We start from the raw sequence: 105461 nt of genomic DNA on the forward strand, positions 1-105461 counted from the left end.
TGCCAGAGCTGAGGCGGCGGGTGTAGGCAACTGTTGCAGAGTACAGCTCTGCCAGGCAAGGTGCCGCCTGGCGAGAGACGTGGGCGTAGGTCTCTAGATCTGTCAGGTACGGTTGTTAGGCAAGAGATCTTCCTGTGATACACCAAACTGCTCTTCTGTACCAAGCTACCCTACAAGTGGCGAGCTGCCCGAGGGAGCTATGCCAAGCTCATTGGGCTATGTCGAGCTGCTTGTGGCGAGCTCTGCCGAGCTGCCTAGCTCCTTGGTGGCAAGCTCCTTGGAGAGCTGCCTAGCTCCTTGGCGAGCTCTTTGGTGAGCTACCGAGCTCCTTGATATCGGTGGGCATGTCTTATGGGTTGCCAGGTCGGTTAGGTCGGCCAGGTCGAATCATGTGTCAGGTTGATCCAGGTCGGCCAGGTCGCGCAGGCTGCGCCAAGCAGTGCGCTAGGCCGCGTGCAGGCCGCGCCAGGCCGGTGCCCGGGTGGGACACCAACTTGGTAAGCTATTGCCTGGGTGTCGCCTAGTTGTCACAAGGTGCCATGTGTCACAATTTCACTAAAGGGCCAAATCTGCCCTCATAAAAAATAATTCTTATTTACCACACTTATTTTTTTAATATGATCAATATATTATAGGGAAAATCTATGATGTAGAAAAGATATGGCATGGGAAGAGTTTTGACCAATCAAAATCCACCCATGAATTTCGATAAATAACACCTGATTGGCTACCACATTTATGATTCCAATTGACTGGCCAAAAGTTTTTCAGATATCATATCTTTTCCATATCATAGTCGAACCCTATATAATATTAGGGATATGTATATATTTTTTCTATTTTTTATATTTTCAAATATTTCTTCATATGTTTTTTATTTTTTAAAATTTAGTTATTTAATTATAACATCATGCGATAGACGAATATGAGTAAAATGGTTGAGATATTGACCTACCACTTATTTATCATTAATAAAAATACTTTTTACTTATCATAGTTAATTTTTATAAAGAATTTATTAAAAAGATTACAAAGATACATATTACAAGATCCCACAAAGAGGTGTGAGGTGACGCCTCTAAACTACATCAACAAGCTTATAATTGAGCCCAAAAAATCTGATTCCTATGTACCCCTTGTTTAGCTAAAGAATTTATCAATCCATTTGATGATCTTTCCCATTTTACCCTTGACTGATATGTTTGATGTTAACCATCTGAATCTTCTCAAAGCCCCTTTGTAGAATCAGGTTGCAGTTCTCTTTTATCCACCCAATAACCAATTTTGAGTCTCCTTCAATGATTAAGTGTTCCAACCCCATCTCCTTTGCAAGCTTTACTCCTTTTAGAGCAGCTTAGACCTCTACATTAACTGAATCTCCCACACCAATAGGACCAAAATATAAGGCTATGGTCTGGCCCTCAGCATTTCTGAAAACTCCCTCAATTCCAAACAATCTTGGGTTACCTAGGCTGCTACCATCAATGTCTTCAAATTTGTTTAACATGATGAACATATAATATTAGAAATGTCTCCAAATCTTTTTATAAATTCTCATAATTTTTTATATTTTTATATATTTAAAATTTTAGTATTATTTACGGCATTAATGGAATCTAATGTTGAAAAACAAAGATACCTTAAATATAAGATTTAATGGGAGAAATGATAGTTAATGCCTTAAGTATGGGACTTGATGAGAGGAAAATGGACTGAATAGTAGAATCCAAATTACAATTTATGCCCTTTGGGCTGATTCCAAAATGAGGGATTTTAGTTAAGAAAAAGTCCAAAAGCCATGGGGAACTATTCCCACATTAATAATGCACCAAAAACAAAACATCATTAGAATGGTGATGCACAACCATTATTTTGCATGAAAATTGGCCAAGTGAAATTAGCAAATGAATCATCAATTGATATGATGATGTTAAATCATCATCACTTGTTATGTGCAATTATATCTATACTACTACTAAAAGTATGAATGGGTTCCAAATTTTTAGACTTTTTCTTGAATGAAATACTTTGTTTTTAAATTTGGCCCCTTTTCTATTACGACCATAGAAAACCTAATTAGGATTGTCACTTAATTTTTAAATTATCTTATTCTCTCTCATTAAGACCTATATTTAAGATATAACTCTAATTGCTCTCATTAAATCCAATAATTAAAGCATTTTTGTTTCTTAATGTTGAATTCTACTAATTTCCTATGAAAATTCAGTAATTAAATCTATAACCTATAATTTTAATGGATTATACATTCACCATATTGTTTTTTATCTTTTTTGTTTGACTATAATACTGAAAAGACATGATATCGGAAAAAACTTATAGTCAATCAATTGATATCATAAAAGAGGTGGCCAATCATGTGGTTTTCATCAAAATTCATGGGGGTGCTCTGATTGGTCAAAGCTCTTCTGGTACCATGTCTTTCCAATATCATAAATTTTTCCTATTTTTTTTAATTATTGATTATCATGGATTTAATTAGTAGAATTTAATGTTGAGAAGCAAAGACATCTGAAATATAGGATTTAATGAGAAAGAACGGGGGTTAATACCTTAAATATGATATTTAATGATGGGGACTAGAATGGACCGAATATTAACATTCAATTTACAATTTCTTCCCTTTCAATAGAGTGATCAATTTTGAAGCAAGGGGTAATTTACTTAATAAAAAAAAAAAAAAAAAGAAAACAGAAGCCATGGGGAATTGTTCCCACTTTTATAGTAGTATATAGATATAATATGATAGTTAAAGTAAGAGCATTCATTAATATTGATTGCATGCACATTAACTCCAAATCTTAATCAATCATGTATGCTTATTTTTCATTACTTCACTTTTAACAAAGTGTACTTTCACATTTAACAAATCATGTCTTTGGTTAGACTTAGGCCCTGTTTGATGCCTCTGATCTCTTAACGCTGAAGTGGTTTGGTACCACTTTCAGCGCTAAAGAGGTGTTCGGTGGCTCTTAACACTGAAGTCTAATTATAGATAAAGTACAAATGGCTCAGGCCATTATTTTAAGAGATTTTACCCATATTTGCCCCTCTAATTCTCAATTAACTTATAACATCTCATATGAAGACCCATCGGACCCACCACCAATATTTTATTTTCCCCATAATATTATTGTAAATGTAATATTATAATATACCATAATATTCATATTATATTATTATTATAATAATAGTTCATTATGGATATTATTCATTTTCGTCTTATAGTGCTATTAATAATACTTATATTAATTATTATAACTAATTATTTAGAATATTATTTACCAATTATAATATTATAATGAAACAAATAATTATTTATACTAAATAGTATTATAAATTCTGAATAGTATTAATATAATATTCTTAATACTAATATTATAATATAATCATATAATATTACTAACATTATAAATTAATGATTAATATTATAATATGTTATAGTAATATTCTAATAGAAATTGATTAATTACAATATTAGTTATCACCATACAGTTTCATTAATTATTAATTATTAATAATATTTCATTAATTCATAATTAAGTAATAATTAATTATTGATAATAGTTATTAACTAATCATAATAATTAATTATAAGTACTTATTAATAATTAATTAATCGTTATTCATTGAAATATTAATTATTAAAAATATGTATTATTTAATCATAAAAATAAATAATTAGTGATGAATAATTATTGAATTAATTATTAATTGATTATGAATTATGAATTATGAATTATTAGTATTAAGTATTAATTACTAATTAATTGTTATTTAGTAATAACATTTCATTAATTAATTAATTAATAATAATAATAATTCTTAATTAAGTAATAATTAATTATTATTACTTATTATTAATTAATTAATCAATTATTATTATTATTATTAGTTAATTAATTGTTAGTAATAAATATTAATTATTAATAATAAGTATTAATTAATCATAAAAATAATTAATTATTAATTATTAATTACTAACCTATGATTAATAATTAATGATTAATCATTAATTTATTATTAATTAATTACTATTAATAATTAATATTAGGTCATATCTATTATAATAATTTTTAATATTGTTTTTTATTGAATTATATAGATAACCAAAATTCTCTTATATGGGGTTAAATTGGACATTTGACATTTTTCAGAATTCAAAATTCAGAACAATATTCTCTACATTCAAAGTTAAGAGGAAAGAAAAGTTAACCAAATATACCTCTTAATGTAATTATTGCACTTTCAAAGGTCATGCGTCAGAGCAAATGAACAGGCCCTTAGATGCACCATAGATTTTGCTTATAAATACATCAACCAAACATCATCAAAATTGCTTAGGTGACCCAAGTGTAAAATCTAGGTAACAGTTCACCATCATCATGACTTTAGGGATCGCCTTGGATGACTAGAGACCACTAGCCACGGGTGATTCTTATTATTATGAAGAAGACCCAATCAAGGTTCTAAATATCGATATGCATGATATGTCGGTAGGGGCGTAACAGGCAGTATCAGTACTTTTTTTTACATTTTTTTTTCAAAACCGGTAAGGTTCCTCCACCCCTTGAACCGATTAGAACCCCAATACACCCTCGTAAGGGCGTATTGGGGTGCTCTCGATATGATACAACCGAACAGGCCGGATCGTGTCGATTTTTTGAACCATGGACCCAACGGTCCCGACCAACCGCATGTAAAGATTCTGAAAAAGCACGAAAAAAAAAGTTTCATGGAAAAGTCAATATTGTAGTTCATGTAAAGTCTATTTCAAAGCTCATATAATAAAATAAGGTATAATTATATTCTACATGTAATGCATTTAAAATGGGTTTAACCCATTCAACCCTCCATGAAAACCCTCCAACATTGTATTATATGAATAAAATAATATATAATTATATTATATATATATTATATGTAAAACTGGTCTGGCCCATCCAATCAAACAATCAAATCAATGACTCACCACAATTTGGAGACAAAAACGGTTTGGCCTAAGGGATCGGATTTTAAACATTGCTTTTGCCACTCCTATAAAGACAACCAAACCAGATTCAAAGCTCTCCACACAAACCCTGAATTTTGTTTTATTTTTTGCGCCTGAAATCTTCTCAACTCGCAAAGGCAGCACTATTTTGCAGTATCTGCTGAATAAAGAACTCTATTTTGATCTTGAGAGTTTTGCGTATAGAAAACAACAGTCAGGAGTCAACAACTTTGCTTGTCACTTGGGGATTCAAACAATCCTATCTTATTCTCCTATAAATAATAAATAAAGGAGAAATTCTCGATTAGTGCCTCGTACTTTGGGCTTAGTGCCATTTTGGTTCCCAAACTTTTAAAACGTGATAATCCAATATTTGCCATTAACTAGTTGTTAACCAACCATTAAGTGGCACTTGAAAAAGACACAAATGTCTTTCAAATGTTACTTAATTTTCTTTATCAACCATCTAAACATTGACAAAAAAGCAACATTCCCAAATCCTTGCATTTCCCATTCAAGAAAGTTGGGGTCATGTTTGGGTGGACATTCTGGTGACCCCAACTTTCTTGAATAGAAGAGGCAATGATCTAAAACTGTTAATTTTTTGTCAATGTTTGGATGGTTGATAAAGAAAATTAGATGACACTCGAAGAGCATTTGTGTCTTTTTCAAATGCCATTTAACAGCTGGTTAGCAACAACCAGCAAGTATTGGATTGTCATATTTTAAAAGTTTGGGCACTGAATTGTGGCATTTTAAAGTTCGGGACCAAAATAGCACTAAATCCAAAGTACAATGTACTAATCAAGAATTTTCCCATAAATAAATTAATTTATTCTCAATCAATTTTCCGTTGAGTTTGGACCTCCTAGAACAAGATATTCTTGGGAAAAGTTGCAAGTTGTTCATCATCGTGTTTTGTTAATAGATTTTGCCTCCCACTTAAATGACGTGTTCAAGATTCATCGGATGGAGTCTGGAACTCCTGCCCACATTTACCCACGTAACATTGCAACCACACATGGGGAACAATATCGAGATTTGTTGGCTTTTATTCCTGATTCTTTCATTGTCTAGCATTTTACCTGGCATGTTGATGCTTGCTTGCTAGTGAAGAGGGAAAGATAGTTGATGGTCTTGCTCACAATATCAAGATTATTGCTACGTATATTTTAGTTGGATCATATAGAAAAAGCTCAAAGAATTTCGACACACAAACCATGAACCCTAAATTTTCAATTAGAGATTGAATTTGTCACCCAAGATGGGGCCTCTAGAAGTCCCAAGAGTACACAAACATAGATTGCAAATTGAAATAAGGGGAGAGGAACAAGCCCATCTTCAAATTACATCCACTAAAGCTTAGACACATCTGTTTGTAGAAAGTATTTTACACCATAGAAAGAACAATGTTGATCAACCAACTATTTTTCCTTCACTAGAAAGGAAGACATAATGCAGAAATTGGGAAAAAAAGGAGAGCATGTCCAAGAAATTTGATAACACTTACAAAAATGATATATAAAATAAGAATACAAATCCCATTTGGTTGCCATCTTCTGATCATAGCTAGATGATGAACTCCTTATCAATAGATCTTTTTCCAAGGGTTGAATAACTGTTCCTTTTCTAGATTTCATAAACCTATAATATGGTACAACATTGATTGGTCTTCTTGGCTTGCTTGTAAAACATCTGTTCCAACATTCAACACCCAGAACTTCAAGTCAGCATTGCAGCTTTCTTATACATACTTTGAAATGATCTTTACTCTAAGATGCACAAACACTGGTATGAACTCAGTCAAAATATAAGCTGTTGGCTAGTACATGTTTATCTACATTGTTGATGTCCGTGTGACTGTTGATATAATGCATGCATAAATACAAGTGCCACAATTCTAGCTTCCTCATGATTACATACACAACTGCAAACAGGGAGCATGTGAAAAGATGGGGTTTCACGTTAAAGATTTGCAAATGAACAAAAATAACAACAGAACATTGGAGGTGAGAGAGTCCTGATAACGTGAAGGTGGATATTAATTCATTTATGCTCTATAACATGCTTTCAGTTTCAGAATATAACATCAAACAAATCAGACTAGTGGATACATAGATAGATACAGTGGTAGATGCATGACTATGAATATGTAGCCTAAGACCAATACAAAATGAATAATGTAAGTTAGGTAGTACCTATGATGCTGCACTAAGATCTGAACTCTTCTCAACTAAACTGTCCAGTTTCTCACCTCGTGCAAGCACACTATCAATAGTCTTATGTTGTATCAAACTAAAAAAGGAAAGGTAAATAAAATGGAGGAAAAAACATAAGAATAAAACAATCAACATGACTACTTTTTTTTAATCAAAATTGTCCTTGAAATTAGATTTAAGCAAAAGATATCTTTTATCAACTTTGTTTTTCAATTTTAAATGCATGCTTGTCCAAAGTGAATAAACATGCAGTTTTCTATTATTTACAAAAATTCAATCCTTAGCAAGCAGGTAATCTCCATGATTAGAAAACATAATAGAACTTGATATCTAAATACGAGCAATTGCTCAAAATTAAGTTTTGGTGAAGCCCACATTCGTCTAGAAGAGTTTTGCCATATAGTCAACACAAAACTTGAAATGTTTCCAAAGAATGTTAAAAGTATGAAACTGAGAACCAAGGCTCTGTTTATATATATATATATATATATATATATATATATATATAAAACAATGAGAGATGAACCAAGACACTATTTAAAAAGACTTTACTGCACAAAATTCTTGATAACTGGAAGAGATACTTTGTTCTTTGATAAGTAACTGATGCATGGAGTATGGATCAGAAAATACAAAAGTTTCAACAAGCTCAATACAAACACCCTTCAAAGCATAAGCAGAAGAAAAATTGAAGGTTTTCTTCTTCCATTTAGTTTAGTTGATATGATGAAAATCCATGTTTCTTGATGAAAATTCTACTCTGTCATACTTAATTGGGTTTTCAGCTGGGTTCATGTTAAGGTGAACCCATCCTGAAGCCAGTTTATGGTAAGGAACAAGGCGGGTTCAATTACTCCCCCCCCCCCCCCCCCCCAAATTTAGTAGAGTCAGGTTCAAAATTGGAGTTGCTTCAATTTCTATCAGTTAGCGCTCTCATAATGAGAAAACAACTATGAATTAGAAGAGATCCTAATGTACCAACTTATGTTTTATGCAATATATAACACATTATACCGATGTGTCAGAAACAATTATTTCTTGCAAACTGTTGCCGACTGATTTTTCTAATTATTCTCAATCTAGATGTCTATAGTTTTTTTTTTCCAATTTGTAGCACTGCTTGCAAGTTCTCTATTATTTATTTATTATCCCCCTCAATAATTTCCAAAAATCTCTTAGTATAAGATCATATCTCTGAGAATCACCTACTCAAATACAAAACCAGGCTCTACTTAATGGTGACAATGGACACATTTGCATGTGGAAATGAGTTACATGGTATTGATAATAAAAATAAACAACAGATCTAGCACTACGTTAAACATCAAAATCAATAATTAAAAACTCACAAGAATAATTTTTGTTTCGTCCAACTCCCTCTGGATTTTCAGTAATTTATCAGCTTCTACAGGGTCCTGAAGAAAATAATAATTGCATCCTGGTTAACTTCAATAATAATAATTAAAAAACCACTCTCAAAATATGTAAAACACAAGCAACAACTACAACGGAATTAAATTAGAATATTTCAAGCGGAACATAGACTATGGAACTACTACATTCATCCTCATTTTAGTTATGAGGTTGAACACAGATAGGTACCTGAAATTTGGTTAGAACTTCATTCAAATAGGGCCATGGCTGAGTGACATCTGCCTGCATGGTTCTCCTAGAATCCCCAAAATTTTTCTAATACTCATCTAGTACCTGAGTACAATTTACTTTAGAATTGACATTTTAATCATCCTTCCAAGCATGGAAGGAGATAATAAATGTTGTACACCAACTTGTATCAACAAGTTCTGAAAAACATGCACTTCTTTACATGTAAAATTCCCATGCAAAACCAACAAACTTCAACCAAAAATGAACAAAGCACCATGAGACATTGATATGTAATAAATAGAAACTTCCATTAGATGAAGCTCTCCATCAACTGATTAATTACCTTACAGACCATGGTAAAAATAACCCCCTCAAGCCTACAACACAACTGGAGCACTTCTACCCTCCCATCTTTATGCAAAACTTTGATCATTCAAGACCTAATGGACAAGTAGTGACAAAAGGTTTCTGGAGGTGACTTAACAACACATAATAAAAAACATCTATTATGTTTTGTTAATTCACCTTCAAAAACCTTTTGGTAAACTAAACTAAGCAGACTTTTTTTTTTTTTATGAATAAAAGAAAGCTTTTAATGAAATAATAAAAGAATTTGGAATGCATACAATATGTCACACATCCCATGTAGAAAATGGAGATAACATTGTAAAATTCATATATTGCTCTTACAAATACATCTTTCATGGAAGTTAAAGAGCTCCTTTAGAAATGCAAGAAAATTTGAGAACACCTAAAAAATGTTAAAGTATTGGAAAGACATCTTCAAGAAATTAATTAGAACTTGAGAGTTGGAGAATGCAGAATTCATATATGTATATTCTTACCCATATATCTCTCATCGAATTTAGAGGGTCCTTTATTAATATTAAGTTCATCATACTAAATCCAAGACCAATCACACACACCATATCATTAATCCATCAACTTGGTTACTTTAAAAGCATCAGTCATTCTTCTTGTGACACAATTCTGTCTAAGTATCTATTATTCATTTATTTAACATTAACATATGCATCTTGATTGACTATTTACTGTTTACCATATACAGCAATGGATCCCTCCATGAGAATTACCCAGTTCAGTATCCTTTTAGCTGGTAAAGAATTATGGCAAGAGGGGTAGCATGTTTCTGAACTTCCTCCCATTTTTCAGTATTAGAGTTTTGGCAAGTGCAACAACTAACCCTCTTGACACATGCACAAAAAGAAAAACCTAGAGTTTCCCTAATTGCTATAACCATGGGAAGTTAGGATTACAGGGAGAGGTGCTCTCCCTGGCATTACTCATCGCCAGATATCAAAACATAATGTGTTGTACTCTAAAGACTCTATCTCTCTTTTTGCAATAAGCTACTTACAAATACATAGGATATGGATAATTATCTAATTATCAATGATAGTGTACTAGCAAAATATCAAGTGAGAAATTAGATGTATATGCCATATGTGCTAGTAATAGAAACATATAGAAAGTCAGAAACGATCTCTCATCATATGAACTAAAGAACGTCAGAGAATCTATTGTTTGATAAACACTTTTTCTTAACTCCTGGTATAGGTGGAGGCTCACGCATACACAGGCAAGGTCTTAGCCTCGAAAGCTCAGCATCTTAGTGTTTCTATCGGTCACCCCTACCAACGCAAAAGCTCAACCGTTGAGCTCCAAGTCTTCATATCGATATGATCAACATTTGGCAATTGACAAACGCCAATAAAATCATACCGTGTAATGTCTTACAGCGGAGATAGAATAGTTTATTTATTTATTTATTAATTTTGAACAAAAGTAATGATGGTGACACTAGTTTCTGTGGCTACTGGTAGTTTGGTATTGGGTTCCCATTGCCTCTCCTACAAGTCAACTTTTACAATAATATGGCTAAAGCAAAAAAAACCTTGGTGAAGTCTTCGTTATGCTGCTTCAGTCCACATTATGCTCAAGAAAATTATATCTAGAAGTAAATTTGTAAATGACATATTAAGAACAATAGTGGACAAATTCTTGCTTTACCGCCCATGGAAATTGAGATCTTTGAAAAGGTTCAGATTTCAGAAGACCTTTTATTTCTTTTCTTTTTTTTTCTTCTTCTTCTTCTACTTTTCTTAGTAAGTTATATCAGTAACAGGTTTACAAATGACATTTGTCCCAATGGATCAATCTGGTCCATTAGTTTATAAGTTATAATCAGATTTAGTAAAGACGAACTCCTATGTGATCCAATAATAGACACCTACACATATGTATATACTCGTGTTTTATTAATAAAATTGATTAGAATGTTGCTTGTTTACTGAAGAGTTATAGGTTCAACTCTCCTATTTAATTATTTTTAGTATCAATACTAAATTTTCTAGAATTGCTTCGTGGTAGTCCTAATCCAATTTGTCATGAACTTTTTCTTATAGGGTGAAAGATTTCATGGGATACTAAGATGTTCTCTCATATTTACCTCCTTGGTAAGGAGATACTAAATTTTCAATTATGGGTTTCAACCTATTTACCATGATATTTGCCATTGATTTGTAAATAGCATTACATAGTCTAATAGGCCTGAATTGGTCTATGGATTCTAGGCATTTTTGCTTTGAGACGAGGGCAGTGAAGGTCAAGTTTAGACATGTTGGCATTTTTCTAGAGTAAATGAAACATTTATATTTTCCTTCAATAATTGACCAATTGTATGCCAAAACCTTTTTAAGAATTCTACATCTAAGCCATTTAAGTCAAGACCCTTCATGTCTGTCATGGAATTTAGGGTCCTTGTGTTTTCCTCATCCTTAATCTCTCTTACTAGTCTTTGGTTGTCCTCCTCTATGACTATAGTATTGATGACATTGCAGAAATTTTCCATGTCTCAAGTACCTTCTTTTGTGTATCTTAATTTAAAGACATATGTTATTGTTTTGTTAACCTAATCAACTTCTTTGATCCATTTATTGTTCGGACCTTTAATACCCCTTATATCTTCTTTCCATTGTTGAAGTGAGAAAGAATTTTGTATTTTCATCTCCACACTTCAACCATGTGGTCCTCGATTTTTGTGCTCAATGCATTTCCTCTTTTTCTATAATTTTATTAAACCTCAAGTGTAAGGCTTTTTCTTTTCTTCTAGTATCTTGTTATGCATGTGTTGTTCCCTTTATTTTATGACAGTTTTTTAATCATTCAAGATCTCTTAATTTTTAAAAAAAAAGTTTCAAAATTATGAGGTTTGTTGCAATAGTTTCTTTTTTCTTTTTTTTAACTCAACTCTTTTGAACCCTTTGGATTTATAACCAAAATAGTTTGTATTAACCTCTCTAAACTAGCCTCTTTAGTCTACATTTGTTAAAACTGAAAGGGTTTTGACCCCTAATTTATCCTATGTGATTTGAATTAGGGGGGGGGGGGGGAGAGGGGGCATGATTTGAGCTTAAAAAAGGGGAAGTTGGTAAGGCTGCATTAGGGAATAGCCTTCTAGTTAAACTACTCATTTTTTAGGTTTTATAATTGTTTGCATTCGATTTTTGCTCAGTTTGTCGTTTAAACCTTCAATTTGCCTTAAACACCCGATCAGACCCATCCAACCTCTCTGAAACACTAAAAAACGTAGAAAGCCCAATTATCAGCCTAAAGCCTTCAAACCCATTGTTAAACATGCCCAATACCTATTTGATGGGCCCGATCGACCCCCACTTACACCTTAACCACTAGGTCATGTCTAACCATTAGGCCCAGGACATCCCAAAACCCCTATCCATAAAATTTCAACTTAAAATTCCTTTATTTACTCTCTCATCAAACAAAGATTCCATTCCAACACCTATCGTTAGCCTAAACCTTCAAAACTCATATTCCCTTGATCCAAACACTTCTAAATCAATCAAACCTTGCCAATCCCTAGAATGCCAAAAAAAACCCTTACATATGAAATTTCAGCCCAAAACACTTCCATTTACCCTCAATCATACAAAGATTTCGTTTTGAAGCTCTAGATTGACCAAATTTCAAATCCGCCTGATCTTGGCTCATTTGGTCCAATCTAATCTTACCAATCACCTCAGATTGCCGAAAAAACTTACCCTATGAAATTTTACCCAAAATTGCCTTTGTTTGCCCCTCGATCACACAAAGATTTTGTTTTAAGGCTTAGATTGATCGAATTATGCGCTTTTCAGATCTGCCCAATCCATGCCTAATTGGGCCAATTCAACCCTACCAATCAACTCAAAATTTCTGAAAGTCCCATCCTATGAAATTTCAGGTAAAAATACCCATATTTACCCTTCCATCTAAACTGATAACGTTTCAACCAATCTCGCTAACACGAAAAATTTTCTCAATGGTCAGACCCACGTTTTATTTCTTTGACCCAAAACCACCCACAATGGGACCAGAATCCGGTTCAACCATGGATCCCAATTTAGCAAAATTACGAAAATATCCCTGCCCCATTATAAAGCCAAACCGAAGCTCCCATTTAACCTAATTTTTCGAACACTCACCGTAGACCTTCGCCGTCCCCTGGTATCAGAGCGGCGGAGGATTTGTCCAACCACCGGTGTCTCTCTCGCTGACCCCTTTTTCGTTTTTTTTCTTCTTTCCACCGACTTCTCTTCTCTTTCTTCTTCTTTTCTTCTCCTTCTTCCTTCAGTCCGCAGTTTTTCTCCTCTGTTTTTCTTTCTTTCGTTTTCGTTTTCTTTTCTTCCTCATTTCACTGACCGGCGTCACGAATCATTTCGCGTCCGATCACTGGTTTTCCCGCACCTATCTTCATCGTTGGCACGCTCATCAGTGCTGCCGATTGGAGTCTTCCAACTTCCCAACCTCCCCTGTTTGGAAGCTGTCCGCCGAGAATCTGTTGCTGGTATTCGGAAGGCTGAAGCTCAACTGAAGACGGTCACCATCTGATCGTGTTGGACTGAAATCGGTACCAACAATCGTCGTCTGGCTCGGAGGTCGGTTCTGTTCGTTTGTTTGCCGCAAGTCAGGCGTCTCTGGTGTTTCTGTGCAGATTGTTCTCAGGTCACATTCTCCTCAGGTAGTCCCTTCTCTCATTCCGTCTGTTCGGATTTCCTTTCTCTTTGCGTTTTACCGGCAATGGGTTGTCTCAGCTCAGGTACCTCTCGGTACCAGTCCGGATTTAAGATTAGGTTTTTGTTTTCCCTTTTGAGGATTAAAATTTGTTTTACTCATTTTTATTAATATAATTGGTTAGAATGTTGCTTGTTTACTGAAGAGTCATAGGTTGAAGTCTGGTAGAAATATTTTCAATTAAATCTGTTGATTTTATTCTAAAAAATCTGTTGATCATATACAAAATAAAAAATACTTTCAGTTCACTTTATTAATAAGATATGGTATTTTGATCATTTTTAATTTAATTTCTTAAATCCGATGAGTAAGATTCTATTAGAATCTGAATTCTAAAAATCAGTTGAATCATGTCTGACTCTAGTTATATCCTACTTGATCCTTTTGTAGCCCTAGTAATATATCAAAGGGATTTATCTGGCCTAGTTGGCTTCAAATAAATGGAATTGTGGAATGTGGTCAAGTAGCAATGGGGGACATTAAAACAATGCATAAGGACCATTAGTCTTTTAAGTGACTCCAATATGACTAAACCAGCTAAGCCTGATCAAACGTGAGGCCTGGCCCAAGTATGTTAGGCTTTACCCTGGGCTGGGCTAAGGTTTCACCTCAGGTTGAGCTGGACCTCAGGCTAGGAACACTATTCTTAGAGTTGAGTCTATGTTGAGCCTAAGCTTGACCCAGCATGCCAAGGAAGCAGTGGACTCTTTTGTAATTCTGTCTTTTAATGCAATTTGAAATTAAGCATTACTTGTATTTGTTATTTTTTATTTTGTTGGCATAAAATTATAAAGTTTAAGCCAGCCTTTTAACTTTTTTTTTTTTTTTGAATTCCCTTTCATTCTAGGTTATTGTTGATTTGGTGCAGGTTCTTTCTGCTGGTGCCTGGGTAGCACAGATCAACATGGCTGATGAAGAGCCAAAGCCCCTGGCATATGTTCCAGAGGTTATACTGAAAAAAAGAAAAAACACTGAAGAGGTTGCAATAAGAAGGAGAGAGCAGTTGGAACAGAGAAAACGGAGAATTAAAGACTCCAAGAAGAACCTCTTCAAAAGTGCTGAGCAATTCATTAGAGAATACCGGAGCAAAGTAACCATCCTTACCTAATTATAAACATGAAAAATGATTATATTAGGGAATTTTTTTCTCAGTAAAATACATTTGTTGAAATGCTTGGTTTTGTATTACAACATTAGCCCTAATTCTACCATTACCCGCAGTACTGCCCATTTTAACAATTTCTTTTTCATTTTGCATATGTGCTCTTGAAGGTTGCCTAGTTTCCCAATTAAGAAAATCTTCTATTGCCTTATTTACCTAAATGTCTGTTCCCTTTATTCTCTCACGTTACATCATGCAGATTGTCTGATGAAGCCTATTTTTTATAAGGCCCACAAGTATGGCTAGAACTTTTGGAACTTATTTTCTTATTATAAAGAAGAAATCATGAGTATTATATACCTTTGGACCATTGGTGAGAATTATTATGCCTCCTAAGTGAGGTCCAGTCTGGAAATTTCATGAGATAACACTAGATTAATATTAGAAGCATAGTTTTCAAGGTGCCAAGGCGAGGCTGGGCGTTAGGGGGGGTGCCTTGTTGCCTAGTCGCCTAGGCAATGGATTTGTTTATTATAGAAAACATAGATCCTTGGGTAGTTCCCTAGGTACCATAGCCATATTTCCTTGATAATTGTTCATAATTTTCATAAGAAAAGAAGAAAAGAAAAAGAAAGGTGGCAGTCTCAGTTTAGACCACATCAAGGAGAGAAATATAGCTCTTCTAGGGAAGTGGTTGTAGAGTTATTTGCTGGAACCTGAAGCAGCTTGGACTGTTGTCATCAACATTTCACTTGAATCAGGTAAAAGTTACCAATGCTTGGAAAGGTATTACCTCTATCAATAATACTTTAATTCTTTTGTCTGGTATGAAGTGGGAAAAACCAATTTCTGGGCAGATTTTTGGTTGGGTGGGGGGAATTATTTCCCATTGCCTCTCTTTTGTATCTTCTAAAACCAATTGGAACTTAAGTTTAGCCCCATTCATTTACTGGTAAATAAAGAGGGTGGGGGGGGAGTTGGTTAATGGGTATCTTTTACCCATCGACCAAGTTTACATCATTCTTTTTGCATTAACTATTGGGCCCCACGGTTAAGAGAGCCTCATTTACCTAGGTAAAACTTACCCATCTCCTAAGTGGGTAAGTTACTCTCCCAACTTGGAGAAAAATTGTAAAACATAATGGGACAAATTTGCCCATTTTGACATTAGCTTTTTATGGGTAAAAAGGTATTTATATTATTTACCTAGGAATCAAAAGAACATAGGTAAGTGAACTTAACCTGGGTAAGTGAACTTACCCGGGTAAGTTACAAAATTGTAAACAAATTAGGCCTAAGAAGACCTCTAAGGGATGTAGAGATTGGAGAAGCCGCAGACCTCTACTCTTTAAGAGCGGTTTACTTTTATTATAAAAAAAAGAGAGGTTTACTTTTCCTCTTCTTCCCTGACCAACGAGTTTGGAAGCTTTGCCCTGCTGACAAGTTCTCAACAAATTCATTTTTCAGGACCTTGGTGATGGAAGGAAATGGTCTAAGTTTCCCTTTTAAGAAGATTTGGTGTTCACACATCTCCATAGAGTTTTGTTCTTTGTATGGGAGGCCTACTTGAATAGATTAAACACTTGTGGTTTACTGCAGAAAAGAACAATGGTTGGTTGTACATCTCCCCCATGTCTGTACCCTTTGCCACAGTAATGGTGAATCTGCAGAACATCTTCTTTGGCATTGTCCAGAAACGAGGATTTGGTTGCTCTTCCTTAATCTTATTATAGGTTACAACTGGGCTGCCCCTGAACATATAGAAGATTTCCTTTGGCAATGGCAAGGTACAAGTCTTGGTAGAAGAGGGAAATTTTATTGGAATATGGTGGTCCAAGCAGTGATGTGGGGTGTGTGGGAAGCAAGAAATAACCATATTTTTAAAGAAAAATGTAGATCTGTGGGTGAATTGGTCTCATATATTTTGTGTAACTTGTGGATGCTGAATTTGATAGAATTTAGGCTTTGTTTGTTTACAAATTTCTCACTTACTCGGGTAAGTGCACTTATCCAGTTAAATGTTTCTTGGGTAAGACTTACCTAGGTAAGTTCACTAACCTATGTTCTTTTGATTCCTAGGTAAGTAATGAAATGCTTTTTTTTTACCCATAAAAAGCTAATGTTAAAATGGGCAAACTTGTCCCATTATGTTTTATAAACTTTTCCCCAAGGTGGGAAAATTACTTACCCACCTTGGAGATGGGTAAGTTTTATCTAGGTAAATGAAGGTCTCTTTACCGTGGGGCCCATTATTGCAAAAAGAACACTGTAAAGTTGGTCAATGGGAAAGAGATACCCATTGACCAACTTTTCCCCCTTGTTTACCAGTAAACGAATGGGGCTTAAAAGGGAGTTCTTTGAATGATCTATATTCGAATGTGGAGATCTTGTTTTCTTCTTCCTTCACCCCTCAAAGAGTTCCCATGCTCCTTCTGGATAGGGAAGAGGAGGACTGTGTTCTATATTTTGATGGTAGTGCTTTGGGAAATACCGATACAACTGGAGTAGGTATATTAAGAAGAAGAGATGGAAGCATTAGGTTGGTTCAGTGGACTCAATGGGATTTTCTGACTCCACAAAGTCTGAGATCCTAGCTATGGTTACTGGTCTTCAAATAGCAAAAGAACAGGGATTGTCTAACCTGTCAACACTCTATACTGGTTAGGAGAGAAAGTAGTGGTCCCTGGAGGCTTGCTCACTTTCTGATGGAAGCAAGAGATATTCTTGATATTCTGGTACACTTAGGGAAGTTTTTTACAGTGACAGAAACCTGCCTTTGTAGTTTTGTTTTTGGGTTTTATCTTGTACATCATCTCATGTACCTTTTCTTTTGATTCATAATAAATTCAGTTGCCCTTTTCTTTAAAAAAAAAAAACAAAGGATCCTAATTTGTCAGTCCATATCTCAATCTAATACCTTACTTGTACATTACCCATTACACATGGTAGTGGGACCCATCAATTTCTAAAAACTAAAAATGAATGTTGTTTTCTTTAACTAAAAATAACAAATAAATTACCAATAAAATTTAAACCTAAAAAATTGCCAATATCTTTCCCATTCTCATGTACAAACCATTTAGAACCAATGAAAAGTTGAATTTAATGAGAAGTAATTATTTGAAATGTTTATAAATTAGCATATGTTAAAAAAAATACTAGAATACATAATCAAATAAATAGATTATTTACTTAGGAAGAGAAGGTTATTAAAATAAAATAAGTAATGGAATTTTAAAAGATAAAAAGGAAATATATGAATTGGTTATAATAGAAGTTAATTATACTGCAAGATACATATACTTGCGTATGCATGAGTTTCAAGATGTTGGTGGTGATCTGATGAGTCCATTTAGATTATCTTGGTCAAAGATACTAGATTTTAGCAATTGTCCAGTCCATATATTTTTTGATCGATGAATAATAAGATTCATTAAATCATAGACAAAGAAAATACAGTTCAGGAAGAGGCACGAGAGGCTACATTACCTTTTAGAAGGGGATATGGAGGATTCCATTTACCTTTTAGTTGATTACACAGAACAAAGAAAAATTACAGAGAAGCCCAATACAAAGTAACCCGAGTAGCCTTTTGTTTAGCAAGAAAATCAGCCAAGGCATTTGCCGATCTGCCCACCCACTGAAACCTAACTGTGTCATATTCCTCATGAACCATTAACCTTGGATTTCTACTAGAATTATCCAGTCCATATATTTCTCTTGGACTTCTACTAGAATTGTCTTGCCATCTAAAAGAATGCAATAATAATTTTAATCGTGCAACTAATTCATTATTTATTTTGAACACCTAGATGGCATCTATTAGAAATTCCTTTTCCCATGAATGTCTGATAGATGAAAATAAGAGGGTTTTCTTTCAAAGAGTACTGCACAAAAATTCTATATGGTGGAAAACTGGATTATGGGTGAAAAGGGGAGATCTTCAAGGCCATACAGAGTTATCGCATCAGAATTGAACCATATGAAGTACCTATGATTTACACTGGAGCATTCCATTACTTCCCACTCTAGCAACATCTTGATCCCAACAAGAAGTCCCAATCTCAAGCATCAGGTGGAAATGATTTTGTACAAGTACTATTAGCAAAATTGCTCAAAATTGAAACATGCATTATTTTCACCTTGCCTTGCTACTCTTTTCCTTGACATGGACTTTGGTTCGCTATTGGCATGTGTATGTATATCTCCATACTTTTTTATGCTCATAAGCAACCGTCTGACTGCTTACTTTTCTTGATTGTTAATGTAGAAAAAATTATTGATAGTTACTGAAAGAATATTATTTTGAAGGAAGCCAGATTCCATTCTCTGTAATTGCTTATATCTTCTTACTTCTAGGAACTGGACCTCATTCAAATGAAACATAGGGCAAAGCGGAGGAGATCATCGCAAGTTACACCCAAATCCAAGCTGCTTTTCATAATCCGCATTTGTGGGTGAGAAATACTGACAATATATTTCCATACTTGAAATGTTCCAGTTTTTATGCTTTGGCTTCCTTGTTTTGAACACTTTCTGTGTGTTTTCAGCACCAATGATATGCATCCGAAGACTAGAAAGATATTGCAGTTTTTGAAGTTGTGGAGTATTCATAGTGGTGTATTTGTAAAAGCAAGTGACGGGATAATGGGTATGCTGCAGAAAGTGGAACCATTTATAACATATGGGTAATTTAAGGAACCGACCTTTTCCTCTTTTTTCTACCCAAAAAAGAAGACTTTTCCTTTGTTATCCAACTGGTTACTAGTCCCAGTATGAAATCATTTTGATCATAACATCTTGTATGAAATTTATGTCTATTTGCAGCTATCCTAATCTGAGGAGTGTGAAAGAGTTAATTTATAAGAAGGGTTTTGGAAAGATAGAGAAGCAGATGGTCCCTCTCACAGACAATAACATAATTGAGCAGGCATTTGACCTTCTAGGAGATTTATAATTCATTATTTAACTTTGGGCATTGTATGTGAATTCTTTGTAATTTTTCCCTGGTGGTTTCAGGCGCTTGGAAAATATGGTGTTGTATGCATAGAAGACGTTGTGCATGAGGTAGCCACAGTTGGTCCACATTTTAAGGAAGTAGCAAGTTTTCTGTGGCCCTTCAAGCTGAACAAGCCAGAAGGAAGTTCACTGTTTAATAAGAAACCATACAAGGATGGCGGTGACTCTGGTGATCGCGAGGATAAAATCAATGATCTCATCGATATGATGAACTAACCTTACAGAATGCCGGTTCAATGCAAAATGTAATACAAAAGTTGGAGCTAGTTTCAGTTCATGCTTCTTATGCTAAGAGCTCAAGTGACCTGCTGTGTCCCCACATTTTTATCATGGAATCAATTTCATTTTCATTGCCAACCAACAAGTTATGCCAACTCGAGTTTTTATATCATGTATGTTCATATAAAAGTTTTGGTAGATGGGAGAATTTGTCGTGGTGATGCTGGAATGCAGCATCAGTTCAAATGTTCATCTCAATGACCTGTGCTCCGGACATATGTTTTACATTCTATGGCATTCAGTTCAAATATCCCTTTATAAAAATAATTTTGATCTAATCCTTTTTATGATCTTATATATTTTACATTCTACTGGTGAATTTCTATTTCAGTCGTCCTTTGCCCAATAACTCCCCAAGCATTTTTCTCCTTTCTATGGCACGTTTCTCTAGTAGGCATTTGGAATATTTTATATGATTTCAGATTTTCCTAAATTCCTAGTGATGAGAGTCTGTTGATTAAAGAACTAAAATCGTGGTAGGGTCAGAATGAATAGCTAAGTTGTAGATGATTAAAAGTTCAAAACCTTTCAAGAGTGGACGGGCGTCTATTTCAATAGAGTTGGGAAGAAATTATCTAAAACCTCTCCTACCTTGATCAATAAAATGCCACCAACCGAATCAGAATCAGAGGGGGGTAAGTCAAACAACGGAATGTATTAAATTATCAAAATACCCATACGAACTTCAAAAGTATTCTCATTTTCTTCAAATAAAATCGGCTAAAATAACAAGAATGATTAAAAACAAATTGCTTTACATTCTTATTTTATTTCTTTGTCATGAGCAAGATTCTAAATATTGATATGCCCCTGATACTTTTTTTTCAAAACTGGTTTAGGGGGGCCGGTTTAAGACTCCTCCACCCCCTGAACCAGTTAGAGCCCGATACACCCTCTGTAGGGGTATATCGGGATACTCCTGATCGGCCAATACGGGCTGATATATATCGATACTTTAAACCTTGGTCATGAATTTCTCTCCATCTTCAAGTATCCTTCCAAGAAACCAATTAGGGTTTAAGAGAAGGATGAGGAAAAGAAAAATAAAAGTTCATATAAATATTTGATTATTTAATGCATTCTCTCATCTAACTTAACGGTGACGCCCATTTGTTGCAAAGTTCAGAAAGGTAATTTGTCATTGATTCCTTTGTAATTTACAACATTTTTTTTTCTTTTTTTGAAAAAGCCCATAGGCATCTTAGTTCAACCAAATGCTCAGTTACAGTCACAATGTGTAACAGACGGGCCACACCATTGGCACTACGGGAGCAGCAAGTGAGAGGTCAGGCGTTCAAGATAGCTCCTGCGGATTCCGATGCACCACAGGACATCGATAGGTTATGATCATCAGATCAACTCCAAACCAGCACGCTGCACGACTTAGCTACAGGGCTGGGAAGCAACATTGGTTTGGGTTTCTAATTTTGAGCCACAAATTGCACAAGTAGGATCAATATTAAGTAGCAGTGTTTTAAAAACCGACCCGGAAGTTGAACCGTTTTAGACTCCGGGTCACAGGTCACTGGTTCAACTGGCAAGGTCAGACGGGTCAGACCATGCCACATCAGTGATGAAAATTCAAATATATATGTCTATAAATATATAGATAGATAGATATGTGTGTAGGTATTATAATTTATAAACATGTATTTTATGAATAAATAATGTATTATTATGTTTTACATGTAATATATGAAATATTTTATATTTAATTTATGTTTTTTAATTAAATATTAATTTTTTTTATTTGTAAAGAATATTAAAAATTATAATTTGATGTCAAAAAGTTTTTTTTTTGAAAAAAAAATGAGGGAATGCACCTTTGGGATGCATAGATCTCGAAAACATTATCCAAAATAAAATAAAAAATTCACCTTAATCAGACATCGAAGTGTAAAGTTATGGCCTCATGCAATTTCCATACAGAGTTAGTATGCAACCCACGACCCAGTCACTAGGTTGAATGGATCAATGGTCCAACTGTCTAGGTCAGACGGTTTTTTACCAAGTCAACGGTTTTTTTACCTCTGAGTTTTACTCAAACCGGATCCAAAATCTTGACTGGGTGATGGTTCGAGTGGTTCAACTGACCGGGTCAATGGCGAGTTGAAAAGACTGTTAAGTAGGCTTGCTAATGATACTTGAAAATTTGCAATCCAATCCAACATTTGATCTAATTATCTCGGATTTGGAAGATGCATTTATGTATTTGGATCAGATTTGGATTTGATTTCATCCCATCTAATTAAAATCTGAATCTGATTATATTATAATATTTATTGATTTTAATACACAATTTTTATATAATTATATTTAAATATGAAAAAATATATTATATTATATTATATGTAAATTGATATATAATAAACTCAACATGTTATATTTACATTAATTAATTATATATAAAAGTTGAAAAGTAATTAACTTTTTTTTTGTATTTAAAAAAATTAGAAGAGTCAGATTAAATCTAAATCCCATTGGAATTTGCATATGAGGTACTCCAATCAAATCAGACTGATCATATTCCGATGCAAATTTTCAATAACAGGTCATATTCAAACTTTGTGGCAACTTTGTAAATAATGTTTTTGAACCTCTGTTGATTTGGATGGTCGGACCGTCAACCTGGGAATCATCCAGACAATTGATTCTATTTCACCCTTAGCCTGGTCTTTGACAAAAAAATCGTTGATTTTGTCAGTGACCCACTGATCTGGGTGGTCGAACCACCTGACCCATTCGACCCATTCAATAATTTTTGGCCATTTTTATTTTATTTTTTTTTTTAAGTTGGAACGGGCCCTCTATTCGAACCATTGACCTGGAAACCGGTGGCTATAACAGTTCTGGTTCCAGGTCGGTTTTTAAGTAATTTTGCTCTGGTGGGCAAAATATCCTGAATGCACTTCCACAGAAATAAAAGGATTCTTGGAAACACTGGTTTGATCTTCCAAAGCATCTCCACGTAAATTTACCATGAATTTCTTCATCTGTTGAAGAACCCGGGCTTTCATTTAGAAGTATCTACAACCCAAAAGCAGTGGTGTAGTTTCCCTCCCCGTCTCCATACCACCTTGTCGTTGAGTGTCGTCACCCCTGTTTCAGAGATGTTTACGTCCATGATAGCCTCAGCTGTAGCTCTATCAAACAGCTGGAGGATTACATCTCGCCTCTAAGTTCGAGTGCCACCTTGCTTATGTAATATATTCCACCTTCGAACCAGATCTGCATTCCAAGATACCAATCTTTCCTTTTCCACCTCTGGAAATGTTCCACCCGTCACCTACTTCACACTTACAGCCTTTAAGGAGCAAGGAGTATGGATCGACTCTGCAACCTCTAAGGTGTAAGTGCATTAAATAAACGGTCATGATGCTGGCTGATGTACTAACGGACAGCAGGTTCGTAGTTGGTATCACTGTCCCGGTTCGCCACCCTACAATGTAAAACATCTTTTATTGGGGTAGGGGATAGAGGGTTGGCGTGTGTTAGAGATTTTATTTCATTTTATTCTTGATAACTGTGGTAGGGGTATTTGATCACATTAAAAGATGACATGATGGCAATGGCAAGTTAGAATCAAATTTGTAAACTAGTAAGTATATATGTAGGTGTTTTTTCATGATGATTATGATGTTGTAAACGATATGTTTTCAAAATTTTTTACATTTTTTATATTTCTGTCTATAAAAGTTATCTTTATTTCTTATATTTATTTTTGTTTAATATAATGAATATATGATATTAGAGATGTACCAAAATGTTTTTTCAAAATGTTTTGTATTTTTATACTTTGTGTGCTTTCATCTTTTTTTTTTTTAACTTTTATTATCATTTAATTATAATGTAAGAGTTTACACATTTGACCCAAAAGGTTAATTGTTGACTAGCCACCAAAAAGAAACAATATCAATTTTATAATCAATATCATTGTTTCTCACACTTATTGTTTTTTAATAATGACTAATTAATATATGATTCGATGTGTTAATGGGAATTAATACCCTAATTATAAAAATTAATGAAAGAGAATTAAATGAATGAAAAAGGTAATAATTCAAATTACATTTCATGGCCTTATATTTAGAGTGATCGAACTCAAAAATAATGATATTCCATTCAAGAATAGGATTCAATTAATGTTAATTGGAATTAATGACTTAAATATGACTTGACAGGATAGATGAGAAGATTGTTTGAAACTATATCTTTCACACTTACCATTAGAAAGGGACCAAATTCACAAATTAAATATTTTAGTTAAACAAAATTTTCACTTTTAATAGTAGTATAAATTAAAAATTATTTCTAATAAAAATCTGGTGGGCTAATGAAAGTAGAGCACATATGAACATCTGAATCAAATGACCACGAAGAATTTAGGCCTGCGACGGATCGATTTCTTACCACATCTCAAAATTGGGAGCATCCAGTCCAGGACAGAGACCGAGAACCACCACGTATAACACAGAATTATGAAGGGACAAATGTACGCAGTCTTACCCTGCACAGAGGCTGTTTTCAAACTTTGTCGAAGCGAACAAATTCAGCAATACATTTATTTATTTATTGAAGCCTCGGCAAAACATTTATTGATAGTCACTTGAAGACGTTTTAATAATAATAAGGCAACACGAATTATTACAGCTTAATAAAATCCTCTTGTTTCATTTCTCTTTTTTTCTTTTGTATCGATGACTGCAAATTTCCTGTTTGATTATTTCTCGACAGTTTATTCATGAAACACGAAGTTAAAATCCTTCCTAACCATGTCTGTTTTTGGATTGCGAAGAACCGAGTCGCAGGCAAGAAAGGTAAAGAAAAGAAAAACAAAATAAAATAAATCTAGACTCTAGAATCTACTCTAGCAACTATACAATCCTGCCTGATTCCTCAATGTCGAAATCAGCCGCGCATGGGCATGGCCCTCATCTTCTGAAGTTGGGAGAGCTTATCAAAATAATAATGACTTTTCTCCATGAGTAAAATTCCATTGGTTGATGCGTATACTTTCCATTCATTCATCTATGGTTTCTTCAACACGCAATCTTTGGAACTTCATTTCCATGCACTTGGACTAGAGGTGGTGGTTCTTACTTCTTGCTAAGCAAATGTTGAATCATTTTTAACAATTGGAACTTCAATTCAATGGGTCCGGAAAGCCATTGCATTTGCTTTTGGAGCCCAGCTGCCTCCATGTGGACGCGGTGGTGCCCTCTCTCTGGAGTATGGACTCTGATGATGCCGGCGGCCTTTCGATGGGTCTGACTTACACAGCCCATGCCTGGAACATGATCAGTGATCACCATGACATCGCAGATGCATCTCCGGCAGTTATAATGAAACGACCCGACTCAAAACAGAAAAGACATTTTTCTGTGGCCACTGTCTTATGACCCATTTAATGTTACACTCAGTATACATACATAATGAGAATATGTATTTTGATGGCAACAGTGTACAGGGAGAGTAAATCCATCATTCGGCTTCAAAACTAGCCGAAGCACAATTTTGAAAATGTCGGCATTAGAATTTGCCAGAATGCCTAGAAAGCATCCAGGAATATGGGAAAATTGGATCCCTGGAATTCCTTGTTGAAGAATCACACGATTCAGTGCTTACCTGAAGATCCAGAGACACAGGAGCCATACAGCCCATGAAAATCTCGTTGCCCTTAGTTACCGGTCCACCTTCGTTTCCGAGCTGGTCGCTCTTGTTTGATCTCTGCATCTGCAACAGTCTCACTCTGGATCAGCGGCAACACTTCACTTTCTGTCTTCTTGTTTGATGTATTGTCCTTCTCACTTGGCATTGGGAGCTTGAAGCGCTCACTACGCTTTTTTAGCTTTGCCACTGTATCCAGGTGACGATCTCCGATTTTCTCAGAGTCGACCTGGCTTCCAGGTGTAGGTTCCGTGTCAACAACCTTCTCTAAATCACCAGTATTTCTGCTCTCCACTAGAAGATGTTGGCCAACAGCCTCATTTGTCATAGATGATTCATCAGGCCTTTCACTGGCCAAGGGAGACCGGTCATTATTAATCCTGTCACTGTCCTTGGTCTTTGACAAAGAATATGCAGTACGACCATTGTCATCCTTCTCTTTCTGGCTTGTCCAGCGCTCCAGCTTTGACCGACCTCTCTTTGAGCTCTGTTGCTCATCGTCTGAGGGATCATCTTCCCCATGTTTCCTGAAAGAGGGGGGTTGTGGAATTTCAGGTTCCTGATGACTCTTCTTGGATGGTGCCATGGACTTTGAATTGCCAGGACCCCTAGAGTCAATAGGGCCTAGTGATGACATGTCACCACTCTCTTGCTCACTCATGCTTTTCATGCTTATCTAAACACAGGCAAAATTTTCATGATAAGCTATCCTCTATTGTTAGGAAAATAAATTTTGTTATGGATAACTGTAAATTTGCAATTGAGAATATTCAATAACTCATTTAACTAGTGAAGAAAAGCTAAAATCATGTCATGAATTCATTACTTATTGTGGCCATCCTAGAATTTCTGGTAAAAAAAATGTCCGGATTGTATATGAAAAAATTCTGGATATAGAATAGCCCCTATCAATTCTTCCACCAAATGTTGTAGACCATCCCAGCTGGTCATATGTTTTTCCTCATTGAATTATCTAATAAACAGAACAGAATGGTGAAACAGGATTCATGTAGCCACAACCCCATATAGTTGGGGATAAGGCATGGATGATGATGATGATTAATAAAAAAAATGGTTGGGGATAAAGGCTTGGATGATGATGATGATAATGATGATTAATGGTTGGGGATAAGAAAAATGTTGCAACTTGGGATCTGCTAATAGTCACTTTTTTGACAATTAAAAAAGAAAAATGTTATTAAGATGAAAAATAATAATGATTACAAGTTTACAACTGCCCAAGACAAAGTCCACCTATACCCAAATAAAGAGAAAAACCTTTCCCAAATACCTATAGAAAATGAACAAGAGATTAGTTTGCAAAGAAAACACCAATGACAAGCAATAAAAAGGCCTTCTCTTTTGGAAAATATCCACTGTATTTATTTTTCCATAGAATGCTTCCCATCATATAGCACTAACCTTAGGGGGGACAAGTTTCCACCAAATTTTCTTGAATGAAGACTAGGTTGAAGGAAAGAGCACAAAGAAGAGAAGAAAGACAAGTAAAAGAACCATTTGGATTAAAAGACCAAATATGCCTATCAGAATTGGAAGGATCCAAGTAGCCTTTTTCAATAGTTAGCAAAAAACTGGCAACTGAAAGCTCTTGCTCTCTCAAACCCCTTCTAAAACATAAATCCCAAGAAATACCATTAGTAAGGGATATGGAAGAAACAAACTTCACAATCGGGTTCCTTGTTGAACAGAGAGCTAGAATATAAGTTGGAGAAAATATTCTCTAAGCACAACATTCCCAACACAAACATCTTCCCAGAACAAAATTTTGTTCCTAGAACTAATATCATACCAGACAAAAATTGAAACCATGGGTGAAAGCCAATGATAGCTTTCCATGGAGAGGTCAAGGCTGTCCGACAAGACACCCCCACATCCTAATCATTACCAATCTGCCATGAATACTCTCCACCACTTTGTACCACAACTCTCACTCTCATTAGGCCATCTCCACAACCATTTACTCGGAAGAGCTAAGTTCTTTCTCACATTACAAATCCCCCGTTCCCCTTCTCCTTCCTCCTGCACACTATTTCCCAATTTAATCAAAATGATATTCTTCCCCTCACCCGATTCCCACAAGATATCCCTCAATTTTTTTTTTCTAATTTCAAAGCCTCCTTTTGTGGCATCTTGAACACAAAGAAGTAATAAACAGGAAGATTTGCAAGAGCAGACCTTATTAAGGTAATTTTGCCCCCAAAGATATATAGTTCATCTTCCAAATGGCCAACCTTTTGGCACATCTTTCTAGGATTGAGCTCCAAAACCTACTCCCCTTAGTGTTTGCTCCTAAAGGCATGCCTAAATAATTCAGTGTCCAAAAGGAAGTTGAACCCTACAGTGGCAGCAATTGAATTTATAACACCATCTTCCAACTTTACCCTAACCACACAACTTCTATCCAAATTAATCTTCAGGTTAGAGATTTTCTCAAACAATTTCACCAAGCACTTTATATTCTCCACCTTCCAATAAACTGAAAATGGGTTGCTACAGTATTAATCGTACCAACTCTCTAACCCTTGAAAACCTCCATTCTATCAGTGTGGAGAGTGGGTCACCTTACCTTAAGCCCCTACAAGCCAGGAAGAAATCCCTAACCATCCCTCATTTACCAAAACTGAATAATATTAAGTTTGAAGGAAGCCATCTATCCACTTACACCATCTATCTCTGAAGCCACACTATTTCATTATCTCTAGGAGGAAAGACCAATCCACCGAACCATAGGTTTCTCAAAATTAAGTTTGCCATAAAACCTTTCTTTTTCGACCTTTCCAATTGCATCACACTGATTAGTTACCAAAATATGATTGTAATTTGTCTCCCAAGAACAAAGGCCCTCTGTAATTGACTTAATAAGGGAGTATAGTTCTTAATCTCAGAGCCAGACCTTAGCAATGATTTTGTAAATACTAGTCACCAAGCTTATAGGCCTGAAGTCTCTTGGCTTAACCATATCCAGCTTCTTAAAGCTAGAAAGGTGGCATTAATCCCTAGGGTAAAGAAGTTTCTCTGCAGATTCATCGAATACCTCCAACAAGTCTTCCTTGATTAACTCCCAACAATCTTGATAAAACACCATGGTAAATCCATCAAGACCTGGAGGAGCCTTTGAATCTATTCATTGAAAACACAACCCTTCTAATTTCCTCCAAATCAAACCTCCATTCTAGGAACCAAACTGCCTCACCGTCTGAAGCATGCCGATTTAACCCCTTCACTTTTATTATATCATTTAACTGCCTCTTGTAAATGGATTTGAAATGACCAACAAATGCTCTAGCTCTCTCCTCTTGATCATAAACTGAGTCTCCATTCACTTCCAACTTGGCCACAAAATTTTTTTCTCTACCATTTGCAATTAAGTTAAAAAATCTTGTATTGCCATCCCCTTCATTTTTCCTTTTTTTTTTTTATCGATAACAGAAACTTTTATTAAGAGGAATAGAAAAGAAAAAGTTAACAGGGAGGGGTAAAATCACTTAACCCTCCCTAAAATTAGAAAACAAATTACAGCAATGCCCAAAAGAGATTAGCTCTTCCCACCCCTTGTTTGGCCAAATAATCTTCCATAGAATTAGCACTCATCTTGGACCATTGAAACTTTATTTTCATGTTCTGAGTTAGCTGGTTAATTTTCTTTCTTTCATTTAAGAACTTCCACAGACTTAAGTCTTCCTTCTGGAGCCAACTAACAGCCAGCCTAGAGTCGCCTTCAACAGCAGTTTTTTAATATCCAGCTGCTGGGATCTTTTAATGCCTTCCAAAGCTGCTAAAATTTCAGCTCTCAGAGAATCCCCCCAACCTATAGGACCTGAAAACATTGCAATAATTCGACCTTCTTCATCCCTGAACACTCCACCTATACCTGAAGGGCCTGGGTTTCTTTCGCTGCTGCCATCAAAGTTCAACTTAATGAACCCCATAGTTGAAGTCCAAGCTGGAATAGGGGAAGTATTCAAGGGAGAAGACCAAGCCATTTCTTTCCAATTTCTAATGATATCTCCTGCTGAGTACCTTCAAAGAGTTTCAGTCTTGACCCAATCCCACATCGTCCAGTATACAACTACTCTTACACATCTCCACAAAATTTTACCTCTTTTTTTTAGACCCCTCACTGAAGTAGTGTTAAACAAGCTTTGCACATTTGGAAGGGAAGGCCACCTGCAACCAAAAAGAGAGAAAAAACAACACCAGATTTCTAATAAAAAAGGACAGGAAAATAATAAGTGAAAGAAGCTCTCACCATTCTCCTTACATACAATGCACCATTGCGAGGATAAACACCAATTGGGCCTTTTCTTTTAAAGTAAGTCAAAAGTGTTACCCTTTTCTAGGATAGCTTCCCAGCAGAAAGCACCTACTCTGGGAGAAATTGGTCTGCCCCAAACTTCCAAGACTGGAAAAGGATAACCAAGGGCTGGAAGGGATTGGGTTAATTCTTTGAAAAAAGAAGAACAAGAGAAGATTCCCAAGGGAGAAGGAACCCAAATCCTACTATCCAGTCTAGAAGGGTCAATAATTACCTCATCCAGGATCTTAAGCAAATTTGCAATGGAGTCCAATTCAGAATCTCTAAAATCCCTTCTAAAGCCCAGATTCCAAACAAGAACAGAATTAGAAGAGGTTAGGAAGGTGGCTACTGGCTCATTTTTAAACCTTGAGAGGGAAAATAAGGAAGGGAACTGCTCTTTCAAAGGAGTGTCTCCCACTCAAATATGCTCCCAAAATTTCACAATATTACCAAAGCAAAGCATAGTTGTCAAGGCGACACCTAGGCATTGCCTAGGCAAATAAGCGGTTTCCCATGGTTGCCTCGCCCAAACGCCATTGGTTTTGTATACTAGACGCTTGCCCAGAGACTTAGGCGGGTGCATACATACAAGGCGGGCACCTTATACATTTAAGAAACTATTTTTTTTTTTAATTTATTGTTTTGATATTTTTATTGGTTGTTCTATTCTTTTAAAATAAAACTGGTTACATGCTAGCATTTTATTATTAAGACAATAGAATACAAACTAATAAGATTTTTGTTGTCTTCAACAAGGGTTTTTGTTCAATTAGAGAGGGAAGAGAACCGAAGACTTCAAGCTCTCTTCTTCTTCTTCAAATTGCAGTCCATGTTCTCACTTCTTAGTATTTTTTTTCCGAAAAAATAGGGGCTGCCCCCATACTCCTCCCTTTCTCCACTCATTGTTCCCAGTCCATCAAGTCCTATTTTTTGCTTTTTTTTCCTATAAAAAGGGGGCTCTGCCCTTATACTCCTCTCCTCCCTCTACTCATTGTTCTCAATTTTCACCTTTCAAATAAAAACATGAGCTACACCCCACATTTTTTCAACAATCGAACACCACTCTTCTTCTCTTCTTAAATTCTTATTCTTCTTTTCTTCTTCTCATTGAATAAAATTGGGGTGTTTTGTACTCTACCTTTTATCAGTTTTTTTTTTCAAATAAGTTTCTATGTCATTAATATATGGCTGAACTAAAAGTCTGAAACTTGATTGTATGGCTGAATATCTTTGATTATATGGCTGATTTTTTTTATTCAATTCCTATTTGAATATTGCATTACTGCTTGCTTGCTTAGGAAATATATGAATAGCTGAACTGTTGAATGAAATTTGATTATATCATATAGCCGAAAAATGCTTGCTTGAAAATTTTATTTATTAATTTCTAACTGAATTATTGATTAGATTAATTGATTTCTGACTTAAAATTTATTTTCTTGTTTTTGTGTGCTTATCAAAAAAATTACTATTTGTTTTTATTAAATTATTAATTATTGTTATTGCTGATTTTCCCTTGGTCTTAGTCTTTTTCTCTTGTTCATATTTCTCATTATTTAATTTAGGAATAATATAGATTAATTATTTTCTAGTTTAACATTTTTTGTTGTTTTCTAATTTGCTTTATTTGCTGATTGGGGTTTTTTTTTTCAATAGAAATAGAGAATGACAACTGAAGAGGGAAGTGGTAGTGTTAAGCGTAAGGCTCAATCGAAGGACCTTGCATGACAATATGCATTTTGGCACGATTTGGAAGATAAAAATACAATTTCATGCTCATTATGTGGTAAAGTTGTTAAAGGAGGAATAAAAAGGATAAAACAACATTTGGTTCGGGGGTATGGGGATGTCACTAAATATCCCAAAATTACTGCAAGTATTGCGAAGGAGATGCAAGAATATATGCAGAAGAATAAGAGGAAGAAACCATTGGATGATTTTACCATTGGAGATAACCGTGGGGCATGAGAGCATATTGTATCTGAAAGGGGTTCCAACAATCAAAGTAATCAACCCATAGAAGTAGGTGTCTCCATTTCAAGTGGTAGGAGCACTCCAACTTCAAATTCCCCCCTTCCACTAAAAAAGAAGGAAAATATCAGAGGACCTAAGGATAGTTTTGTGAGACCAAGTCCAAAAGAAGTTGTTGAAGTGAGGCATAAAGGACAATTGGTTCAAACAAGCATTGAAAGCCATTTGAAGAAGGAAAAAAGGAAAAAAGTAAATGAATATGTAGCAAAGTGGTTCTATCAAGCCAGAATTCCTTTCAATACGATGAAATTGAAGAGTTTTGAAGTTATGGTTGAAGCAATTACACAATTCGGGTCTGGGTACAAGCCTCCAAGTTACCATGAGTTACAAGAGCCACTCTTGAAAGGGGAGGTTGAGAAAACAAAGCAAATGTACAAGGATTAATGAGGCTTTTTGGAAGACATATGGTTGTACTATATCAATTGGAATAGTATAAGCACGCCTGTGATGCTTTCTAAAGAATTAGGAATTAGGCAACGTAAAACAAAACAACCAAGTAATATAAGCTCTCTTTTCTTGAAACTTATATTTATATTTTGTTCCTGCTATTTTAAACTTATATTGTTGAGCATGCAAGTTCTAAGTAGTGGTTGGTTTTGTGATAAAATTATTTATGAAAGTTAAAATACTTATTTTTATAACTTTTCCTATTTTGTTGTGAATGTAGATTCATACCAAAAAGGGGAATAGGCTTGATCAAAAGAGGTTAAACGATCTTGTATTTGTTCAATATAATCAATGCCTCCGAGAAAGATTTACAACAAGGCGTGCAAATCCAAAGCAGTTTGACCCTATTTGCTTTGATGATGTAGATGAAACTAGTGAATGGTTGATTGGGAAAGACCCCTCAATGATTTGGTCTATGAAGGGTGTGATCTTACATGGACTCAAGATGAAGTATTAGGGTCATCTGAAATCCTTGAAGGGTCGAATAGGCCAAGAGGATGTGGACATGGACGTGGAAATTCAAGTGGGGGTGTAAGTAGAGGTAGAGGTGGTGGCTGTGGGAAAGGTGAGTTTGGAAGACAAGATAAAGGCAAAAAATGTAGTTCAAGAAGAAGAAGAAGACACGATGTGGGACAAAGATATGAAAAATAATGAATATGAAGATGTTGATTGTGGTGCTAATGATGTTGGTGCATTCAGTGGAGGTGTTGGTGGTTCTTATTTCTTAGACACTCCAATTAATTAGAGAATAGAGAGTTTTCTTTATAGATTGACTATGATACATTTAAAGTTTTAAACTTCAGATTTATGTTTTTGTGGACTTGTGGAGATGAATGCTGATTTACACTTCTTCATTATATGGTATTATGCTTTTATTTTTTTAATTGTTTCATGACTTTCAACTTTCATCTTATTATTTCTTAATTGGCTACTTCCTAGTTCCTACATAAACTACCAAGCATCAACCAAGGTATGTATTTTAATCCTAGGATTGCTATTGAATTCTTATGAAATTTTTATTTTTGTAGTGCTTCTTCCATTTGTTAATGGAAAAGTTGATTTCTTATTGATTGATTAATTCTTTTAATTTGTTTTCTTGTTGAAGGCAAAGTTGCAGAAAAAAAGATATTCAAGGTCAACACTCAATCACCCAAAAGGTATGGTTTTATGAAAATAAATTAGTAAATTATTAGATTTTAAAGTGTTGCCATTTTAGACTTGTTACTCTCACTTCACTTGCTTGATTACTTTTTTTTTATCAGCCACTTGTTTGATTGCTTATTTCTTTTAATTTAAATGTTCAATTTTTATGTTTTCACGTGAAAATTACACTTACATGAAAGATTTTATTGATTATGCTTAGTGTAATGTGTAGCTAGTAAGCAAATATAACTTATAAAATAGTTTGGGTCCTTTAGGAAGTGTAGAAATCTATAAATTTTATATTTATAGATTCCATCGCCTAGGCTCGTCTAGCCGCGTTGACAACTATTGAGCAAAGGTCATACCTGATGAAAGGAAGGTAGGATTGTATGGATAGATTTCCAAGGAGAAGCTCCTGTAGCCCTAGATGAGACTCTCGTGTTCCAGAAGAGCTTCGTTCTTTTTCTGTAAGTTTCCCAAACCAAGTCCACCATCACTTTTAACTTTGTAACTACATCCCACCTTACTCTATGGTCCCTTTTCTCCTCCCCTGGTTCCCACAGGAAACCCCTCATTAGTTTTTCCAAACCCTACACACTCCCTCAAGAATTCTAAACACAGACAGGAAGTAAACAAGAAGGTTAGTCAAGGTTGACTTGATTAGAACTATCCTACCACCCAAAGAGAGGTAGCTTTTGTTCCAAGATGCTAACCTTTTTGTGAACCTATCAATCACCAGATTCCAAAAACTCCTTTTACTAGGATTATCCCCTAGTGGAAGTCCCAAATATTTCAATGGCCATTGAGCAATCTCACAATCCAAAATTTGAGACCTATCTTCCACCTCTCCGACAATCATGTATAATGTCAATCACACAACTCTTATCAAAGTTGACTTTGAGGTTAGTCACTTGTTCAAATACATAAATCACATTTTTTAAATTCCTAATCCAATTAATCTTCTCCCCATCGCAAAACAGAATTGTGTCATCCGCAAATTGTAAACGAGTGACTGGAACCCTGTCCCTCCCAATTCTCCAACCCCTAACCAAGCTTCTAGAATCTGCCCTCTCAATAAGCCTCCCCAAAACTTCAGCAATTAGGATAAAAATGAAGGGGGAAAGGGGGTCCCCTTGCCTAATACCTCTAGAGGCTGGGAAGTGGTCTACCACCTTGCCATTCACTAGTATGGAGTAGTGGCAAGTCCCGATACACACTTTTACCAAATTACACCACCTTTGCCCAAAACTAAAGGACTTTAGAACTTCCAATAAGAGAGACCAATCAACCAAATCATAAGCCACACTCTCATTTGCTATTAAGATTTGATCAACAATTTGTTTGTTCTTCACAAAGGCACCTTGATTTGGGGGGGGGGAATGATTGTGGGAAGAACCTCTCTAATTCTTAGAGATAAAACCGTGGCAATGATCTTATAGAGACTATTAACCAAACCGATGGGTCTGAACTCTTTAGGGTGACAAGCTCCATCCTTTTTTTGGGATTAAGGTAATAAATGTAGAGTTCAGACCTAGACTAATCACCCCTCTTTCAAAGAATTCAAAGAATTCTGAGAACACTCTTTAGATCTATCCATAGAAAAGATGGGTTCCCTTATTTCTTCTAGCTCGAACTTTCTTTCCAACCACTCAACCAACTCTTCAGGAAACCTAGGCCAATCCAAACCTTTAATCCATAACCCGTAATCTGTAATCCAAACATTCCTTTCTTTCCATTTATGCCATGGATTTTGCCTCCTGGATATAAAGGGCAGCCCAATGCACGAGGCTCCTGCCAATAACCACCCTTATTTTGCCTTCAAGATATCTCCTCCCTAAACAAAACCTCCTCTAGATCCTTTTTTAAATCCCATCTTAATTGTCTTTCCTCTTCACTTAGATACCCTTGACTTTCTTTCTCATCTAATTGTTCAATTTGAGGCATCAAATTCAATTTTTACTCCTATATTCTTGCAAAGAGATCCATGACGTGAGATGGAGTTTGTGCAAATAGCAACCTAGAGAAGATCTCTAAAGCCTAAGGCTAAAAATCTACTCTTCGAGAAGCTCATGGTAAAAGAAAAGGTAATATTAAAGATCCTATGGCCAGTCTAGTATTGGCAGTGTAAAAAGTAGAGGTGGAAAAGCTTTTTTGGAGGTTGTAGACCTAGGAACAATACTGCTCTTCGAAAACTCTATATTGACCCCAACCAAACCTTCTTTGGAACCTCAAAAGAGCTACAGTTTAGAAGGTTCTCCCTTGGAAGAGGAGAACACCTCGACCAAAGGTAGAGAAGTTCCTATTCTAATCCAGAGTTAGAGCCAAGGTGATCGTAGAGAGTCTATAAGTTCTCCACACTTAGAAATCAAACATACAGACGGTTCCCCTTCCCTTGTTAGCATACCGAAGGTTAGTTTGGGGGAGAACTCCCTCAACAAAGGCCCTTGTCAACGATCGCCTTCTTTGCATGACTCTTTTGCATCGTTTCTTAGGTCTGGTATGTTTTGTTAATTTATTTTTAAAGATAAATAAAATTAAATTAAAACAGAAAACATGATACAAGAAAATTGAAGCAACCACCCAAATGAAAAGGAAAAAAACACCCAGATGACATCCGACTAACCCAATTTTGTCAAAATTTATTTAATTCTATTTGTGTTTCAACTAATGCTCCCCACTCTCCTTTAGTGGTTGTTGTCCAGCCTACAGGTGACACCATTTCTTGTCTAGAAGCTACCAATCCTAGTGTGACGTTGGAAGCAACAGAAGTGTTAGAAGATATCGGGGTTATAGAGTATTCTAAAGAGGAAGAGGAGGTAATTTGGCAACTAATAATGCAGCTTTTTGAGCAGTTGGTACAGGTAGAAATACACCCCAGAGTAGGTTTGGAGGAGGAAGGTGATAATCCAAATCTTTGTTCTTTGGAGAAGGAAAAGGAAGGTAGAAAGAGTGGGGTGGGAGCTAAAAAGGCAAAAAGAAAGAACAGGAAAAAACAGTAGGAGGTGGGAGAGGGGCAAAGAAATGAACCAAGAAAAAAGGAGGTACAGGGAGAAAGGAAAGAAAAATGCGTTAGTATAAGAAAACCTCAAGGTCTTGACGTATGTTGTTTTCTATGAAGATAATCAATTGGAACATAAGGGGTTTGGGAAGTCAAAGAAAAAGGGGTGATTAGAGAAGTTTTTAGGAAAGAGAAACTAGATATTGTTTTAATTGAAGAAACAAAGTTGGCAGAAGTGGATAGAAGATGGGTGAGGAGTAAGTGGTTAGCTAAAGAATCAATTAGGGCTTTTGCACAATCGTTAGGAACTTCAAGGGGCACTAAAACAATTTGGAAGAATGAGGAGATGGAATGGAATGTACTAAAGAATTGATTGGCAACTTTACGATCACAATGAAGTTAAGAAGGAAAGAGGATGGGTTAGAATGAACATTAACTAATGTCTAGAGGTGTAAAACGGGTCGTGCTGCCCTCCCTTGGGATAACTTAGGGGGTCGACCCGGCACGGCCCATGGCCCAAGCCTAGGCCATGCCGCGGGCAGAGCCAAGCCTAGGCCATGCCGCGGGCCGGGCCAAGCCTTGGGCCAGGTCGGGCCGTGGACCAGGCCAAAGCTATTTATTTAAAAAAATGAAAAAACTTAAAATTTTAATTTTATATGAATTTTGATGTATACAATTACTTATAAATACAATAATTAAATAAATTAGTATATTAAAATTGAAAACAATTGTTTACTTTAATAATATTATATATATATATATATAAATATATATAAATAATATATATGGGTTGTGCTGGGCCATGCCGATTCGTAGGCCAAAAACCCCAAGCCCAACATAGCCCACAGACCATCGTACTGGGCTACAGGTGACATGGGCCGATTTACACCTCTACTAATGTCTATAGACCCAATTCATATAGGGAAAGGGAAGAGTATTGGACAGAACTAGCAACCATAAGGGGTCTACGGAATGGTCCTTGGTGATTGTGAATGAAACAATCCTAGCCATATAATCAGCTCCAACATGAGGAATTTCAACCTACTTGTGGGTGAGCTAAGAGAGCTGCCCATGCTTCAAGCAAATTTCACGTGGGAGGATGATAAGGTGGAAAGGCTAAAGATTCTATAAGAAGCTACAAGCTTTGGAAGCAAGGATCAAGAAATTGATATAGGGGAAGCAAAGAGAAGATTGAGAGTAGAAGAAAGGTGAAATTTAAAACAAGAATTAGAGGAAATCATTAGATGAGAGGAGATAGGTTGGAGACAAAAGTCCATATGTAAATGGCTATAGGAGGGCGATGGAAATACCAAATTTTTTCATACCTTGGCAAATGGAAGAAAGAGGAAGAACATTGTGGAGGCTAGAATGGAAAGGAGAAGTGCTTACAAGGGAGGAAGAGATATCAAAAGCTTTTGTGGATCATTTTAAAACCATTTATGAGAGCCCAAGCAAGATGAGAGAAGACATTTCTGATTTTGAGTAACAAAAACAAGGAGTAGAGAACTAATGAAAGAATTAGAAAGAAATTTTGAGATCCAAGAAGTAAAAGATGTTGTTTTCTCAATGGAAAGATCTAAAGCCCTAGGTCCAAATGATTTCACAATGGCCTTTTACCAAGATTGTTGGGAAATCATAGGTGGTGACTTAATGGAGGTGTTTCTAGAATTCTTTGAGAGAGGTAGGATTACCTTGGGTGCCAATGCTACCTTTAGAGCTTTGATTCCCAAAAATGTGGATGCAATACGCTCAAAGGATTTTAGACCCATTAGTTTGGTTGGAAGCATGTACAAGATCATTTCTAAGGTTTAGCCTTGAGAATTAAAAAAGTACTTCCTTACCTAATTTCTCCAAACCAGGGAGCATTTGTGTCTGGGATACAAATCATTGCTCAAATCCTTATTGCCAATCAATGTGTCGATTACAAGAAAAAAAAAAAAGAAGAAAAGGGGTTGATTGGCAAACTTGACTTGGAAAAGGCTTATGACTCGGTAGACTGATTTTTTGTTGGAAGTTTTGAGAAATAGAGGTTTTGGAGGTGGTAGATGAGTCAATGGCCGTGTATCTTTGTGCCACTACTATATTTTGGTGAATGGGGTAGCTAGGGACTTTTCCCTACAAAGAGAGTTCTATGACAAGGGGCCCACTCTCCCTTCCTTTCACCTTAATAGCATAGTTGTCAAGGCGTCGCGTCGCCTGGGCGCCCTTGGCTGGGAGGCCCAAACACCTTGACTTTTAGCAACTAGGTGCCCTTCTAGGCGACTAGGCGCCCATCTAGGCAATTAAGTGCCCGCCTAGGCGACAAAAATGACAAGGCGGGCACCTTTTATAATATCAATTATATTGTTGTATCTTATTAATGTATGTGTTAATACATTTTATTATATGCTATATATATATCAATTATATTTTGTTTTAATATTTTAGTATTGAAATTTAAAAGATCAAAGAGCTTTGAGAAGAGAAAAAGAAAGAAAGAAAAGAAAAGAAAGGGGAAAGAAACAATAGAATAATAAAGTTATTTTTTTTCTATTCTCTCTCTAATTAAATAAAACAGAAACTCCATCCTTGTTTTTTTCTATTTTACTTTCCATCTTGAATATTTATCATATAAAGTTAATAACCTTCTTTAGTTGCTAATTAATATGAATTTTTTTCTATTAAATACTTACTATAGAAGTATTATTTTTGAAAATAATGAAATTAATATATGTAAAAGACCTTTATCTTTCAGATGTGATGATTTGCCACATTTTTAGAGGAAATTTGATGTTCTTAATAAAGAGAATTTCTATTTTTCAATTAACATACATGCTGAATGGTATATAAAACTAGGAAACTAGCCAAAAGTCAGTTTTTCATATTATAAAATTTTTATCGCCTAGGCGACTAGGTGACTAGGCGCTCCAATGTCGCCCAGAATCGCCTAAATGCCTTGAAAACTATGCTTAATAGTGGATAGGTTGAGTGTTATTATCTCTAGAGCTTACTAGAAATCTCATTAGTAGGTGGAGAGTAGGGAGGCAAGTAGTTGTCACACATTTACAATTTGCCGATGATACAATTCTCTTTTGTGAGGGAGAGCTTGAGGAGATCGTCAATCTAAAATTGTTGGTAGAAGGTTTTGAAAAATGTCTCTAACTTGAGAGTAAACTGGAATAAAAGTTGTGTGGCCAAGATTAATAGGCTAGATGAGGAGGTGTTTTCATTTGCTAGGACTTTAGGTTGAAAGATAAGTGAGTGGCCTTTAAAATACTTAGGATTACCTATATGAGGAAACCCAAAGAAAGTTTCTGGTGTGTAGTCTTGGAAAGATTCACAAAGAGACTAGTAGGGTGGAAGAGAAATTACATCTCTTTAGGGGGTAGAATCACGTTAAGTCAACACTAGCAAATTTTTCATTGTACTTCTTGTCTACCTTTAAAGTGCTTGTTAAGGTTGCAAATCAAATGGAAAAAGTAATGAGAAATTTTCTTTGGGAACTTGGGGACTCAAAATGGGATCATCTAGTGAAGTGGGTAGTGGTCTCTAGGACAAAAAGATAAAGGAGAATTGGGGATTGGAAATGTCTGATTAAGAAATACAGCACTACTAGGTAAGTGGTTATGGAGAATTCCCAAGGAGCAAGGAAGTTTATGGCATAGAGTGATAGAATGCATACATGGATAGGCAACCAATGGATGGGATGCTGGTCTTAACCCTAGGGCTTCTTGTTCCTCCCCGTGGAAAGACGCCGTTGGTATCCTGCCCGCCTTTTCTCCCTTAATCGAGTATGATGCCTGCATGGATAATGAGGTTCTTTTGGGAAGGAAATTTGGATTGGGGACCATCCTCTTAAGGATAGGTTCCTAGCCCTCTACTCCCTTTCTTTAAACATGTAGAGATATAGCAAAGGACCCTCAGTTTGTATTTTCTCGCTGTCATATTCGACAGGGGTACTTTTGTCATTGTATCTTCTTTTATTGAATCACATATAAAAGGCATTGAGGGGGCTGACAAAACCTATTCATTCTGCTCTCTCTTTCTTTCATTTCTCCTTCTCTTCCTCTATTTTCATTTCTTTTTTTTTAACAGGTTTCATACTAAACCTAAGACTGCTATAGCAACCTTTTCAAGTTGGTATTAGAGCCAGGTTTAAGACTGCTATACTTAACCCAACCGGTTACATGAGACACCATTAGGGCTGGAGCGTCAGGCCTTTTTTTACCTTATTCTTGGAGGTCAGTGGAGATTGGTACACTGTTCAAGCATTTTATGAACTTTGTTTTTGCCTAGTGACCAGGAAGGATCAAAGATACTTGTTTGATTGGGGTTTAGGGGTTAAGCCTTAGTTTAAAGGTAGTGCTTAGTGTTTTCTGAGTGGTTTTCTGTTCCTTTTAGAGATCGATAGCAAGAAGAGGACCTACAGAAGCTTTTGGAAGTGGCAGTTGAAGTTTTCTTGTGTTCTCCAAGTTATCCCTAGGGTTTTTTCCTTATTGGAACTTGGAACAACCAGTTTGAGTGACAATAAACTGTGTACAACTTGGCAGTGAGAAAATATGTTCTTGACCTTTTGGAAGAAACTAGGAAATTGGGAGTTAAAACCTGTAGATATTCCCATTGAATTGAATCAAAAGATAAGTGTAGAAGGGGGTGAGCCTCTTGATGACAAGACCATGTATGAACGGAAGATAGGGAAGCTTTTGTATCTCTATCTGGTACGCCTTGACATTTCTTTAGTTGTTAGTCAACACATGCACTCTCCCAGAACCACTCATTTGTTGACTGTTAAGAGGATTCTAGCCTATCCAAACAGGTGTCCAAGCCGTGGCATACTCTTTAAAAATATGGTCATATGAAGATCAAAGTGTAAACTGATGCAGATTGAGCTGGATATGTAGATGATAGGAGGTCTACCTTTTGGAAGAAACTAGGAAATTGGGAGTTAAAACCTGTAGATATTCCCATTGAATTGAATCAAAAGATAAGTGTAGAAGGGGGTGAGCCTCTTGATGACAAGACCATGTATGAACGGAAGATAGGGAAGCTTTTGTATCTCTATCTGGCATGCCTTGACATTTCTTTAGTTGTTAGTCAACACATGCACTCTCCCAGAACCACTCATTTGTTGACTGTTAAGAGGATTCTAACCTATCCAAACAGATGTCCAAGCCGTGGCATACTCTTTAAAAATATGGTCATATGAAGATCAAAGTGTAAACTGATGCAGATTGAGCTGGATATGTAGATGATAGGAGGTCTACCTCTGGGTATTGTGCCTTTCTTGGAGTAAATTTGGTTTCATGGAGGAATAAGAACCAGTATGCAGTTTGCCTGTTCAAGTGATGAAGCAGAATACAGATCCATGGCTCATGGAGAGGCAAAGGTATTATGGCTGAGATCCTTACTTGAAGAGCTTGGAATTGAATATGAGCTGCCATTAATATTGCTCATAACCCAATACAACACGACAAGACAAAATGTATTGAGCTAGATCAACACTTTATTAGGGGTAGAGTTGCCTATCAAGAAGTGTGCTTGCTATATATTCCTTTGATATACAACTTGCTGATCTCTTCACCAAAGCAGTCAAGATGAAGACAAATATATGCAATTTGGGAATGCTTAATATCTCCCAATTTGGGAATGCAATCCCATCTTTATTTTTTATGGTTTTTTATAGGTAGTCCTTATTTTTTATTGTTTTAGGCTGTTGTTCGGTTATTTTCTCTCAGTCATAGTCGACAAGGGTATTTTTGTCATTGTATCTTCTTTTATTGAATCATGTATAAAAGGCAATGAAGGGGGCAACAAAACCTATTCATTCTGTTCTCTCTTTCTTTCATTTTTCCTTTTCTTCTCCTCTTCCTCTGTTCTTCCTCTCTTTTATTTTTTTCTGAACAGGTTTCATACTAAACCTAAGACTGCTACAACAACCTTTTCAAGTGAACAAATTTAAAATCATCTCTACCTTTCGTGTCTCTAGAGAGTCATGGGATCTAGGTTTCAATAGAGGGTTTAGGAATTCAGAAAAAGGGTGGGAAAATGAACTTTTCTGTCTTCTAAACTCAGTGTTTTTGGACCAATCTTGTCTTGATAGTAGAATTTGGTCAGAAGATTCCTCCGGTTGTTTTTCTCTCTTCATTCTTCAATGCTTTGGTGCACTCTTCCAACTTCGTTTACACTTTTCCTGTAAAAGAAGTGTGGTGTGCTCGTTTACCTATTTCAAAGAAAAAGACCAAACTGGTGCTTATCCCGTCATGTTTGTAGCTTTTGCTAGGAGAGTGGTGAGATAGTAAATCATCTATTAATCTCCTGTCCTTTTGTTACTCTTATTTGGGGTCAGTTCTCCTCTCTTTGGGTGCAGATGGATTCCTCTTACAAGCGTGGTGGATCTTTTTGAATCTATTTTTTTCCATCAACCAAAGAAGAGAGGAAGGGTGATGTGGAGAACGAGGACAGCAATTATTTGGGTAGTGTGGGAAGAGAGAAATAACAGAATCTTTCAAGGGCAAGAAAAAAACAGCACATGAACTCATAGAAGGGATCACCATCAAGGCTATACATTGGTTGAAATCATTAGACCTGTTCAAGGACTTATCTATTGATACTTTAGTTAGAGGTTGGAGCACAGTAGCAAGTTCATCCTGTTCCTCTATAGCTATTCAAGAGGACTGGTCCCCTCCTTTAATTGTTGGTGTAAAGCTGAACTTTGACAGCAGCTCTGTAGGTAATCCAGACCCCTCTGGAATTAGGGGTGTCTTTAAAGATGGGGCAGGAAGAGTCCTTGCCCGGTATTTTGGCCCGATAGGTTTGGGAGAACAGAAGTTTTGGCACTCCTACAGGAGCTCAAACTAGCTAATCAACTGGGTTTTCAGCAATTGGAAGTGGAGGGAGTTTCGAAATTGGTAATTGGCTGGATGCAAACAAACAGTTTGGGCACTTGGTCCCTTAGACAACTTGTAAGGGAAACTATGCACCTAACAAGGGAGCTTGAAGTCTGTTTTAAATGGACTAGGTCCTAGGAGATCAGCCAATGCAATGGCAGACGCTTTAGCAAAGCAAGGAGTTAGTAGGGACAACCTTTTTTGGGCATGTTTGAAATTTATTTTATGTTGAGGGGTCACCTTGCTTATGAAGGTGACAGCTGTACTAAGTCTCCATAAAGATTAACAAAAGTTACTGTTTACCATCAAAAAAGAGATCCATGTTCACCTATGAAATTTCATTCCCTTCCAGCAAACACCATTCAATGCTTCCTTCCACCAAACCTCCTCCTACATAAAATTCAAATAGGTTAACCACATATTTTCAAACCTAAAAAGGGGTGGGGCCTCTCAAGAAATTTTCAGTTCCTAACCTAATAGGATAGTGATCGGAAGCTACTCTAGGCAAAGCTCTAGATAACAACCTGACCAATGGTCCTCCCTTTCCAAGTTAAAAACGGACCTATCCAGTGCATAAAGAACTTACTTGATATTTTCTCATGCTAGTAGACACTTGTTGATTGGGATTTCTTGATTCACCAGTGAACATAATGTCATTGAAATCCCTCCCACAAACCCCTGATTGCAAAAAATTCTCCACACATTTCATTCCTTTCCCTATAGTTGTTAGGCCCAAAGACATCGTCATTTCCCATATAAACCCATCCTCAACATTCTTGAATTTAATTGAAACAGAGAATATGTCAGCTTATAATATGCTCATAGTCACTTTGTCCATGGAAAGAAATATGTGTTATTCTACCCTACCTTTTTTAGACAAGCTAGGCACATGTTGTATCATCATCATCAACATCCAGGCCTAATCCCATCTATATGGGGTCAGCTAAGGCACACTGCTGTGTGTAGGGAAAAAAAAAAAAACAGATTTAAGACAACACTTGAGTGGGTAATGAACCCCTTTTTTCATCTTCTCTGGGCCTTACTTCATCAACCTACAAATGCACACACACTTGTATCCACTACAACCTCCCTTCCTGTGTTAGGCATACATGCAATCGGGGTTGTATAAGAGGTTTAAAGGACCATGAAAATCTTCAGGTTATAAATTTATTGAATATCTTCAATCATATCTTTCTTAATCCCCATGGTGATAACCACAAATTTTGGACCCTTAATACCATTGATCAATTCTCTTGATCTTCTCTTCTTTTCTTTTTTGTCTCTTGATGAAACTTCCCCACCTACCCCTTTCCTCCCCTTCTCCAGAAATTGCTTTGTGGATAGGATATGTGCCTCCTAAGGTGAAAGCCTTCTTTGGAAGGCTTCCTTATGCTCAAAAAAAGAACAACCAATTGGTGCATGTCTCCTAATTTGTGACCTCTGAACGAGTTGAGCGTATGTAAATCACCCCTTTCTTGAGTGGCCTTTAAATTTAAAGGTGTGGAACTACTTTTGTAATCTCTCACAGTGCTTGGTTTGTTCACACCCCATTGTCTTCATATTCACAGAACAACAATTCCATGAAATTTTGGGGTGAGAGGAGTTTCAAGGAACCATAAGTGATTTGATCCCAAGTAGCTGGACTATGCTGGCTAACTTTTCTCCCCAGAAATTGGTCAGATCTAAGTCAGAATCAGAATTGACTGGAATGGATTCTCATTCCCAAGAGAGGGGAAGGGAATGACCATTTCCTCAAATAGGGAAATGCCATTCCACCAGGAAAGGGAATCAGATTCCAATTCCACCCAATCAAACAGTCACAATCAGAATAGACTGTTCCGGTTCCAATTCTATTGAGAACCCAAGCCAACAAGGCATAGGAGTTTTCTGAGACTATAGTTGCAATATAGAATTTAGACTTTCAGGTGCAAGCGATCTTTCTGGACCCAAGGCGCAAGGCAATCACAAATTTTTAAAAAACATTTAAAAATGCAAAAAATGAAAAATATTAAAATAATACTAACTAAAAAACTACATAATTAAACTTTAAACTAAATGTTTTAGAAAGCTTATTCAATCAAATTAAAATGCATAAACATAGCACATAAAATATATCCAAAGTGAAAATGTAAAAAAAAAAAGAAATTGAACATATCAGGCACTCATCAAATTAATCATGTGAAACTTCCAAGCTCTTTATTTCTTTCCTAATTGCATTACTCTAGTTCTACGAGCCAATTTTTATGAAAACCCTCAAGGCAAGCCCAAATAAGTCCATGCTAGGGTCTTAAGTTCTTAATCCTTGCTTAAAAAATTGGTTTTATAATTTAGATTTAGTTCCTTATCTTTTAAAAAAATGTCATGTATTAGGAAGAATGAAATGAACAATATTAGCAAACAGGGGTTTCTCAAAGCACCAGAAAGTGAGCGAAGCAAGCAATGTCAGGTTTGGGGAATCCAGTGCACAAGACTCCCACCAATGTCGGGTTTGGGGAGGAGTTAAGAATTTAAGACCCTAGCATGGACTCATGGACTTATTTGGGCTTGCCTCAAGGGGCTCCATCGGGGGTCTAGGGGTAGAGGCCCCGGTGATGTGTGCCTTCTAAAGTGTCTAGGTTTGGGCCTAGGTGAGGTGCAATCCTTGACATGTGCCTTGCCTATGCACCTAAGTGCGCCTTTTCAATCACTGGCTTAATTTTTATGGATTAAGATTTGTGGAGGAAAGAGGATTTACTGGTTTCTTTGTTGAAGAAAATTGTTTAGTGATTTTTTTTATGATTGAAATAAGTTTATTAATGAGCAATAGACAATAGTACAAAGTCCCTGAGTAGAGGCACGAGTTGCAACCTCTCTGGGCTAGTTAAGTACAAATTCCAGATTACTAGTAGTTTACAAAGTAGCACAAAAAAGATCTTCCCTGGAAACCCCCTGTTTGGCTAAAGAATCAGCCATAGAATTAGTAGACCTGATTGCTGGTTAACCACTTTACTTTTTTGATGAGATCTTCCTAGCCTCAAATGGCAGTATCCGGGTTTAAAAGCCATCCCGTTACCACCTGAGAGTCCCCTTCAACTAGGAGATGCTCCACCCCAAGCTGGTTAGCAATCTGAATACCTTGTACTGCAGCAAGGATTTCTGCCCTTGTGGAGTCTCCTACTCCCACTTGTCCTAAGAATAAGGAGATTATGTTGCTGTCCATATTTCTCAAGACACTTAAAGGCCCTGGATTACCTTGGCTACTTCCATCAAAATTCAACTTGATGACACCTTCCAAAGGCGGAACCCATTCTGACAAGATTCTATTCTTCTTTGTTGAAGTGTTAGCTATTATTAACCAATTCCTCCACAAGTCATCAAAGGAGAAATCATCAAACATATATAATGTTTTCAGCCAATGGATTGTTCTTGTAAGGATGCAGTCCTTCACTTCATCTAACCCTATTTTCCTTCTCTGAAAAAATTCATCCATTCCTATCCTCCCAAAGAGTCCACAAAGTGGCTGCCCTGACACATTTCCACATGACTTTGCCTCTTCTAGTGTGCCAAACAAAAAAAGATGGGTTAAATGACAACCTTAAATCGAAAGGCAAAGACCACCTACCTCCAAATAAACAAAGGCTCCAATTCCATAAAGTTGTAGCAAATGATCAGGAGATCAGCAAATGGAAATAGTCCTCATTCTTGGCCTTACACAAGGAACACCAATTTGGGGAAAGACAAAGAGAGGACATCTTTTTCTTTAAGTTTTCCCAAAATTGTTGAGTAGTGATTCATTGGTTTCTATTAAAGGCACCTTGGTATTTAAGATTGCAAATTAGAGAAGTATTAGTTTTATTTTCCAATATGAACCACTTATTCGATTTCATTCCCAAGTCTACTAACCAATATTTTAGAAGGCATAGGAGGCATACCTCCAGGTGAGGCACCCAGAAAACGCCTTGAGGTGCATATGAGGTGTATACCTCAAATGTCTTTTTTGATTAGGAAAAAAGCTCAAACGCCTTTTGCATGTGAGAGGCATATGCCTCATGCATCCTCACAAAAAATAGGAAAGCAAGAAAAGAAAAAAACTCAAATGCCTTTTGCATGTGAAAGGCATATGCCTCATGCACCCTAATAAAAAAAGGAAAGAAAGAAAAGAAAAGATGGCAATTTGACCCATCCCGTGGGGCTCCACCCCACTCCACCCCAGCCAGGGCGGGTTTTTTGACCATTGATCCAGGTTTGGGGTGGGTTTCAGGGAAAACTGAAAACTCTAGGGCCGTGGATGGGGCAGGGATAGTATTTGTCCATCCTACCCCGACCCTGACCCCGAACCTACCCTGACTATACATAATTGTTAATATACATAATATTATAATATTTATATTATATTATATTATTTGTATATATGATACTATATTACATTACATAATATAATATAGTAGTTCTAGGTAGGTTTAAAAAAATACAAAAAAATTGCAAGTAGGGAATGACCAGAGCGAGGCAAATTCGGGGATCTCCATTCCCCACGGGGATAGGGATGGGGTTGGGATTTCTAGCCCCGATGGGGTTTGGGCGGGGATGGGGCAGGGTATTTGAGTTTGGGGTCAAGGTTGGGGCATGCAAAACCCAGCCCCGCCCGCCCCATTGCCATTCCCAGAAAGAGAAGAAATATAAGAAATGGGAAGAAAGGGAGGGAAGGGAAAGGGGCGAAGACCACCCCAACACCTTTTCAATGCATTCCAATTTCAGCTACCGTTATGCATTCTTCTTAATATAAGACATCTTTCATATTAAAAAAAAAAAAAAAGGAAAAACATGATGAGATCCTCCTACCTCTTAATCTTCTTCTTCCTCGTCTTAAAGAGGCTTACTCTCTTTTTTTTTATAAATGAAAGAGGCTTACCTTACTCTCTTGTGTTCTGGTTTCTGAACTATGCCTCATGCCTCCAAGTAGTGGAATGCCTCACATCATGCCTCCACGTTTTAAAACATTGCTGTTAACAGGCTAGCAGATAGTATAGCCAGGTTGATGCAATAAATGGGGGATGCTACGAACTTTACTTTTTATGAGATTAATTAATGATGTCAGCCAGTGGCTGTGGAAATTGTTTTTCTGTGTACCTCTAACTTTGGAGGGTAAGGCTTCCCTGTATACTCCCCTTCAATAAAATTTACTGTTAATGATCAATGCACACATCCACACACAAAGAAACCACGTTGGAACCCCCTTCCCAACAAAATATAAAAGAAATTAAAATAGAAAAGGGAACTCAACACCCAAATTGATTGGGGCTTTTCATGTGAGATAGAAAAAGAAAACCTGAAAACCTATCAGTTGCTTTAGTTCTTTGTTATCAGTTTAAAATGTTCATCAAATCCCCATTTCTTTCTTTTCTTGGTCGACTACACTTTTTTCCTTAGTAATGTAGCAAGTCTCCTTTGGTATTGTTATTAAGAATTAAAAAAACATGCTTTTTTCAAGAAGTTTCTTTGTTTAATGAACTACATTCTGAGAATATGGACCATACCTTCTCACTACGGTGAGAATCATAATCTTCTTGCTTTCGCTTGACGGGTCCTAGTGTATTTTGATCACTCCCTGCAGATTCCTTACTCTTCCTAGCATTCTCTTTATGTCTGTCCTTGTGCATCCATTGGCCATCAGAACCACGTGTAGGGTGATCATTACGAGAACTTGACCTTTCACGCCTTGAATTTCTGTCCTCTCCAATGAGTTGATTATCACGTGCATAGGAATCCTCACGCCCCCTTTGCTGTGAAAGACTTTCTTCTTCTAACCGTTCTCTTCTCTTAGGCAGCTCACTGTGCTGCCTTTTATCTTTAAATTGGTACTCTTTGTCAGAACTTAGACCTTTTGAAGATGAATCATCCTTAGCTCTAACATTCCCAGCCCATTGCTTGTCATCTACTCCTCTTCCACTCCTAACTGTTGTCCTCCCTTCTTCTCTTTCCCGCTTTGACATGGTATCTTCATGAGATTGTTTGAGCCTCTGTCGGTCATCCCTTTCCCTTTGACGCCAGCTATCATCTCTGTGCCTAGTGGAGTGGTAGTCATCAGGTTTATCTCTCAGCCTTGCTTGATCATCCCTCCTCCTCTGCTCCAAAACATCATCTCTCTCCCGCTTTCTTCGGCTGGTATCCTCCCTAGTTCTGTAGCTATGCACAAGTTCTTCTTTGTCAGCCTGTTCCCTTCGCTGGTAATCTTCATCTTTCCTTCTCTTCGTATGAGAACTATCCATATTCTCATGACGGCTCATCAAATTATCATCTCTTTCCCGGTGTCTTGGTCCAACCTCTTTATCATGGCGATCCCTCCAATCACCATTGTCGACCCGCTTTCTGGAATGAAGATGCTCATCTTTTTCATTTCTCTCACTTTCCCGGACTTTACTCCTTTGCCTAGATACCACTTCCTCAACACGCTCCTGCTTCCTTGTGTCTTCCTCCTTCAACCTTCTCCCATGTGTTTCTTCATCTCTCCTTTGCAAGGCTCCAAGGGAACTGTCTCTCTCTTTTGCCCTCTCAAAACCCTCAGACTTCATATGTGAATAATGTGGTGAATTGAGATCCCTTTCTCTATGACCATAGGAGCGATAAGAATCTTCCCTCCCTTTTACAACTGTGTGGTTTCGATCCACATCTGATCTCACATCTTGGCCATGATCACTTCTCCTTCTGAAACTAATGTCATGCTCATTGTAATGCCTTTTCATATCCCTTGTGTGTCTAGGCTGTCCGTCTTGAACAACTTCCTCATCACCTTCATGTCGCTTCTGGTATTCTCGGCTTGCTTTGCTGTTGTCACTACTACGTGCTGCCCTTAGGTCATCCCCTTCACCATGTTCTTGGACTGCAGGCTGTTCGACCAGAGAACTCAGTTTTTGTTTCTTAACAGAATGAAGTACAGTTCCGTCATCAAGGTTATCACTTGGGACTATTGTATCTGAAGCCATTTCATCCCCTTCCACTTCATTGTTTTTATCAGGTAACACAAGATCATCATTTGCATTATCTTTTTGTTCTACACTTGGCTCCCTTACAGCTTCTATTGTGATAGGGGATGACGAATCTGGACTCTGTTTTCCATCAATGCTTCCCCCTGACTTCTCCTTTTGACTATCATGGGATCTGTTCAGTTGATCAATTTGACTTGGGGTTATTTTTCCATCCTTGGTTGTTAAATGGGGATATCGGTCACGCACAGTTCCTTGCGGCCACCTGAAATTGAAGGAGAAAGGTAATATTGCATAAGTTCGCATAGAATGTTATTTACCCTAAATTAATACAATCTGCAAAAATAGACACCAGAGACAGGTGGAACAAGATAAAAATATATATCATTTATGAATGAGAAAAACCCCACCAGTGTGAGTTTGTCTTACATTGCTGGTCCCAAGCCTGGATAAAGGAGGATTGCATCAAGTTGGCAACAGGCACTAAACCTTTTGCCAAACTCTCATGATTATGGATAATGATTTTAAAAAATGATTTAAGCACCTATATTTTCACAATGGATGTGGCACTGAACCGAACAGATTGGCAAAACAGGATTCATATAGCCAACCCCTTCTAGTTAGTGTTAGACAAGGCTTAGATGATGATGATAAAAATGAAAAAAAAATGCATAGCAAATATACATACACAATAGGTTGCAAAATGATATTGAAAGACAAGATTACGATGATTTGGATAACTAAAGACACAGTCATAAGCAAGTAAAATAAAATTGGGAAGCCAGCCTATCCAACAAATATATCAGTGGTAAAATAACAATGGCTACACCTTTGATGGAGGAATAAGCATTTTGAACTTGTATATTTCTCTTTTTTGTGATGTTCTTGTATCTTCTGTTTGAGGTGCTACCTTATCACTAGTAACATCATAGCTAAAGGTGATTAAAACACTAAATTTTTCCATGCCTTAGCAAATGGTAGGAAGAGGAAGAACTCAATTACTTCTTTATTGGTGAGTGGGGGGAGGGGGGCTATTGAGATCACAGATCAAGGTGAAATTGCTAAGGCCTTTGCAAATCATTTCAGATCAATCATTCATAGGCCGACCAATGAGAGGTGGTCTTTAGGAAAAAAGGTGAGGAGGAAGAAATCAAGGAAGCAGTTTTCTCTCTTGACAGATATAAGGTTCCTGGGCATGATGGTTACACAATGGCATTCTTTCAAGATTGTCGGGAGATAATTAAAAATAATTTGATCAAAGTTTTTAGGGAATTCAACAGAAGAGGGCTGATGTAATAGAAAAGCAAGGGGTTAATGAGGAGACTGTATTTTTGGCATGCTTGTAAATTGATTATGTTATGAGAGGTCACCATTTTGAAAGGTGGCAGCTGTAATTCTATAGTTCTCAAAATTAATGAAAGTCACTGTTTCCTATCAAAAACAAATCCACAGAAGGGGAATAATCATCCCAGGAATGAACTCCACCTTCCTAGCCTTGATCCCAAAGAAGAGAGGCTTCTCAGCCAGGGGACTTTAGACCTATAAGCCTAGTGACCAGCATCCATAAAATTGTGGCCAAGGTTTTGTCTTTGAGATTCAAAAAGGTCCTTCCCTCTCTCGTATTCCAGCTTCCTAGGGACCTTTATTGAGGATAGACAAACAATTAACCAAATCTTAATTGCTAATGAATGTGTGGAGGTCCAAAAATGGTTAAAGAAGAAGGGAGTAGCAGTCAAATTGGATTTGGAAAAAGCCTATGATATTGTGGACTAGGATTTCTTGATGGAGATTATGAGGAAGTATGGCTTTGGGACTTTGTGGTGTAAATGGATCAAAGGGTGCTTGCAAACAAGTCATTATTCTGTTATTGCTAATGGCTCGGTAGTTGATTTCTCTAAGGGACTTCAAGGTCGTAGACAAGGTGATCCACTTTCTCCCTTTCTCTTTACTTTGGCAGTTGAAGTCTTAAGCAAGTTGATTTCTAAGGTAAATTCCTTGCAGATGTTTAAGGGTTGGGTAATAGGAAGAGATAGAGTCTTGGTCTCCCACTTGCAGTTTGCATATGATAAAATCTGAAGTTAGTAGTGAAGCTCTTTGAGAGGATATCCAACTTGAAAATCAACTGGTCTAAAAATCTGTTGGCTGGTATCAATTTGGAAGATGATGGTTTGAGAGCAATGACAGAACCTTTGGGTTGTGAAAAAGGAAATTAGTCCCCGAACTACTTAGGTTTACCCTTGGGTGGAGAAGGCTAATGGTGATGTGATGAGATCAGAACTAATGGTCCATCCTATCAATGTATTCAGATCCTATTCAGCATGGTGATGGGGTGAGATCAGAACTAATGGCAGCAAGAAGGCTAAAGAATTGGGGATTGAGAGACTAATCATTAAAGGTGATTCAAAAATAGTTATGGGCTGGCTGAGAAAGGAGGAAAGAGTAATCTGGCAGCTAAGGACTGAGTTCAGGCACTTCAAACAGTTATCTAAATATATGCTCATCCAAATAAGATGGACTAGAAGATCTGCAAATAGCATGCCAGATGGTCTAGCTAAGGAATTCAGAGACAATCCATGTTTTGGGCTCATTTGTAAATTTGGGATGGTTTGGGTTTGCTTTTTTTTTTCACAACTTCTTGTTGCATCTTTCTATGCCCTTGGGGGGAATCCGAAAACAGAAAGCTTTTGGAAGCCAATGTTAGAGAGGTTCACAAAGAAGTTGGCAATGTGGAAGAGAAATTATATTTCCTTGGGGGGAAGACTCACCTTGATAAAATCTACCCTAGCAAACCTGCCCACTTATTTCCTCTCCACCTTTAAGATCCCGGTGAAAATAGCTAGGAAGTTGGAGAAGATTATGAGGGATTTTTTTGTGGGAACCGGGCGAAGAAAAGAAAGATCATTTAGTGAAGTGGGAACAAATGTTACCCTAAGGAGCAGGGTGGCCTAGGTATAGGGAACATATTAAAGAAAAATAAGGCCCTCCTAGGGAAATGGCTGTGGAGATTCCCTTGTGAAGAAGATAGGTTGTGGCACAGGGTCATTAAAAGCATTCATGGTGAATCGGATAACGGCTGGGATGCAAAACTAGCTTCCAATGCAGCTCCAAATTCCTCCTAGAAGGCAATCTTTGAGGTACTACCAACCTGTCTTCAATTTATCCGGTTTGGTGTTGGATGTGGCAATAAAGTTTTCTTCTGGGAAGACCTTTGGTTTGAGGATTTGCCTCTTATGGTTAAACTCCCGGACCTCTACTCCTTATGAAACCTTAAAAACAAACCTGTTGCTAGGATTGGTATGCTTCCAAATTTGGGTTGGGACTTTGGCTTCAGAAGAGGATTGAAGGAAAATGAATGTGAGTCCCTAGTGCTTTTGATCTCAACACTTGAGAAGCATGGTTCAAAGTATCGATACGCCTCTGCGTATCGGCAAAGTGGTATCGGTACTTTGAACCAGGGGGCAAATAGATCTACCTTGTACTCGGCAGAACTGTAGCTGATTGTATGTGGTTGCAGAATGGGTTAATAATGCATTTCTGCAACCAATAACTATTGTAACTGATTGTAACTTATTCTCTGTTATTAATTAGAAAACAAATTTTTTTCTGATCAAAAAAAAAATCTTGTTGCTGATTAAAAAAAAAACATCATAGGTTGTGCCATCTGTCCACAACAATTGAACAGGATGCATTTATTCACCCCCAAACCTATATGTTACTAGAGTTGCTTGTTACTAGCAGATCTGGACTCCAATGCAACAACCCCATGAAAAGAATTTACTTTACTATTCAAAAACAATGTACCATAGTCCACACTCCACGCACAATATGATCTCAGGGGAATTGGAAGTTCTCCATTTGAGCTCATTCCACCAACAATAGGTAAGTGTGACCGGCATTACTATGTGACTTCCTTAATATACTTCCAGGGCCACTGGTTTGTTAAGGATGCATTACAGCCCAAAACTAGGGCTCCAATTAAGGTTATGCATTGTCCTTTTGAATAAACACCAACAGTGTGAGCTTGTCTTACACCAGTACACCACCAGTCCCAAGCCTGGACAAAGGAGGGTTGTGTCAAGTTCGCATCTGGCACTAAAAGATTTTCTGAACTCTCATTAACCGACTCCATGTAGTTGGGATAAGGTTGGATGATGGATGGATTACCGGCGTCCTTTTGAAGAAGTAAAAGCTTGGTTACATCATCGAAGTTGCAGTTGACTATTCTAGACATCAGACAACAAATGGACAGTGGTATCAGTTTCACCTATAACCAAATAGAAAAATGGATTCATTGCAAAGAATTCAACGTGTCAGTTTCTGGCATTTGAAAAAAATGAAAAGAATAGAAAAACTTTTCATTTGGAAAAATCTGATTTCATTGGAATGATTTTTTGATGAATGATAATATATTTATTAATTCAGAAGCAGATTTAGAGTGAGTTCATACAACATCCCAGAGAGAGGCGCGAGCTGCAGCCCCTCCTTGAATCTTACACGTAAACTAGGAAAGAAAAGCAAGAATCACAACTGAGCCCAAAACAATTCTTCCCTATTTACCCCTTGCTTAGCTAACACATCTGACAAAGTATTTGCTGATCTCCCCACCCACTGTGCAGTGACCAACATATTCCTTGTCGACCAACTAAATTTCATTTCATTCTTGTAACGCCACATAGCTTCTCCAGGATTTTTCAACCAACCCACCACCACTTTGGAATCCCCCTCGATTGTTAGGTGTTGTACCCCTAGCTGGTTTGAAAATTGCACTCCTTGTACAGCAGCTAAAAGTCCTGCCCTGATGGAGTCCCCAATTCCCAAGGGACCTAAGTAGAGCAACAAAATCTCTCCCTTCTAATTTCTCAAAGCACCCCCCATTCCGGATAATCCTGGATTACCCATGCTACTTCCGTCAAAGTTCAACTTCGATGAGCCTTCAGATGGAGGAGACCAGCTTGTAATTGATTTGTCCTTTAGAGATGAACACCTCACTATTGCTGACCAATTTCTCCAAAGGTCATTGAAGGAGAATTGATAAAAGATTTCCAAGGTCTTCAGCCAAGGTATTGCCCTATTTAACACACAACCTTTCAATTCCCGACTGCTCCTTTCCTTTTCTTGAAAAATTCTAATATTCCTTTCTTCCCAAAGAGTCCAAATCAAGGCAGCACGAGCACATCTCCACATAATTCCCCCTATTGTTGTAGGCCAATAAAAGGTAGAATGGTTGAAGAGCATGTGAACTTCTGCTGGTAGACTCCAACTACTCCCAAACAACGAAAGTAGCCAAGCCCAAAGGTCTGCAGAAAATGGACAAGATATTAATAGGTGGTAACAATCCTCACTATGAACTCTACAGAGGATACACCAATTAGGAGAAATATAGAGGAAAGGTCTTCTCTTTTGTAGGTTATCTAGAGTGTTTACTTTCCCATGGAATACTTCCCAACAAAATGCCATAATTTTTTGGGGAACTGGCCTGCACCAAATTTCTTTTGACGGAAAGGGTTGGTGAGTAGAAAGTTGAGAGATGGACTTGAAGAAAGAAGCACAAGTGAAGGTTCCATTGGGTCTACGAGTCCATACCCTCTTATTTGGCTTGGAGGGATCCAAACAAACCTGATTAAGACAACCAAGCAAGACAGAAAGAGATTCAATTTCAGCATCCCTAAGTCCTCTATGAAACCCAAATCCCAAGTAGGATCTAAAAGTGTTCCCAAAGGTGAGACAAATTTTGAGACCACCTGTTTTTTGTACAAAGAAACTGAAAATAGCGAAGGGAACAGATCCTTTAAAGGTGTGCATCCAACCCAAATATCCTCCCAAAAATGAATAGTGTTGCCAGAACAAACTTCATACCTGATAAAATTGAGGAATTGAAGAAGGGTATTGTGAATGGCCTTCCAAGGTGTTAATAGGTTAGCTTGCCTTGATACACCAGCATCCCATCCATTCTCTGACCTCCCATGAATGTTTCCCTCCACCTCATGCAACGATCTCTCTCTTTCCAATGGCCATCACCACAACCATTTCCCTAACAGAGCTTGATTTTTTCTAGTTACCCTCCCAAGTCCCAAACCCCCCTCTTCTTTACTTCTGCACACAATTTTCCAATTAACCAAATGATCCTTTTTTTCTTGTCCCGGCTCCCATAAGAAATCTCTCATCAACTTCTCCAGTTTCCTAGCTTCCCTGACTGGTATCCTAAAAACAGACAAAAAATAGGTAGGTAAGTTAGCCAAGGTAGCTCTTATTAGGGTAATTCTCCCTCCTAAAGAGACATAATTCCTCTTCCATGAGGCTAATCTCTTCTCAAACTTTTCTATCACTGGGGTCCAAAATATACTCTCCCTAGGATTTGCCCCGCATGATTCATTAATAAGTTTCTGGGCTTAGTAGCATGTGATATCATCTGATTATCTGGAAACTGTAGTAAGTTGTGTAGAGTTATATTTATTTACAACTGATAAATATGTTATAATTAATTAATTAATTAATTAATGTGTTTCCTGCTTGATAAAATAAGTAAATTATAGTAGAGAACAGATTTTTTATAACAGCATCCACAAATCATGACAAAGATCCTTTTGAGAATTATCCATTTGGTGGTTCTGCACAATTTGAGAGTCCAATTACTTCTGTGTTTGCTTGGGACAACAAGGGTTGGATGATAATACCTAACCATATACTTGCTTTCCACTAAATCATTCTTTAGTTTCCATTCTGGACTGTCTGCATATATAGTACAGAAATTATATTTAATGCTTCTGTTAGCTTTTGCACTTAAGGCCCTGTTCGCTTTTAGGTAAGTTACCTGGGTAAGTGTTTCCTGGGAAATACTTACCCGGCCAAGTACATTACCCATGTTCTTTTATTTCCCAGGTAAATAAGACAATGACCGTTTTAGCCATAAAAACCTATTATTAAAAGGGGTGTTTTTTGTCCTATCAAATTGTTGGCAACTTCCCCCAGGTAGAAAAGTTATTTACCCGCCTGGGAGATGGTAACCAGGAAAATAAATTTTCCCTGGTCCCCACATAAATCTGAAAAAAGCATGTTTCTTGGTCAATGTGAACCAAATCCCATTGACCAACACCCCCCCCCCTCAAAATATAAAAAACAAATGCCCCCTAAAGGAGAAGTTTTTGGAAAGAAACTTGGTCTCAAAAAAGTTGTGATGGAGAGCAATTAATTGGAACTAATAACTAGTATATCTAACTCAAACAAAGAATATTGTTGGTAGTGAGGTTAAATTCAACATTTTGCTCCTTAGCTCAGCAGGGTTTTGTGAAAGAGGAGAAATTTTTTTGTGCCACCTCAGTGGCTGACCGATGAACTTTGGGCAGAGTTTAAGCAAAACTCCAAGGATTACATTTTTCACTCCCCAAATCCCAAGACTCTAGTAGGTATAGAAAGAAATGATTTAGACAAGGATTACTAATTTGACCATTATCAAACATAAACAAAGACAATGTTGACCCTATATTTATGTAGTACCTTTCTTCATGTGGTGTGTTATAGACACTACCAGGGTATACAGGAGTCCTCCCCTTGGAACCAGGATGGTATTGAACAGGTGCATCAGCAGGATATGGCAAAATCCCATCTCCTTCATGCATGGTATTGTGAACGGAACCCATATATGATGCTCTTCTGGCCACTGTTTCCCTTTTCCTATCATTATGACTTTCTGGGAAATGGTCATCATAGTATTCAGTCTCAGTCTGCCCAATATCTTCTTCAGCTTCGCGATGTCCTTTAAGGCCCTCCCCTTGGGAGTCATTATCTTGCTGTTTGAGGGTACCAGTATCTGTGACGGAATCATCATCCGCCGAATCCTGTAGGACAATCTGTTCACTGACATATGTAAGTCCATACTCATATGTTTTATAAAGATATGCACAGATAAATATAATGATCATTGAGATATACAGGAGTTGAGATTGAGCTGAGTCTGGACAGGGCTTTCTACCTCTATTATTGCATCTGAATCACGGATCCGTGGTGGCCTGGTATCTACGGAAGGAAGACGTTCACCATAACCACCTTCCACTTGTATTGCTCTCCCAGTTGGCTGGTTTTCAAACAAAATGAGATGAACAAAACAAGAGATAGAAGCAAAACAAAATTAATAAAACCTATAGAACAGCAAGTTGACATTGTGGACACAATATAACTGGGTTATTACATTGTGGACACAATAGGACAGGAAGTTGATACTTGTGTAGCTGGGCTATTACATTTCTGACATGTGGAGGGATAATGTAACTAATTCCAAGCCCCAACCATCCACCAGGTAGGAAAACCACTGCTTTCTCATGTAACCACTCCCTTGGTCACATTATCCCTAAACCCCTTCATTTATTGGATCTTTCCTCAGCTGACATTAACCTTCTACATCCATTATTTTAATTCAGAAACTGCTGAGAAAAGGGAAGTTAAGTTGGGCAGGTGGCCAGGTGCTGCAATTTTTGCCTCACGAAAAAGGTCGTTTGGGAAGATTAGGTCCTTTTTGGCTTAGGTGGTGCTGCAATGAAGATTTCCATGGTCAATTAATATTCTTCTCTAAATGGATTGGTTAAAACAACCATGTGTGTGTGTGTGTATATATATATATATATGCATGTATTTATGATATACCTAAAATCCATGTGTACATGTGATGTGCGTGCGAGAGTATGTGTTCGTGACCCATAGGCACGGGTATCCAATGTATGTGTGTATGCATATACAGGCATATACAAATACCATTAGAAAACTGAAAAAAAAAAAAGAGCTAAGTAAACCTTAAGGAAAAAAAATTATGTTGTGTGAAAGAGGTCACCAGCAAAGTAAGAAAATAAATAGCTTTAACATACTATCGGTGGTCGTGGCCGTGCAACTCTTCCTTGGCCCATTAAATCACCTTGCCCACCATCTGTCTTTCCAATATGTGCATTTTCAGCTGAAACATCATGAATACCTGCTGCAGCTGCAAGCTCTGGGGGCAAATCTGGGTCGTAGTCCTGAAATTAAGTAGAATTAGGAGAAGGTTATGTTGGAATCTGCTGCACTTTTTTACACTGCACTTGCCATGCGCTTCCATTCAGTCTGCGACAGGTATCCCATTACATGTGTAAATACCAATGCATATGAGACCAAACATGTCCACCCATCACGGACTGAGTGGAAGTGCATGACAAGTGCAGCAGATCCGGACTCCCCAATACCTGCTCTGATCGCCCACTTTCATAAACACGAATTTTACTTTGCATGGTTGCCTCTAGGCGCATTTGTTCCTGCATAATCAGAAGCCTTGATAAAGGATATCAAATAAACTAAATAAAGGAAGGTTGACACTCTTTTTAATAACCAACAGTAGCTTATCAACAGAATATTAGCACTTACAAGCTGCTTGCAATAATCTTTCCAGCTCTCTTCGTCCAACCCAAAGTTGAAGAAGTCTGATACATCAACACCAGGATGCTTCCATGGTTTTTCCGAAAAATTATCAATGTCCACATCAAATACTGTCCTGGAAAATAGAAACAGTAAAAGGGGTAATATTGTGTACAGAAAGGTAACATATTTTTGGGTCAAAGCAACTATTATACACAAATCACGCTACAACTACAACTCCCAATCCATAAACAAAGGTAAATAAAAGAGTTCTTTCTCCTTGAATCATAAACTGAAAAGTTTATTGCAAATAGGAAAATAAAGATATAAAATCCAAGGGCTCAGAAAACAAACAAGATCCATAATCCAAGGACCTGCAGAAAAGCTAAAAATACAGGCATCCCTTATGCCAGTTAACAAGGTTTTCAGTAAAACATGGTTCACTTGATACCCTCTCCAACCAAAATCTCAGAAATGTTATTGGTAGATTTAGGAAGTTTGCATAACAAATGTTATTCCACTTTTAAGTTGGGGATTAATCAACAAACAGTTGGCACCTAAGTGAAAGAGGCAAATCCTAGCATTGCACTCATTCAAACTTATCAAACAATTAAGTTGTATAGCTCAAATTAAATAACATTGAAAGCAAACTTAAAATAAAGATGGAACCTCTTCTTTTCTTTTTCTTGGATCAAAAAGGAAAGAGGAAATTCATTAAAATAACAGTATATAACTGATGGTAGTAAAATCAAATTTATTAAAAGAAAAAGAATATTACAAAGGTGACAACAAGTCACCCGATAGAAAAGAGAAGACAAATCCTATTCACAACCACCTCCAACCCTAAAACCACGCAAACCCTTACCAACACTCCACATTTCAACTCTCCAAGAGAGTCAAATCCAGAAAAAATAGCACTCAGACCAAACAACCAGAGGCTAGAGGTGTTAAGGGGAATTTTTGGAAAAGAAAATTTGAGGCCAATAGGATAGAGAAAAAGGGAGAGAGAGAGAGAGAGAAAGAGAAGAAAATAGGATCAGTGAACTCAACAGATGAATGGGTCTGCGCTGTTGCAAGATTCAAGGGAGGAAGGAAGATCGTGTCATTCAATGGTGGAGAAGCCAAGGAATTGGAGAAGACATATACAGTCAACCAGCAACTGAAAGAAGCACCAGAGCTGGAAGAGGAAGTGTTTCATCAAGCTCGCAAGTCCAATCATGAATCGGAAGGTCTTTCATAGATCCAGATTTGTTTGCTGTCTGATTTCCAGCTTCAGGAAGCTGTTATTGATGGTGTAAGAGGAGTTTTGAGGAGTGTAGATAATGCAGCTAGGGAGAGGGGCAGAGCTAACCAGGAGGATTCTGTAGCAGCATAAGGAATCTCACTGAATGTCCTGACCAGTTCAAGAACTTCGGAGATTGTTGCTTGTCTGAATATTGAGGTGAGCTCAAATCATTTAATTTCTTCAAAGGCATTGGAAGATGACAGCAAGGAAAGGGAGGAGCAGGAATCGGAGTTGAAGAAGAGGTAGGCAGGCAAGATAAAGGAAAGAGAAATTTTCTTAACATGGAAGAAAAGGAGTGAGCAGCAGCAGAGGGTCTATGATAGAAAAAGAAGAATTTTCTATCAGGGAAATGAAAAAGCCAGGAAAAAAGGGGAGTAAGTGAGAGTGCAAGAGGTCTCGGGAGAGGGGATAAGGGAGGTAGGAGAGACGGCCAAGGGACTTAAAGGGGAGGAGGTTTCAAAAGAGGAAGGCATTGGGGAGAAAAGGGTGGATATTGAGAAGCTAGTGGAGAGACAGGTGGAGGTGGAAATTTCTCTTGGTTTATTTTTTCTAGGAGGGGAGAGAGTAGTCAGGAGGGCAATTGAACAGTTTGAAAGAAGCAGGAGAGAAGAAAAAAAAAACAAGAAAAATTTTTTGGGGAGAGGGTAAGGAGTGGGAGGAAGGAAAAGGGAGGGATATGGTAGAAGAAGATCGAAAGGGCTGTTAGAAGTAAAAAAGAGGAGGGTCGATGGAGGTTGAATCTGGAAATGAGACTGCTATCTTGGAATGTCAGGGGATGGAAGAAGGGTTTTAGTAAGGTGGTGGTGAGAAAATTCAGTCCAGATGTGGTGCTGCTACAAGAGACAAAGCTGGAGAATTTTGATTTAGGATGTGATGCCTGATTTTGCACAAGTCAAGAAAGAAGACCTTAGGGATAGTCTTTGGGAGGTGTTGGGATTACAAAGTTGTAATTTGGACAATTGGTGATGAATGTTTTTGTTTTTGTTGATGGTGGGTGTTACCTCAACACCTACTCAGATTGTACTTTTTTTCTTTTCTTTTAGGCTGCGTTTGTTTTGGGTGTAAACGAGAACCAGGGTAAACTTTACACCCCAGTTCAAATTTCCCTGTGTTTGTTTTAGGTGTTGCTTTACAACGTAAATTAGCGTAAAACTCCACTTAGGATGAGTTTTACATCGAGAATCGGTGGAAAGTTACCACCTATAAAATTGATGTAAATCTCCATCTTCTTCGGTGTAAAACTATTCAACGGTCAAATAGCTTCTACTCCATCATTATCTTTTCCGGGCAACCATTTCACTGGAGAATGGCATCATTTGAAGAAGAAATTATCGAAAGTGCCCACCTATCTGACCCATGTTGTTCATTATCACCAACCCCGTACCCACAAGACCCAGAAATCCAAGGTCTTGATCGCTTCTAGGAGTGTATGTTCTTCTCCAATCACAGGGGGCGACGGCTGCACCTCCACTTCCCCCATCTTCGCCTGTGGCTTCTGCTGCTGTGTCACTGGTGGGGTTCCATGAACCAACAACGGCTCTTTGATCTGATGTTCAAGACCGCTGGATCTTGACTTCAATCCCTAGTTCTGAAATGCAGAGTACAACAGGATAGCCAAGGGTGCAACTAGCAGGATGAAAAGCACGACGGCAAAAGTGATGGAAAGAAGTCGGCCATGATTTCCAATGAAGGAGACTAGGGTGGGACGGTGGGTGATATGGTAATGCTTGCTCTGCTCTTTAGATAGATCCCCTTTTGCTTAGTGGTAAGTACCTAGTTTATATGACTCAGAACTGCATGTGTAAAAACCAGGGATAATGGCAACTTCGGCCCCTAACAAGCAATCAAACGATGATGTTGCGGAGGGAGAAGGACCCATGACAGATGACAAGGTGGAGGCAGATCCCATTGTCGCCTTCAATAGACCTCCACTTCCACCTATTCTTGGGCCTGTTATTGTTCTCTCTTTGCTTGAAATGGGATTGCGCAGCAATGATGACTGAGATGTTTTGTGAAATTTCCTTGTTTGATACTTACTGCTGCATTTGTGTAGGAGATAGTTTGGAAATGACTCGTGAAATGGTAGTCTGCGTCTAGTAACTGAGCTACAAATGTTAAGAGGTTAATGTAGCACTAAAACAAAGGATGGATAAAGGGCTCCAGCCTCCGAAAATATACTGTAAATCTTCCAATTAACATGTGTAGTATACCGTTACCTGGGCTTCTGTAGGAAAACCTGAAGAAGAGTCAGAGAGGATCAACTGTGTGATGAGGAGGGCAGCTGTGGTTGGACCTTCCACCATCCGGGAAGCATGTAGCAATGCTCCTCAGTCGCCTGCACCACCCAAGAAGATGACAGCCACACGAAGTGAGAGTTGTTCCAGTGACATGGCGGTGGTGGAGGCAGCAAAGAGACCACGATCAATAATAAGGCCGACGAAACAAGGTGCAGTTGCGAGAACATTGAGATTGAGGTTCCTCACGGAGCCTCCTTGTTTGTATTTGCATCTTGGGTGGAGCTAGACAGTGGGACCTCACGGAGAAAGAGGATGGCGGTGAAGGAGACTAGGGGGGGAATATCAAGAGAGAGAGAGAGAGAATCATTCCCGAGTTCGTATTTTCCGAAGAGAAAATTATCTGGCAATGACACGCTAGTCTCCGGCATGCATTGCCGAGATAGAGAGAGTTTCAGAGCAGAAACAAAGTGGAAGCCTTTCACTTTACACTGTGACACCAAACATCATCAATGTAAAAATTTAAATTCACCCGGTTCTATTTTCCATCGATCACTGAACCGGCATGAGCTTTTTCATCAGTGTATAACTGAATTTCCACCTAAAACAAACGCAGCCTTAAATGAAATTTTCCTTTTACTTATCAAAAAAAGCATACAAATTTAATTGCCATCTAGATCAAGAAAACAAGGAAACAAACCCCACAAAGATACCCTCAGACCCACAAACCTAGAGAAACAACAACCAATTTACATTCCAGAACCATATCGCCATTGATTATCTTCTCTAAAACTTAATCAAGAACCAATTGGCTTCTTAGTTATTTTCTTTGATTTTTTTACCGTCTTGTTTGGCCCTATAAACCCTTCTCAATCTATCAAATGCTTTTGAAACCAGAGCATTTCAATGTTTTTTTTTACTTCTGAACCTTCTCACCACAAGGGGAGCCACCCTCAAAATCTTCACATCCTTAGCATTCTCATTAATCCTCTACTAATTCCAGTCCAGAACCGTTTTTTTTTTTCAAAAATCTATTCTGTTATTGACCTTCCACCCCCTTCATGGACAGCCCAGCACCTACAGGCCCAGTGACCCTTGGAGCAACTATCTCCGATCCTTGTTTTTTTTTCTTCAAAACCCACATCAGTCTCCTTCAATAGGCATCCCAAATTTCACTTCCAGTACCCTAAAAGCTTTCCTCTCAAATACCTCACCACCTATGAAGAGAAGTTTCAAAGACTTGCTCACTTCCACCTCAGTATTCACCAGTCTCCAGGTCAACTGAACTCTTTTTCTTTTTCTTTTTTATAATTGAAGTTTAATTTTATTATCAATAGATAGTGAAAACACAAGCATCCCAAGGAGTGGCACAAGATGTGACCTCTCCTTTAAAAAGATCACAGAATCTCAAAGCTAATCAAATCAAAAATTACAAAGTAGCATCCCAAGAAGCCCCTTGTTTAGCAAATGAATCAGCCAAAGTATTTTCCGTTCTGCCCACCCACCGAACTCTAACTCCCATACTTCTAGTCAGCCATTTGACCTTTTTGAGAAGATCCCTGTAGCACAAAATGACAGAACCAGGGTCCAACCATCACACAACCACCTTAGGAATCACCTTCAATTAGTAAATTCTCCACCCCAATCTGCTTTTTGAGCTGCATCCCTTGCACAGCAGCTAGCAACTCAGCCCTTGTAGAATCTCCTATTCCCACTAATCCAGAGAATAGGGATAAGATATTACAATCCTTATCTCTCAAAACCCCTCCTATCCCAGTCGACTGAACTCTCAACAACATGAGTTTCATCTAACCAGACATCTTCATCACTTGAACAGTTGTCTTCATCATCTTGAATATCAACTGTAACATTACCATTGTTACTAACTTTTTTTTATCAGCAACACAGAGATTCATTAGATTATCAGAATGTGTACAACAAGAAGTTGTGGGTAGAAATAAAGTCCACCTAAACCCCCACTAATTACAATATATACCCAAGCTTAACCCAACAAAGAAATCCATTAGTTACAAACAAGCCCCAACTGGACCCAAGGGATATCCCACTAGCTACAACGTAGCCCAGAACATAGATTGCCTTTGGATTCCTTGCTTAGCTAGACCATCAGCTATGCTATTAGCTGACCTCCTAATCCATCTTATGTGAATTTCCATATCTTTAGAAACCTGCTTAAAGCGCCTGAACTCATTTCTTAATCTCCAAATTGTTCCTTCCCCTTTTTTCATCCAGTTTACAACAACTTTTGAGTCCCCTTTAATAATCAACCTGTTAATCCCTAACTCTTTAGCTTTCCCAAAACCAAACACTGCTGCCTTCAATTCTGAATTCACCACACCACCATGCTGAGTAGGGCCTGAGAACATGGCAATGATATTTCCATTCTCCTCCCTTAGTTAATTTTTTACTAACTTCCTGTACCAGAAAATTTTCGATATTTTCTTTTTCTTTTATATAGGTTATTCTTTCCCCTTCCACCCTTATTGCATTGTTACTAACTTCCTGTACCAGAAATGTTCGATATTTTTTTTTTCTTTTATATAGGTAATTCTTTCCCCTTCCACACGCCTCTCTTCCTCTTCCACTCTTCTTTCAGTCCCCTTCCCCATTTCTTCTTGTATTCTTTTTTTCCACAATTTCATTTCAGATATTCCCTCCTATTCTCCTACCGAAAGGTCCAAAAACCTCTCTATTCTCCTCATCAAACCCCCTTTCCTCTTCCATAATTTTCCGTCTCGTCTCTCAACAATCAAACTTCTGTTTTTATCTCATGCCTCTATGAAATCATATCTATCATCTCCTTCACTATATCCTCCCTTCAGTCATCGCCAACAATGTTGCCTAACTCACCTTTCTAAGTCTCTTTTTCAAGAGATCGCACTGAAAATGTCTTCTTTGAGCACAGAATCTACCCAGTTCTTCCCCTGATGCATACTTTTCAAATTTCACCTCGAGCTCCTTTATCTCTAGGATCTCCACTGTCTTGCTTCTTATTTGCTGAAAATATACTTCATAACTTTTTTTTGATAAGTTAAGTATACTCCATAACTTTGCTATAAAATACTGTTAATAAAACAGGTTCTACATTTTAAATTTTCATTAATTTTTATCATTTTTAATGAGTTCATTATGCACAATAAAGGTCTCAACTCATAAAAACTATTAATTAATTAAAAATGCATTAATACAAAGTTATCTAATAATACTATTAAAACTATCAATTAATATTTTCATATTTGCATTTCTTATTTTTAACTAATTGTTGGTATTTTTCATTATTATTCATTAATTTATGCAATAAAATAATGTTAATAAAATGGGTTCTGCATTTAAAGTTTTCATTAATTTGTACCATTTTTATGAGTTCATTATGCACAATAATGAACTGTTACCATGGCTGTTCTTAATCAGGTTGGGATGCAGGGTATCCTGAAGGGCTTTGCTCACAACACCTTGGAAGGCTATTTATGGCATTCTCCCCAGATCCCTTAGTTTTGTAAGGTTATGATGCTTGTTCTGGAAACTCCATTCTTTTTGGGGAAGATACTTGGGTGAGCACTCAACCCCTAAAAGACAGTTTCCCTTCCCTCTATTCCATCTCCCTCTTTAAAGAAAACCCATTTCATGGTTTCTTCCCCCCCCCCCCGGTTTACCCTTTGGCTTTAAACTAGGATTTTGGGTTTCGAAGAGAGTTAAGGGATGAAGAATTTCTTTGTTTTCAAAGCTGCTGTTGCTTCTAGATTCGGTGTGTTTGGACCCCCCTAACCCGGATAAAAGAGTATGGTCCCTAACCCTGGTTGGCTCCTTCACTTGTGCATCTTTCTTTAAAACCTTTTGCTCCAACCCCTCCTCTCAGGTCTTCCCTATTAAAGAGGTTTGGTCAAGGCCAATTCCCCCCAAAATAGCAGTTTTCTGTTGGGAAGCCTATTATGGTAAGATCAATACTGTGGAAAACTTGCAAAAGAAGAAACCTTTTATGTGTTTGTCCCCAAATTGGTGCTTTCTGTGTAAAGTGAAGGGTGAGGACTGTAACCATTTGCTGATACCATGCTCCTTTACTGCCCTCTGATGTAAAGCTGCTGTTCACTCCGGCTGCTTTTGGGAGATTGACAAAAAGAGGGAAGCTAATGTGGAAATGTATCAGAGCTGCTGCCTTGTGAACTTTATGGGAGGAGAGAAATGCTAGAATATTTTAAGAACAGGAAAGAAGACTTGATGAAATCAAGGAATGCATATTAACAAGGACTATCTCATGGTTAATATCTTCACATTTGTTGGCAGATTACTCCTTTGATGACTTAAGGAGAAACTGGGCTGCAGTGGCTTCTACAATCTCCACCAAGAACAATTCACAAGTTGAATGGAAACCCCCACCAGATGGAATGGTAAAATTGAATTTTGATGGCAGCTGCCAAGGTAACCCAAGGTCATCCGGAATTGGTGGGATTCTGAGGGACAAAGCTACTAGCAGCGGTACAAGGTATACAGATGGCCAGTCAAATTGGAGTGAACAATCTATTAGTAGAAGGGGATTCCAAGGTAGTAGTAGGCTGGCTGGTTAGCCCAGAAACAGCTTGTTGGGGCTACAGGGATCTGTTAAAGAAAGTTAAATGAATGACAAGAAATATGACTGTCAGGTTTCAGTGGGTCAGAATATCAGCAAATGAATGGCTGATTCTCTGGCCAAGCAAGGGGTGTCAAGGGGAGATCTGTTTTGGGCTAATTTGTAATTGTATTTCAGGCTTGGGCGTGTTTAGTGTATATGGTTCAGTCCTCGGGGGAGGTAACATCTTGTGCCTCTTCCTAGGCTGATTGTATTTTCGTTATTTGAATTAATAAAACTACTCTCATTTATCAAAAAATATATATATACTTCATAACTCACCAAACAAACTTGCCTCTCCCCTTCATTTCTGTCCTTTTACTTACTAGAACCCTTACACCACGATTTTTCCTTTGAGCCAATGATTTGCTATCGCGACAAGATTGAACCTTAGGCTCACCTAAACTTTGTGGGGGTGGGGGGGGATGATAGATCTAATTTATCATCTCCCAGCAAACCCATTTCTAAAGGTTTCACATGATGACTACAGTAATCACACAGGCCAAAACCAATAAATTGATCAGTGGTTTTAAAGACCCGATCTATATAGTGGTTATGCACCTTCAACTGTCTTCCATCTCACTCCAGGTTCTTTTATCTTCAGATGAGTTAGCTCGTCCCCACCACTTATCTGAGGTGGAACCACCATTTACCCCTTCCACACAAGATCCGTTCCATGCCACCAGATCAACTTTAAACAGCTTTGAATTTATTACCTTTTCTTTGAAGTTAATCAATTTCTTTTGAGTTAATCAATCTCTTTCCCCCTAAAGTCCCTTCGTCTTCCCCAACATTTTTTTGCACCCATTCCTTCACTTCCACCCCTCTTCTTATACCCATTCTTTCACTTCCACATAGCGCCCACCATGACTCATCAACTTCATCTTCAACCTCCCGCCTACTTCTCTAAATCATTGCTTCAACTTCAATCTCAGGGTTTGCCTCCCACAATGATAAAAAGTCCAAAAACTGACAACACTTTGACATCTTAAATCAAATATGATTGAGAGATCACATTACACCAATGAACATATATCTAACACTTATATAGGGGCTTAAATTGGCATCGCCTTACGAGAGCTTGGCAGGCACAGGCTGGTGGAAGATGGAGGCTCAGAAGGGGTAACCCAGGGTATTATTGAACTATGTCGGTATGTCCGCAAGGCTACAGCTTTGGCCACCACAGGAGAAACATCATTCGCATGGGTATCTAGCTCAACAAAATCTCTAACAAACAGAGACTAGCCAAGGGTGGAATAGGAGACAAGTGGATTGTTTTGGGGGGCAGAACCTCTCAGGTTAGGAGTTTCCTTGGTCATTTTTTTAGTTGATGCTCTTATAATTATGGCGTCCCTCCATCAAAGCCTTTAAGATCCAATTCTCATATTTGTAGACAGTAGTGATGACTGTACTTTTCTCACTTGTGTCTATACCAAAAAAATGTGCACAACAAAAACTTGGATCAAATAAATCAGCATAAAAATTTTCATATCTTTATGTTTGTACTCAATATATGCATTTTCACAAATATAATCATTCACAAGAAAGGAATTAACTGTATCATGAAGTCATTCCATTAAGAGCACTTGAATGCTTTTCATAGAAACCAATAAGAACTTCAAGAGGTTGAAAAACTATTTGACTATTAACCAAGCAAAGCACAAGACATGAATGGAAAATTTGAAAATAGTACATAACTTCATTAAAAAATAATCAAAAAGTTGAATAAGCTCATGCAACTATGCCAAGTTTACTTGTGAGATGGAAGTGTGAACTCTAATCCGCTACCAAAACCACGTCCAGATGAACCACTAGCCCAAATAGGTACTCCAAAACCCGACTGGAAGCTTTTTTGCGCACCAGGTGCAGTCTTAACTCCAACCGGTCTCCAATCACCTCTCCCACGACCAGCAATAGGACCAATATTCATAGGTGGGCGAACCTGACCAGGGGCACCTCCAGGACCAACAATTGCTCCTCCAGGGATGGCTCCTGCACCAGGTCTTACATACTACATGCAAAAAGAAATAAGTGTAAGCATAATCTACCAACCATAAGGGGTAAGGACCACAAGCAACATGAAAGAATAATCTGATTTTTTTTTTTGATGAATGTGAAAGAATAATCTGATTCCTACCAGAGAAGTTTCCACAGTTAGAGAACTAAAAAATATTCTATTAATGTTCAAAATAAATACTTGAGAAAATGCTGTACATTGTCCTGACATTTTGCAGGTACCCTCCTAAATCGTATTGTAAAACAAATAAGATAGAAATCACATTTTTATTCGACACTGTTTCAATCTTCAAATGTTTGGATGCAAGTGCTTAGAAATAACTCTTCCTTTACAAGTGGCTTCAGCTCTGATTAAGGATTATATAAAGAATAAAGTCCCATTAACCAACAAATCTATCATATAGTGGTGCAGCATGTAGTACATCTCTTCAGTTGGAATTTTAGCTGGCCTTATGTGCAAATTAAAAGAACATGTTCATTGAGATAATAGAACCACCACATAATGAACAGTTAAGAATCCATATGTAGATCAGAAAATGTAATGAGCATATAGACCAAAATAAGAAAGAAAATGGACAGTTTGGGGGAGATGAAATTGATTTTTTCCTTCCATTATAGTTGTCAAAAAGCATAAACAGAAATTAAGAAACAGAAACCCTCCATAAAGCAAGTGTGCAGATCTAAAGGTGGAAGAAATGTAATGCTGCAAATGTAAGTAATGAGAGTCTAGAAAGAAACAAGACATGTGCCATTTTTCCTCTCCTCCATTTTAAACAAAAGGTATCAAGGAGACAAACACAAGTAATGAAAACTAGTTAAAATATTGCATAACCAACACATCCAAACCTGATAATTTCGAAATGGAAATCAGCATGAAATAATGACAGCAAGACTGGGAGGAAGCAACAAGTTCTAAAATGCCAAAATTCAGACGAACAAAGTGATGTCGGGGAAAAACACTTTATAGGCACCAAGAGAGAGAGAGAGAGCGAGGAAACCATCTCAGTCAATATGGAATACTAGATTGCAACAAATATCAAGATTATAAAGGTATCAAATAATAGAAGTAGAGAATTGCTCAAATCAAGGAGTTGTTACTCATGGCACCAAAAGTAAAAGTCAAAAATAGTTTTTTATTATTGTCAATTCTGTGTGGTACGGTGGTTTTTCTTTTTTTATTGGTAACATAAAAATTTTATGATTGTGAGAAAAGAATAATATTCTCAATGGTTAAAGTACTATTAAGTTAGGCTAGCAGATGCTATCTAACCCCATATCTATACTTCACTAGTTGAGGCCATGTAGTAACCCCAACCCCCTGTCACCCCTTTGTGGTTTGTTAGCATAAACAAAACGTTGATAAGAAGATTGTCACAATTGAAATGCTTTACAATAGGAAAAGCCATACTGTTTCAGTGGCCCATTATATTTAAGGAGCAATGCTAGTAAGAACAAGTCCTACAGACAAGGTCAAAGGCATGTCCAAGCACATCCAGCTATGCCTTTTACTGTATCTTTTAATCAGTCCCACCAGATCTGTAGGGCAAAGAGCCCAAGAACTGCATGCACTCATTGTTTATTAACATTCATGATTCACCATAAAGAGTTCAGAAGATAGTTTATTTGGGTAACTTTTTTAACAGAGTTGGATGTATTAATTATGTTTCATCTTGAAACATTCAATTAGTATAAGCACAGCAGATTTTGGGGTTTGTTCATCCTCATTCATCAAAAATGCATACCTAATTATTGAGGAAATGATGAATGCTTTATGCAAAAACTAACAAAAATGTCTTGAATTTATCAACTACATCATGAGCTACGATTCTCAAATACTCCCCTACAAAGATACTTCAATTTTTAGTGTGACTTTCATATCCAATACTGTATTGAGCTGTATCCTTGCCATATTCAGGTCATGATAAGGACTGTGAATGTATAATTGTACTGAATATGAGAGATGATATTTTTATCAATTTCACTAATGTGGCAAATTAACTCATTGTTGAACAACTATAACTACAGCAATTCTGGAAGCTACATGTTTTTTTTATTGGATTCTGGAAGCTACATGTAAACCATTGGAAAGATGAACAGTTTGATCCTTTTCTTTTCTTTTCTTTTCTTTTATCTTTCTTTTATAAGCATAGTGTACCGCATTAGTATAAAAAAGGGAATATTGTGCTTTTTTTAATAATAGTTTAGAGCCCTTGTCAATGGGACTATGTTGAGATGACCATCTATGTCTGGGGAGAATTCTGATTTGCACTTTTGGGGAAAATTCTGGTTGCCACCTTTCTTTCTTGAATTATTAACATTAGTAAGTAGTAACCACTTCACATTATTAGAAATACAAAAAAAAACATCATATTCATAAATGCACTTCTATGAATATGGATAATATACCAGTTTAGTTGATCCAAACTATCTTATAATTGTCAACTCATCCAATAACTAATTTGCTTAGTTTAGAAAAAAAAAATGAATTTTGATCAAATTATTCAAACCACCTACCTAGCTTTGTTTGTTGGCTGTCATCATGTCACATGTCAAGATTCATCAAATAGAATCCTATTTATACCAAGGTTCAAAATTCCGATATATATTGGGCCTATTGGCCAATATGTATCATATTGGGGGCTTCCCAATACGCCCCTACAAGGGGTGTTTCGGGGTTTAACCCGGTCCAGGGGGTAGACAGGCCTTAAACCGACCCCTCTGAGCCAGGTTTTAAAAAAACAAAAAAAAAGGAGAAATGAGCTTTGATACAGGCCGATACGCCCCTACCAGTGTATTGGCCGTATCAATATTTTGAACCTTGATTTATACTTCAATTTTTTTTCTGATATAATATAAACATATCAAACTCTTTATTATACAAATAAGAGTATAAGACTCTTGATTTCACCTCAAATTGGACTCTCTCTAAAGAAAAATAATTTAAACCAGATAAAATGGAAATAAAGAATTTAAAATAAAAATCCATATCTAATTCTATATATCAATTTTAAATATGTATCTATTTAGAGCTCTATTTATTCATATTAATACATGTATAGTTATGTTGTATTTCTAATTCTAATTTCTTTCTCCCAACCACCTTTTGATCAGCAGCTCCAAGACATTTTCCCTTTCAATAGCAATGAGATAAGAGGCTCCTCTTCAATTTAGAAATTAGATCATGAATTCATGATAAAGAGTAGCTGCTGGATGAAACATTAAGCTCCTCCAATATGATGCCAAGGAAATAAATCCAGCAGTGTGTTCTCTTTTTGTTTTCTTTTGTTTGGTAACAGTTTACGTGAGATCTATCCTGGAATTTGCTTGCCAAGCACTGAAAACGGAACACAACATTTAAAACCGCCCACATCTCAGTATATTCCCATGAAGCATCAAATTTTTAATTCTATTTCCTATCTACGGGTTGTGGATAGAAATGGAATCATTGTCGGGTTAACGTCCATCACCTTCATTATGGATTCTACCTTTCTCTTCGGTTTGAGTCTTCTCTTTCAATTACCTCAGGTTACGGAATAGTTCAATGCAGAGAAGCGGAAGTATGAAAATATATATATATATATATATATCCAAAGTGCGAGCTAGAATTATTCATAACAGCCTTCAGTAAGGCAAATAGCTCTTACATACTACAGTTAATACCAAGTATTTTAGTTTCAAGTTACAACTCTCATTCCCATACAATGGGATAACAAAAAAATAATGTACAACAAAAGTTTCAATACTTGTACAGTTAGCACTTTCTTTCAGGCAACATTTATCAAGAAACTGACCTTAAACTGAGAGTGGTGTGGATGATATCCATGACCGCTATACCCAATTCTTGCCCCCGCAGCATTAACCATTCCTCCATTCACTTTTGACGCCTCGCCTATTTCCTTCCTCTCTCCATCGGGTGCCTGAGCTGTATCGTCACCCCATTCCTGCTCCTCAACAGGTTGATGATGCTGGTCACCATCAGCAACAATAACCAAATCTTCACCGTCTTCATCTTCGTCATCACTTCCCATTGCTTCGTTCCTATCAACGCCAAGAGGCCCAACGTTATCATTTAGAACAATCTGCAGATCATCCTCGCTATCACTATCCCAATCATCTCCAGCACCACCGCTATCATCCCTTCGAGATGCTTTCATATCTTCCTCGTTTCCTTGACTTTCAAGTACACCAGGAATAAACGGACCACTAGAAAGCCCAGGAATTATCGGTTCTGAGTCCAAATCACCAATTCCGACATCAATATCCAACCCCTCCCCTTCCTCTTCCCGTGCAAAAATGTTATCTTTCTCCAAATTGATCTTATCTTTGGCATCTTTCTCGCTTTGAACTTCACCAATTCCAGGTTTCTCCAAAGGTACTGCAGTTTCCAGAACCCTAGCTTCCCCAGCCTGCTGTAATTCACCATCTCCAGTCCCCGGAACCCTAGTTTCTTCCACCTTTATCGAATCCAACACCCGAACATGCGAAACCCTAGCCACCACTTCCTCTTCTTCTTCCACCTTGACTTCCTGCTTCATCACCCTATCAATAACCTTCGAATTCGGAGCGGCGTCGGTTCTGTCATCGGGAATTGCATCCGTCTTGGTCTTGATGGGCTCTGAATGTGGTCTTTGAGAAGGTATGGTAAAAGAGGGATCGGGAGCTCCATACAGGACATCTTCGTCATCGCTCTGAAGGTTCAGATCAGGCGGATGCTTTGCAGAGGCAGAAGCACCGGAGGAGAACAGTTGCGATTGAGGAGCGGAAGATGAAGAGATTGGGCGGAGGACGTCTGTGTAGAGATCTCCGAACTCGTCATCGTCTTCCATCGGAGAACGAAGGCCAAACGCAGACCAGAGAGGCGCTTTTTGTGAGGTTTTTGGGGGTAAACAGGTTAAAGGAAACAACAGTCTATTTATTGTGAGTATTTAGTTTTCATCGCTCGCTCGCTCGCGCACACGATATCAGTGTTGTGGTCAGACTCGGATGTGATGCATAAATTTTAACCACCGAGTCGCGAGTCCAGTGATCCAATCGCCCGATCCGATTTAACCGCCCCACTCGCCGAAATGGAAAATATAAAATAAAAAAATGAAAAACGCATACATGCATATTTTTATAATATTTAGGAATTAGGATCTTTAGGACAAATTACAAACTGCCATCCCATATTTTAGGATAATGGCACTTACCCCCTCCTAATTTTCATTTGCAACACTTGCCCTGAACTTTTATATTCAAGCACCTTCACCTCATTAATGGAGCTAATTGAGAAGGTAAAATTACTAACTTGCTAAGTCAATCTTAACTCCATGTGAATGAGAAGTGGCATCAGGTGTCGGGAAGGTAGTGTAAGCCATAGTATGGTTTGTTTTGATGGAAGTAGGGGTGTCAATTGGAGAGGATTTGGTCCAATCCAATTCGGTCCAATGTGAGTTCATTATAAATGTACCAGGTCCAATCCAATCCAATGAATGTTTTGGATTAATTTGGACTAGTCCAATTCAATATCTTGATCGTCTAATATATTTAAATTCATTTTGATTTAGATTGTTTTTAAACCCGGTCCACTGTTGCATATATTCTCATCTTTTATATCAATGGACCAGATATTGGCTTAATTCAACCCAATCCAATATAAATTTGTTACAGCCGGACCAAGTCCAATCAAATCTAATAAATATTTTGGATCGGATTGGTCCGATCCAATATGTCTTATTAGTCAATCCAATCCATCCAAACTGATTTTGGACTGGACGAGGTCCAATCCAAAGCCAGTCCATTGACACCCTTGGATGGAAGGAGCTTAAGATGGAGAAAGGAAAAGAGACAAGAAGCTCATCAATAAGAAAGAGCCTCTAGGTGATCAAGTGTTTGGATTATAATGCATAGTTCAAACTTCAAAGTATCGATATTTTAAACATTAATGATTTTTTAAAACTTTTTTTCAAGTTTAATTTTTAAATAAATATATATTATTTTTAAAAATGGGTTATTGAAAACACCTATAAACAGGTGTATTGGGACCATCAATACGATATGCCCCAAATTTGAACCTTGATTATATGCAACCATTTCGGTGGATAAACCCTTTAAGCAATCCTGGGATAATGAATCAGATCAAGAAATGCGGTGGTGAACAAAAGAGGTTTTTGATATTGAAAGGGCAAGTGGTGATGTTCTCTCAATAACTTTTACATGAGTGAGGAAGAACTATGGATGATTAAATAATATCTCCACCTTCTCGTGAGAGGAACACCAACAGATATTCCAAGTGGACTTAGTTTCAAGACCTTAGATATTAAGGTAGGAATATAGAACAACAAAGACATGGGGAGTTCATGCAAAGAATGTTGGTGGATGGTGGAGAGATTTTTCCTATGGAATTGAAGGATGAGAGAAATAAAATAAAATTACGTAAATTTGAATTTGATTCACGCATCAAAGCCAAAGGTACTAACCCAAAACTCATTTCATTATAAGTTTATGCTTTCATTAACTAGAAAAAGTTGTTGATGATTTTTCCTTCAATTTTAACTTTGGTGTCTATAAAGCTTATCGTTAACTAAAACAATAATTTGAATCCACAACTTGTATACCATACTCATATCGATATTGGTAATCTAATTTCGAACAAACTTAAGTGTGACAACATACCATCAGACTATAAATCTCTGGATGGTTTTAACCCTCTCACTCATAGAAGACTTCATAACTTGAAAATAAAAGATAGGAAATGATGCACCCCCATCGATCCCTAAAATGTAGGGGGTAGAGGGTGTAAATTACAAGTGAAACACAAAAAAATGGATGTCCAAATGTCTTCTCAATTTTTAATATATCAAGAAATTGTTTAGGTAAGAAGTGGTGTTTGTGTTCTATTTGTTTCAACTCAATAAATTTGTGTGTGTGGTATTTGAAAAAAGAAAACAAATCACAAAATAGTTTGCAATGGTAATTCTCTAGGCTTTGATGCAATGGCAACTTTATAGAACATGGGTGCTTTAGATTTTGGTAAAGTGGAAAAATATAAATTTTAGAGTTTAAAGCAAGGGAATTTGTGATCTTATTTGTACCATTGACCTTTGTTTTATAGATATAGGGCTTGTAGGAGTTGTCCCTCAACAACTCCCTCTTGATCAGTTTGGAAGGAGTACAAGTACAAATATGTACATTACAAATACATACAAATTGATACAAAATTAAAGGTTTTGCACTCTACAAAATTGAATTTGTACTCCTTCCAAACAGAGCCTCTATGAAAACTAGAAAATGAATGTTTGGTGTCGGAATTTTAAGGGTTAGGATCTCTCATAACAATTCATGTAGCAAAAGTGTCCCTTATAAGTATAGCAAAACATCATATTTTTTCAACGAGACAAAATGTAGTTGCCTAAGGTGTAAATAAAAAGTTCAAAATTTTGCTTCAGTGGAACTATTGGGATGTTGACAACAAGGGTATAACAGGTAGTTTAGCTATTTATTTTGGGATAACTTTGTGAAGTTAAAGTGCTAGCCATGAAAAAATGTTATATCCATACAAAACTTAAAGAGGAGAATGATAAGGATTGGTGATGTGCCTTTGTTTATGGTGAAGCAAAAAGGACAAATGGATTTTTTTTTTATGATAAACGAATTTGTTGGTTGAGAGAATGGTGGGGCTTGGTGTTGCATTGGTGACTTTAATAAGATCTTCCATAAAGGTGAACAAATTATGAGAAACTAAGAAAAATTGATCAATATGAGGAACATATATCTTTTGAGGGGTTGGGTGATTGAAGAGATTCGATCTAAACACACTTGGTCAAATAATAAGGAAAGGGATGGAAATATCAATGTTAAGTTAGATGGGGGATTGTGCAACACTATACGAAGAGAATTGTATCAATATGTTGTTTTTTCTAAAATTTTGTATGGATTTTATCACCTCCTAATCTACCTTAATAGAAGTTAGTTACAAAACAATTTAAAAGAGCCTTAATATTTGAAGAAATGTGGATGGACCATAAAAGGTGTGAGTAAATCATCAAGGAAGGTTGGTGTAGAGAGGATAAATAATAATATAAAAGACCAATGAGGTGGATGTATAAAAATCTGAGGGGAATCCTTTATAAATTGAACAAAAATTAATTCATAAAGGTGTAAGATCAAATTGAAGAAGCAAAGTTGGAGTTGTCCAAAGAAAAAGCAAAGCATGGTTCAAATTTCAATTATATGAAAATGAAAAGAGGATAAAATGAATATTTTTTGCTAAGGATAGAGGAAATTTTATGGGCTAAAAAATCAAGAGTAAACCGATTATCACATGGGGGTACAAAATCCATAGTGCAACCATAAGGAAAATAGCTAGAAACATACTGCTAAAGCTAGAAGATAACTTATGGGAGTGGATGAAACAAATAAGAAAAATTTGTGTCAATCATTTTGAATAGATTTTTTCCACACCAAACTATTCGAATATAGACAAAGCCCTAAAGAACATTCAAGTCATGATACTTGGTAATGACAATGAAGATCTCCATATGAATGTTATTCCTAAGAAAATTAAATATGCTCTTTTTCAAATAGCTCGTCGAGAAACTCTGAGACCTGATGGGCTCCCACATCTATTTTTTTTATAATCATTGGGGCCAATAAAATAATACATCACAAAGGAAACTATTAATTTTTTAAGGGAAATTAATTTATGAAGTAACTCCACTTTCATAACCATAGTTCTTATGATGAAAAACCTTTAATCTGATTTTTAATTATAACACATAACTCTTGTGTAATGTTATTTACAAGATAGCTGCAAAAAAAATAGCAAATAGACTTATATGCTTGATATAATAAGTGTAATTCAAAAAATGTTTTTTTAATCAAGTACTTGCTAGTGTTTGAGATGTCTTTTCTCAAACTACTTGTACTTATTTTAAGTACTTTATTTGTGTTGTATTATTTGGTGAATTGTTTATCCCACAAGTATTTGTATTTGCAAAAAATCATAATTAAATATCTAAATTAACATATGCATATATTTGATATTTATGAATATTATATTAACTCAATAGAGAGAAAATGATAGTTGTTGCTATTGACCAAGATTCTATAATAATTGCTACCATTATAAATTAATATTCAATGGAGATAAAAACAATAAGGTTTTACTGACCTTTTGGAGATGTGGACAATCCCTAGAAATTAAACAAAATATTGGAAACAGTTTTGTCCCAAAAGGAAAAGAATTTAGTGCTTATTCAATATGCACCTAAAAATCACCCAATAAGTGCTTCAAAATAAACACTTAGTTTGAGTTTATTTGCCAAATACAAATAAGTACTTATTTTCCACTTATTGTGTTATCCCAACAATTAAAATAAATACTTATTTAAATAAATTCATATAAGTATTCCCAAATAGGGGTTTAAATTGAAGCTATAAAATGTTATATTTATGAAAATACTTTTATTCATAGAGAAGCCATATCTAACAATATTCTACTTGCCTATGAAACAATGCATTACATGAAACACTAAAAAAAAATGATAACAACCAATATTATTGACATGAATAAATCTTATGACATGGTGGAATTGATCATTTTACAAATGACACTAGAAAAGTTGGTAAATGGATCAATGTCTAAGAAAATCTAGCTTAAGAGAAGTTTAAGACAATGAATGTTGGCCCTATATGTTTTGATGGTAACAAGCTCATTAAGAACACTAATGATTGAAGTTAAGTGTGCAACTATATCCATTGAGCTAAAAAATGTTTAATAGATATATTGATACAATAAGTAAAAAACCAATGAAATGCACTAGATAGTTTTCAATCAATTTGAATATCCAAAGATTATTACTACCAAGACATCAATAGAAATAAACATACGAGTCTAATGATCTATTTTGTGTTATGTTTTAGGAATTAATGTATGTAAATAATTTGTACGAGTCACTTTATAGGTTTAAACCTAATTAACCTCGATTAACCTAGTCTTAGAGACAAATGAATAATATTAGATCTGGTTCTTAAATGTTAATGGGTTGAAAAAAGTGACTAATATAAGTTTAAAAGCCTAAATAATGAATATATGAACATTGGTAATGAAAATCTCTAAAATTTTAAGGTCATGAACAATGAGTAACTGATTATCCAAAAACCTATAGTCAACTACTCTTAACAATCGAATCCAAAGTTATATAAACACTATTTATTAATAATTTACTATCCATAAACCTATAGTTGACTAACCTTGATAGTCGAGCCTCATATTGAGTAGGCATTGTTTAGGAATCGATTACAATAAATCATGAATCAACTATGTCTTATATCCGAGACTGGATTAAGTTATAAATCAACTGTCAAGAGGAATTAGTCAAATGTTAAAGAAAAAAGATTTCTCTTTGTGAATGGTAGTCAACTAATAGTTTGTGCTACTCGACTATTTGCAAAATAAAATTACAGTTTAAAGGCATAATGCCTATTACTTTTTATGGTGTGCATTTTATTATGTTGAGAACTCGACTCACACATTTCTTAGTATAGATTAATCAATTCCCAATGACTCCTTAATGATTATATGCCTCAACCACTATAAATTAATAGTTTTGACTTGAAATAAAGAAAAACCTGATATGTGAATATCTACTAAGAACATTAGAGCATTTGTGAGCAAAAGTTTCTTTTAAGAGGGGCTTATGTGCTAATTTAGTTCACATTGAGAAAAAACCGAATAGCCATATCAACTTAATTGTTTCAACTAAGATTTGTTGAATCTCTTCAAAACCGAATGATCAATTCTTTTTACATTCAAAAATTTGAGAACCTTTCATTTTATTTAGAGACTTATCCACTCACTAGTAAAAGTATTAATTTGTTGATTAAATGACCGAGAAGGGAACAAGTAAAGCAAATGTTAAAAATGAGCTCTTTTATACCGAGCTAGTAAAAAAAGTCTTTAAATAATCACAACCATCATCACTTACTATATCTATTGTTTTGTTATCATTGGGAAAAATTCTAGAAGTATGGTTAAGGCTAAAAAAAATGGTGGGGGATTTTGAGTAAAAAAAGAAGTTGAGATGGATGTCTTTGACAAATTTGTGAAAGCAATTGCAATAGGGCTTGGTTTCAAGGATCCTCATGATTTTAATATTGCCATTTTATCTAAATTAGCTTGAAGGTTATGCCATAGCTACGTTAACTTATGGGTTAGGATAATAAATGCTTAGTATTGACCAAATCAACATTTATGCAAGCTAATGGTAGAAATGGTCAATCATGGGATTGGAAAAATGTTTTAGAGGGGATAAAGGTTTTGAAAAAAAAGCATCATATTGAAGGTAAACAAAGATTGTGAACATTGATGTAATGACCCCTAAAGTTTGGGGCTGGTTTAAACTTTAAAGCCTATTAGGTTAAGGCCTGGTCCTTTGGCCCTATATTATGGGAAAACAAACTAATGTGGGCTTATAAGGAAAAAAAAGTGTTATTTGTTAAATTTACGTATAGTTTTACTTATAATCTGACTTACTGATTTGAGTCTACCACTCATTTTATTGTCTTAACCGGAGACATATGGAATTTACTTTTAATTATTTTAGTTAAGGTAAGGATTAAATCCTTTATTTAAAAATGTTGTCTTAATAGCAATGCAATGAAAGAAAATCTCCACTTCATGAGAATTATCCAATCTCCTAACTGTAAAAAAAAAAATGTAACTATTGCAATGAATCAGTCCTTCATGCTTTGGGGTATTGTGATAAAACTAGTTTTTTTTTGTGTCTGACATTAGCATTGGATTAAATTCTCTTGACCATAATTATTATTTTGATTGATGGTTTATGTAGTTGATGAAAAAATATGGGTAGAGGAAATCTTGATATCTTAGCTAATTGTACTATTTGCATGTGAGAGATTTGGAAGGGCAGTAATGCTTATTTTGAGAATGTTGAATCTAAGCCCTTGATGTTATCTCTATCATTTACAAGTCTATAATGGAAAAATCTCGGATTGTGCTTTTAAGATTGACGAACTATTTTAAGATTGAAAATAGCCTAGATATCAAATATCAATGCCTTTTGGTCTTTACCAAGAAATGGTTTCTTTAAAGCTAATGTCGGTTGTAGTTTTGCAAATGCTAATAAGTCATCTTTTAGGTATAATTTTAAAAGCTATGCAAATGTTTGTTTCCTAGCCAAGTGTGGCCCTGTGTATGATGACCAGGGTGGGTTGCTCCATTATGACCTAACCTAGGTAACCAAGGTTCAAATCTTAGAAACAATCTATTTGTACGTATAAGGGTAAATGTTACGTAAATTTATTCCTCCCAATACCTCGTATTGGTGGGAGCATCGTGTACTAAGTTACCATTTTTAATTAGGAGATTAGATGTTCTGTAATTGTCGTTTCACAATTTAGCCTAAATTGTCATGGTTTAAAGAAAAAACATATGGAGGGATATGTTTTTAAGTGGAGATTTTGTAAGATTTTATTAAGATGAGACTCTAGGGCTTATGGTAAGAGATCAATGGCCTCCACACACTCGTTTTTATTAATATATAGATATGATACATATATAGATATAATATATCCTTTATATACGCTATATTTATCTATTTATAACATGTTCAAACATCAATTGGACTTCTCACATTTCAAAAGCTTGAGCCCATTTTAACCATATGAGTTATTAACCTTTCACCTATTTTGGTTCTTTTGCTTTGCATCTTCGGCCTATTGCAATAACAAAATTATCATTATGACCCACTATCACAAAACAAATTCGAACTTATTCCTTTTTATGTATGGCTTATCCACGATTATGATATATGCTATACTTTTTCAAGTGGTACTAACCTGTTATTTACAAAATGTAATGTTTCAATAAGCATATTATTATTATTATTCTTGTTGTCGTTGTTGTTGTTGGTGGTGGTGGTGGTGTTATTATTATTATCGTCATTGTCTTTTATTTCAGTGGTTAAACATGTGTACGTTCAGTTACATTGATGACTTTTGTAGCAGCTATCTATATTCTTACGTGTAATTTGTTATTAAGTTCAACCTAGATGATGAACCTCACTATTATTATCCATTTTATTAAACATTTTTTCATTATTTTATCTATATATTTTTTAATTTATTTCAAATCAAGGCATGTATACTATCATTTTTAGTAATTAAACATTATGACCGATTTTTAATATTTTAAATATTTTCCTACCATTTCATTAAGCTTTATGCAGGCATCCTTTATTTTCTTTACTAGTTAATTTGTGCTCAACATAAAATGAATCAAACATAAAAAAAAAAAATAATTATAAATGAGATAGGTGGTGGTGCTCTTCTTGCCATTATTATCCCTTGTATTTCTCTCATTTCCTTCACATTGGCAACAATGCAGTTAATGCCTACATTCTAATTTATTAACATTTTCTTTATTTTAAGAAATTGATTGAACTTCCATTAAGGAAGATTGAAATGGATATGGTTTTTATGAATTCCTTTATTATTTTATTCCATTCCTCAATAAAACCTATTTTCTTCGTGACGTTGTGAATGAATTATCATCTCACTCTATCACAGGCCTTAGATATGACTATCTTCATTGCCATTAGCTAGGATTTGTAACATTTTAATAAGACACATGAATATGGTTCAAACGCAATACAAAATTAGCGAGTTTTGATTTATCTTAATTATATTCATATCAAAACTATGTCAACTAATTTAACATGATTAATAAACATGCCAATTTCAGGTTGGTCTATTTAACTAAAAAACATGACATGTTTATTACTTGAAGTTTCAAATATTAGATTATGCATACATATATGGTTGAAATACTATTTTGGTAGTTAAGGATGACATTACATGGTTTTTATGAATTTAGATAGGTAATATATCATTGGATGCTTGTTTTACTATTTAAATATATATATTTTTATTTTAAATATGTTAATTGTGTCAATTTCACGTTAATTTGAATTATACATATTATTTAGTATGAAATTAAATATGTTAATTTGGTTTATGCAAGTCATGTCATATTATACCATATAATAAACAATTCTTGGTTGCATTTGAAATTTTAACATTGTTAATTAGTCATGTCATGTTCGTATCAACCCATATATCTAAATACTCCTAAATTAACGCACCACGAACATGTCACTTGAACACAAATTGCCACCCACCCTTTAATTCCTTGTCCATTTACTCATTTTACTTGGACAAACTAACTTGATTAAATTTATTAAAGTCTAGTTGTAAATGATTTAAATCTATTTCCCACCACCATTGATGTGATTTTGTATGTTTATACATTAATTGGTCTAAATTTAATTTTGAAAATTTTTTCTAGGGTCAAGATTTTAGAGATGAAGGTTCAATGGGAGTGGTTTATTTCCTTTAATTACAACTTCTTAATTGATTTGAAAACAAATTCTTTGATCATCCCCACTACTTCATTTCATACATCTCTCCTATATTATTATTGAAGAAAAAAAATAGTAAACCCATTTGGCCTTCGGGTTTTGTATAGGTTCATTTATCTTACCACTTCACAAACTTCTCATGTAGTTCTTATTTAGGGATTTCTTTTGCTTGTTGTTTAATTCTTTCATTAAATTTCAGTCTCTTCACATCCATGAGAATAATTCTTGTATTCCACTTACATTGAGATATTAGTTCTTGTGCTATTTCCCCCTTGTATTCACTTATCTTCCTTGAGCATCATTCGACCTTTCAATTGAATTCATATTTCTTTTATTTTTGACCATTAAATGAAAAAAAATAGTGCTATCTCCCATTTGATACACAATTTCCTTGACTTTAATTGCCACATCTCCTCTTTTCTTATTAGCAAATGAAAATATTGTTGAAGTTGACACCATTTGCTTTCCTCCTTCATTCCTTCGTAGTTACCCACTTATTCCAACTAGTTAGTTATACTTATTGGAATTTGCTTTGAATAATACCAAAATGGGGGATCCTATAACACTAGAAATACATGATACTGGAAAGGCTTTGACCAAATCATATCACAACCCCCATGAATTATGATGAAAAATCACTTGATCAGTTACTACTAATGGTGCTGGTTGGTTGGTTGTGAGTTTTCCCGGTATCGTGTCTTTCTAACATCATAGTCAAACCCTACCAAAATACTCTTTATTCCATTGGTGAAGGTGGACTTCCACTTTATTATGTGGGGGGTTGGATCAAATTGGGTATCCCATTTTCCCTAAATGGGTGAATTCACTTTTGCTACAATACTATCATATTGCAAGGATAAAACAAAAGTCATAGTTTAGATAAACTATTAGTGTTTATCTAGAGAAATTGATCCTCTATGGAGAATGAAGAACACCATCGATAGCTGCCTAGGACCCCTTCTTCAACAGTTTAGTTTACAAGCATGTCAACCGAGAGGCTAATCAAGCTATAGGCTAGCTTGCTCATGAAGCTCTATCACATTTGTTTTCTTCTTCAAAGTTTTCTCTTCAAAGTCCTCATAGTTCCCTAGCTTTTATTTTTGTGAGTGATTTTTGGGGATGTGCTACCCCCCTTGTGGCCCCTTTTGTTGGTAGTTCGAATCAACTACCAACATATGGTGCCAACACCATTCCAACTAGCCATTACAGCCATACATCGGGAACATCTCTCTATGAATGACAAGGAAGATGTTCCCAATGTGAGGTTGCAGTGCCTTGTTGGGACAAGATTGGTAGCAGATTCCTACCCAAAAAATCATAGCCTTAGATGTACTTGTAAACATGTAAATTTTTAAGCCAAAGAAATGGGTTTAATTTACATGACAACCTCTGAAAAAATATATCACTACAATCAAATCTTCATCAAGAATTACTACAACCAACTGATAATATAATCAAGACTCCAAAGCCCATCCAACAGAGGAAACATGAAAGAAAGGAGAATAATGGGACCATCCTGAGTATAGAAATCACCTCCAAGTTAGGTGGCAACGCTTCTTTTGATTGATCATGGTTATGGAATTTAAGTCTAATCTCCCTGTAGTGCATGTAGACCAGTTAGAATTTATCTTTTGGAAAAAGGTAGGGAAACTTGTACATAACCTAATGGTATATTTGAATTATAGGAATTAGGAGATAGAAATAGGAAATGTAGGTTGAAATTATAATTTTGGACCTGTTGATGTGTCAAATTCAAGTCGGTTAGAACAATCATAGATTTTTAGGTCATTCATTTAGTGGTAATTTGAATATTTTTTTATTCCATGTCTTTATTGAATAATATAGATTAATAATATATTAACAATTATGAAATCAGTAATAATAAGTGTATTATTATTACTATTTACTAATAATATATTCTTATTATGTGTATTGATTTTGAAATCAGTAATACTAATATATTATTATTACTATTATTATTTTACTATGAAGTAATTAATTTGTTATAATTATGATATTTAGTTATTCTTGAAATAATAATTGCTTTATAATTCTTTTAGTTTAACAATAATGAATAATTGAAAGTTTATAATTGAACTTCCACTAAATGAAATATTTATTGGAGAATAATAATAGTATTAGTTATAATTACTTATAATAATAATGTAAATAAGTAACACTAATTATATATTTATAAAATAATTAATATGAATTAATATAAATATAAAATTATTATATCCGAATTAATAATTAACATTATTAAAATAATTATTAATTATCACTAATTAATTAATATTCTGAAGTAATAATTATCATTTTTATAATTAAGGAATTAATTATTAGTAAGTAATTATAATCAGTAATTAATTTTTATAAAAAATCATTATTATTATTAGTAATTAAATATAATTATTGATAATAATAATATAATTATATTAATTAATATAAGTCTTAATTATAACTACTAATAATAACAATATAATAAATTATTTCATATAAATGTACGAATTATATTTTTTTATAATAATTCTAATATAAATAATTAACATTAAGTATTTATTTTCAAAATAATTAATATGAGTTAATATAAATATAAACTGATTATTTTTGAATTATTAATTACCATTATGAAAATTGTTATTAATTATCATTTTGAATTAATAATGAGAAGTATTATCAGTAATTAAGTAGTAGCAACAATTATTATTAGTGGGCTATTATTATTACTAATTAATAGCTGAAATTAATTAATTATTTTTAGTACCCCCTCTCTTTCAAAAAGTTGACTCATCATCATCATCATCATCATCATCATCAGTGACAACAACTTGATAAATACATAATTTGATAAAAATAGGTAAATATCAGTAATTTATTCTTTATCTTTTGGAAAACTGAATAATAGAAAAATAAAATGGTTAGCATTGCAAAATAAAAATTATTTGTATTTTTGCAAAAAAAAAAGATATCGAACATCAAAAACCAACTATCCAAAAGTAAGATCGTTAATCAAAGAGTAATTAAAATTGTTCAGTAAATAATAATTTTAAGAAATTAAAATTAATAATTAATTATCTATTCGATTTAAAACAGGAAATTTCAGCAAATAATTTTAAATAATTAAAATTTTCTACTACCATTTTTTTAATAATAATCAGGATTATTAATAGATTAATAATATATTAATAATTATGAAATCAGTAATAATAATAAGTATATTATTACTATTATTATCATTTTATTTTTTATTTTTTAAGTAATTAATTTGTTTTAATTATGACTTTTATTTAATTCACAAAAAAATATTTGCTTTTATAATTCTTTAAGTTTAACAAAATTGAATAAATGAAAGTGTTATAATTTAGCTTTCACTAAATGATGTATTTATTGGAGAATAAGATTAGTATTAATTATAAATAAGTACACTAATTATAAAGTTATAAAATAATTAATATGAATTTAATATTAATATAAAATGATTATATCCCAATTAATAATTAACATTATTAAAATACTTATTAATTATCATTTATTAATTAACATTCCAAAGTAATAGTTATCATCATATTAGTAGTAATAATAATTAATTATAATTATTGATAATAATAATATAATTATATTAATTAATATAATATTATTAATTATAATTTATAATAATTATTATAATATAAATAATTTACATTAAATACTTATTTTCAATATAATTAATATTAGTTAATATAAATATAAAATGATTATTTCCAAATTATTAATTACTGATGGAGCGCGATCTAGAAGCTCCTAGCTGTAAGCCCATTTAGATGTTGAGCACTAGCTAGCTGACTCGAACTGCAAGAAAAGGCAGATCAGAGAACCCAAGGTAGCTAACTCGGCGAGGTCGCTTCGATGCTTAAGTTAGTACTATGTTCTGGTAGCGAGCTAGAAAATTCGAATGCAAGTAGTCTAGTGAGCAAATGATCACACATACCTTGTGTCATTGGGGTTGGTACCTTTATATAGGTTGGGCTACCGTAGATCTTGCGGGAAACTCTAGGGATTCATGTATCGAGCCATAGAGGTCTGTTATTGGGAGGTAGGAATCACGCTAATTGATGTGGATGATCGTTTCCTTCTGATTTGCATAGGATAAGATTAATCCTGTCGGTTACATGGCGTAACCTCGAGAGGTTCGGAGATAGCTGTTAAGCTCCTAGATGTTTGCCAGTTGCCACGTCTCGTCTTGATGAGTCTTGTTACCTAGAATCTTGAGCTCCAGTAATTCTGAGGTTGTCAGGATGTCCAGAATGTCCCAACCTGTCAAGGTGGCAGAGGGTGATGACTCGAACTGCCTTGGTGGTCGGGTACTGACCTGACCTACCGAAGTGGTCGGGGTACCTGACCTGCTGAGGTGCCAAAAAATGTTGAGTCATGTGTCTAGTCATCGAATCGTGTCCACTACTTACGAGGTGGGGCCAAATTACCCCTCATCAATTACCATTATAAAAATATTTATTAATTATCATTTAAAATTAATAATGAGCAATATTATTAGTAATAAATTATTGGTAATTAAGTATTAGTAGTAATTATTATAAGAAATTATTTTTTCAAATTAATAATGAGCAACATTATCATTGATTAATTATTATCAGCAATTAAGTAATAGCGGTAATTATTAAAAGAATTTATTTTAAGTTATTAACTATTATTAGTGAGTAATTAGTAGTAGTAATTAATTAATTAGAAGTAGTTAATAGTAATTAACAATAATCATTATTAGTAATTAATAGTTGTACTTAATTAATTAGAAGTAGAAAATTCCCGATAGGTACCCTATACTTTAGGCTGAGTGCCAATTTAGTACCCGAACTTTAAAATGCGACAATCTAATACCCGAACTTTCATTTTGTGACAATCTAGTACCTGCCGTTACCTCACCGTTAAGTGTCATGGGAAAAGACACAAATGCCCCCTTAAGTTTTATCTAATTTTCTTTATCAAATGAATCCCAAAACTTGTGCTTTCAAAATGAGCAATCAATGTACGCAACAATATCAAAATCGACGGCTAGCTATAAGATGGCCTTTCACTATACTCAACTCTCCCTCAAGGCAATGGACATCTCGAAACGAGAATATGACACTATTCATCATCTCTGAATGCACTATTTAGAATTATCAGTTATCACTATTTGCTAAGCCATGACAGAATAAGAAAAACGCTCATTTACGACAAAAAAAAAATCAATTGTCCAATTATTAAAGGAACTTCCATGATAGACAATCTAGAACTTGGATCGTTGTACGTTAATTGTGTGAACTGTGAAGAGTAAAGCAAGCATGATCCTCTTTTTAAAGTCAAGCATTTCCCTTTCCCCAGTGTGGTTCTCAACATGCCGAAATGCAAAATCTGCCCCTTAAAATTGCGTTAGAGGCTTAATTTCAGCCCAACCCCCCAAGTAGACCTAACCAACGAAAGCCTTCAATAGACAATCGAAGGGAAAATAGTATGCATTAGTGAAGGCAAGTATCGAATGAGAAGAAAGTCTTTTCTCTCTCTTGTATTAAATTAAATGATATATATATATATATATATATATATATATATACATGTGTTCAGTTGGTTATAACTGATGATGTACAGTTGGCAAGATACAACTGTCCTAATCGACACATGTAATATTCTAACACCCCCCTCAAGTTGGAGCGTTTTTTATGCCCAACTTGGACAAGTGATCCCAAAAATGATCACTTGGTTGTGAGGTGCTCGATACATGTGCAGTGGGTAGCTCGTCACGTTGGATAAGATCACGAACAAAATGGTAGTCGATCTCAATGTGCTTAGTGCGTTTCGTGGAAGACTGGATTGGATGCAATGTGGAGAGTGGCCTTGCTGTCACAATATAGAATTGGAGGGTCGGATAAGAGAACTATAAGCTTAGCAAGCACCCATCGTAACCAGATGATTTCAGATGAAGCAGCAGCCATTGCACGGTATTCAGCTTTGGCAGAAGAGCGGGAAATCGTGTGTTGTTTCTTAGCCTTTCATGAGAGAGGGGAGTCACCAAGTAATGTGAGATATCTTGTAGTTGAGCGGCAAGTGAGGGGGCAACTAGCCCAGTCCCAGTCACAAAACCCTTGAAGATGATGAGAACTTGAGGCTGAGAAGAATAATACAGTAGAGAGAGTGCCTTTGATATAACGAACAACTCTTAGTGTTGCGTCAAAGTGTTCTTGGTGGGATTGATGCATGAATTAACTCAAGTGATTGATAGCAAAACTCAGTTCTGGTCGAGTAATAGTGAGGTAGACCAATTTGCCAACCAACCGACGATATTGTGCATGATCCGAATAAGGTGGATTAGTTGCATTAACAAGATGATTTTGCTGTTCCATTAGTGTCAAACAAGGTTTGCAATCTTGAAGACCAGTTTCTTGAATAACATCAAAGGCAAACATATGTTGGCTGAGAAATATCCTAGCTTCGGATCGTGAAACTTCAAGCCCCAAGAAGAACTGTAAGGGGCCAAGATCTTTGATGCCAAATTTATTATCAATGTGCCTTTTGAGAGAGATGATACAGGCATGGTCATTGCCTGTGATGATGATATCATCCACATAGACAAGGATGGCAATAAAGGAATCCTTTGAGGAGGCAGTGAAAAGAGAATAATCATCAGTGGACTGTGTGAAGCCGAGAGCAGTTAAGGCTTGTGTAAAATTTTCAAACCACATCTGAGTGGCTTGCTTGAGATCCTATAAAGATTGTTGTAGCTTGCAAACATGAGTAGAACCAATGGTAGCAAAACCTTGAGGGACAGTCATATAGACCTCTTCATGAAGATCCCCATGGAGAAAAGCATTGTTAATGTCGAGTTGGTGAAGGTCCCAACCCTTAATGGCTGCCACAACAAGGAGACAACAAGTGTGGCCAATTTTGCTACTGGAGTGAAAGTGTCATGATAGTCAAGACCTTCAACCTGAGTGTATCCTTTTGCTACAAGGTGAGCCTTGAAGTGCTCAACAGTACCATCAACTTTGTACTTTATTTTACAGACCCATTTGGAGCCAATGGGATGCTTTCCTGGAGGAAGAGATACAATTTTCCATGTGTTGTTACACTCTAGAGTTGCTATTTCATTAGCCATAGCTTGGCGCCAACAAGGATCTTGGGCTGCTTAAGCATAGGATTTGGGTTTAACATCCAAAACAACATGGTTTAATTTGGCAATGGAGGGTGGGAGGTCACATACATAATCATTAAGCCAAGTTGGGGCTGTAGGATGGCGGCGATGATGAGGGGTATGTATTGGGGCTGAAATGGGAGCTTGGACTTGCTCACAAGTTTGGGTGTTGGGATAAGGTGGAGGAGCAGTTGTTAGACTAGCATCAATAGGTCCATGATCATGTGATGGGTTAAGGACTGATTCAGTAGGTGAACCATTATTTGCGGTTGCGCCTGGATATTCAAGATCATCATATGGGTTTGGTGGTAATGGCATAACAATAGTTGGGCCAGAATCTTGGAAGGAAAGTGGACTGGTCTTGTAAGGAAATTTTGTTTCATAAAAAATATCTCTACTAGTGAATATTTGTCGGGTTTCAAGGCTATAGACCCGATAACCCTTTTGTCCATGTGGGTAACCCACAAAAATGCAAGGTTCAGCTCTGGCAGCAAATTTGTCTAAAGGTTTAGGAATTACTTGGGCATAGCAAAGGCATCCGAACACCCACAAGTGATCATATGAGGGTTTGTTGTGAAACAGGGCTTCGTAGGGAGAAATGCTAGACAATATTGGTGTAGGGAGTAAATTGATAGGATATGTAGCAGTAAGTAAACATTCACCCCATAATGAATTGGGTAAGGACCCTTGAAATTTCAGGGCTTTGGCCATTTCTAGTAAATGGCAATGTTTCCTCTTAGCCACCTCATTTTGTTGGGGCGTGGCAATGCATGAGCTTTGGTGAAGAATACCTTGGTTGCGAAAATATTTCTACACAGGTCCAGAAGTGAACTCGAAACCATTGTTAGATCGAAGAAATTTTACAAGAGCATTAAATTTCCGAGTAACCATGGTGCAAAATTCCATAAGATGAAGACTAGCGTTTGATGTATTTTTAAGAAGATAGGTCCATGTACAACGTGTATGGTCATCCACAATAGTGAGGAAATACCGAGCACCGTAATGTGAAGGAGTTTTGTAGCCTTCCCATATATCACAGTGAATAAAAAAAATGGGGAAGGGCTACGTGTATTACTAGTAGGGAATGGAATCCGAATTTGCTTGGCCTTATGGCAAGTATCACAACACTTGTCTAAACTGGAAGTAGATATGCCAGGTATGAGTTCCATGCAGGATTGTGAAGTATGGCCTAACTGCTGATGACATAGTTCAAGACTGATGGGAGCAACGAAAGAATTAGCAGCCTTTGGTGGTGGAGAAAAAATGAAGTGGTACAGCCTATGTCATAGTCTACCCGTTCCAATCACAGTCGTTGAGTGCGGGTCTTGAAGTGTGCAAGTAGAAGGAGAAAAAGCAGCCACACAATTTAGTTGTTGTGTAATCTTGCTCACGGATAAGAGGTTGCAATGAAATGGTGGAATGATTAAAACATCATGTAAGGTACAAGAACCCATAAAAATGGAACCACGACAAGTAGCATAAGTGACTGAGCCATTTGGAAGGCGTACAAGAGTATGGACATGTTTAGAAACATGGAAATAGGATGGTGAAGAAACCATGTGGTCAGATGCACCACTATCCATGATCCATTCTATTGAGGTTTCAAAAGACTTACCAACTGTTGTGTTGGTAGCAAATTCAGAGGATTCACGATTTAACAGAAACAAGAGTTGAGAATATTGGTGCATGGTAAGACATACTATTGGAGAAGATTCATTTGCGGGAGCCATGAGACCTGTATCAGTTGAGGTACAAGAGACTGACTTGTTAGCACCTGAGGTATTAACTTGTTGTGAATGAATTATCCCATTCTTGCACCGATTCCAATGGGCTGGATATCCATTGAGCACATAGCACCAATCTTTTGTATGCCCTGTGAGCTTACAATGGTCACAATAAAATTTTGACTGATTGTTTCCATTCTTGGAGTCATTTGCAGCTAGTGCGGTAGCTTTTGGTTGCTGTGGCCATGGGGGAAACTATGATCTGATATCGCTCTTCCTGGGTGACGAGCGCGTACACCTTGTTGAGGGATGGTAATGGCTTTGTTCGTAGAATACTTGAGCGAATTCCATTAAACCGATCATTCAGCCCCATGAGAAATTGGTGTATTTTTTCAATTTCACGTTCAGCAACAAAGAACTTTGTTGTTCCACAAGTACATTCTGGAAGAACTGTGAAGACATTGAGTTCATCCCATAGTGTCTTCAATTTGGTGAAATAACCAATTACAGATGGATCTCCTTGCTAAAGTAAAGCAAGATCGTTTTTTAGCTGGTGAATTCGGGGAATATTGCCCTGAGAATACCTTTCTTGGAGTTCCTTCCATATATTTGTTGCTAAGTCAAAGAAAGCAACGCTTTCGCAAACCTCTCTGGTTAGGGAGTTAAAAATCCATGCCACTACTGATGAGGGCAGATTTGGCCCTCCAGTGAAATTGCGACGTATTACCTCATGACAACTAGGCGACACCCAAGAAACAATTTACCAAGTTGGTGTCTCACCTGGGCACCGGCCTGGCGCGGCTTGGCGCGGTCTGCGTGCTCCCTGCACGGCCTGGCGCGGCCTGCGTGATCTGCGCGACCTGGCTGACCTGGATCAGCCTGGCACATGATCCGACTTGGTCGACCTAGCCGCCCATAAGATGCCCATCGATAAACTTGGCATGCATACCCCACGAGCTCGGTAGATCGCCAAGGAGCTCAGTAGCTCACCAAAAATCTCACCAAGGAGCAAGGCAGCTCGTCATAGCTCCCCCGGGCAGCTTGCCACTTGTAGGGTAGCTCCGTACAGAAGAATATGGCGTATCGCAGGAAGATCTTCTGCCTGACAACCTGGCCCAGACACTGACCCGCTGACTGACACATGCGTCGACCTGACAACCTGGCCTAGGCGCCGACCTGGCCGCCTGGCACAAGCGCCAGCCTGACGACATCGAGGAGTTCACCACCGTACCCCGATTCTGACGGGATGTGACGGGTCTTGCCGTTTGGAGGCTTTTCACCCACCTAACCCACGAGGACTCTAGTATATAAAGACCTCACCCCCCAAAGGGGAGAGAGGATGAAAAAGGATGGTAACCCCTGATCTCTAGCTCTCTCATTTCTCCAATATCATCTTCAAGCTCTCTACAATCAGAGTGCTAACTTAAGCGTCGAAGAATTCCCGTCGGGAAAATACCCCCGGGTCCTCTGATTCAGTTCTCGCAGGTCCCTTAGCTCCCGCCGCATACAAAGAGGAGGAAAAGATGGAGTTCTCGCAGGTCCCTCAGCTCCCACTGCCTACAAAGGAAAGAAGATCACCTCATGAAGAGGGCAGTCGGATTGCGCTGCACCAGAGAGCTCCACCATTCTCTGAGTCACAGGCCACCTAGGAGTAGGGAGTTCGCCATCAGGGAGCTCGTCACCAGGCAGCTCGCCACTAGGCAGCTCGCCACTAGGCAGCTCGTCACCTCACAGACAGCTCGCCACTAGGCAGCCCGCCACTTCACAGGCAACTCTCCACCAGGGAGCTCGCCACCAGGCAGTTCTCCACCAGGGAGTTTGCCACCAAGTAGCTCATCACCAAGGCACTTCACCACCAGGTCAAATAACGAGGTACTTAGCCAAAAAAATTGATACATCACAGAAAAATCGGTACGTGACCAGAAATGGTTACATCAATTGGCGCCGTCTGTGGGAACACACTACAAAAAGGTAAGTTCTCATCCTACAAAAGCTAAGTTCTCATCTTACAAAAGCTAAGTTCTCTTCCCCCAGAAAGCTAAGTCCTCGCTTTTTAGAAATTGAAGCTCTCGCTTTATAGTTTACATTTTTTATGAACACAAAGACTATGCAGGTAGCTAACAGACTAAGTTTGCTTTCAATTCAGTTAAAGCCTCATCAGTCCTCTTCGCAAGGTCCCCTTACAAAGATGAGCTTTTCGTGGCTTCCGCGGGAATTGGCGGCCAACACTAACACCGACTTAGTGTTAGTGACTTCCCATCTGATAAACATGGGCTCTACAGGCCCAAATTTAGCTTAATGATTTATGACATGCATTTTCTTTTCAGGCCCAAGTCCAGCTATACCATCATCTCATGAATCTAGGTTAAAGTTTTTGATCAGCCAAGTTCCTAATTTTGTTCCACTTCCAGCAGAAGACTTGGATCTCAGTTTCTCCACTAATAGAAACCTCGTTCAAACTTGGATTCCAGTCTAAAATAAGCATCACGCAACCAAGCACCATCAGAAATGGTTACAGAAGGATAAATGGAGCTTAACCTATTGAACGACTGATAGTTCAAATTGGATTGGCCATTAATTTATCAAGTGAAAGTACAGATTTTCATTCTTTCTTCACCCTTTCAAATCTCACATAGTGGTAGATATCACAAACTGGCTTTAGTTCAATATAGTTGGAGAATGGAGATGGGCTCCAGTGGAACCCTCAAAACAAAATCAGTACAGTTTGCCCATTAACCTTACCTAACTGCTAGACATAGTTGGAGAATGGCTGCGTTAATGGGCTATTTAACCAATAACAACGCCCCACGTCAGCTATGCAGGCAAATTGGAGTGGCTGTGGGGCATATACATTTGATAGCTGACGTGGGTGTTATTAATGGTTAAACAGCAGCCCCTAACACAGATATCAAGTTTGCTATTTACTACAATACTCCACATGTTAATTGCTCAGTCCATATTTCATTCTGGATTTGTCTTTGGATATTTTCCCCGCGAGCCGCGTTCTGTGCATCCATGGGTGCACCTTCCGATGAAAGACGAATACGTCATCTCATCAGTCTTAACCACGAATTAACGAAGACTTTCTCCGTTACCAGTCGTTCGGCTGGTTGAACCGACCACAAAACACGATTTAGCTTTTTCTTTCATCGGCAACAAACACCAATCGAGCCGGTGGCAACCAACTGGAGATTCAGATGGGCATGATGATGACATGTTAAGAGACATGGTTATAAGCTTCATAATGACGGGGAGAGACACATCATCGACGGCAATGACGTGGTTCTTCTGGTCGCTTTCCCGACACCCCAATACTGAGAAAGATGTGGTGAAGGAAGTAGTCATAACACTTGGCAACGACGAGCAGAAATCGTTGGATTACGAACCTCTGAAAGACTTGCCATTGTTGAAAGCTTGCCTCTGCGAGTCCATGAGGCTTTATCCTCCGATGGCCTGGGATTCAAAGCACTCCCCACCCGTGCAATGCTCAAAAGAAAAGGCAAAACTGCAGAAAAAGACAAAAAGCAGGGAGCGAGTGAAAATGAAGGTCATCATCAACATAAGCAGATACTTCATCTCACTACGCTGATCCAGAGAAAGAGAAAGACAGTGATGGCGGTCTCCGTCTCAGTTTTGGCCATCGTCACATCCCTCCATCTCGCCACCTTCGTCCTTGCTGTAGACGCCGAACATTGTCAGAGAACAGTAACAACCTACTATCTTCTCTATTTCCTGATTTTCCCTTTCTCTCTATCTAAAGGGTAAGGTGCAACTGGATGAGTACGATGAGCGCACGATCTCTGTATACGATTCGGATGTGTCGACGGTGTACGGACTGACGACGTTTGGTCTTTTGTTGATTAGTCAATTTTTGGTTAACTGAATTACGAAATGCTCTACTTTGGGAGAGGGCTCATGAGCGGGAGGAGCTCCACCGCTCGTGCCATATTGTTCTTTGTATTTTCCTGGTGAGTCTCCCAGTCAAGCCCATTTTGCATCGCAGACTCCCCCATGGCTCACTCTTCTTCACTGGTAACAGGGTGAAGGCCAAATTGGGCTCATTCTTCTTCACTGAGTTTGCAAGGAAGAAGGAGGAGAAGCAGCAGCTGTACAGTGAAATTTCAGTCATGTAATTTCGTGTCTAGAGATCTGATTTCTTGCCATATATGCCGATTATACCTTGGAATGGCCGAACGGGTAGGGTTCAAATCATAAGAGGAGAAAGGAGAAGAAGAGGGAGAGGAAGAGGAAGAGGAAGAGGAAGAAGACGTATGGACTAGAGGCCGGATGATTTATCCCTCGCCGCCGGTGGCCTCACCATTTACTAGGGCCACCGGTGAGCTTGTCACTGTTGAACGTGTGGGAGTAGGGCTGTTCATGGGTCGGGTTGGGTCGGTTTACAGGGGTTTTCCCAACCGACCCAACCTGGTCGGGTTAGATGAGGTGAAAACTGAAACCGACTCACTGATAGGCAAAACCAACTTAGTCGGTTTGAATCGGTTTGGATTGGTTTCGGTTTTGTTCCTCTACAAAAATGATAGAGAAGCATAGAGATGGAAGGACATCTAATTCTAATTGTAATTGCCTAATGAGTTATCTATTTGGTGTAAAAGACTATAGAAATTATGATAGATACAATTTAGTTAAATAAGAACTAGAAAATATGGTTGTTCTAGTTCTAATAGAAGACTAGTTAAGTAGGAAACTAGGAACTACCAAACTAGAAAACTAATTGGTTCGATTTGGTTCAGATCGGTTTATGATTTTGCCCAACCTAAAACCGATCAATGCTGATGAAAACTCGGCCGACTCAATTTAGGTCAGTTCGGATTGATCGGGTTGGGCCTTCTTATGAACAGTCCTGTGTGGTAGTTCGACTTGTGCAAAGAGAAAATAAAAGATTGTATTTTTGCATGTTATTGAACGGGACGGAATCAATTGATGGTCAAACCTTCCTTACCCTTACATAGTTTACGTTCGTTCGGTATGATTGGAAGGTGCATTAGTCCTGTGCACCCATGGGTGCACAGAACGCGGACTCAAGAACTACATATAAAGAAACGAAATAGAAAATGGACAAAAGTAATTGCTTTTTAGCCATGTGGCGGCAAGGGGTGTAGGCTAAAACTTGAGCTGTCAATGGAGCAGAAAATGGTCCAATATGTTCATTCTAGATGGATCAGGTCTAATCCAATCCGATAACATTTTGGACCAAACTGTTCCAACTCAATGCCTTATTAGACCATCCAACTTGTTCAAATCAGTTTTAATTCAGATTGCATCTAAACATATTCATGGGCCAGACCGATCTTTGCGTCTATCAATATAATACATTCGGGCTCAAGCCTAAAGCCCAACTAAGAAATTGAGAAAAAATATCTTTTTTTTGTTCAACAATACTGAAAGATTTCATTATGACTTGAGAAAAAGATTTTTTGTTTTCGTGACATGGTTTTGGCACAGGACTTAAAACTGAAATTATGGCCTTCGATTTATTGTTGTGGCCCCACCACATTGTTGCCTCATCTAATTCAAGGTGGGGTCATAGCAATACATTGAAAGCCATGACATTCAGCTAATTTGGTGGACAAACATAGGCCATGGGGTGCTCGAGCTGTGCTTGGCCACTTGCCATGTTCAATTGATCTAGTGAGTGGGTGTGTAAATGGATCGAATTCAATCAGCCAACATCCAAATTCAAATCAAATTTGACATGTTAATTATTTTAAGTTATTATTATATATATATATATATATAATATTTGTTTAAATATTTTATATTATATATGAATTAGGGTAAATTACAAGACATCCCTGAATACCCCATCCATTAGAGTTTTCAGTTAGTTAAATTCGGAAAAGAAAATATGAAAAGTTTAAGTGGACATTTTGGTAATTTAACTCATTTCATCGTTTGACTTAATAGTCATGGGGATGGGGTATACCCCATAGTATAAGGGCGTCTTTATAATTTACCCTATGAATTATATAATTGATTAAATTCAAATATTTATTAAATCAGATCATATACAAATTCAATTCGATTAATTTACCATAATTCGATTAATTATGATATTTAAATTATCTAAATTGAATTAGATTATGTCAATTTTTAAATTCAAAATCGAAGCTTTCAATGCCATTAACACACCTTATTTTTATTTTTAATAGGATGTTGATTGCCAACCTGGTGGGGATGTTAATTGCCAACTTCATTTAGATTTGATTTTTAGTAGTACGCACCTTATTAAACCCACATCAATGTAAAGGATATAAGCATATATAACAGATAGGAACGTGCGATTAGTGGTATCAAAGTTCCAAGATGATGAACTACAAGAATTACAATTAAATTCTTTGAAATAAAACTTTGATGATCCTAATTCACCTCCCTTTGTGAAAAAAGACGAAGAAGGCCGCATGTATTCCCTTTGACTTCAGATTTGAATACTCGATATGATCATGCAAGATTTTAAAGACAGTATTCCCCATTACTCCAATAATAAGTTGGAATGGACTGAACGTGTCTTACTTTTCTACGGTCTCTTCCGCCAGTGCGACAAAGCCTCTCGAGTGAAAAGACTAAAGAATAAAAATGAGCATTGATGTTGTTAAATTCGAGGTGGTGCACAAATTGAGGAGATCAATCAGATAATAATTATTGATAGGGTGAGGCCAAGTTATGAGGATGAGGTCGCACTTCAAGACCTGTGATCAAGAAAGAAGTCAGAGGCCCAGGGAATTATCCGCAGTTAAGTACTCCGACGCTTAAGTTAGTAAGAGGTGGTGGGTGATCGGGCCGAGCTATGAGGATGCTGGTCCAAGCTAAGTAGCAGTATTGGTCTCAGAAGTTGGATCCCTTACCTCAAGCATGGAATGCCTTTTTTATAGCCAAATATCCGTGAGGTTAGCCATTGAGGTACTCGGGATAGACTCTCATTCCCCAGCGGAGTCGTATTTCCTTACTCCTCCTTATCTGTAGTTGTGCTCATTTGTATGACGTTTAGTTGACGTGGCTGGAAGGATAAGACAAGGGGCCACAATAATAATATAGCTCGACCGAGCTAGGGTGATGTGGCAGGGCGATAGCTGGGCGGCCACGTGTCTCACAGGACCAGCTCAGCCATGACCTGAATACCACTCCCCTAGTTCTGAAGTCGAGGGATGAAGTGGTCCAATCCGCTCTTCGGTTGAAAAACTTCAAGTTGATGTCTAGATGGGCGTCTGGCCCTCTTGGTGTTCCTTGGTGACTGTCACAATCTTGAGCACTGGGAAATATGGGGAATGGCCGAGCAATCTTCCCATTGTCGACTGCAGAACTCTAAAAGCACTGACTTCAGAATCCGATCCACTCCCCCAGTCCTACAGTTGAGGTTGGGGAGTGCTTGGCCCGAAGTGTTGCGTGGTTGCGTAGCTTGGTAGAGAGCCAAGGTGTCGAGCTAAGCTTTTGAGTCTGTCCTAGTGGGGCCGAGGAATGACTCTGATTCCAAGTGCAAGTCAAGCTTTGGTGCCGTGGTGATGCTCGGCCATGGTGCACCGAGTTTTGGAGTTGGATCCGTATTTTGGAGTTGGGATTTGTGTCATGCTCGGCTTTGATGTGCCGAGCTTCTAAAATTGGAGATTAGCTCGGCCATGTGCTAAGAAAAGGCCTTTTGTTGACGGTTGAAGGCCGAGCTCTGGAATTGAGGTTCTGATGTTCGGCCACGGGGTGCTGGGCTAGGGAGACGGGTTCCTTCAGGGTTGTTGAGCTATGAAACTGAGGTCGTTGCAATTCGTCTGCTCCATGTCATTCGTTGACAAGGAGTCTTTCGCTTGTCGGCTACAGAACTTAAATGAGAACCAAAGTTTTGGTTCCTGAACCACTCCCCTAGTTCTACTATCGAGGAGGGGGGTGCTCGGATAGACTACTGTGTGGCCTTGTAGCCTTTAGTGGCCTAACCGAGGACTTGAGTAGCCTAGCCAAGGGTCCGCGTCAAATGTTGGACCGATACTGCGGGTCTCCATGTTGAAGGTTGGACCGGTACTATAGTCGAACTGGCGCAATTAATAGGCATAACTGCTGCCTATAGAGGATGCCGCTTCGGTTTCTGAGGCTTCCCGCCATACGTTATTGGTCGCATTGATTGGTCTTCTGAGGCATTGTCAGAGGTGCTTCATCTACACCGTTGATCTCTCCTTGGTCTGTGCCCCTGGTGGTTATAAAAGGGAAGACAGGGGAGACCCCCTATCCTCAGTATTGCTTGCAAGAAGGTGTTTGGCACTTACTGCTCAGAAGGTTGTTAGACAGATAGCACGATGAATAGCTCGACAACTAGCATGGCAGATAGCTCGGTGGCCTTTGCTCCTCTGTTCTTGTAAATTGCCCGGTATGTCCTTTTCTTCTCGCTGATCCTCTTCCTCTTCTGAGAACTCTAGTAGTTCCTGTTCCAATTCTTCTCACAGCTCAAACTACGAGCCCGAGCTGAGAGATTTTGTGGCTGCCGAAGTTGAGGAGGCTGAGGTTGGTCCCTTCGGGATGGAGGCAGAGCTTCCTATACGGGTAGGTCGCCGGTTTGAAACCATGCCCTGCGTCTTTGCGCCTGGGGATATGGCTCAGACCTGAGCTATATATGCCATTCCCGCGGAATACCAAATGAGGTGTCCGCTTCCCGGGGAAATGGCCACTGATGCTCAATCCGGTTAACTATGCGTTTATGAGCACAACTTGGAGACTGGGTTGAGGTTCCCGTTGAGTGATGGGCTCGCTGATGTGCTAAACTGATATTGTGTATTGCCGGTGCAGCTGATGCCAAACCCCTTTAGGTTTTTGCTCGGTTTTATGTCCTACAGTGTCGTCTACCATATTGAGTTGACCCTGGGGATGGTGAACTTTAAGCTCCAGCTGAAACACCATCAGTAGGGGTACTACTCCACTCGGCAAAATATTTAGCCGTTGGTCGGGGTCCCTTCCTCCGTGAAGCATTGGCAGGATTCGTTCTTCTTCATGCGCGTTCCCGGGGGTTCCCCTTTTCCTGCCGAGCTGCGAGAGCTGAGGATGAATCTGCCGCAACCCCAATGGTTGGCGCTCACTTGGGAGGAGAGGTCGGCCCTGAGCATGATCAATGAAATCGACGTTATCGCATACACATGCTCGGAGATGTTGATGCTCATCGGGCTGATGGAGAGGGTGGCTAGTTTGTTTCCTTTACTTATTCATTCATCGAGTTAAATTTATCTTGCATGCCTTTTACTTACCTTGGGTATCCTGTGTTGCAGGTATAAGTATGGCTAGCGAGGAAGAGATTGTTTGTCGGATGAAGGCACTTCGGCAAAGGCAGGAGCGAGCCGGTGTGCAACCGGAAGCTCGTCCGGAGATAGGGGAGCGGACATGTTCCGTGGATAGGTCTGCTTGTCGGCAAAGGAGAGTCCAACAACGGGAGGCTAAGGAGGACGACGTTGTTGTGGTCGACCCTAAAGGGGTTCATCGTCTCGTAGGCGCGTTGGTAACTGAGGCAGGCAGTAGCTCGGGTCTGCACGTGCCGAGGTGGTCGGTTCATGTGGACGACAATCTGGAGACGCCTGGGGTTCCCAAGCAGTTACTGCGGGGAATCATGACAATGTCAATAGCATGGGAATCAATCGGGGTCGGCAGCGAAGTCTTGGAGTGTGTGCTGCTACATTCTGCGGCCCAGGTAAGTCCCCTCTTCTTATTCCTTGTGTTTTGTTCTCTTTCTTGGTATACTTACCGTGTTCGTCTATAGAATGATTGTGCGGCAGTCGTGCTGGTTGATCATCTTTGAGACCTCTGGTCATCGTGTAAACGGGAACACTCTAAGTATCTGTAGCAAAAGGCCCAGTTGGCCGAGCTGCAGGCTGCTGGGGAGAGATTGACCGCTCTTGAGAGGGAGGTGGCTGAGGTAAAGGTACAGATGGCCGAGCCAGCCAGCCTAGTCCGGAGTTGAAGTGAGAGATCGCTGAGCTTAAGGTGGAGCAAGACAGGTTGAGGCAGGAGGCTGCCGAGGAGGCAGGAGGCTGCCGAGGAGGCAGTCAACCAGTACAAGGCGTCGGAGGAGATGCAACTGGAAATGGACGAATATGCCGAAGCTTCCTTTGCGGATGGGTTAAACCTCTTTCGTCGAAGGATCCTTCGCCGCCATCTGGAGTTGGCCGATGAGTCGCAGGGTTGGGGTGCTTTCAATCCAAATTCTCTGCAAGGATCCGCCGAGGGAGCTAATGTTGAGGTTGAAGCCGTTGATGGTGCTGTTGACTTTACCACCGAGGATTGTGCAGCTGCCTTCTCTCTCTCTTTTTTTTTCTCTTGGGCTCGGTATAATGAGCCTCAACTGATGTCGTGAACGATTTTGAGTTAAATATTTAGTGTTTATTTTGTCTGCACATGTGTTGCTATCCTAGTGCCTTTTTCTTTTCCCAGCAGAGGCATGTCTAGTCGGGCTATTGTGTGTATCAGGTTGGGTTATGCCTCAGCATCTTATTGTATAATTCTGTTGGCCTTATTGTACCATTTTCTATTGGCCGGGGTGTGGCCAGCCGAGCTACTACGCTTGCCGGGGTAGGTTGTGCCTTGGGCAACTTCTTTGTACTTTTGCGATTTTAGTTCATTGGTCGAGGCATAGCTGGCCGGGTTATGCCTCGTCATCCCTGGTCTTGTTTCGACCGAGGTATAGTTGCTCGAGATCTTTCGGTTTTGAGTTCTCAGCCATGAGACCCTCAGTTTTCGGTCTCAGGAGCCTTTGGGTCCCTTCTAGGGCTAGTAGTTTCCCAGGTAGCTCAGCCATTAAGCCGGCGATTGGGTAGAGTTTCTCGACCACCCTCAGGCCTTGGTTGGCGGGGGCGTTCTTCCTCCATGTTTAGGCTCTGTCGTTGTCAGCTGAGTTGGGTAGCTTAAGCGGCGATACACTGTCGAGTTGGGCGTAATGGGCTCATCCGTTCGGGAATCGTCGGAGTCAACTTAGTTGGCAGTGCGGCTCAGCATGTGTTTTGTGGTGTGTGTGGTGGGCGTGCACACGTCTTGGGGTCAAAGCTATAGCTTGAAAGAAAGGAAACTTTTATTGCTTACAAGTCTATTGGTTGTACATCCTGAGATTTCCCAAGTTGCAACTCCTTAATATTGGTTGGCAATCCAGGTTTTCGAGCTTGTAGGTACCTAGGCCAAGGACTTTGGTGACTTTATACGGCCCTTCCTAGTTCGGTCCAAGCTTTCCTTCTTTAGGTGCGGGTATGACTTTGTAGAGGACAAGATCACTAGTCTTGAATTCACGTCTTTTGACTTTAATGTCATAGTACTTTGCCATCTTTTGCTACTATGCTACCATGCTGACATATGCTCGGTCCCAGGCTTCCTCTATCAAGTCTAACTCTATGCGGAGGTCCTCGTCATTCAGGTCCTCATTAAAGATCTCGGTCCGGAGGGTTGGGAAGCCAATCTCTATAGGAACCATAGCCTCGGCTTCGTAGGTCAAGCTAAAGGGGGTCTCACTGATGGCTGCAGGTGGAGTAATCCTGTATGCCCAAAGTATGCTCGGAAGTTCCTCGGCCCACCTCCCCTTAGCCTGGTCCAATCGAGTCTTCAGGTCGTGCAACAAGGTTCAGTTGGTCACCTCGGTCTACCCATTGCTCTGGGGTTGGTGTATAGCCGTGGTCCGGTGGTCAATTTTTAGGTCGGAGTAGAGGGCTTCAGACTTTCGGTCGGTGAATTGTGTCACGTTATCTGTGATGAGGATGCATGGTATACCGAATTGATAGACAATACTTTGTCAGAAAAAGTTTCGGGCATTATGCGCAGTAATGCATGCTAGAGCTTCGACTTATTCCCATTTGGTGAAATAATCCACTATCACCAGGAGGAACTTCTTCTGAGCAACTGCAGT

General features: G+C 37.4%; 2 protein-coding genes across 3 annotated transcripts; one reads left to right on the forward strand and one right to left on the reverse strand.

The window, feature by feature from the left end:
- Positions 1-13313: 13313 nt before the first annotated feature.
- LOC148843252 (large ribosomal subunit protein uL30y-like) lies at positions 13314-20607 on the forward strand. Its single transcript, XM_088957383.1, has 6 exons — positions 13314-13876; positions 14798-15019; positions 19391-19488; positions 19582-19719; positions 19859-19961; positions 20051-20607. Exons 2-6 carry the CDS (start codon positions 14834-14836, stop codon positions 20264-20266), a joined length of 741 nt encoding a protein of 246 aa, XP_088813509.1. The 5' UTR covers positions 13314-13876; positions 14798-14833; the 3' UTR covers positions 20267-20607.
- Positions 20608-24970: 4363 nt separating this feature from the next.
- Positions 24971-75218, reverse strand: FIP1[V] (FIP1[V]-like protein). Of its 2 annotated transcripts, none has more exons than XM_088957384.1 (9): positions 74081-75218; positions 70028-70284; positions 60143-60269; positions 59965-60033; positions 59614-59760; positions 58728-58829; positions 58253-58605; positions 49313-51023; positions 24971-26672 (listed from the first exon to the last, which is right to left on the reverse strand). In XM_088957384.1, exons 1-9 carry the CDS (start codon positions 75113-75115, stop codon positions 26007-26009), a joined length of 4467 nt encoding a protein of 1488 aa, XP_088813510.1. In that variant the 5' UTR covers positions 75116-75218; the 3' UTR covers positions 24971-26006. The 2 variants fall into 2 exon arrangements, with proteins under 2 accessions (XP_088813510.1, XP_088813511.1); XM_088957385.1 differs by having other exon boundaries at positions 25687-26523.
- Between the last annotated feature and the right edge of the window lie 30243 nt (positions 75219-105461).

Source organism: Nelumbo lutea, chromosome 8 (assembly GCF_056320005.1).
Source record: "Nelumbo lutea isolate HS-2025 chromosome 8, American lotus-T2T, whole genome shotgun sequence".
NCBI classification, from domain to species: Eukaryota; Viridiplantae; Streptophyta; class Magnoliopsida; order Proteales; family Nelumbonaceae; genus Nelumbo; species Nelumbo lutea.

Excerpts from the sequence above, each read along its gene's own strand:
- LOC148843252 (XM_088957383.1), top strand. The coding sequence starts at position 14,834 with ATGGCTGATGAAGAGCCAAAGCCCCTGGCATATGTTCCAGAGGTTATA. Across the intron at positions 15,020-19,390 it reads TTAGAGAATACCGGAGCAAA|GAACTGGACCTCATTCAAAT; the intron begins GTAACCATCCTT and ends TCTTACTTCTAG. Across the intron at positions 19,962-20,050 it reads ACAATAACATAATTGAGCAG|GCGCTTGGAAAATATGGTGT; the intron begins GCATTTGACCTT and ends TGGTGGTTTCAG.